At 38.0% G+C, this 144,179-nt stretch overlaps 1 protein-coding gene across 1 annotated transcript; it reads left to right on the plus strand.

Annotated features, from left to right (window-relative positions):
* Positions 1-89,895: 89,895 nt before the first annotated feature.
* On the plus strand, positions 89,896-90,654 carry LOC149171966 (uncharacterized). The gene has a single exon (XM_089426150.1). The coding sequence runs from the start codon at positions 89,896-89,898 to the stop codon at positions 90,652-90,654; it is 759 nt and encodes a 252-aa protein (XP_089282276.1).
* The last annotated feature ends 53,525 nt before the right edge of the window (positions 90,655-144,179 follow it).

Consider the following 144,179-nt stretch of genomic DNA (forward strand, 5'->3'; position numbering starts at 1 on the left):
GATTTATCAACTCATATTAATCTTAGATTCAATTCCAATCCTTTCAACCTTGCTCTTGATTGAGATTGGGTCTGTTCTCTTTGATGATCAAGATATGATATATTGAGTTAGTTTGAGATTAGTGATAGATAACTCTTTCAATTATTTTTATATTAGCTTAAGCTACATTTAGATTTAGGAGGTCATATTATAAATTCCCCCTTCGAGGATAAATTCATTTAGGTGGCAACTGGGCACACATATTGGCCAAAACCACCATTTTAATTAATGGGTAAAGGTCTTATTTGGGCCTTGATAAGGTGATTCCCAAATGTTAGTTTGGTCATTTCCAAGCATCAACATTTTTGGTGATAGAAGTAAGGAAGACTGGAAAGTGTTGGGTGTGGAGCATGATTATTTAGAGGTCTTTGTTTCAGCCGGATGTATACCTCAGGAAGATTGTACACCCCTCCACGTGGGGGGGGTGCAGGGGGGACTTGTCCCCCCCGCGGGGGTTTGGGGGGGTTGAGGGGTCCGGGGGCCAGTGGTCCCCCCGGCGGGGGTTTAGGGGCAGTGCCCTCGAAGCTAAAAACAGATGTAAAATTGCCTTGTAAAAGTATAGTAATTTCTAGTCAATCTGGGCTGTTCATTGGGCGGATGATCAGACGGTAGAACTTATGTTTAGTTTAGGGTTTTTTGCCCTAGAAGGCAGCCCCTTTCTTTGTATGAGGGCATTGTATTGAGGCTGTGTAATAGATGTGTATTCTTCGAGCGAGAAACAGAGAGGTGAGATTGTGAGAGAAAACAAAGGATATTACAGGGGATCTGCTGTAGGTTGTATCTCTTCATTTTGCTGGATAATAGAAAGGAAGGACTGCTGTTCGGGGTGGACGTAGCCCAAACTGGGCGAACCACGTATATCTATGTCTCTCTGGTTTTATGTGTTTTTGTGTTTATATTTCTGCAATATTCTATGTGTTCCATTGCTCTGTAATATATAATTTTCTAACACCTGGTATCAGAGCCAAAGGTCTATTTGGCTGATAAACTCGCAGGAAAGAAGGGTTCCTAGTTCGAGTGGGAGCAATGGTGGAAGATGGTAAGTTTAGGGTCGAGAAATTTAACTGCCAAAACTTCTCGCTGTGGAAGATGCAGATGGAAGATTATCTGTATCAGAAAGATCTGTACCTACCATTGGGCGAAAAAACAAGGATGCCGATGGGTATGACAGATGAAGAATGAAACCTTCTCGATAGAAAGGCACTCGGAATAGTACGGTTGTGCTTCGTATCATCGGTCACCTTCAACATTTCGAAGGAAACAACGACAGAGGGTTTGATTAAGGTGTTGGCGAAACTATATGAAAAACCCTCGGCCTCAAACAAGGTATTTATTATGAAATGGTTATGTAATATGAAGATGTCGGAAGGTGGATTTGTTGCAGACCATTTAAATGATTTTAATATTGTTACAAGTTAGTTAAGTTCTGTAGGGGTAAAATTTGATGATGAAGTTAGAGCTATGTTATTCTTGTGCTCATTTCCAGAAATTTGGAATGGTTTAGTAATGGCCATTAGTAACTATGTTTTTGGATCTAGTACTTTAAAGTTTGATGATGTTGTCGGTGCTATCCTTAGCGAGGAAATGCAACGGAAAAGCTCCGGTGAGACATCGGGTAATGCTTTGAGTGCAGAGTCTCAGGGAAGAAAAATGGAAAGAGGAAAGAGTTCAGGATATCGTAGTAAATCAAGGAAAGGCAGATCCAAGTCCATATCGGGGATAGTCTGTTGGAAATGCAGAAAGAAAGGACACCTAAAGAAAGACTGTAGATCTCGGAAGGGAAAAGAAGGAGATGCACAACAAGAAAACAATCATGAAGCAAATGTGACAGGTGAGGTGTTACAAGATGCTTTGATTCTTTCTTTCGAAAATATTATTGATTCCTAGGTGGTAGATTCAGGGGCCTCATTCTATGCCACACCTGATAAGAAATACTTTCATGACTATGTTCAAGGCGATTTTGGACAAGTTCGTTTGGGTGATGATAAACCCTGTAAAATTGTTGGAATGGGTAAGGTTCTTGTAAAACAACAGAATGGAAACCAATGGCTACTAAAGGAGGTAAGGCATGTTCCAGATCTGAAGAAAAATCTGATTTCAACATGGCAGTTAGGCAGTGAAGGTTGTGTGACAACTTTCACAGATAAAGCTTGGAAGGTCACCAAAGGAGCACTGGTAATAGCAAAAGGCGAAAAGGTTGGTACATTGTATTTATTCAATGCTATTTCTATCTCTATTAATGATTTAACTTCCAAAGGAGCAGATGCAGCATTATGGTATCATGGGATCAGACACATGAGTGAGAAGGGGATGAAGATCCTTCACTCAAGGAATTTGTTTCCGGATTTGAAGAATGTTGATTTGGACTTCTGTGAGAATTGCATTTATGGAAAACATAAGAGAGTTAGATTTCTCAGATTTGGGAAAGAAAAGAAGAGCGAAAAATTAGAGCTTGTGCATACAGATGTATGGGGACCTGCTCAGGTATCATCTCTCGGTGGCTCTCATTATTATGTTACTTTTATTGATGATGCAGCTAGAAAAACTTGGATTTATTGTATTCAAAATAAATCTGATGTATTTGATACTTCCAAGAAATGGAAAGCTTTGGTTGAGATTGAGACAGGAAAAAAATTGAAGTGTCTCAGATTAGACAATAGAGGTGAATATTGCAGCAAAGATTTTGATAGGTACTATTCAGAACATGGAATTTGTAGAGAGAAGACAGTTCCAAGAACACCACAATAAAATGGTGTGTCAGAAAGGATGAACAGAACAATCATAGAGCGTGAAAGGTGCATGAGATTGCATGCAGGATTGCCTTTACAATTTTGGGCAAACGCTGCAGATACTGCTGTTTATCTAATAAACAGAGGGCCTTCAAGTTACTTGGATGGTGGTGTTCCAGAGGAAGCATGGACAGGTAAAAAGGTAAGCTATTCCTTTTTAAAGCCTTTTGGTTGTGAGGCCTTTGTCCATATTAATAAAGAAAATAGAACAAAGCTTGAGGCAAAATCAAAGAAATGTACCTTTATTGGATATGGTGTTAATGATTTTGGTTATCACTTATATGATTATGAAAATAAAAAAATCAATAGGAGTAGAGATGTAATATTCAATGAAAAGGTCTTGTATAAGAATCAGTTGCAGGAAAAGAAACAAGAAAAAGAAAATAAGGAATACACAGTTCTTGATGAGATCACTGAAAAAGTAAAGGTGCTTGAAAATAATAATAATCAACAACCACAACAACAACAACCACCACAACAGCAACAGGCACCCCAAAGATCTGAAAGTGGTGTTAGAAGATCTACTAGGATAAGTATACCCCCTGAACGATACTCTCCTTCATTATATTATTTATTTTTTGACTGATTCTGGTGAACCCGAATGTTATGAAGAAGCAATGTAGGTTGAAAGAAGGAAGAAGTAGGAGCTAGCCATGGAAGAAGAGATGGACTCCTTAATGCATAACTATACTTGGGACTTAGTCATGTTACCTGTAGGTAAAACTACATTGCAGAATAAATGGGTTTACAAGATGAAGGAAGAAGATGGAGGAAAATAGAGGTACAAAGCTAGACTTGTGGTGAAGGGCTTTGGACAGAAGAAAGGTATTGATTTTGATGAAATATTTTCTCCTGTTGTTAAAATGACTTCAATTAGAACTATTTTAAGTCTAGTAGCAGTTGAAGATTTGCATCTTGAGTAGTTAGATGTAAAGACAACCTTTCTCCATGGGGATTTGGAGGAAGAGATATATATGCAGTAGCCACAGGGATATGAGGTGAAAGGGAAGGAGAAACTAGTATGCAGGTTGAAGAAGAGCTTGTATGGCTTAAAACAGGCTCCAAGGCAGTGGTATCTAAAATTTGACAAGTTTATGTCTGAACAAGGTTATACTAGATGTCACTCTGACCATTGTGTTTATCTGAAAAAGAAAAATGATGGTAGCTATATTATATTGTTATTGTATGTAGATGACATGCTTGTTGGAGGGTCTAACATGCAGGAAATAAATGTGCTCAAAAGAAAATTGGCAAATTCATTTTCAATGAAAGATTTGGGAGCTGCAAAAAAAATCCTTGGTATGAGAATAACTAGAGACAGGAAAAATCGCAAATTAACATTGTCTCAGAATGAGTACATACAAAAGGTGTTGAAAAGATTTAATATGCACAATGCAAACCCAGATAGTACACATTTTGTTAGCCATTTCAATCTTAGTAAGGAAATGTGCCCAAAGACCCATGAAGACATGGATTATATGTCTAAAGTTCCATACGCATCTGCAGTTGGAAGCTTAATGTATGCAATGGTCTGCACAAGGCTTGATATTGCACATGCAGTGGCAGTTATAAGCAGGTACATGAACAATCCAGGAAAAGAACATTGGATGGTAGTGAAATGGATTCTCAGATATTTGAAAGGTACCACAAATCAAGCATTATGCTTTGGTGGTTCAAACATTTCTCTACAGGGATATGTTGATGCAGATATGGTAGGTGACAGAGATAATAGGGGGAGCACTACAGGATATGTATTTACTGTAGGTGGAACAACTGTCAGTTGGGTTTCAAAAATCCAAAGTGTTGTTGCACTTTCAACAACAGAAGCAGAGTATGTTGCTGCTACAGAGGCTAGTAAAGAAATGATTTGGTTACAAAGGTTTATGCGTGAATTGGGTAAGAAGCATGATATGGGAATGTTATACAGTGATAGCCATAGTGCCATTCATCTTGTAAAGAACTCATCATTTAATTTCAGGACTAAACACATACAACTGAAGTACCATTTCATACAATTAGTGTTGGAAGATGGAGAGTTGAAGCTGGAAAAGAATAGCCAGAATCCTTTAGATATGCTAACAAAAGTTGTAACTAGGGAGAAACTGAGAATATGCTCAGTTTCAATTGGTCTTCAAGGATGGCGATGAATATGAAAAACAACCAGGGCTAAAGAGGAGTCATTGTCTAGCAAATGAAGCAGCGGTGGAGTTGCTACAATCATTCTCCAAGTGGGAGATTGTTGGGTGTGGAGCATGATTATTTAGAGGTCTTTGTTTCAGTCGGATGTATACCCCAGGAAGATTGTACACCCCTCCACGCGGGGGGCGGGGGGGGGGGGGGGGGGGGGTGCGAGGGGGACTTGTCCCCCCTCGGGGGTTCGAGGGGGCTGATCCCCCCCGACTGGGGGTTCTGGAGGCCAGCGGTCCCACGACGGGGGTTTTGGGGGCAGCGCCCCCGAAGCTAAAAACAGATGTAAAATTGCCCTGTAAAAGTATAGTAATTTCTAGTCAATCTGGGCCATTCATTAGGCGGATGATCTAACAGTAGAACTTATGTTTAGTTTAGGGTTTTTTGCCCTAGAAGGCAACCCCTCTCTTTGTATGAGGGCATTGTATTGAGGTTGTGTAATAGATGTGTATTCCCCGAGCAAGTAACAGAGAGGTGAGATTGTGAGAGAAAACAAAGGATATTACAACGGATCTACTGTAGGTTGTGTCTCTTAATTTTGCTGGATAATAGAAAGGAAGGACTGGCTATTCGGGGTGGATGTAGCCCAAACTGGGTGAACCACATATATCTGTGTCTCTCTGGTTTTATGCGTTTTTGTGTTTATATTTCTGCAATATTCTATGTTTTTCATTGCTCTGTAATATATAATTTTCTAACAGAAAGATGACCCTTTGGAGCTTACATTTTAAAAGTTTATAGTTTTGATGGCTCCTTCTAAAATCCCTATTTGGAGGTGTGTTTCTAGACGAGTATCATGTACCACTCCATTGAAGATAGTAAAACTCTTGTAAAAGAATAATTTTAATGGTGAGAGTAAAATTATTGCATCTGAACATGTTTCTTAAATTATTAATAATTGTATTTCTCATGTAACATGCTTCATGAAGGTGAAATCTGCAGGATTTTCACTCTAGCTTTCAAAGGTTGTGTGAACAAGTGTGAAATGTTGCCAACCACATCAATTCATTCATTGGAAAAATTCATAGATGGGTTTCTTTTTTCTTTTAGTAATTTTAGTTATGTAAAATTATGTGAAGAAATTAATGATCCTAGGATGAAATTCGATGAATCATTGAAAGAAATTTATGCAATATTTATTAATATTTGTTGTATATTTCCTTAAGAGGATTTTCTTTCTATTAATGAATGGTTTCAACATCTAGTTTCCCTTTCTTTCGAGTAGAATAAAATAAATATTAAATAGTCTGAATTAAGCATTTATAATCAATTACAAGTCGATTTAGAAGATCCAAAATTTGTAGAAGAATAACAATGTTTAACAAATTTATCCACTGTGGTAGATATTGATCAAGAGTGTTAAAGTCGGTCTTCTCAGTCCTCCGTCAAAGATCAAAACTCTTTCTGCATCTCATTTTTCGGTGTCCCTCTCCATTCACTCAGCCGCATTTCACTAGGAGCATGCCATAATCTGACAGAAGGGTCTTGTGAGTCATTACTCCTCGTGTCTTGCACCAACTGGCTTAGGTCTTTTCATCAATGTTTATTAAAGTCCATGACAGTCAATGTTTGATCTTTTAATGGACAAGAGTCATTTCAATCGTTAGGTTTAGGGATTAGTCAATTTGGTCTTCAAACAATGTCCAATAAAGCCATGCAGGCCAGAGGGAGGCTCTTACAAAGTTGTGATTCAAAGAATTTTCATCGTCATGTTGATATATTATGACTGTTCTTCAAAACTCTGTTTTGAAGAAAAGTCAACAATTTGTCATTCATGATAATTTTCAAAAGTTTTTAGTTGATCTCTTCAGGTGTGGCCATGGTCTCCTTTACCAAATTCCATGTCAGCTACCCCTGCAAAAAATTGCCAAAAAATTCATCATTTTAGTCAAAAAAAAAAATCAAAAGGAAGTGTGAAAAGCAGAGTTGTATTAATTGTGAAAAAGTGCCAATTTCGAAACATTACAAAAATGGGTTTTGAAGAAACAAAAATCAAATCAATGTCCTTTATAAAGGTTTTTCCATGAAGATCAATGTCATTCTGCATGCCAAGGTCAAAGAGAAGCATTTCAAGGTGATTGGGTGAGCCAACGCACGTTTTGGATGAAGTTGGAGGTGTCTTGACAGGCGCGGCGCACAGGTGGAGTGGTATGGCGCACTGAGGGAGTGTGACACACTAGGCGTGACCACACAGTGTTAAATAACATGGGCGCGACGCACTCAAATGGTGCAGCGCACTAGGTATGCTGCGCGACGCATACACATAAAAGCCTGATTTTGCTGAGAATTGCAACAAATTGCCTTTTAATCCCTTGAATGTGCTAGGTGGGGTCGATCTCTCAGTGTTTCATCCATTTTTGTGTTAGTATGATGATGGTTTATGGCTGCTTATGCTTGCAACAAAAAATCTTAAACCCTACCACTTAAAGTCATCAAAACAATTGCTGTTAGGGTTGCAAATTCATTTGTGTTGGTGCCAAGGTTCCTCCTCCATTTCATTTTTCCCTTCTTTCCATCATTCCCTTCTTCCCTATTCCATTTTTCCGATTTTTCCCTATCCTAAAACGTTACTAAACTCTTATTCCCTATCCCCTCCGCTCATTTTTCAAATGTAAAACCCCAAAATCCTACCTTATATAAATTTCCCAAACCCTCCTACATGTCCTTAAACAAAATTTCCCCCCCATAGTCCCTAATCCCTTCATATTATTCCCCTTCCTAACAATCCCTTGTTGCATTTTTCCCCTTGGTGGCAGATTTCAACACATCACAAAAGCAGTCAAACGCAGTTTTAGCATCTTTTTCTCTAAGGCAGTTGAAAAACAACAGTCATGTCATTTGATCATTCATCCGACTATGAGGTGGAAAATCAAAGTGACTCACCCACGGAATAACATGCACCCCGGAGGCCTCATAAAAGTGGCAGACATGTTAGAGAAGAACCAACTACCCTCATAGAATTGCAGGCCTGCCCTCTTGCCTTGTCGTGTTTCCAGCGTCAGTCATGCTATGAGTTTTGTCAGATGGTGGCTAGTGTTCAACTTCATCATGAGCTAGCTCGTCTGTTTGTGGTACACTTACATGGAGATCACACTATCTTAGCCGATGTCACCTTCACACTTACACCAGAAACTGTCTCATTAGCAACCAGCATACCGAACGTTGGAGAACCATGGAACAAGAAGCAGAAGATTGATCGGTAGCATTATGAGCCATACATTAAAACCGGTTTCTTGAGGCAGCTCAAATGAGTGTTTCCATTCCGATATCTGAAAGATGAATATGCTCCACTAATGAAGTTAATCATGAAATATTTCAGCTGTGAGGGACGATTCTCTCGTTTATATGCTTATCACATCAGGTTGCTCATGCATTTCACCAGGGTACGGATGATGAACATCCCACATTTCATTTGTCGGAACATAGAGAGGATGAACACCTTTATGCAGCACAAAACCCCTCAGCAGCAACTTAACAGTGTTTATCATTTTTCTCTTATTAAGATTTTGGTGGTTCATCAGCTTGGATTACAGGGCATTACTTGGGATGATTTCATCTCCCGTGACCTCTTCAGAGCTTCACAGGGATTATCAGAGGTCAAGCATGAGACAGGTGGTCCTTCTCATCAGTATGAGTGCCATGAGACCGCTAGTGTGCCGGTATTCATCACATATCAGAGGGGTGCTAGACATTTGTTCGCAGCAGCAAAGCGAGTGTTATCTCCACCTGGGGTGGAAGGGGCCTCGCTTCCGACATCAGCACTACAGGTACAGGACAGAGGCAAGGAGCCGATGCATGATGAGGGGCCTTCAGGTGAGCGAGAGACTGATTTCATCCTTGTTGAGGGTGATGATACTGACAGGGAACCACAAAGTGCAGAGCTGAGAGAGATCATTCAGGAGCAGCAGGCAGACATTGATGCCTTGTCTACCACCTTGGATAAAGCCCAATGGACTATACAGTACTTGGAGTGGAGGAACAAACAACTTGAAGATCAGCAAGCCATCATGGAGATACAAAACATCAGGGAGAATCGTCAGGCTGTCCAAGGGAGGAGGATTGAGTTCACTTCATTGGAGCAAGAGATTAATGATGATCGAGAGTCTAATCTCGAGAGAGTTAAAATCCACCTAGAGAGGCTACTAGACAAGGCCGACAGAGACAATGCATTGCTGAGACACATGGCTTTCCACTACATGGCGAGGAACAAGGTTTGCAAGGTGCGAATCAGGAGTCTAAAGGCAAAACTAAAGAAGGCAAATAGGAAGCAAAAGAGGCAAAAGGAGCATGATCGTCTTCAGATGTTGGCCGAAGCCTCTTTAGCCTAGCATGACACTTAATGAGGAAGCTCCAGCCCAAATTTCAAGAAATTTGGGGCATTTTTGGCATTTTTGCAAATTTTGGTACAAAAACAAGGTTTTTCTCCCTATGCGCTGCGCCACGTGGTGCGCGCTTATGATAGGGAGCTCTAAATTGCAAAAAAATTATATTTTTGGATTTGGCATGAAAAATCATGACTGCTAGTGCATGGCCAAGAAGTTTGGGAAAGTTTTGAGTCCTCAGGAGGTCAAAAACACTCACAAAATGACCTTTCTGCCCCTATTTTGACACACAGGAAGCAGTCCTGGGAGATTGAGGCTTTGGAGAGGAAAATGGGCACCAAATTCAAAAATTCCACTTGGGTTGGAAAGTAGACGGGTAGGGCTTTCCAACAAGCACACTTGGGATCAATTTGGACGTCAGGAAGTGCCTCAAAACTAGCTCCAAAATGGCGCGACACATACAGTTTTTGGCGCGGCGCACAGCTACCCAAAGGCCAAAATCAGTTCCGCTCCGCGAGATTTCGATTTGAAATTTTCTCCAAGTGGGCCCGCTCATTTACAATACATTTTTCCCAGCATCAAAGGCAAATTATAAGAAACATTTTCACTAAAGGTTGGCCTCTATCCAAGTGGCAAAATGAAGGCGAACAGCCACCCAAAAAATCTGCGCTCATATTTGCTTTTTTCTAATTGGTCCTCATAGAAAATTAAATGTAACTGCTGATGGTTGGCTCTTCATTTGCTAGGTTGATTGAATTTCTCATGGAAAAGGTTATTTATTGTATTGAGAGTCATTTTGTAATGGTTGGTTGGAATTTCTGGGAGACTGTGGGAGAGAAACTCAGTTCCTCACTGTACATTTTGACAGAGAATTAATGAAAATTTGCAGCTCTGGTTCATGAGATTCCTGTGGCGTGAGTTTAGAAAATGTATTTTCTTTCTGTTTCATATGTATTTCGTTATGTTTCACAATTCATTAAAAAATCATTTCCAGTGAAAGCTTTTAAGTAAGAAAAGGTAAAATTCAGTTTTACTGCTCTACCTTGGGAAATTTTTCACGTTCTATGTTTTCTTCTGTTGAAAAGGATTCATGTATTTATGCCCTTTTCACCCTCTAAAACAATCTTTCCACTTCATATTATTTCAAAATCTAATTGCTAGACTTTCTGCCTGTCTTGCCTCATGAAGTAATCTGTGTCTTTGAGTTAAATTCTCTGCTCATTGCTGGTCCTTGGTCCCATACAGCCCAGAAAACTCAGTCATTCATCAAAATACCTCTTTCATATTTATTTACCTAGCCTAAAATCAGTATCCATTTTAAATTCATTCTCAGACCCTATTTGTTTATTTTTTACTAAGCGTGACCCGGAGAGAGCCCTCTCCTGTCCTTGTAGGGCTAGCTACGAGGCTGAGCGTGGTTTGTGGTTACCCTGAATTTTTCCTTCCTTCAGCCTAAGGCAGATTTAGGCACTAACAAAGAGAAAACTAAAATTTTACAAGAAGTACATGTAACTTATGATTGTTCTTATTCATCATCATGTTTTTAAATGAGAAAGAAAGTTTCCATATCTTAGAGAATACCACAACTAACTCAACAAAGAAAGAGATCAAATATGAAAGTTGTATTAATAATTTAAAACAATCTTCTCATAGGACAACTAATGAATTTCAAGATCAACTTCTTGGGGATTCTAATATTGATTATTCTACTAATTCTCCATTAGAAACAACTCTTTCTCCTTCTCATTTTGAAAATTCTAATGATGTGTTTTTACCCTCATCTTTCAACTTTGAACATGATCATGTTGTAGATGCTGTCAACTGTTCATATTTTTCAATAGAGCATAACATTGTTATTGAAAAATTAATGCCAAGAGAGGAAACAAATACACAAAATTATGAATTGAAATCGAGCATGAAGAGTTCTGTTTCATGAGATGTATTTCATCATTCACTCATTATTCATTATATCTTGATTTATTTGATTATTGTAATTCTCAAGATATTATTTCGTATCTTGTATATTTTCATTATGTAAGGGAAAAATTTGATAAAGTGAAAGATGACATTAATGAGATATTCTCTTCCCACAAATATAAGTGTTATTAACCTTGTATATGCGAAGAAGGACTTTCAATAGTAAATAGATTTTCCAGAGATTTATAATGTTTCACTCGCATTTGCAATTAATGAAGAGTCTTGTTGTTTAAGTAATCAACTAGGTGAAATAAATGTTCTAATCAATCAGATGACATTAATAGATGTCATCCTATTAATAAAAAAATATCTTCTACAAAGAAGGAGGATAACTCATGCAAATTATTTGATCCTATCGATTCACCACAAGTTGGTTTTTCAACATTTCAATTTTTGGAGACTTGTCAAGAGGATGAGACACTTCAGTTGCAATTAATAATAATATCAGGTTGTCATGATATTGCTAAGATTTTGGATGTCATTCACATCTATATTATCTTGCAAGATATTCTTCATTGTAATTTTCAACATGATCCACACTCATCTATAAAATGTTTTCCATCTTTGTAAATCATTCATTGTACATATAATGATAGAATAATTAAGAAGGTCCAATTTCCATATCCATTAATAAACCACAAGTGATGCCCTCTACAATGTTTTCCCACGATTCAACTTGGAATACGTGTCCCATGACCTAGGTTTTATTTTATTTACATGGAAAATCAATTAGGGGTTGTTACAAACCCCTCCCCCTTGGGGGAACACCGTCCTTAGTGTTCTATGGCACTTATAACCAACAAAGATACTACTTATGGAGCTATATAATACAACTCGCTGCAATATTTACAACATACTATTTATTTGAGCTTTGTAACATAGCTCATTACAATATTTACAATACACATATGCATATATATACCAAACAAAATTACTTCAACTAGAAAATAAAGAAGGATGTAATGCCAATATATGATCAACCATCTCTCATGTAGCTTCATTGGCTCCAAAGTGATTCCACTACACTTTAAACATGAGTTGAGTGTCACTATGATATGACCCAACCTCCAAGTTCTATTTATGGAAGTGGAGCCTACAAACTAAAAGCTTACTACCATCCCTCAGGGACAACAACTCATATAGGAGTCTCACAACCACCCGAGGTGATAAACCTTGAGCTAGAACTCTCTTTCACTGACTTAACACCTCAACCACACCCTTGACACATCGCGAATGTGATTATGAGGCTCTAACTGCACCCATAAGCTTATCTACAAGTGGTTATGCCCCAAATTCCCCAGTTCTCTGCCATTGTTTCTGATATCTGCACCACTATTTCAAGCTAGCCCCCAGACCACTAACCATAACTGCCTATAACTTTCTAGAATCATAAATAAGATGATAACAATGCTAAATAATCAATATTTGAGCAAGATATTGACCAGAACATTCCTAGTACATGATAGACATTTCGTCAAACATATGATAGACATGGAAACTGCAGGTCATGAATGCATGTATGATTGTAAAATTTTGAACTTCATATGAGAATCACTAGGGTGACTTCATTAGAATTTTGATTTTATCAACTTAATATTTCATTTTTGTAATAATTTATGCTAGTTTTTCAGTGTTGATAGTGTAGCCGAAAAAGATGCATTAATTTATTCAACTCATTTGCTTCAAGTTAATGGAATAAAATTACAATTTCAAATCATGGTTATCCTTCATCGTCTTGTTGTTTCTCTTAGAATCAACTTTAATTATTTCACAAAAATTGAGTACTTGAGGTCACTTAAAATTGAGAGGAAACAAGACCATGAAATCATGTTAAACCGAGATCACAAGATTTATTTTATGTAACCACTAATCTCACATTTACCTACTTTTACAAGCTCTCCAGGGTAAACGTGAGATGAGTGTTACTATAGCATGAACCAAACTCCAAGTTCTAGTTATGGAAGTGGTGCCTACTAACTAGAAAACACTGCCACCCCTCAGCGACACCAGATCACACAAGTGTCTGACAACGACCACTGGTGATCAATCCTTGAGCTGGAAATTTCTTTTCTCAAGATTTATACCCAAATCGTAGGCATGCCAAGGTATCCATATTGTTGGAAGTCTCCATCCATATGCAAAGGCATTTTTGCATGCGGTTGGAACCAAAATTTTCCAGCTTAGAGGGTGCGGTTGGAAAACCAGACTGATATTTCAATGCTAACTACATATCAACTATTTAGAATAACCTAGAACTCTCCAGAACTCAATCTAACATGATAATAATTTTGTGCAATGAATGCTAAGGTTAGACCTTTCTCAAAACTTTCCAAACACATGAGAAACATTTTGTCGAACACATGATAAACATAGTAGCTATAGGTCATGAATTCATATCTGATTATCAACTTCGGAACTTCATTAGAGAATAATAAAGAAGGTCCAAATCCCTCTAGAGCTAGTTGCAACAACAATTGTTAACCCATGCATACATTAACCATTCAATAACTTATCAAACAATGAAACATATTCCAAGGATAAATGTGGGATCATATGGGTTAAACCAAAATAGAACCAAATAAAGCTTCTAAAGGAAAAACCACCTCAATCCTCAACCATAGTGATTTCATCGAAACTGGTATAGAAATCAATAATACCCAAACAAGCTTGGATGCCTTTTACTTCCTTCGCTAGCTCCAAATGAATTTTCCTATCTCCACCCATCCATAAAGAATTCTAGGAGAAATCCCATCTCCACCCTTGACCCTTGGGAATTTTCCAAAGACCACCTCAGCCAGATCCAAATCTATTGACCATCCAAAGCTTAACCAAAATAGAGAACGCACTACATCATGGCTATCCAAGAAAAGGAAAGGTAAGTTTGAAACCACTGTCAATTAGGAAAATCCCATGCTAATGATAGTAAAATAACCAAATAACAACATGCATGTACCATGCATTCAAATCTTAGCAAGTAAATCACACATGCAACCTGTTACCAACTATGTACTCTTATTGTATATGTTAATCCAACCTTCATGTCTGCTGACCACAAATTACTTCCTTGCTCCTCTCCAAGTCTAAGTGAATGATAGAATGCTCCAAGAATTCTCTAAGTGCGTAAGAGTGGAAGAAGAGAACTAGAATGATAAAGAGATAAGCCAAAAACTATCCAAAAGTTGAATTGAAAAAAGTGGTCTCTCTAATTTCCCTTGCATGCATATTTGTGTCTCTTCACTTTCCTTTTCTACCATTTTCCTTTATTTCCTTAATTAAATTCCATTTATTTCCTCTTTTCCTTTGCCAATTTCCATAGCCATTAATAAACGACAAGTGATTCCCACTATAATGTTTTCCCACGATTCAACTTGGAATATGTGTCCCGTGACCTAGGTTTTATTTTATTTACATGGAAAATCAACCAGGGTTGTTACAAACCCCTCCCCCTTGCGGAAACACCATCCTCAATGTTCTATGACACTTATAACCAAAAAACATACTGTAATACCCTGCTTAAAAATCCATGTAAAATTAATAAAGGTAAAATAAGACTGTTATAGCTCCAAATATCACCTCATGTATTTGTGATGCTTGGTTTATGGCCTAGGGCAACCCTTCCTTCCAGACTTGGTCCAAATATTTAAAAAATGATGTTTTACTCCCTGTACGCAACTTTTCCCTGTATTAAACGCGTGTACAAGAAGGTCAGTCTATACCCAAGCTGCATATATGTGTTAAAACACTTAAAAAAATTAAATTTCCTTAACTATGGGCGAAGATCACGGGTTTTACTTGTTGATTACCTATTAGTGCTCGTGGCCCAACTGTTCCCAACTATTTCCAAACTAAAAAACTACTTTGGGAGAAGTATAAAAAGAATTCAATGGGAAGGCCTTAGGGAGGAGAGAAAGTAGATAATTACTCTGCTGCGATTATCCCCTGATCAAGTTTGAAGATCCCTATGCTTCAAGAACTTCCCCAGTGGAGTTGCCAATTCTGTTAAGGGATAAAGTCCCCTAGGGCTTTGGGTCAGAACCCTAGCAAAGCCATAGGGTCGATCCCATCATTTTATGGTTCGTAAACAATTTTCATTCGTCAACTTTTAAATCATGACACGATGGTAGAGCCATCCTTTTCATGGGCATTGTAGTTAGCACCTCACTAATATTGGTTGCCCATGCTGCTTCATTCAGTAGGCTCGGGAGTCCTCTCTAGTCTCACCATGACTTGTGCGTTGAAGACTTATTGCTCTTTTCTTCTTTGTTTGGTTTTGGCCTTATACACTAGAGGCTCCTTTGTGTTGAATTATACTACTGCATTGCATTTTGACCATTTGCACCTTTTGGCCTTGAGCCAGCTTCACTTGGACTCATGTTTAAGCCACTTTTTTGACCATATATTCTGCAAAAATCAAACTTGCAATCCCTTAGCTTATGCAACTTGACACACATTTAGACTCATGGAAGGAACATCCTTTTGAGTGTCCTTGACTAGTTTCGCCTCCTTGCATTTGAGCATAGGAATGGTCCCATCCTAGGAACTAGATCATCTATTTCACTGACACTTGTTCTTTCTACTGTACTATAGCATTATTTTATCCTTTTTCGAACTTAAAGAAAAATTACATATTCCAAAAAGAGTGGGAACGGGACAATATTTCCATTTATTCTTGGCAGCTAGAGTCAGTCGTGTCGCCCTTGAAAAAAGCACTCGAACAAAGCATCTCCTCCATTTGGGTGGGATTTAGCTTGACTTAGGTATGCCTTAACCTTGTTATTGAGTTAGTTCTCCTCCGATTGGTTATCTCTTCCAATCATATGGAGAGTTCGTTCATGCCTCCTACATGACGAACTTATACAGAGTCATCATATGCTGCCACATGGTCATCATTGAGTTGTGCTTTTGTTCAAGGGATGTAAGCCTGAGTTGGCTTCTCTATGGTGTCTCTTGACCTATAGTCGGCCACCCCTAGTTGTCAGTGTCTTGTCTATCATCACATCAGTTATATTGGTATTTTACTCGTGTTTGTTTGAGAAGGTCTCCATTGACTTCTTGTTGGCGGGTCTTGTCCTTATCTACGACGACATCTTGCTCTAAGGATAGGCCTAGAGCTGCACCCTGACCCTATTTTCATTATTGATAGGTCACCTTGTGCTCAGCATCGATCAGTATCATGGGTCTTTGACTGAGTGGTTTCCCTTGTGTTCAACATCAGCTTTCATTATCACACATTGGGATTCGTGCAGTGCCTTGGTTTCCATTTGACCTTATTGGTGGATTCCTCACCTCTGTGTCAGCTTTCATTATTGGTTGGTTTAGAGGGTTTCTGTCGTGTGCTAGCTACATCTTGTGTATGCTAGAAACGTGCTTCGGTCGGGTTACTACATCTTTTTCGTCTGATTCCTTCCACATTATTGGCCTACGGGTTACACTCGCGCTAGATTGATGAAGGATGCCTTAACGCCTTCCTTCTAGCAGATCTTTCCCTATCGACTACAACTCATTGCTCCAGGGAAAAGGTCTAGAGTCCATTTAGCAGTACCTTGGGGTTTGCAGTCATCAGTGGCAGATCCTTCACTATCGATAGTGGGAAACCATCATTGTCTCCCGATTGATAGATTCTTACAGGTGTTCGACTTCAGCTCATCTATTCGCACTTGTTAGATTGTACTGGGTACCTTGACTCTCATTATCATTATCGGGGAGTAGTCTCGAGTTTGTTAACGGTATACATTAATGACCAGTAATCAAATGATTTGTCACATGGTCGAATTCAGATCATTTATTCCCATTGTGTAGAAATGTACCACCGTGGTCAGTGAAGACCTTGGGTTGCATCAAAATTTTTTGGTTCACTTGTCAGTTGCTCTTGTTGCTGCTAGTTGACACCATTCCACATTATATGTTGCAGTCCTTCATAGTGACATCCTATATGCTAGCATCTGATTTGCGATGTAGTACCATTTTATTCCATCATGTTCATTTGGTACTATTTGGATTATTTTTTGACATCAGTGATTAGCTTTATCCTTCAACTTCATTGATCATCTTCTTATATGTGATATTCAAACATGTACTTGTTCAATCATGATCAGATGATCCGTTATGTACTTTCAGTTCTTTATACTTGTATACATAGTGGATCTACTTGTACTTGATATGCGAACATGCTTTACTTTCTCTGAGCATGGGTATTCTTGCCTCAGACAGTTGTTTCTTTCTGATCTTCTTTTGTTGGCTTGGCAGGATGAAATCTGGTGAAGTTTGTCCCAGTTTTTGACAGGTTTCCTTTCCATATACTTAATACATTTCGGCCATCATGTTCCCCTTCTGACCTCATATATTAGGGGGCATTTGTTATAACTCCAAATATCACCTCATGTATTTGTGATGCTTGGTTTATGGCCTAGGGAAACCCTTCCTTCTAGACTTGGTCCAAGTATTTAAAAAACAGTGTTTTACTCCCTGTATGTGACTTTTCCCTGTATTAAACATGTGTACACGCGGGTCAGTCTATACCCAACTCGCGTATATGTGTTAAAACACTTAAAAAATTTAAATTTTCTAACTATGGGTGGAGATCACGGGTTTTACTTGTTGATTACCTATTAGTGCCTGTGGCCCAACTGTTTCCCAACTAAAAAACTACTTTGGGATAAGTATAAAAAGACTTCAATGGGAAGGACTTAGGGAGGAGAGAAAATAGAGAATTACTCTACTGAGATTATCCCCTGATAAAGTCTGAAGATCCCTGTGCTTCAGGCACTTCCCCAAGTTCAGGAAACCCTTGTTTCCTTGAGAGTTGATATCCTTTCACTTGTTGGAGATATCCTTGTGTTGGTTATGGAAGGAGCCTTTTGAAGATTGAGACTAGATGGACCTGGAGGACGGTTTTGCTTGGAGTCGGAAGAGGAAGACTCAGGTGAACTCTTTATATGTTTTATTATAGTTATCTGTAATAAAAGAAACAATGTCTTGTTCCTGATATCAACTTTGTTCATGTATCTGATGTTATTGTTATGGTTTATATATGAATGACTATTTCAATGTATAACTAACCATCTACTTATATGTTATAAAGTTGATTTCAATATAATTCTTTATCTATATGCTGCTGTGTGTCCTTGAATTGGTTGTTTTGCATGTTTAAAGATCGTGAGGAGATGCAGAGTGTTTGAACCCTGACTGGAACTACCTAAATGAAGGACCCCTGGGTATGTACATCCTCGCATAGTTCGCTCATTTAAGAATTTTGCCTAAGTTATTTGCTTGTTTCTTGTTGTAGATTACTCCCACTGTGCTAGGGTTCTAACCCAAAGCCCTAGGGGACTTTATCCCTTAACAAAGACCTTGGTCATGGGACATGTATTCCAAGCTGAATGTTGGAAAAAAACACAGTGATGGGGATCACTTATGATCAATTAATGACTAAGGAAATTGGTAAAGGCAATGGAAAAGGCTTTGGAAAGGCATGAGGCATTTACTGGAATTTCAGTTATAAAAATAATGGAAATTAGGAGAAAAGGGAGGTGAAAGGTCATAGGTTGCATGTGAGGAGGAAAATGAAGGAAAATAATGGAAAATGAAGAAAATATAGGCCTCATTAATAGAAATGCTTATGAGGATCAGTTCACGGCTTTTTGTCAGTTCAATTTTGGATCTCTCTCTCTCACACTCTTGGACACTTAGAGTTTTTTTGGAGCACTCTTGGAGGAGTGTGGCATATTTGGAGTTTTGGAGAAAGAAGGAAAAGGAAGAGCAGGAAATCATAAGTGTACAATTGTATCAACAAATACAACAAGTTTTTCTTGCAGGTACCGAGTTATATGTATATTTTCCACACTAGTTTTGGCATGCATGTGGTTTCTTGGGTATGATATGTCATTGGCATCGAGGTTTTCCTAGATTGACAATGGATTCGCCTAGCCTTGCCATTTCCTAGATAGCCATGGTGTTGTGGGTTTACTTTTTTTTTTTTTTTTTTCTTGTTGGTTTTCTTGTGCCTTTGGTTATTGGTTGATTTACTAGTTCTTAGAAGCCTTGGTTGGAAAAATGCTCTGGAAGCCCTCTAACAGATTGGGTTGAGTTACTAGTCTTGGAAGCCTTAGTTGGAAAAATTCTATGGAAGCCCTTAGTGGGTTGAGTTACTAGCCCTAGTTGGACAAACACTCTGGAAGCTCGACAACAATTGTGGGTTGAGTTACTAGTCCTGGAAGCCCTAGTTGGAAAAAATGCTCTAGAGCCCTTAACATCTTGGGTAGAGACCAATTTGGTGATAGTTAGTGATATTCGACCGTGAGGTGGAATCACTGGTTAAGGGTTGAGGTGGTTTTGCCTCTGGAAGCCCTAGGTGGTTTCGATTGATTTTCCTTATGATATCCCACATTCATGCTTGGAATATGGCACGAGGGTGACTGGCTGAAAGAAATATTTGGTTCAGCCTAGTGTACGGTCGAGTGGTTCATGGAAGTTCCATACCTGGTCAGCTTATGCAATCATCAATAAGAGATCTCTTTCTCCTTGGTATTTTATGTGTAAATATACTTGTTCATATGCGACTTATATGACTGTTAAACCCTTGATATTTTTGTTGGTTATATGATGGTTATGAATGAGTTTTATGATAGTGAAAATGTATAGCTCTCATCATGTTTTGATTAATCACTGAATGTACAATGAGTATTTGACTTAATAGATGGTAATGCAGTTATTGTGATGAGGCATCAATGCTTCCTAGTGATTCTCGAATAAGTATGAGATCCATATGCTTAGATCTATTGTTTAAACCTGTAGAATGCATATTTGTGATATGTTTGATGAAATGCTGGTCATGGCTAGTAGGGGTCCAGTCAAGTACTTGTTCAATTAATTACATTTATATCATTATTCCATTGTTATCTTTCATTTATGGAAGTGTCATGGAATTCTTGGCAGTGACCTAAGCCCTGGGCCTGAAAACGTGGCACAAAATTTAGAGTCGCAGGCATACCCATGCTATGGGAGTGACTGGAGGGTCCCACTCAGATTCATGCCCATGTCATGGGAGCTACTAGGGGATTAATGCAGTAAAAAGTTAGTTTGTCTCAGGGGCTAGTCACCTGGAAGGTTTGGATGGCTCTTGGGAGTTTTGTAGTAGGTCAGGAAGGTCTATGTTTTTGTGTTCCATCAGTTCCACTTCCTTAGCTGACACATTGTACTTGTTGCATATGCATGGTGTTGATCATGGCTGTAGTGATGTCTCCATGTGAAGGTTGATGGTGTTGTTGTGAAATGTTTCGTCATGAGTGTATGTTGGTTATGCATTGGTTATGCATGTCAGTGTTTATATATATCATTTTTCATACATTGATATGGCCATTGTTGTTGTACATGAGGTCATGATGTGTAGTTGATATGGTCATGCATTGATGATTGGACTATGGTTAGAATGATGTCTATGTTGTTATATCTATATGCTACATATTTACATGTCATTATGATTATGTTTATACATGTATTACGCTGAATGGTTGACCTTGCAGGAGATATCCTCCCCAAATGATGCTAAGGTACATTGGTTTGTTTATTATTTCGTTTAGTTGACGTAAGATGCCTTGCAGGAAAGAGATCAAGATGACTAGCAAGGTGGTAGACTACGGTTCACGAGATTATCCTTATGGATCAGATGAGAAATGTGGTGTTGAGAATTCTTCCGACTTAGAAGACACACTGAGAAGCTTGAAGGTAGAAATAAGGAGCTGTAAAGAAGTCAATGATAGAATCATAGAGGCACAGAAGAAACAAGTAGAGGTTAATGTAGTAATCCTTCAGAGTTCGTCAGAATTGCAACGACAGGGGCCACTTCAGATCATCCGTGGGAAGGAAGACAAAACTAATGGGGCATATGGCAGTAGGTATCTTGGTGGGTACAAGTCATATAGAGATGACATGATCAGGGATGATAGGTCCTTGGACATTCCGGATAGGAGAGGAGATAGAAAAAGGTACTACTCTAGTTTTGGTCCTGACATGCATTATGATATTTATTGTTATCATCCTTACAAGAGAAGTGGCATGGGATATTTTCTGGATGAGTTTAAGAAATCAAAGCCACCTACATTTGATGGAGATATGAATAAGTCATAGGATGCAGAAGCATGATTGCTAGGAATGAATAAGTTCTTCAGATTGCACGATTATTCAGAGAACATGAAGGCCAGAATAGCTACATTTAGTCTTAAAGGTAAAGAAAATATCTAGTGGGAAGATGTAAAGAACGCCATAGATATTTATGAGGAGGAGTTGACTTGGAGTGAATTTGAAAGGATATTCTGGAAGAAGTATCTATCAGAGATATACTATGATGACAGGGAAAATGAATTTTATGAGCCGAAGACGGGATCTATGGCCGATGAGGAGTACGCTAGTAGTTTTCTAGAGTTGTTGAGGTATGTGCCTTTAACTCAAGGAGGAGAAGACCAAGATTATGAGATTCATCAGTGGGTTACCAATAGAATTCAAAGACATGATTGAGTTGGATGAGCCTATATCATTGGAGGAGGTGATCCAAAAGCTAAAGCATTGTTACGGGTAATCAAAGCACATATCTGAGACTAAGCCAGAGTAGAGAGATAATTCAAAGAAAAAAGGAAAATTAGATAAGAAGTGAGCAAGTCCTCAAGGTACAAGTAATAAAGAGAATGCAATTCCATCTAAGAAGTTGAATGCATTTGAAAGAGGATAGGGAATTTGATATGAGGACAAGAATAAGGATGAAAGATGGAAGCCTTTATAGTGTTGGACATGTGGAGGAGAGAATTGCAGGAGAGATTTTCCACAACATCAGGGGGGTAGATCACAGATCTACAATGCTCAGGAGGCACAAACCGTGGAAGAGGTTGGACAAAGTATTCCTAGGATCGATGTAGTGTTGGATAATAGGTAGGAAGATCACTAGGTGTCTATTGTCGAGATGGACAGTAAGCTTTGTGATCAATTTGTTTATATTTTTATTGACCCTAGATATAATTTTAGTTATGTTAATCTTGAAATGGTGGATAGGTGTGGTTTGAATAAAGAAGTACATGCAGAGTCTTGATTAGTGTAGTTGGCTACAGGTACAAAGAAGCAAGTTCATCATTGGGTAAGAGCTTGTGAATTTGATTTTAATGGTATGTATACCTCAACACATTTGAATATATTACCGTTAGGATCATACAATATGTTGTTGGGTATGGACTATTTGTATCTTCATAGGACTAGGGTGGATTTTTATGACAAGGCTATTTAGTGCCTTGATGACAATGGTGAACAAAGAGTCTTGCAGGGTAAGAAGAAAGCAACATCAGTGAGAATGGTGACAACTATGCATGCCAAATATAGTAAGAGGAAAGGGTGTGTGTTATTTGCATCACATATTTCCAGTGAAAAAGGTAAGGAAGTTGAGAATGCAGGTTTTTTGAGTAGGTAATGAGTTCTACATCAGTTTCAGGATGTATTTCCTGCAAAGATTTCAGAGTTTCCACCTCATAGGGAAGTAGAATTTTCTATTGAGTTGGTACTAGGGGCAACACCAACATCTAAGGCACCTTACAAGATGAGCACATTGGAGTTGGTAGAGTTGAAGTTACAGTTGAAGGAAATGCTTGACAAGGGATACATTAGGCCAAGTGTATCACCATGGGGCGCACTGATACTGTTTGTGAAGAAGAAGGATGGTACTCTTAGGTTGTGCATTGATTACATGAAGTTGAACATAGTGACCATCAAGAATAGGTATCTATTGCTGAGGATTGATGATTTGTTAAATCAGTTGAAGGGAGAAGCAATGTTCTTGAATATTGATCTGAGATCCAAATATCATTGGTACACATTAAAGAAGATGACATTCACAAGAAAACTTTCTGGTCCAGGTATAGACATTATGAGTTTGTTGTAGTTCCATTTGTTTTAACAAATGCTCCAGCCTCTGCAACATAGAGTATGGGATCAGGGACTTACTGGACAACATCAAAGAAAATATCAGACAGGATTGTTCCATCATTCTGAGAAAATCCCACCTGCCCAAAAGCAACATTTCCAAACAAGAACATTTAGCCCTCAAAACCTTAAACCAAGACCCTGATATTGTAGTCCTAAAAGCTGATAAAGGTGGGGAAACTGTCATAATGAACACAACAGATTATAATGAAAAGATGATAGACCACCTCACCAACAGTGGGTGTTACACTAAATTAAATAAGAATCCCCTAAAAAAGATATCCAAAAACGTACACAATCTGATAAAATCAAGTAAAGAACACAACATTAAGAACCTATTAGAAAACAACCCATACACCCCTAGAATCTATGGAGCCCTGAAGATACACAAAGAAGGCGTCCCCATAAGACCCATTGTTAATACCATAGGAGGTCCAACTTATCAGTTGGAAAAACACCTAGCTCGGAAGTTAAAACCTCTAGTGGGCAACACTAGTTCCTTTGTCAAAGATTCCACCCATTTCATCAATGAGATCAAAGATCTAAACCTAGATACCAATGACATATTAGTCAGTTTTGATGTTAAATCTCTCTATACCAACATTCCCATAGATGAGGCCATGGAAGTGGTCCATAAAATCGTAAACTCTGACACAGCCAAATTAATTGAGGTATGTCTCAAATCTACCTTCTTCAGTTTTAGAGATGAAATTTATGAACAGACGTGCGGTGTAGCCATGGGATCCCCTCTATCTCCTATTATTGCTAATCTCTTTATGGAGGATTTTGAAAATAAGGCCATTGAATCTGCCCCATTAAAACCCAAACTTTGGAAAAGGTTTGTCGATGACACTTTCATCATTTGGCCTCATGGAAAAGAAAAATTAAAGGATTTCCTACAACACCTAAACAGTCTATCCAATTCTATCCAATTTACCATGGAAATAGAGGAGAACGACAACCTTCCTTTTCTTGACATCTTAATCAAAAGAAACAAAGATGGATCCATATCACACCAAGTATATCATAAGAAAACCCATACAGAACATTACCTACATGCCAACTCTCACCACCATCCATCCCAAAAAATAGGTGTTCTCAACACTCTAGCAACCAGGGCCATTCATATTTCGGATAAAAATCACTTTGAAGATGAAAAGAACCATCTTATGAATGTATTCATAGAGAATGGATACAAAAAACACCAAGTGATCAAAGCCTTCAAGAATGCTGAGAATCCTAAAAACAAACAACCACTAGATGATCATCTAGGCAAGGTACACCTCCCTTACATATTAGGCACAACAGATAAAATTGCACACATATTAAAAAAGAAAAAAATTAGAACCACTTTCAAACCCTTGAACACCATCAGTAGATGCCTAAAATCGGTCAAAGATCCTGTTGATCCCAAATGCCACAAAGGAGTTTACATGATTCTGTGTTCCTGCGGAAAAACATACATTAGAGAAACTGGTTGATCCATCCATACTAGAATTCATGAACATGCCGCCGATATAAAACATAACCGCTCAAAAACCTCAGCTCTCGCTGAACATTCCAGTAAAACCAATCATCACATCTGCATTGAAAACTCTAAAGTGGTAGCCAAAATTGATCATTATCACCATAGAAAACTGAGAGAAGCCATAGAAATAGGCAAAAACCCTAACAACCTCAATCGAGACGAAGGATGGAAAATAAGTGACAATTTGATTCCTACTTTAATGTCCTAGAACACCCTCTACTAACCTAACCCTTTCCCCCATTAAAACTCGACCTCCCTCCCATACATTCTCCTCTTTTCTCACCTGTACTAAACACCTACCCAAACTTCCAACTCTTAAAATTAAAAACATTAATTTACATCTTAAAACTATAAACTATAAATCTTAGATTACTAATACTAACATTAATATTCATTAACATTAGAATTATATATACAAGAAATAAAATTAAATCAATGCTAATTAACATTAGATTATTATTAAAATCAGACTAATTAATTTACTCTAAATAATAAGAACAAAACTAAAATAAAATCAAGTATGAAACAAGGTAGTAACAAACATAATATAATTAATCATAAATAAATAAACATTAAATAAAAATAAAAATTAATAAAAATAAATTAAAAATTCATTTTAATATTAATATTGAAATAAATAAATAATCCTATCACATAATTTAAAAATTTCTATACAACTCTAAACACAAAAAAAAAACAAAATTAAAATTAAGTATAAAATAAAATAATAACTAACATAATATAATTATTCATAAATAAATAAATAATAAATAAAAACAAGAAGAAAGACAAATAAAAAGAAATATGAATAGATTAAAAATCCATTACATAAATTCTCATTAAAAAAAAAACATTAAATTAAAACAAAGAATACCAAATTAAACAATTAAATTATTACTGATATGAACATAATAATAAAAATTAATAATTAAACAATTTAATTACATAATTAAATATTCCAAACTGAATTTAAATTATTTTATTAAATAGCATATAATAAAATCAAAAACCCAAAAATTACAAAATAAGTCTGGCAAGGTCGCCTTCCATTCCTTGTGCATCTCTTAATCCTATTTATTCAAACCCAATGAGATATGTTCTACACAATTACTGATCTATCCTGATGATGAGCCATGGTGGATGGCTCGAAATGTCAATACAAAAAATCATGGATGCGAGAACTCCAGAAGAAAGCAACACACAAAGCATTGTAGTAGAAGCCTCAAAACAACAATTACTTTTATGTTCTTGATTAATAGTGCGTTGGATCCTTATTTGTACAAATTTTTTATTGTGTTCATTGATGATATATTGGTATATTCTAAAAATGAACAAGAGCATGCCAAACACTTAGCAGTAGTATTGATATTACTGAGAGAGCATTAGTTGTATGCTAAGCTCAAGAAGTGAAGTTTCTTTCAAATTGAGGTACATTACTTGGGACATGTGGTTTCCAAGGAAGGAATAAAAGTGGAAATAGAAAAGGTAAGAGCCATCATAGAGTGGGAAACTCCTAGGAATGTGGATGAGGTGAGATCCTTCATGGGGTTAGTAGGGTATTACAGGAGGTTCAAAGGAACTTCTTGCAGATTTCTTATCCTATCACATCATTGCAAAGGAAAGGAAAGAGGGTTGAATGGATAGAGGAATGTGCAACAAATTTTGAGTAGTTAAAGAAACTATTGACACATTCTCCAATGTTAAATATCGCAGATTCGGATAAATAATTTGTGGTATGTACAGATGATTACAAGAGAGGATTGGGTGAATTCATTACACAAGAAGGACATGTGGTATGTTATGAGTCACAAAAACTAAATGATCACGAGGAGAACTATCCTATACATGATCTTGAGTTGGTAACGATCATTCATGCATTGAATATGTGGAGGCATTATCTTCTTAGCAGAAGATTTGTATTGATGAGTGATCACAGTGGATTGTGGTATCTATTTGACCAACCAAATATGAATGCTAGGCAAGAAAGATGGTTGGCCATGATTAGTGAGTTCAATTTTGAGATTATGTATATTAAAGGTAAAGAGAGCAGGGTTGTAGATGCTCTTAGCAGGCGGATACAAGTGAATCTTATAGCAGCTATAAGCTCCTATGGGACAGATCTATAGGATAAGATATCACAGGCAGGTTAGCAGGATATTAGGTATATGGAGCTTAGGCACAATTTGCAGCATAGTACAGGTACAGGTATAGGTATAGATATAGGTATAGGTATAGGTACAAGAAATGGTACATGTACAAGTACAAGTGCATGTACAAGGTGTGGACTATTGTCTCACGACAGATGGATTGGTCATGTTTAGAGACATGATATATATGCTAGACAACAATGAGCTCAAGAAGGTGATCTTGAGGGAGTTTCATGCGAAACCATATTCAGGTCACCCAGGCTATCAGAAGACACTAAAAATAGTGACAAAGTTTTACTATTGGCTGAAATTGAAGAGAGACATGGCAGAGTTCGTGGCTAGGTCCTTGGATTGTCAACCGGTGAAGGCAAAGTGTAATGATCCAGATGGAATACTACAACCGATTGCAATTCTATATTGGAAATGGGAGGTCATTTCCATGGAATTTATCATAGGTTTTACAAGGACATTTAGGTAGCATGATTCCATCATGGTTGTGGTGGATAGGTTGATGAAGGTAGCACAATTCATTCTCGGGAAGTCAACATACTCATCGAATGATGTAGCACAAGTCTTCATCATAAATATGATGAGATTGCATGGTGTTCAAAATATTGTGTCAGATAGGGATGTGAAGTTCAATTCCAAGTTTTGGAAGGAGTTGTTTGCAGGTTTAGGTTCAAAGTTTGCCTTCAGTACAACTTATCATCCATAGACAAATGGACAGACAAAGAGGGTCAACAAGATATTAGAGGACATGTTGAGGATGTATGTGATGCACCAACAACACAAGTGGGAAGAGTATCTTCCATTGGTAGAGTTTTCTTACAATAATGGGTATCAAGAGTCTTTGAGGATGAGTTCATTTGAGGAATTGTATGGGCAGAGTTGCAATACTTCCATCAGTTGGAGTGATCCAGTTAAAAAGGTGTTTATTGGACTAGACATGTTAGCGAAAATGGAACAAGAAATGTAGGTAATCAAGAAGAATATGAAAGAAACACATGAAAGGTAGAAGAGCTATGCAGATTAGAACAAGGTGTTTAAGGAGTTTTAGGTTGGGGAGCAGGTGTACTTGCACATCAAACTGAAGAAGAGATCCCAGAGGATTAGATCATGTGCCAAAATGGCACCTCGGTTTTGTGGACCTTTCAAGATTCTTGAGAGGATTGGGCCAATAGCCTATCCATTTTCACTGCCTCCGACACTAAAATTCCATGATGTTTTCCATGTGTCATTGCTTAAGAAGTATGTTAAAGATGTTGATCATGTGATTGACTGGTCTATATTGTAGGTGGAGCCAGAAGGAGAATTCTAGCTGGAACCTCAGTGCATTTTGTAGAGAAAGATGCTCATGCTTTAGAACTGAGCAATCGAGCAGGTTAAAGTGTAGTGGAAGCACTTTGGGCCCGATGAAGCTACATGGGAGATGGTGGATCAGATGCAGGCTATGTATCCTTCTCTATTTGCTGGTTGAATGAATGTTTGGAATATATTTTGGTATATGTACATATTTATATGGATGTAAATAGTGCCAGGAGATATGTTATAAATCTCCAATAAGCGGTATGGGTGTCATGTCATTATGGTTGTCATGTTGTATGTTGTCATGTTGGTTTGCTTCTCAATAGGTTGAACATTGTAAATACTCCAACAAGCTAAGTTATAAATCTCCATGTGTAGTATGTTTTGTTTACATCAGTTTTGTGGTTGTAGGTGCCGTTGAACACCAAGGACGGTGTTCCACCAAGTGGGAAGGTTCTATAAAAACACTGGCTAAAAATCCATGTAAAATAAGACCTTGGTCATAGGACACATATTCCAAGCTGAATGTTGGGAAAAAACATATTGATGGGGATCACTTGTGATTTATTAATGGCTAAAGAAATTGGCAAAGGATTTGGAAAGGCATGAGGCATTTATTGGCATTTTATTTATGAACATAATGGAAATTAGGAGAAAAGGGAGGTGAAAGGTCACAGGTTGCATGTGAGGAGGAAAATCAGGAAAATAATGGAAAATGAAGAAAAAAGAGGCCTCATTAATTAAAAGGCTTCCAAGGAACAGTTCATGTTTTTTTTTTTTCTAGTTCAATTTTGGAGGAGTGTTGCATACTTAGATTTTTGGAGCAAGAAGGCAAAGGAAGAGCAGGAAAGTGCAAGAGGACATCGAGATCAGCAATTGCAATAGTTTTTTTTGCAGATATTGAGTTGCATGTATGTTTTCCTCACTAATTTTGGCATGCATGTAATATGCATGTGGTTTCTTAGTTATGATCTCTCATTGGCATAGAGGATTTCCTAGATTGACAGTGGATTTTCCTAGCCTTTCCATTCCCTGGATACCATGGTGTTGTGGGTTTACTTATTTTTTTGGTTGGTTTCCATGTGCCTTTGGATGTGGGTTGAGTTACTATTTCTTGGAAGCCTTGGTTGGATAAATGCTCTGGAAGCCTTGTAACAACTTGGGTTGAGTTACTAGTCTTGGAAGCCTTGGTTGGACAAACACTCTGGAATCCCTTGGCAGGTTGACTTGCTAGTCCCTGAAGCCCTGGTTGGACAAATGCTCTGAAATCCCGGTAGTAGTTGTGGGTTGAGTTACTAGTCCTAGAAGCCCTGGTTGGGACAAACACTTTGGAGCCCTGAACAACTTGGGTAGAGACCAATCTGGTGATGATTAGTGATGTCTGTTTCTGATGTGGAATCACTAGTTTAGAGTTGAGGTGGTTTGGCCTCTGGAAGCCCTGGGTGGGTTTGATTGATTTGCTTTATGATATCCAACATTCATGCTTGGAATATGGCACGAGTATGATCGACACAAATAAATATTTGGTTCAACCTAGTCTATGGTCGGGTGGCTCATGGAAGTCCCATACTTGGTTGTCGTATGAAATCATAAATAAGATCTCTCTTTCTCCTTGGTATTTATGGGAAAATATAATTGTTTATATGTGGCTTATATGGCTGTTATATCCTTGAAATTTCTGTTGGTTATATGCTGGTTATGAATGAGTTTTATGATAATGAAAATGTTTGGGTCTCATCATGTTTTGGTTAATCACTAAATGTAAAATGAATATGTGACTCAATAGATGGTAATGCAGTTATTGTGATGAGGCATGAATGCTTCTTAGTGATTCTCAGATAAGTATGAGACCCCTATGCTCATATTTGTTGTTTAAACCTATAGAATGCATATTTGTGATGTGTTTGATGAAATTCTTGTCATGGCTAGTAGGGGTCCATTCAAGTCATTTCTCAAGTAATTACATTTGTACCATTATTCCACTATTATCTTTCATTTCAAGAAGTGTCATGGAGTTCTAGGCAGCGACTTGAGCCATGGGTCTGAAAACGTGGCACAAAATTCAGAGTCGCAGGCACAAAACTGCTTGGGAAAATCCCCAGTCACAAGAATACCCATTCTGTGGGAGTGAATGGAGGGTCCTAGTAACACTCATGCCCATGTTGGTTCAGGGTAAAACCCCGCACATACCCACAGGATGCACCAATGTGCATAAACACAACTGTACCAGGTATTTAACTCTACAATGGAGTCAAATCTTCAAGCATGAAATGGTTAAGGCCCTCTTATACATTTCCTTTGTATCGGAACCAATCACCCCACCTAAAACCTCCTATCGGGACTATTCTCATCCTCAAGCCTTCATATGAGGCTTTGGTTAAAGTCCTCCTTTATATCCTTCTTATCAAGAATTAGAAACCCTTCAGAAACTTGGTACAAGCCTTTAGCTGCATCTATATATATATATATATATATATATATATATATATATATAACCAGTTCTCTCAGCCTTTGGTTAATACATATTAACTCACAAATTTCATATCAACGCTAAATCCCTCTTAATCCACTTATAAAGGGATATGTATGCAAATCATACTTTTCCGCCTTCCGTACAACCTTGTCATGGTTTTTGAGGCTAAACCTCATCGCAATCGGCATTCGCAAGTTCCACAGTCTTACCACTTGTGTGCTGTATCACCCCTTTTTCCTCTGACATGCGACTACAAAATTGTTATCGGAAACATTATTAGCACTTTTTCCACAGAACCCTCAGAACCATATCAACTATCGCGCACGATAATACACAGGAATACAAAGGAAATTCCCCTCTGAATAGCATACAAGGACTTCAAATTCTATATATTCGCATTCATAACTATCGGCGGTTCTGTTCCCTTGAATGCCGACACCTTCGATTGTTGATTATCAAATATCAACGATATTGCCATATTCCTTGACAGCACCGATAATGCGATTAGCAATTAGATCTGGGCTGTCGATTTGGATTTTCGATTCGACGGTCCAGGATCTATCGCAATATCGCAATCGCTCTCCTTAAGTCGGACCCTTATCACTCCGATATGCTGATCCAATTAGCCACCCGGACCCGATAAGGTTATAACCCAACCTTTATAAATTTTCAAGTCCGGTTTCCAATCTCGACTTCGTTTTGCGCCAATTTTTTTAGTGTAACTTGGGTTTTCTGTTTGTGGCCCAAGATTACATGATTAACTATGCCGATGTGATCATCTAGACCGTTGACCTTCAAGATCTAACAGTACCTGTGCATTAAATCTCCAATTCTTCTGTACATCCTTTTTACTTGGTTTTTTCCTCCTCTTCTTCAATTCTTCTATGGGGTTTCCCTCTTTTAAAGGTTTTAGCCTTCTTCTCATTCGCAACCTGCTCTTCCTTCTGAGCTTAAAATCCTCACTCTCCTTTGATCTCTGTCCTTGCAGAGCTCTTCAAATCCACCTTCTGCTTCCACTTGGGTTCTGTTTTGACCCAATTTCCCTTCGCTGTTCTGTTCGAATAGTACTCAATTTCTCCATTGGTATAGCGAACCAATTCTCCTCTTGATTCCTCGATTCTTCAATAGGAATCCACACCACCTCCTCTGTGTTTCTTCTCTCGAGTCCTCCACTCTTTTCCTCAATTTGATTCAAGGATCCTTCTACGATACCTCTGAATCAACCATTCCTCTACATCCTTTAGAATTCTGCCCGCACTTGTTGCAGAGCCTACGAATTCAACATTAATTCATCTATGAAATGCTTCTTCAACATACTTACACAGTCGGGAACCAACTTTACATATATTAATTTAGAAGCAAGATTACATTCAAGACTTCTCGATCTCACTCACACACAGAGGCCTGATTCTACTATTACTAGCCTCCTCCTATTGCCCGTAGGCTTACATATATTTATATGGAAACATTCGATCAGATCGATCACATCATTTCTTTAAATCACTCACTAAAGCGCTAAATATTGCTACATGCATACATATGTGGCAGATGAATAACTCTCCTCGAGACTTTATCCCTTCCATCTTTTTCTCTGTTTTAAAACAGAAAAGTCCCCCTATCAGTTCGATAGTCCATGCCTAAAAGTTCTCTCTTGTTCCTTGAATCATGGAAATGTTTAAGAGTTGGATTTGACTTCTACCACTCATGTTCTCATTTATTTATTTTGAGAGCATTTACATATTCTCCCATTATCTAATTAAATCACTTAAAACCCTGAATATTAAATTGACTTGAGGCTTAGGAAACTAATTCCCAAAAACACATGACCCCCTATGTCTACTATTTACAATGATTTTCCTTGGGCTGAATGCTCCTGCATCAGACTCCCAAAGTAGAAAATATTCATGATCTCCTGATCATGTGTCTTTTGGTCTTGATCTTCTTGGATCCTACACTTTGTTCTGTAACTGTCCAGATGCCTTGTACCTTCGCTGCTGCTATATGTCTGCTGTCTTCTTCTTCTTGTCAATCAGGTTCAACTTGTGATTGATCTTACGTGCTGCTGTTACCATTTTCCTACATTTGGACTGCTTCATCATCAGCTCCCACATTTCTTCAATTTCTATGTCCAGCATATATTTGGGATGGTCCATATTCTGCTCCTTATTTCTACCTCTTTCATTTTGTTTCAGGTTACTATTGTTGTCCACTTTTTCTTCTACTTTTGCTCTTGCTATTATGCTTACTTTGAATTCTATGTTGTCTGCTACCACTGTAGACATTGCCTCCACTTATGTTGCCTCCCTATCATCCTTACCCTCTTTCATGATTAAATCATGACAGTTCAACACCTTCTCCAGCAAATTAACTTCTCTGCTCCATGGATTGAATTTTCCCATGGAGTCTTCTTATTCCATCTTTATTTGGTTTTTCACTTGTGCCAAATCTCCTCCAACACCTGTAACAAAACCTGCATTCATAAAACACTTGTTAAAATTAAAAACATCAGGTTGTTGTGCCTTATCTTCCTATGACAACAATTTAGTTTGCTGCTTTGTTTTCTCCTTCTCCTCTGTTAGCACATTAGTATGCTGATTCGAATTCTTAGCAGAATTCATGAGACTGTCAGTTAGTCTCTCATCTACACCATCTTCTCTAATGATGGCTTCTTGCTTGAGTTCACAGTGGTGAACTTCTCCTCCTTTAACCTGCTGCTAGTTATATTCACTTTGAAATTGTTTGATTCCTACTGCCTCTTTACCATCTTCAAACAATCTCTGCTCAATATCTTTGATCACATACTCATACTCATTCATGCTTTTTAATGAACCTGCAAAAAAATTATTACATCTTCCTATCTCCATGGCTACTTGAGACACATCTTCTTCTTCAAAAACTGTAACTACAACTTTTGTTCTACCGTCAGGTTCTCTCATCAGTTTCTCCAGCAGTTTAATTTCCTCTTCACACTTAGCAAGCACTTCATCGCAATGCTCTCTTCTTCTAGATTCATCCTTTACATGTTGTGTTACAATATTAAAACCCTGTCTTCCTTTGACCCTTGTAATATCAAGGTCTTTCTGCTGTAGAAAATCACTACTTCCCTCATTCAAGAGGTCTTCTCCATCATACTCTGTTCTCCTAGAGTACTCCTCCAGACTTTTGACATCTTCAAAATATTGTCCATCCTCTTCAAAACACTCCTTTGTTAGTGTTCCTTTTCCCAAGGTTAAATCCTTTGCATAGGGTTCCTCCTTATTAACATATTTCAGTAGATGTCCTTCTTCCCTACTGTTTGTCTCAACAGTTTCCATGGCTATCTCCACTGTGCCTATCATCATAGTGAATTTATTATCCTTTACTATCTTTTCAGCTAACATAGTCTCTTCCTCAAGTTTGCCTTCAGTCTCTTGCTTTTTATCTTCTCCAAGAGCTATCCTTGTCTCATCATCTGCATTATCATTCTCCTGCATTTGATTTCCATCAATAACATCTATCGAACTCATTTGATTACCTTTTTGAGACATTATTCCTTCATTCTTCATTAGAATAAGATCCTGATTCTTCATTTCTATGACAACTTCCATAGACTCATCCATAGACCTTTTCTTCTGTATGTAGTCAAATTCCTTCTCTTTTGGAAAGTTTTCTCGGTCACCTTTTGCTTCTAGATCTTCATCTCCTCTGAAGATATCTTCAAATGGTTGCTTTTCTCCTACAATATCTACCATCATATACAAACTATCAGTTTTAAAAATATAAGACCCTATGGTCTCACTTGATGCTTCAACTATCATATGTCCTTGCTGTTCCAAATCATTCATATGATTCAAAAATTCTTTGATAGTCTCTTATTCAATATACTCAAGCCCTTCACTTGGTTGCTTGATATCTTTCTTCAGCTGCATATGAGATCTATCTATCTCATCTTTTTCTAGAATTTAGATTCTGTTGGTCTTCTCTCTTCTTCATGACAATATTAGCAAATTGTCCTTATTTACATGTTTCACTTGTATACACACACAAATTGTCAGTTTTAAAATCATGTGACCCTTTGGCCTCACTTAAAGTTTCAGTCTTCAAGTCTTACTCTTCATTTTCTACCAGAATTTCTCCTTGTTCTGGTTCACAAATGTAATCTTCCATTTCCATTTCCAACTCAGCTTCCTTGAGTTTTTTCGTCAGCCACTTCACTTAAATTTGTTGTAGCCTTCTCTGCATCTCATGCCATTCCACTGGCTTCTTCCTCAAGACCCAACCTAGTCTTTGGCTTTCCTCAAGCATTCTCCTTAATGCATTGAGTTGTTCTTTTAATTCAACAACCTCTTTGTCAATTTCTTCTTGACTCATCCTCTTGCCATTTGCTTTGGCATCCTCTTTCTTATATCCTCTGCTGTGGCTTCTCTCTGAACCTCTGCTATGACTATCAGTAGTCATCTTCTTCTCTTCTTTCTTCATGAGATCCTTTGCAACAAGCCTCTGCAATAGCTAGTCCTCCTGGCTGCAATCTTACCTCACTAAGCTCTCCTCACTCAGTCTTTTGGTAAGTACGGTCCTCTATCTGGAACCTCCTCTTGAGCAACACCTTTGCTCCTTCTAGGCTTCTGCAATCTCTCACTTCCTCTTGAGAACACTTCAGTTGTCCTCTCTGTCCAATCTCTTGTTGGATTCTTCAGGTTCACTGCCACTTCTCCTTCAGAGTATTCTCCTTACTCTGTCTTCAAGAACTCATCTGGTTCTTCTCTCACAACTTTTCTTGTTGTCACCTGTGAATTAGTATAAAAACACACATTCTCAATTTAAGAAAGAACATAACATATTACCTCTCCCTCAAGACCTCAACATGATATTGTTTCACCCATACTTCTACACTTTGAATGGATTGTCCTATGTTTTGTCTCCAAGTCATCTTTTCTTCAAAACTTGCATTAAGCAATCTTGCTTTTTCTTTCCTTTAAGGAATCCTCTGTTCTTGTTTACTCCAAGCCTTTACTGGAACTGCTATAGTCTTCCAAGAATTTCAAAGTTCCCTCTTAAATCTGCTATGGTACCACTAATGGTACAAGGTAAAACCCCGCACATACCCACAGTATGTACCAATGTGCAGAAATACAACTGTCCCAGGTATTTAACTCTACAATGGAGTCAAATATTCAAACATGAAATGGTTAAGGCCATCTTATAAAGTTCCTTTGTATTAGAACCAATCACCTCGCCTAAAACCTCCTATCGGAACTATTCTCATCCTCAAGCCTTCATATGAGGCTTTGGTTAAAGTCCTCCTTTATATCCTTCTTATCGGGAATTAGAAACCCTTCAGAACCTTAGTACACGCCTTCAGCCGCATATATATATATATATATATATATATATATATATATATATATATATATATATATATATACAATTCTCTCAGCCTTTGGTTAATACATATTAACTCACAAATTTCATATCGACGCTAAATCCCTCTTAATCCACTTATAAAGGGAAACGTATGCAAATCATACCTTCCCGCCTACCATACAACCTTGTCATGGTTTATGAGGCTAAAACTCATTGCAATCGACATTTGCAAGTTCCATGGTCTTACCACTTGTGTGCTATATCACCCCTTTTTCCTTCGACATGTGACTACACAATCGCTATCGGAAACATTATTAGTGCTTTTTCCACATAATCCTTGGAACCATATCAACTATCGCGCACGATAATATAGGGAATACAAAGGAAATTCCCCTCTGAACAACATACATGAACTTCAAATTCTATATATTTGCATTCATAACTATCAGCGGTTCCACTCCCTGGAATACTCACACCTCTGATCACTGATTATCACATATCGACGATATTGCCATATTCCTCGACAGCACCGATAATGCGATTAGCGATTAGATCTGGGCCGTCAATCTGGATTTTCGATGTGACGGTCCAGGATCTATTGCAATATCGCAATCACTCTCCTCAAGTCAGACCCTTGTCACTCCAATATGCCGATCTGATTAGCTGCCCGGACCCGATAAGGTTATAACCCAACCTTTATAAAGTTTCAAGTCTGGTTTCCAATCCTGACTCCGTTTTGCGCCAAATTTTTTAGTGTAACTTGGTGTTGGCATTATGATTCTGGTATGGCTCTATGTTACAGATGTTGTACTTGATGGCAACACCCTCAAGTGGCCACGCTCTGATCAGGCTCTCAAAATGTTGAAAATTAAGAAGTACGCAGGAGAATAGTTCAGAAGATGCGTACACGCAGGTACACCGTGAAGGAACTGCGGCCACCCACGCAGGTCACCCGTTCAGAGGGTGCGTACCCCCAGTTTCACTTACTTCAAGGCAGGGAAGCGCGTTCACGTGGGGTTTCCTATGTTTGGCTCGTGGTATCTAGCCTGCCGCTCTTGATTCTATGGTTTTGGCCCATGGTATTGTTTTATATTATTATTATTATTGAGCCCCATGTTTTTGGGCCCCTTGTATTGGTTATCTATGGTATTGATCCATGATTTTAGGAGGAGCTTGCCTATATAAAGCAAAGGAGATCATTTGGCTATGTATCTTTTGCAAATTGAATATCTTAAGATCTGAAATATTGGGTTATTGTTTAAAAGCTTGATCTATATGAAAGTGAAGTTGAAAGCGAATCTGAGAAGGGTGATCTCTCGAGCGCATGATCAGATCTGGGCATCTGACTAACTGTGGCACACTGGTGAACTGCCAATTCGGCCCTAATCAGAAGTACGCAGGTGATTAACGGTGCAAGTGCGTGGGTACGCAGAGGAGAAACAAGAGAGCTGCGTGGGTACGCAGAGCAGAAGAAGGGGCATTGCGTGGGTACGCAGAGCAGAAGAAGGAGAACTGCGTGGGTACGCAGTGCGATAGAGGTTCAGGTGCGTACGCACAGTAAAAATACGTGGCGCGATAGTGTCTATGAGTGCGTGGCTACAGTAACAGTACACGGCGCGATAGTGTATCTGGGTGTGTACCTACTATAACAGTACGCAGCGCGATTGAAGAAGCAGTGCGTGGGCATGCGGTGCAGCAGAAGGATCTCTGCGGGTATACACAGGGAAGCAGAAGGTGAAGTGCGTAGCAACGCAGGCCAGAGAAAGAAAAGTTGTGTATCTGTCTTAATATCTTCTGTTGATTGAATTTTTCTGTTGATAAGGTGTTCTGGGTTTAGTTTTGTTATTGTTGATCTGGTTACTGCAGTTGACTATGTAATTTATATGTACTTGATGATCATTTGATGTTTATGGATCCAGTTTGAAAATTTATGAAAAGTGGTTCTTGCAAGAAAAGAAGTAGGGGGTTGTAGCTCCCTTCCAGGAGAGACTGGAAAACGAGAGAGAGTTGTAGCTCTCTGCAGGTTGCAGCCCGTGTACTGGTAAAGGACTGCACCAGTACAAAATCATTGTAAAAGGAATTTCTAATTTGAAAGAAGATAGAGACATATTGCAGCAGGTGGTTTTCACCCACATTGAGTTTCCACCTTATATCTGGTGTTCTTTGGTGTGACTATCTGTTTTTCTTGTTCATGCTATTATTTTATGGTACTGATATGCAAAAATAATTCAAAGAGTAAATAAGGAAGATTTGTTAAAAGAACGTGATAATACTGATTCACCCCCCCCCTCTCAGTATTATTTCCAACAATTGGTATCAAAGCAGGTCCTTCGGAGAAGCTTGATCGCTTGAAGGAAGATCATTCATCATGAGAAACTACGAGAGGGAAGCATCAATCAGGGCACCAATTTTTGATGGGACAAACTTCAATTATTGGAAGGTAAGAGTTACTGCCTATCTTCAATCTCTAGGTACAGAAGTTTGGGATATCATAGATACAGGCTACACTTTTCCTTCAGCTACTCCTACAGATACGGCCGAAAAGAAGAAATATGAAACAAATACTAAAGCAGTCAATACTTTGCTGGGATGCTTATCTCAAACATAATTCATAAAGGTTATGGAATATAAATCCGCAAAAGAAATATGGGACAAGATTGTCTTGAGCTACGAAGGAGATGAACAGGTAAAGCGTGCTAAACTTCAAACCCTTAGGATTCAGTATGAGAATCTCGGGATGTATAATGATGAAAGTGTGGCTAACTATTTTCTTCGAGTAGATGAGATTGTTAATTGCATGAAAAACTTGGGTGAAGAAATAAAAGAGGCTATTGTGGTTGAAAAAGTTCTAAGATCATTGTCCCCCAAGTTTGAATCTAAAGTGTCTGCAATAGAAGAAAAGGAAAATCTACGAATTCTTACTATGTCTCAGCTACACGGAATTCTAACTGCTTATGAAATGAGAAAGGGAGGTCCATCAGACAGAAGAGAAGCTGCTTTCAAGGCTTCAGGCAAAGGAGATTATTATGAAGCAAGTCACGTGCCAGAAGAAGAAGAAGTCTTTTCCTTTATCCTTGGAAGGTTCAGAGGTAAGTTACCTTTTAAATGCTTTGCTTGTGGAAGAGTAGGTCATTATGCTGCAAAATGTCCTTATAAGGATAAAGGAAAAGAAGCTGCTAGATGGAACAAGAAACAGAGTGCAAATAAGAATAGCTACTACACTCATGAAGATAGTGATGGTCTATCAAATAGTGATGAAGATGAACGAGGTAATGACTATAAACTGTTAATGGCATTTGAAGATGATGATTATATGGATGCTATAGATTTGGATAACCTTTATGAAGAAATTACTAGACTCACGAGATGTATAGAAGAAAAGAATATGATCATTGATACTCTACAATTTCAAATTGATGAAAAAGAAAAACATCTTGAAAAATTAGAAGGTGAAATTGTTGGTCTTAGAAAAGAGATTGAGAAAACAAAAGCTATTAATCTTAAGTTTGTCAAAGGATCTGAAACTCTGGATGAGATCATCAATGTACAGTGTTCTCCTCTAAACAAGACAGGTCTAGGCTATAATGGAGAAACTTCTCAAGCATCCACCTCAAAGAGTTATCTTGATGCAGCAAGAAGGAATGAGAAAAAGCACAATGGAGATCACCAGGTAAAGCAGGGACCAAATCAGGAAAATCAAGGGCAATCCGTCTTAAGGATGAACAAAAGCTACAACCAGCCACAGGTAAAATCCTTTCAATTTTCTTCAAGAATGAATGACAGTAGAAATTACAATCGTTTGGCCGGAAGATTTGATAACCGCAGAAGTTTCTTCAATGGACAATGTTTTTCTTGCCATAATTTTGGTCACAAAGTAGCTCAATGTGTTGCATATAAAACGATCATGACTAGAGAAGCTCAAAAACAAAGAAGTATGACCGGGATTACAAAAAGGACCTATAACAACTTTTTGGTTCTTGAAAATGAAGTTGAGTGTTCTATTTGCAATAATTTTGGTCATGAAGATTCTGAATGCAGGAGCAGGTTTCAGCAAACAAAGGAACAAGCCTCAAGCACCAAAACATGGAGAATAAAGGAACCAAAAACAGAAAGATGTGGGATAGCATTTTATGCAGAGGGACAGGAAAATCTATGGTACATTGACAGTGGATGTTCGAAGCATATGACAGGTGATAAAGAAAAACTTGAATCATATTCTGCTCTAGACAAAGGAAAGAAAGTTTCTTTTGGAAATGATACTCCTGCAACTATAAAAGGAAAAGGCACTGCTCAATTAAAAGAAAAGGTCAAAGCTGGAAATGTTCTGTATGTTGATGGATTGAAGCATAATCTTCTAAGTGTCAGCCAGATGTGTGATCAAAGAACCGAGGTGGTATTCAGATCAAATGGATGTCTTGTTCGTGATCTCGATACAGGTAAAACGGTGATCAAAGGTAAAAGAACTCCAAATAATATATACATATTTGAAGAAGGACAACAACAATGCTATCTAAGCAAGGATGATGAACACTGGTTATGGCATCGGAGGTTGGGGCATCTAAGCTTTTCACAAATAAGGAAAGCATGCAAATGTCAGGCAGTTCACGATCTTCCAGATATCAAAATTCCAGACAACACCATATGCAAATCATGTCAGTTTGGAAAGCAAACCAGAACTAACTTTCCAGAGAAGGAAGGATCAGCTAGCATGCCTCTTGAGCTAGTACATACAGATACATGTGGTCCACTCAGGAAAAGGACACCTCGAGGAGAAGAATACTTGATATTATTCATTGACGATTTCTCCAGGTTTGTCTGGTTAGGACTTATGAAGCACAAAGATGAAGCATTCGAAAAATTCAAATCCTTCAAAGCCTTGGTTGAAAATGAATCAGGACACAAAATTAAGTGCCTCAGATCCGACAGAGGTGGGGAGTTTACCTCAAATGAATTTTTCGATTTCTGTGAAGAACATGGGATAAGAAGAGAATTCTCTACAACTAGAACTCCTCAGCAAAATGGAGTTGTGGAAAGAATGAACAGAACAGTCCAACAAATGGCTCGTGCTATGCTTGATGAGTCAGGAACTCCCGTAACTTTCTAGGGTGAAGCTGCACATGCTGCGGTTGTTATTCTCAACAAAACAAATGTCCGAGTGAACAGCACTCAAACCCCTCATGAGCTCTGGTGTGGTGAGACTCCTTCGGTAAAGCACTTCAAAATCTTTGGGAGCAAATGTTATATTATGAATACTGATGAGCAACTTGGCAAACTTGAACCTAGAGCAGATGAAGGCATTCTTCTTGGTTATTCTCCACATAGCAAAGCATACAAGTGCTACAATAAAAGACTTGGTAGAATTGTTGACAACATTGATGTAGTGGTTGATGAGAAGGGATACATTCCTAAGCAAGTACATCATGAAGACATCGAAGAAGATGAAGGCTACCCTCAAAGACAGAATGATGAAGAAGAAGAACCTCAAGAAGAACCAGAGGAGAGGACAAGAATAGAAGAGAAGACTCCATCCAGATATGTTCAGAAGAATCATCCAGAATCTCAGATTGTGGGGCAGAAAGAAGCAGGTGTACAAACAAGAAGAACAATTGCAGAAGCTTCAAGCTATTTGGCATTACTCTCTTCCACTGAACCACAAAATGTGAAAGAGGCATGCAAAGATAAATGTTGGGTCAAAGAAATGGATGAAGAACTTGAGCAGATCGAAAGGAATAACACTTGGGGGTTAGTTCCTAGACCAAAAGATAAGAATGTTATAGGGACAAAATGGGTCTTCAAAAATAAATTGAATGAAAATGGAGAAGTAATTAGAAACAAGGCCAGACTTGTTTGTAAAGGGTATGCGCATCAATAAGGAATAGATTTTGAAGAAACCTTTGCTCCTGTTGCAAGACTTGAGGCCATCCGAATGTTCCTTGCTCTCTCAAGCTTTCAAAACTTTAAAGTATTTCAAATGGACGTGAAATCAACCTTTCTGAATGGAGACTTGGAAGAAGAAGTATACATTGAGCAGCCAGATGGGTTCATTCTTGGAAATGATCCAAATCTTGTATGCAGATTGAAAAAGGCTCTCTATGGTCTCAAACAAGCTCCAAGGGCTTGGTACTATCGTTTGGACAAATATCTTCATCAGCAAGGTTTTTCAAAAGGATCAGCAGATAGCAATCTTTATATAAAAGTTGAAAATGACAAATTGCTAATACTTGTTGTGTATGTAGATGACATTATCTTTGGCAGCAATGAAGAAGCTTTGAATCAAAGCTTTGCCTTGGTGATGCAGAAAGAATTCGAAATGTCCTTGCTGGGAGAACTGACATATTTTCTTGGTTTGCAAATTCAACAAAAATAAGGAGGGATCTTTTTGTCTCAAACCAAGTATCTCAAACAGATTTTGAAGAAATATGGCATGGAAGATGCAAAACCAGTATGTACACCCATGGTCACAGGATGTAGCCTCAGTGCAAACGATGAATCTGCAGCAGTGAATCAACCAACCTACAGATCTATGATTGGAAGTTTACTTTATCTGACAGGTACCCGACCGGACATCATGCATGCAGTTGGAATAGTTGGAAGATTTCAGGGAAATCCGAAGGAGACTCATCTTCAGGCAGTGAAGAGAATTTTCAAATATCTTCAAGGGACTCAAAATTATGGCTTATGGTATCCTAGAGATACAGATCTCACACTTCATGCTTATACAGATGCAGATTGGGCCGGAAGCGTGGATGACAGGAAAAGCACAGGTGGTGGTGCGTTCTTTATGGGATCCAGACTAGTATCTTGGTTCTGTAAGAAATAGAGTTCGATTGCCTTGTCTACAACCGAAGCGGAATATGTTGCTGCTGCATCTTGCTGCACTCAACTCCTTGGGATGATGCAGACTTTGGAGGATTTTCAAATCACTTGTACTCCACCTATCCCCATCTTATGTGATAACACAAGTGCAATCAGCATCTCAAAGAATCCTGTCATGCATTCAAAAACCAAGCACATACCAATAAAGTATCATTTTCTCCAGGAACAAGTGCTTGAACAGAAGGTCAAGTTGGAGTATGTTCCTTCTAAGGAACAAGTTGCTGATATACTCACCAAACCATTGCCCAGGGAGACTTTTGAATACCTCAGGCAAAAGCTGGGGGTTGTTGATGCATCATCTTATTGTTGAAATTCTTCTGGTTGATGGTTGTACGCATGGTTCATCTGGAGTATATGCGTACATGTGCTGGGTTGCGGATTGGTTGAAGATTGCATGGCACAGGTTCAGGGGGAGTATATAATGCATTGTTGGCATTATGGAGGAGATCATGGATGCTGGTTTGATTATTGCTGCAATATGTCTCTATCTCTTTCATGGTCATTTATGGTGTTTGGTGGATTATAGTTCTTCTTTGCAGATCTGGTTCATATTCAGGGGGAGCATGTTCTTAGGGGGAGCATAACCCTTTGCCCTTGATGTCAAAGGGGGAGAATGAAGTTGAAGATTTTGAGGTTGCCATCAAGTCCAAAGGGGGAGATTGTTGGCATTATGATTCTGGTATGGCTCTATGTTACAGATGTTGTACTTGATGGCAACACCCTCAAGTGGCCATGCTCTGATCAGGCTCTCAAAATGTTGAAAATTAAGAAGTACGCAAGAGAATAGTTCAGAAGATGCGTACACGCAGGTACACCGTGAAGGAACTGCGGCCACCCATGTAGGTCACCCATTCAGAGGGTGCGTACCCCCAGTTTCACTTACTTCAAGGCAGAGAAGCGCGTTCATGTGGGGTTTCCTATGTTTGGCCCGTGGTATCTAGCCCGTCACTCTTGATTCTATGGTTTTGGCCCGTGGTATTGTTTTATATTATTATTATTATTATTGAGCCCCATGTTTTTGGGCCCCTTGTATTGGTTATCTATGGTATTGATCCATGATTTTAGGAGGAGATTGCCTATATAAAGCAAACGAGATCATTTGGCTATGTATCTTTTTCAAATTGAATATCTTAAGATCTGAAATATTGGGTTATTGTTTAAAAGCTTGATCTATATGAAAGTGAAGTTGAAAGCGAATCTGAGAAGGGTGATATCTCAAGCGCATGATCAGATCTGGGCATCTGACTAACTGTGGCACACTGGTGAACTGCCAATTCGGCCCTAATCAGAAGTACGCAGGTGATTAACGGTGCAAGTGCGTGGGTACGCAAAGGAGAAACAGGAGAGCTGCGTGGGTACGCAGAGCAGAAGAAGGGGCCAGAGCAGAAGAAGGAGAACTGCATGGGTACGCAGCACGACAGAGGTTCAGGTGCATACGCACAGTAAAAATACGCGGCGCGATAGTGTCTATGAGTGCGTGGCTACAGTAACAGTACGTGGCGCGATAGTGTATCTAGGTGCGTACCTACTATAACAGTACGCAGCGAGATTGAAGAAGCAGTGCGTGGGCACGCGGTGCAGCAGAAGGATCTCTGCGGGTATACGTAGGGAAGCAGAAGGTGAAGTGCGTAGCAACGCAGGCCAGAGAAAGAAAAGCTGCGTATCTGTCTTAAGATCTTCTGTTGATTGAATTTTTCTGTTGATAAGGTGTTCTGGGTTTAGTTCTGTTATTGTTGATCTGGTTACTGCAGTTGATTGTGTAATTTATATGTACTTGATGATCATTTGATGTTTATGGATCCAGTTTGAAAATTTATGAAAAGTGGTTCTTGCAAGAAAAGAAGTAGGGGGTTGTAGCTCCCTTCCAGGAGAGACTAGAAAACGAGAGAGAGTTGTAGCTCTCTGCAGGTTGCAGCCTGTGTACTGGTAAAGGACTGCACCAGTACAAAATCATTGTAAAAGGAATTTCTAATTTGAAAGAAGATAGAGACATATTGCAGCAGGTGGTTTTCACCCACATTGGGTTTCCACCTTATATCTGGTGTTCTTTGGTGTGCCTATCTGTTTTTCTTGTTCATGCTATTATTTTATGGTATTGATATGCAAAAATAATTCAAAGAGTAAATAAGGAAGATTTGTTAAAAGAACGTGATAATACTGATTCACCCCCCCTCTCAGTATTATTTCCAACGCTTGGGTTTTCCGTTTGTGGCCCAAGATTACATGATTAACTCCATTGATGCAATCATCTGGACCATTTATCTTTGAGATCTAATGGTACCTATGCATTAAATCTCCAATTCTTTCGTACTTCCTTTTTACTTTGTTTTTTCCTCCTTTTCTTCAATTCTTCTGTGGGGTTTCCCTCTTTTAAAGGTTTCAGCCTTCTTCTCATTCGCAACTCGCTCTTCCTTTTGAGCTTAAACTCCTCACTCTCCTTTGATCTCTGTCCTTACATAGCTCTTCAACTCCACCTTCTGCTTCCACTTGGGTTCTGTTTTGGCCCAATTTCCCTTCACTGTTTTGTTCGAACAGTACTCAATTTCTCCACTAGTATAGCGAACCAATTCTCCTCTTGATTCCTCGATTCTTCAATAGGAATCCACATAGCCTCCTCTATGTTCCTTCTCTTAGATTCCTCCACTCTTTTCCTCAATTTTATTCAAGGATCCTTCTACGATTCCTCTGAATCAACCATTCCTTTGCATCCTTCAGAATTCTGGCTGCACCTGTTGCAGAGCCTACGAATTCAACAATAATTCATCTATGAAACACTTCTTCATCATACTGACACAATCAAGAACCAAATTTGCATATATTAATGTAAAAGCAAGACTAAATTTGAGACTTCTCGGTCTCGCTCACACATAGAGGCCTGATTCTACTATTAGTAGCCTCCTCCTATTGCCCTTAGGCTTACATATATTTATATGGAAACATTCGATCAGATCGATCACATCCTTTCTTTAAATCACTCACTAAATCCCTAAAGCTTGCTACATGCATACATATGTGGTAGATGAATAACTCTCCTCGAGACTTTATCCCTTCCATCTTTTTCCCTGTTTTAAAACAAAAATGTCCCCTTATCAGTTCGATGGTCCATGCCTAAAAGCTCTCTCTTGTTCCTTGAATCATGGAACTGTTTAAGAATTGGATTTGACTTCTATCTCTCATGTTCTCATTTATTTATTTTGAGAGCATTTACATATTCTCCCATTATCTAATTAAATAACTTAAAAGCCTAAATATTAAATTGACTTGAGACTTAGGAAATTAATTTCCCAAAAACACATGACCCCCTATGTCTATTATTTACAATGATTTTCCTTGGTCTGAATGCTCCTACATCACATGTCATAGTAGTGACTAGGGGATTAATGTAGTAAAAAATTAGTTTGTCTCACGAGCTAGTCACATGGAAGGTTTGGATGGCTCCTCAGGGTTTTGTAGTAGGTCTAGAACATCTGTGTTGCTATGTTCTGTCGGTTCCACTTCCTTAACTAAAACATGAGGAGTTGAATCATATCGTAGTAACTCTTAGTCACCTTTTTACCCCGGTTGGCCAGTTACTTGGGTAGATGTGGGAGGAGGGTGTTGCACATATTGCTTATGGAGCTTTATAACACAACTCAATGTAGTATTTACAACATAATACTTATTAGATATTTATAACACAACTCATTGAAGTATTTACAATAAACATATGCATATGTATACCAAACAAATTTACTTCAACTAGCAAATAAAGAAGGATATAATATCAACATATCATCAACCATATCCGATGTAGCTTCATTGGGCACAAAGTGCTTCCAATACTCTTTAACTTGTTCTATTTGTAACACCTCCCCCCACATTTACCCACTTTTACAAGCTATCTAGGGTAAACATGAGTTGAATGTCACTCCCAACCTCCAAGTTCCAATTATGGAAGAGAGGCCTACAAACTGAAATCTTACTACCATGCCTCAGCGACAACAAATCACTGAGGAGTCTGACAACCACCCCAGGTGATGAATCCCTGAGATGGAACTCTTTTTCGCCCAACTAACACCTAACCACACCCTTGACACACTGTAAATGTGATTATGAGGCTCTAACTATACCCATAAGCTTATCTACCAATGGTTATGACCCAAATTCCTCAGTTATTAGACAATTTGTACGAGATTTGTGCCACTCTTTCAAGATAGCCTCCATACCACTGCCCATATCTACATATAACTTTCCATAATAATAAATAAGAAGATAAAAATTTTAAAGAATCAATACCTGAGTAAGATCTTGACCAGAACATGCCTAGTACATGATAAACATTTCATCAAACAATGATAGACATGGAAGCTAAAGGTCATGAATGCATGTATGATCATAAACTTTTGAACTTCATCTGAGAATCAATAGGATGGCTTCATTAGAATTTTTATTTTACTTAATTTTGGACATCCCTGTAGTTTAGAATAGGTGAAAAAGTAGATTAATTGGATTCGTTAATTTTTCTTCATCTATTGGTAGATTACATTTTCTCTTATTCAAATGAATGTACTTATGAAATAATATGTCAATATCAAACTAGGGACAAGTCATCATCAAGATTCATTCAAGGAAGCTCTCTTTACCATTTCTCCTCTCTTAGTTTTTTTTTTTTATCTTGCTTATGCTTACAATCATTAAACACATATATTATCTGAGTCAATTTCTCATCTATTTGATGTAGAATGTTTAGTTTCAAAAAATCATGAAGCAATAAATCTTTGAAGTGAATATAATGGGAAAGAATCCAATCTTTGGTTATACATCACTTCCATTATTTTAATATTTTGACATATGGCTCCCCTGTTTTGAAATTGATATCATAACTGTACTTCTATTTTAGGATGTATCTTTCTCTATTTTAGATTCTTTTATGTTATTTTATTTGAATGAAAAGATCGAAAAGTGGAGTCTCTGTGAATCTTAACTTAAATTAAAGGATATACATTTAATGGGGCTAGGAGTCCTAATTTAAGATTCAATATATCCCTCATGATCTAACTATTCCTTTCCATTTTTCAACTATGATACATTGAGATATGTGCTGATAGAGATTGTGTTATACCAGGGCCTCTCTTAATGCACTAGGATCTTAGATTTTCTATATCTTTGTTTTCCCTTTTCTGCACTTTCAAGCTTTCTTATCATGATTGTAATTGCTTCCATAATAAATTAGACACCTATAGGATTTTCTATGGCTCTGGTTTTCATAGTCCTTTGAGATTATGACAATAGTTTTTTACGTTTTCCTCAACTTTTCTTTTGATTCCACAATGTTTTCAAATTTTATATGGGAAACCTCTTCAAGGCAATGCAAATTAAATCTATACTCTATCATTAGAAATGGGGCTTTATTTATCTAAAACATCTTTATCAAGTTTCCATTCTCTTGCATCGACTAGTGATTATGGAGGAACACTAAGAAAAAATTCAAATATTATGATTCTCTTTAAATAAAGGAAATAATTTACCTTAGTCCTTCTCATGGACTCCTATCCCTTATCCATTACATAAGAGCATCTCTTGTACCACCTCGCTCTCTTCACCCAATTGCACATTGCAATTCTCAACTAATCAAATCTAAAGGGTGGAATTTAAATAAAAGAGAGTTGAAATCACTATATAGTGTGGGAGGTACAAGTAAACCCGTTGGGACTATGAATTCTTGTTGGCAACAAGGAAATTCTTGTATGATTCCAAGACATCTTCGTAAGAGTTATGGATGCTCATGGGTAGCGAAATGATGTTAAGAAAAAGAGATAAAACATACACCTAATATATGTTTACTTATCATAAAAATCCATATTTTTACCTTTATATTTAATAGTATGATTAAAAAAGGAAATGATTTTTCTCTATCTTTGATTCATTGATTAAACATTGAGTATATATTAAGTACTCAAACCTTTAGAATTTATATGAATTGATTTTTCTTATGTGGGATCCATAAAAGTTGGTCCAATGTTTAGGAATTTTATGAAACTTATCACTTGTATTTTAATAAATTTAAGCCCCATTTTATTAACAATAGAGATAACTGTTTTGTCCCAATGTGTTTCCGTTTCTGGAGGCCTCAACAACCCCCCTTTTTTTTCTCAAAGATAAATGGGCACCCATATACATTTTGAAAATATCGCCTTGGTTTGCATTTGATTTCCTATTTTTTATGTTTCTTATATTTAGGATTTTTCATTTTTGATATTTTCATCATCTTCCCCTCTTCAAGACCTTTTTTGTGATATAAAATTTGCCTCATTCCAAGTTCTGAACCAAAAGTTATGGCCCTTTGAAGTTTCACATTTTTCTTCCCTATTTCGATGAGGTGGAATGTTTACATGGTACATGACATGAATTTTCTAACTTAGCATAGTATGTGTGTCAAAAAATACAAATTGAACTTCCACATTGTTAGTTCTAGTCTTCGCAGCCTGTCACCAGGGATCAAAATGGGCTCTTACTATGTCTAGTTTTCAGAGATGTTTTGCACATGATCTTCATTGCAAATCATATCATAAGTATTTCCATCAGAAGAAGCTCAGAAAAAAATTTCCAACGGTATATCACACTTCCATAACCGGTTTCTGGATCAGAAGATATGATCGAAATGAATGAGTGATTCTTGGTTATGCATGTTTTGAGGTTAGTTGCTGCACACAATGACAAGTTTACTACAAGATTAGTTTCTGAAATAATGGTAAGGATTTTTTCAAAAGTGAAAGAGGCTTTTGTCCATCACATACCAAATAAAAAAAACCTCCTTCAGTTTATGTACAGGTGCTACTATGTGGGAGATATGTAGTGATATTTGGAGCCTACATTAAAACAAAGAAAATGTTTTATTTATTTTACTGTTTTAGTCATTTTAGTGCGGTGCCATTTTACAACAGATGGAAAGTAATTTTAAAAAACCCAAGGAGAATTTTGTTAAACACGAGCCATATAACAAAAATATCTTTCATTTTATTCACAGGTGTTGTGAATTTGGATATGTGACTAGATCTTTACAGCTCATTTTCACAGATTTAAATTTTTAATGATTTTTTGTTTTAGAGATGATTTTGTGGCACAAATTTTCAGCAACTGGAAACAAATTTCCAACATTTGAGAGAGGTGTTTCTCCAAAATTACCTTATCTACAAAAACCTCTTTCAGTTTTGTAACACGTGCTATGGTTTAGGAGATACGAGTTCATCTTCAACACCTATTTTCAGAAATTCGTTCTAAGTTTAATGTAACTGATTCTATTTTGAAGAAGATGGTTGAGATCAATTCCCTTAATACATGGATGAGCTAAATATATAAATTTTATGAATTTCATAGTGTAGAGGTTGGATTTTGGCAGCAAAGAAGCATTTGGACTGTGTAAAGTTTTATTGAATATCATAATAAAGCAGTTTTTGCCCTTTAGGCTTGGGATTCATCACGGTGCATAAATGTTCATTATGTTTTTTCTCCTGTAATTCATTTACACATTATGTTTTTCTCATTTGTTTCAGCATTATCTAAGTGATATGTTAGGAATTCATCCATAATGATGCTCCTTTCATAATGATTTTGATGTTAGTTGTAATGGTAGTTTTAGCAGAACCCATCCTTTGTTGGATGCCTGTAGGGCAGCAGGCTTTCTCCCTTATACTTCTCACATTTACAATCTTCACTTGGCTGAACATGGCATTTAATTTGCCCCAGGTTTGCTGGAAGAAACTGACATTGATTCCATATTCCAAATCATCCTTTCTCTTGCTGTTTCGACCCACAACAAATCCAATCAAATCCTCTGAGCTACTATACCTAGCCTAAAATCTACATTAAATTCAGTCATCTCAAGCCCTAATTGCCAATATCCTAATTGAGATTGACAAGGAGAGAGCCCTCTCCTGACTTGGTAGGGCTAGCTACCAGGTTAAGAGTGGTTTGATGTTACCCTAGACCTACCTTCCTTCAGCCTGAGGTAGATCCAGGCCCTAACACACATCACCACCATGTGTTTCTTCATGTTTTCCATATTAGCACCCAAAACACATTTTCTTCTCAACAAATGAAAACCCCACATAAATGCAATGCTATCACTTTTTCCATGTCAATTTTCCACGTCACTTGGTCAAAATCCTATGGATGATCATTGTTTGGTCAATTTAATGTTCCTAAATTGCACGGATAAATTAAAGTGCAAGTGCACTATATATGCTAGAAACCTATTCTTTCGTTTAGTAAGAGGATGGTTATGTTTGTTTTGAGATTTTCGTTGTTATCTAGATTTTGATTAGAGTTAAATTTCTACAAATTAATATATGGAAGTTAGGCTACTGTTAGAACAAATGGGAGTTAATCCACTGTTAGATTAATTTATCAAATCATGTATAATTGAGTATCATTCTAAAATGTCTTATGTTATTCATCCTAAAATTATGAATCTATATAAACACTTTGCTGCTATGAAAATAGAGTATTGGAAAAAGCTTGTCTACAATATATATATATATATCTATATATATATATATATATATATATATATATATATATTTTGATCTTAAGGAGTATGAAAGAAATCTCTAATTACAAACTGTAGAGTGATATAGATTCTAATTTAGAAAGCATAAAAATATTATCTGTGATCAAGTGAAAAACGTGGAAATGACTAATCTATAAAACAACTGCAATAATAACAAAATATGAAATGGTAAACAAAATAATCTGAGTTATACGAAATAATGCAAAAAACGAAGTAATTAAACTAGAATGTAGTGATAACAGAAAGAAATTGAATGAAAAAAATTATAAAATAATGAAATGAAAATAAACTAAAAACCTTGACTGTCTGCAGGGGCCCTCCGCATCCAGTAGGTATGATTCACAATCACATATGCATCAAATCAGAAAGGTAACTTCAAATTAATATAAGAACGAAGGTTCGGTTCACAATTTATTCATCAATTAACTAATACTTCCTCCTTGATATCATTTACAGAGGATAGATATTTATATAAAACACTTGCCCAATCAGTTGAGACTTCTATGCCTACAGGTCTGATGTTCAATCCTAATTCAAATATGAAACTAGACAAGAAAAGCGTTATTTCATCTATTTGCTATTTGGAAAGTAAATCGAGAAAACGTGTTGTCCCTGGACTCTTGTTGCTACATGTTGATCTGTATCTTTGACCACACCACTATGTGATTCCTTGAGTGAATTGGCTTAGTGAATAGGAGGAGATCCATGAGGGGATCAATCCTCAACTACCCATATGCTTAGTTTCTTCATTAGTGCACCAAAACCCTGCAAACCATGAAGGTAGATGCAGATTTATACAATGGCTACAGAATCATGTTAATTATGTAGCTAATGCACTCTTTAATATAAAAATAAGGAACAATAATGCATATGAAAAATAAGACATGTAAGGGTTGTTACCTTATCAAAATCTATTATTTACTACCTTTATTGAGTTGATAGTGATGATGAAAAAGAGGGAAATGGTGGAAAAGGGGTGTAAAAAAAAAGAATTATGGAACTCTACATCCCCCCCACATTGAATACTTTGTATGTCCTCATACAAACTGCAAATTGATATCTTGAACTACTACATTTGCTTGGACACTTCTGCCAGTACATCCAACTTCATATTTTTCTCTTTCTTTCCAAAAATTTCCAACCTTGGTTTTCTCATGAGGATCTTGTATTTCAAGTTTATAACCTGTTTTTATAAACCCTTGCTTTTCTTCTTCAGTTTCTTGTTCTTATTAAACCACATACTTAGATGTAAGAGGAGGTTGTCACTCTTAGCTATTTGAATTTCATTATGTGCTTTTAAGGCTTGATTTTCATTTTTGATGTATCTGTTTAATGTCTCCAGTATGAAGATTTCCTATTTTGATATATTGACTACCGGAGGTTCTTGTGTTCATTAAACTGACTTTCTTCTTCCTCTTGAATGGGAATTGATGTTCTTGCTACGTACCTTTTTGCCAGGACTCAATATAATCATAGATATCTTACTGCACTGGATCAATCTATGGCATTCTTCATCTTGGACTTTGAGGAGGCGATGTGATAGTTGGTGATGAAACCCTTGGAGATGAAACTCTTGGAGGAGTTCCTGAATTTTATTCTTCGACTTCTGAGTTTTCTTCTATTTCTACACTGACATGCTCTATGATCTTTGAGGGTAGTCCTTTTGTTGAGTTGAGTCTAGTACTCCTTATTAGAGCTATGACAAGGGTCTTTTGAGTTTTCTTCCTTTCTATTTTAGGCTTTTCTGCTTGTGATGAAATCTATGTTTCTTTTATGTCTTTCTTTCTTCTAACATTTATTTTGTTTATTTTCTCTAAAACTTCTGCAAGCGAGATGTCATCTTCTGACATTTTTTGTGGTTGTTGTGGTTCTTGATCCTGTGTATTATCATTTTTTATTTTCCTTCCGTTCTTATGTCTGTTGCTATTTGGCTACCCATGAGTTTCTTCTTGAAAGTGATTTCTCACTAAAAATCTCTCCTAGTTATTGGTGGGCCCCGGTATTGTAGCAATAATGCTACAACTCCTGGAACTCCCTTCTTTAATTTTATCAACCCGGTAGTTCGTAACAAACTTGGAAGCGACGGTGCTGTATGCACAAGTACTAGCTCTTGCTGCAACTGTCACTTGGTCAGCTGGCACAAGTCCACTAGGAGCTTAAGCCAACTTCTATGAGCTCTTAGAAGAAGCTTTTTAATTGATGGATGAAAGCTAACTCGAAGGAAGCTAATCTAATTGCAAAAAGAAACTGAAAGCCAAAAAGAAACGCAAACCCTAGCAAACCCTAATTCTACCAGCTAGTCCTACTGACGCAAAGGAGAGCATGCAAACTACTAAAAGAGATGCCATTACTTCTATGAAGGTAAAATACATGTGTCTAGACTACCTCTATCTAAAGAAAACATCTTTTTGTATTTTTGTTTAAGTTGTTGGAATTATCATGCATGTGCTTCTAACTATTTTTGACTGTGCAGAGGTGGATCAAGGAGGAGAAATGCTTGGGAAAGGTTGGGAAGGTTCAGAGAGGGTCTAAGGGGTCCCTAACACCCTTCCAAAGAGTCTCACAAAGTTTGGCTACCAAGAAACCATGTTTATGATCTTCTACATGAGGTCTGCAAGGGTTCTACAGGATGATCAGGATTTCTACAGGATGTTCTGTAATTCTTCTACAGGATGTTTCGAAATGGGATTTTGGAGCATGGATGGAGGGAAAAAGATGGAGGAATGAGTATGGAGGTGAAATAGGGGTGTGAAGAGGTCTAGGACTTGGTGGATGAGGCTAAGGAGCGATTGGATTTGTTCAAGGATGGAGGAATCGATGATGCACAAGAATGTAGGAATTAGGGCAAGGTGGGGAAAGTATGGCAAATGAAGGGTACGAATCATGGACTAAGGGTTGGAGCAGATTATCTGATGGATTATGGGTAGATAGAGAAGGAGAACAGGTACTCTGCAAGTGGTTTTTCAAACTGCACAAACAAAGACACGCAAGAAAACAAAGATCTAGTTATGCTACCCTAATATGATCTAGCTAACAGTAACAAGAATGGACAACAGCTTTATTTATAACAAGAACCACGTACAACACGTGAGCAAGAACATTCTAAAAGATCTGAATGCATGACTAACTTCTACCAATCTATTCTAAACATAAAAAGCTACTTTAACCATCAAAAGAAATCTAAATAACAAAGCAAGATCTAAATCTAAATAGCAGATTTTATTTTAAGAACGCAGCAAAGACACATGATAGTAAACAAAGGAGGTACTGGGTGCTTGAGATGGGCCCAACCCTAAGAGCTACAGCCTCCCAAGAGAGATTTAGAGCTCGTGCAAAGCTGGATTCATCTTTATTGATCAAGAAATGAAGAGTTACATCAAAACTGTCCACAAGAAGAACTTGAACATGAGCTGAAAGCAAAGCTAATCTATTGCCTAAAAATCGAACTACAAAATGACTACAACAAGACTATGAAATGACTAACTACCAGCTACTATCTACTGGCTAACCAGCTAACCAAAATGAGGCCCTAAGCCTTCTTATTTATACAATTTGAGGACCCAACAGTCCTCCTAAAATTTAGGGACTCGGCTGCCCAAAACTTGTAGTTAACAGTAGTCCTACTTGACTTGCTTGGCTGCCCTTGTGCTAATTGATTCGGTGGCCCTTGAACTCCGAGCTGATGGTGGAGAATTCGAGGTAAGGGCCCATAAATGAAGGGGACACCTTCCTACAAATCCTCTCCCTTGTTCTCCCACGAATTTGGCTGCCAAGTGCTCATTAAGACCTTCAATTTTGTCTCCAAATTGACCAAAAAGGCTACACAAAGCACCCATTAGACTTGTTGGCATAATGACTAACCAAATTCACTCTATTAGCATAAATATAATAAAAAACATGCAATAAACTAATGAGAATGGTGGATTAAGTCAAATTAGGAGGTTGAATGAGCCCAAATAATTATCCATTTTTGGGGCTCATCATCACCCCCCTACTGAAAGTGTTGCTCATCCTCTGAGCAACCAATCTCTCTCCTCATCTTTGATGGCCTTGGTGGCCTCCTTAGCTAAAATCTCGGCCGATTTCTCCTTTTGCTTCCCTTTTTCCAAACTTCCTGTAGAAAGTCCTGTAGCTACGTTTTCTGGCTTCCTGTAGAAACAGACAGCACCACTGTATCCTGCTTGGCTGTGGGTGATTTTCCTTTCAGCTTGGCTGTGGCAGCCTTCATCTTCTCCCCCTTTCTGCTCTTCTTCCTCACTGTTAGAAGGACTGATATCTTTGGCCAAAACTCTGATATTGTCATCCCGAGACATGTTTTGGAAGATTTCCCATGATATGGAGATAGTGTAGGTGTGCAGGGCGTCTTCTACTAATAATTTGATGAGCCCCTGATTGGCCAACTGGTCTGGAATCCCTTCATTCATTTTTGTGGCACATTCACTTAATGACTGTAGAAGAAAATAGGAAATGCTTAACTTCTTTTATGGAGGTGAATCAATTCCATGTCTAAGTTCACACAACAACCTAAAATGATAACCATGGATAATGATGAATTATGAATTCCCTTGGCATGGTGAGAGTGCTTCCTTTCCTTATGCTTTGGTTAGAAAAGGAAATGTTGTTGATGGTTTCCCCTTGGACTCAAGGAAGAATTCCTGGGCTGTTTGATATTAATGAACAACAATTCCCTGGCTTCAAGACTTTTGCTGCCCAAATACTCGGATGTCCGTGTATAAAAGGAAGACTTAGGTTTCCATAGACAAGGCACAGAGCTCAATTCTCATCCCCAGTGATCATACAGCCATGTAAATTCGAATTCTTCATGCATAGGTTAGCCCTCACAGTGCTTTAGCTTTTCTACAGGAGGAAATTTTTTAACGGGAACTATGGAGGAGAATTTTGACACAAAATCGAATGAGAAATTCCATGCTACACACAAGCAGCTGCTATTTTTGACTCACAGGCAGGCTTATCTCTAACTCTCCTACTCCCGACAGTTCAGTTCACCATTTTTTCCAACACATATCATGCATGAAAGATTGTTTTCAAGCCTGCCTCTCTCGGAACTCCAAATTTGACGCAGAAGGTCCAGGTCTCTTTGCTCCGGAAGGCTATGCTGTACTTCCTGTAGAAGACCCCCCCGTTTCCTGTAGAACGCCACTGCACCTCTAAGCGAGCCGGATACGCAACAGAATCTCGAAGACAGGTAGAAAACCCAATGGAGGATGACTAGTTAACAGCTTGTGGGAGCAAAGGACGCGTACTTTAGCTAAGAACGTTGTAGGCACAAATGAATCAGCGGGTGGTGAGAGTCAGCCGAGCATTTTTTAATTACGGCATGATTCACGTGAGAGAGTGAAGTGGCCAAGTGTACGTGGCCACATGCAACTAGAAGTGTTGTTCCTCACTGTAGTGTAATTATGAACTGTAGTTCTCTGCTTGTAATCACTTACCATTAGTTGCACTGGAGTTTAGAATATCCACACTGTCTGTGTTTTTTTCAAATTTCACGTGAATGACTGATCCATGCATGCTGCGTGATTTTTGCCTTGATGAGTGCAATCGAATCTGGCTAGCTTCCTAGCTGAATCGCACCATCTCATTCGTTCATGCGATGCTTAGATTAGACTCATGCAATAGAGGAACAAGGTTTAGTCACGTACCTGAAGTCAAATGGCTGTTGTGAAGTTCTTTTTGCTGCTGCATGCTCATATTCTGCTGCTGCATGCTTGGATCCTTTGGTTGCATGAGGGCATGGCTGATGATTTTTGGTTGTTTTTTCTTGTGCAGGTGTCCTCTGGCCAGATCTAAGCTCCAGGCAATTGTTTCCACGTTCAAATCTGCACGTTCAAGCTGCTGCTGCTGCATTGTCACAGAACCAGAACTTGTTTTCGCCATTGCTCCCAAACGATAGATCGGATCATTCTGAAAATTGCTGAGCATGTTCCTATCATCATGATGCACCTCCCATAGAAAAATCGTGATCAATGGATGCACGGATTTCGAGAAAAATGGAAAATGGCTGAAGATTTCAGAGATCAATTTCTCGGAAACCGTGCATCGGAATCGGCTGAAACTGCTTGGGTAGGTTACCATCACTCATATGCATATCCCCATGAAACAGGTTTTGAAACGGATGCATAGATATGGAGAAAATGCAAAAATGGCTGATGGTGATGGAGGCTGATTTCTTGGAAACCGTGCACCGGAATTGGCTGAAACTGCTCAAGCATGTTGCCATCACCCTTGTACAATTCCCCATAAACTGGTTTTTCAAATGGATGCATGGTTTTCATGTTATGGCAAAAACAAATTTTGTTCTATGTATTTTTTCTTTAAGGCATTTTGCAAGTTTTTGCATGGAAGGAAAAACTGAGCTTGGGCTGTGATGCAGGTATGGAGATGATGGAGGAGGAGTTGGAAGATTGCATGAGGACTTCTGAACCCTTGAGGAAGCTACCATGTTCGCCAAACCACTTTTTGAAATCCATGTCTAGTTTCCCACAATTTCTACAGGAAGTTCCTGTAGAAGCACAATGAGAAGCACAATGAGGTGGAAAAAATGATGGAGAAAGGCAAGGGATGGACACACAAGTGCTTGTAGGCCTAATCAACAGATTCCCACCATCAGATTCCATTTTAAACTTGAATTTGGTTCCTCCAAAGGTTCTACAGGATGTTTCTTGTAGAAATACAGAGCTTCCTGTAGAAGGCACAAGAAAAATTCCTTTAACCTTGATTTGAGTGCTCCTCCTATCATGAAACGTCCTTCTTGCAACCTGCAATTAGCCAATGGAAATTAGTTTTATTTTTATTTTTCTTTTTCTCTTTTTTTTGAAAAACAACTAGGGCGCCTCATGGAGGTTTTCACCCTAATTGCCTGCCCTGGGCGCCTCCAAGGAAGGTTTTCACCCAGGGATCTTATTCCTTTTTATTTTCTCTTCTTTCCAACCCATTGACCGCCTCATGGAGGTTTTCAATCAATGAGCCAATCTAAGGCGCCTCCGAGGAGGTTTTCACCTTAGATTTTTCCTCTTATTTCCATTTTTGCATTTCTTTACTTTTTTCCTTTTTTTTTTTCTACCCTACCCTATTTGAAAAACAAAATCATTTTCAAGTATAAGAATACTTCCAATGGAGCCATGTGCACATCGAGATTAGAGAAAAAATGATGTGAAGGCTTGAAATGCATGCTTGGACAACTATCCGGACTTTAGAGACCAAATGATCTGACTTTGAAGGGATCAAACATAGCTGAGGAAGAGAGTACCGCTGCAACTTAGTGATCGTCTGAAACCATATCTCAATATAGCTTTGATATCCTTGGTTCTTTTGCTGATCTGGATCATTCTTCATGTCACCTTCTAACATGACTTTCTCATCTTCCTCTTTTTGCTGATCTTTCTCTTGAATACATGGAAGATTTGATGGTAACCATGAGGGATCTCTCTCGAGCTCTGATTTTGATGCCTTCTCTTCATCAAGTGCAGCCCATGGTTCTATGATCTTTTCTTTTGAATCTTCTTTTTCCTTTCGTCCTTCCATGTTGTCAATATAATCTCTGTTTTGCAACACTCTTCCTGAGCTATGGTGAAGATCATTGAGCTCAAGAGGAGGTGTTTGGACATGTTGTGCCTCAGCATTACAATTGTGTTGAGCTGCTCCAATGTATGGCTTTGGAAATGGTATGGGTAGTTGAGTGGAGGTGTGAAATTGAGATGGAGATGGATGGCATTGTGGTTGGGTAGGCATTTTGGGTTGCCTTGGTGGAGGAGGAGGCGATGGTTTTGGATGAGCAGGTGGTGGAGGAAAATAAGCGGGAGGAGTGTTGTACTGGGGCCTCCACCCCTGATGAGGTGCATTCCACTAAGGTTGTGGCTGAGCATAAGAGTGAAATGAATGAGCAGCTGGTTGGGCATAATATGGATCTATGAAGGAACAAGGAGGAGGTGTGAACCAGGAAGGATGAGCAGGGGGAACCCAAGAAGGCATGAAAGTGGCTTGATAGGGGTCATAATAGGTCTCAGGTATCCCTTGTAGTTCCTGCTGGTAAGATCTAGGTCCATGCGGCCTCCTTTGGTTCATATAATGGAGTGGTTCAGTGGCTCCTTTGGCTCTCTGATATGCAACTTTAAGTCCAGGCAAGGAAGGGCACTGATTTGTAGGATGGTATTCTTCACAGATGAAACACACTTCTAGGGAGTGCATTGGACATTCGTTCCTAGGATGCGTTCTAGTGCACCTGGGACAAAAGATAACCAAAGCGCTCTTGGCTCCCTCTTGCTTCCTTTGGATCTGTAAGGTATCCAGTTGCATGGCAAGAAACTGCCTCATATCACTCTTGAAATCTTCGATTTGAGTTGCAAACTCATTCTTGGACAAGGTATTGCTCCCAACATTTCTACTTGTAGCCATTTGCTCCAGAGGAATGTTTTCTTCTTCTTCTCCCCTAGAGGTTCTTTAAATATGCCTTGATGTCCATCCAGGGGTTCTTCTTAGTCACAGCCATCGAAGAAGAGAGAAGGTTGGCCGTGTGAAGCAATGGGGGGTGTTGTGAAATCATTTTTCTAACTTATCTCTACTCCTACAAGGCATGAAAAGGAATCTTTTTGGTTGATTTTTTCATTTTTCTTCTTGTACCTGCAGAACTAAAATAGGTTGAACTGCAACTAACTATCTCGCTGAAATGAAAATGCAGAATTGAAATGAAAGCAGGAAATGACTAATCTATTTTTCTCAAATGAAATTGCAGGAATGAAATGCTAGGCTACGCTTGCAGAATTGAAATGCTAATCTACGCTTGCAGAAATGAAATTGCGGAATTGAAATGCTAATCTATGAAAGCGGGAATTGCTAATCTACTTTTGCATAAACGAAATTGCATAATGGAAATGAAATAAACTACTTAGCAGAAGATTGTAGTGGAAAATAGAAGAAAGGAAACAATCACCAATACTCTGACGCTTCCCCGGCAACGGCACCAAAAAGATGGTGGGCCCCGGTATTGTAGCAATAATGCTACAACTCCTGGAACTCCCTTCTTTAATTTTATCAACCCGGTAGTTCGTAACAAACTTGGAAGCGACGGTGCTGTATGCACAAGTACTAGCTCTTGCCGCAGCTGGCACAAGTCCACTAGGAGCTTAAGCCAACTTCTATGAGCTCTTAGAAGAAGCTTTTTAATTGATGGATGAAAGCTAACTCGAATGAAGCTAATCTAATTGCAAAAAGAAACTGAAAGCCAAAAAGAAAAGCAAACCCTAGCAAACCCTAATTCTACCAGCTAGTCCTACTGACGCAAAGGAGAGCATGCAAACTACTAAAAGAGATGCCATTACTTCTATGAAGGTAAAATACATGTGTCTAGACTACCTCTATCTGAAGAAAACATCTTTTTGTATTTTTGTTTAAGTTGTTGGAATTATCATGCATGTGCTTCTAACTATTTTTGACTGTGCAGAGGTGGATCAAGGAGGAGAAATGCTTGGGAAAGGTTGGGAAGGTTCAGAGAGGGTCTAAGGGGTCCCTAACACCCTTCCAAAGAGTCTCAAAAAGTTTGGCTGCTAAGAAACCGTGTTTATGAGCTTCTACAGGAAGTCTGCAGGGGTTCTACAGGATGTTCTGTAATTCTTCTACAGGATGTTTCGAAATGGGATTTTGGAGCATGGATGGAGGGAAAAAGATGGAGGAATGAGTATGGAGGTGAAATAGGGGTGTTAAGAGGTCTAGGACTTGGTGGATGAGGCTAAGGAGCGATTGGATTTGTTTAAGGATGGAGGAAGCGATGATGCACAAGAATGTAGGAATTAGGGCAAGGTGGGGAAAGTATGGCAAATGAAGGGTACGAATCATGGACTAAGGGTTGGAGCAGATTATCTGATGGATTATGGGTAGATAGAGAAGGAGAACAGGTACTCTGCAAGTGGTTTTTCAAACTGCACAAACAAAGACATGCAAGAAAACAAAGATCTAGTTATGCTACCCTAATATGATCTAGCTAACAATAACAAGAATGGACAACAGCTTTATTTATAACAAGAACCATGTACAACACGTGAGCAAGAACATTCTAAAAGATCTAAATGCATGACTAACTTCTACCAATCTATTCTAAACATAAAAAGCTACTTTAACCATCAAAAGAAATCTAAATAACAAAGCAAGATCTAAATCTAAATAGCAGATTTTATTTTAAGAACGCAGCAAAGACACATGATAGTAAACAAAGGAGGTAGTGGGCGCTTGAGATGGGCCCAACCCCAAGAGCTACAGCCTCCCAAGAGAGATTTAGAGCTGGTTCAAAGCTGGATTCATCTTTATTGATCAAGAAATGAAGAGTTACATCAAAACTGTCCACAAGAAGAACTTGAACATGAGCTGAAAGCAAAGCTAATCTATTGCCTAAAAATGGAACTACAAAATGACTACAACAAGACTATGAAATGACTAACTACCAGCTACTATCTACTGGCTAACCAGCTAACCAAAATGAGGCCCGAAGCCTTCTTATTTATACAATTTGAGGACCCAACAGTCCTCCTAAAATTTAGGGACTCGGCTGCCCAAAACTTGTAGTTAACAGCAGTCCTACTTGACTTGCTTGGCTTCCCTTGTGCTAATTGATTCGGTGGCCCTTGAACTCCGAGCTGATGGTGGAGAATTCGAGATAAGGGCCCATAAATGAAGGGGAAACCTTCCTACAAATCCTCTCCCTTGTTCTCCCACGAATTTGGCTGCCAAGTGCTCATTAAGACCTTCAATTTTGTCTCCAAATTGACCAAAAAGGCTACACAAAGCACCCATTAGACTTGTTGGCATAATGACTAACCAAATTCACTCTATTAGCATAAATATAATCAAAAACATGCAATTAACTAATGAGAATGGTGGATTAAGTCAAATTAGGAGGTTGAATGAGCCCAAATAATTATCCATTTTTGGGGCTCATCAGTTATCACCTATGTTTTGGAGATGAAATTCAACAAGCATTTTGACTAGACCATGGCGATACATCGTATTATCTATAAACTGAATTCTCCTCTAAACATTTCTTGACATCTTACTAAGACTATTCAGCGAGAAATATGGAAGTTTTATCTCATTTTCTTCAAGAAAATTCATTAGCAGCTGAATATGATAGAAAACCATACATCCAAACATTCCTTCATAGGTAACAAATTTTTGGATTATTAGAAGTAAGTTTCTCCACTTACTTTTCAATGTCATGCTTGGGATGCCCTTCTTGACAATGGTGGTGTCCATGCTTGGTTTCTTCAGGAAAACCTTCCAGTCCTTTGTTTCAATACCTCTATTCTTGAACCACTTCTCTCTAATCCACGGTAGTCCAGTGCCTTCGACTATTAATGACTCTATCACTATGAATTTGATGTCCCCTATCTCCACTTCGACTCAATCAAAGGCCCTGGCGAAGGATTTGGTGAAATCCTTATGGAAGCCATCGAATTTATCTACAAATTCGAGCCACTGTGCTTTCTGCAGTAATTCTTTTGTTTGTGGATACCCCTCCAAAAATTTCTTTCCTGTCAGCTCTGTTCTAACTATCACACCCATGGCCAAGAAGCTTTGTTTCACAACTATTTTGTTTGACAGGGTAGGATGGCTTGGTAGGGTTTTTAGAGCGGAGAGGTCGAGAGTGCGAGTGATGGAACAATGAGAGCGTAGGTAGTGAGGGTATAAGGAAACGAGGCATAATATAAATGTTAAGATCATTCATGCTTATGTTTTGGGCAGCCAATTCAATGGATCGGGATATGAGCGATGATGTCTGTAAGTGAATGGCAGATTATGAAAGATTTGACATGACATGACCAACTCTTTGCAATAATGATTTTGATTTTTCGGCAGTACTATTTCTTACAATTCATACATGTAATGTTTTAATCCCTATTATTAAATTAAAAAAATGCATACCTTTGATTTATTTGCTTGCTAACCTTTGGTTTCCTTCTATGCTGTCTTCAGGTACTTTGTAGTGGAGGGAGTCAATTATTCCTTCAATTGCATGATCAAAGGTATCTGTCACATTGGTTGAAGAAAGTCATCAGAGCCATAGAAAATGAATAATTTTGTAGCTATTTATTCTTTTTGAAAATAAAGGGATAAAAGAAGATGGATTTCTAGAAAATGGGATACAAAGAAAATTCAAGATGCCAAGAATTCTTGGTTTTTATCTTGAATTTCCGTATAAACATGCGAACAATTGCTGGTTTTTATGTTTACACACACACACACACACACATATATATATTTTCAATCTCATAAGGCCCAAGCCAATGAATTTGAAATTTTCCTTGGATATTTTTGAACTTTGAATCAAAGAGTAATTTCGAGTCTCCTGGCTGAAATTTTCTTTCTTTGATGTATTTATCGTGCCATCTAGATCATTGTTGCTGGACTAAACTAGTCTTATGGATAACATCTTGCCTTATTTCATCAAGCTCATTGAGTTGTCCCATTATTTGCTTTTGTGCTTCTGATAAGTCAAGTCCCAACTTGACCGGTGTCTTGTAGGTCTGAATATGGAACTCAATTGGAAAAAGGACCTTCTTCCCATAAACAAGTTCATAGGGAGTATGTCTTGTAGTGTTTCTCCATGTGGTATAGTAGGCCCATAAAGCTTCTAGAAGCTTTTATGCCCAGTTCCTTCTATGCAAGTGAACTATCTTGGTGAGGATTGCTTCAATCACTTGGTTGGTAGGCTCTACTTGTCCATTTCTTGTGGATGGTATGGAGTAGACTTACAATGCTTGATTTTATGTTCTTCCACTATCTTTTGCACTACTTTGGATGTAAATTTCTTTCCTTGATCTGTTACAATTTCTCTTGGGACACCAAAACGAGTAAAAATATCCTAAAAAAGAAATGAAACTACAACATTTTTAGTAGCAAAAGAAAGTTCTTTAGCTTCTACCCATTTAGTAAGATAATCACTGCATACAAGTATATATATATTTTTGTTTTGAAGATGGATTAATTGGTCCAAAAAAATCCAAAGCCCATTTTTCAAAAGGTTTTATGAGTACCTGAGGCTGTAGTGGCATTTTGTCTGAAGGAACAGGTTTCCCCATTCTTTGACAACTATCACACCTCTTAACATATTCATTGGCATCCTTAAAAAGAGAAGGCCAATAATATCTTAAGAGGACTTTATAAGCAATTCTTTTATAAGTAAAATGACCTCCACATGGTTCATCATGGCATGCTTTAAGTATTTAAGGTATTTGATCTTCTCTTACACACCTTCAGATGATGAGATCTAGTCTTGTCTTGTATAATTGTTCATTTATCCATGGATAATATGCACTTGTTTGGATTATTCTTCTCTTTTCTCTAAGAAACAAATAGGAGGGTAACTTTCCTGAAACTAAATAATTGGAAATATTTGCAAACCAAGGTGATTTAGTAGACATTGCAAAAAGATATTCATTAGGAAACTTATCCTCTACAGGTATATCATTGTTATCATTTTGAATTCTAGATAAAAAGTCAATAGTTGTGTTTTGTTTTCCAGGTCGGTCCAGAATGTTGATATTAAATTAGTGTAACAATAATAGCCATATTGTTACTCTACCATTAGTAATTGGTTTATTCGTTAAATATCTAATGGAAGAAGGGTTTGTATGAACGAAAGTTTCATAGCCAGTAATGTAATGTTTAAATCTATTAATGGCATGAATGACAACTTAAACTCCTTCTCAGTTACAATATAATTTAGCTCTGCAGGAGTTAAATTTTTACTGGTATAATAAATGGCATAAGGAGTTAGGTATTTTTGTCCTAACACAACTCCTAGAGCTATGTCTGAAGCATCAATTGATCTATGAAAAAGAAATTTTCAATTAGGTCCTTTTAAGATGGGTGCTTCAGAGATCTTATTTTTCAAAGTTTCAAAATCCTTTTGACAATCAGAGTTCCAACTAAATTCACAATCTTTGGTGAGTAATTTGAAGAGTGGAGATGAAATCTTTGTGAAGTTTTCTATGAATCTTCTATAATATCCAGTAAAACCAAGAAAACTCTTAACATTTCTTTGACAATTTGGGATTGATAATTTGGAAATAACTTTTACCTTAGATGAGTATACCTTAATTCCATTTCCTCAAATATGGTGACCTAAAACAATTCCTTCATTAAACATCATAAAACATTTTTCATGACTTAATGAAAGATTTGCTTCTTTGCACCTTATGATAAATTTTTCTAAATTTTCAAGTGATTCTTCAAAAGAATTTCCATAAATTGTAAAATCATCCATATACACTTCCACACATTCATGAAGAAGATCAGAGAAAATTTCTAGTATTGCTCTTTAGAATGTTGCTGGAGCATTGCATAATCCAAAAGGAAGTACTTGGTAAGCATAAGTTCCCCATGGATAGGTGAATGTGGTTTTGTCTTGATCTTCAGGTGCTACCTGAATTTGATTATACCCACTAAAACCATCCAAAAATGAGAAATATTTCTTCCCTGCTAATGTATCTAAAACTTGATCTATGAAAGGAAGTGGAAAGTGATCTTTCAAAGTTTCTTTATTCAATTCCCTGTAATCAATGCATACTCTCCATTTTCCATTTTTCTTAGGAACGATTACTAGGGGTGAAACCCATTGACTGTCTGATATTGGATAGATGAAATTTACATTTAACAGTTTCTACAATTCTTATTTAAAAATTTCTTTTAAGTTTGGATTCATTCTTTGTGATTGTCGAATTGGTCTAGCATTTTCTTCAATATAGATATGATGCATGCAGGTTTTAGGATCAATTCCTTTCATATAAGTGTATTCCCATGCATATGTAGAAGAGTGTTTTTGTAATATTTCTTCCAGTTTCTTTTTCTGTAATTCTTCCAAGTTTTTATTGATGTTCAATATTTTTCTTGGAAAATTTTCTATTGAAGAATTTCCAAACTTTTCCATAGAATGTAAAGACATTTGTCTAGATGATAGATATTCAATATTACATTGTTCTTGAAATTTTTGACTATCATCACAATATAAAGAGGGTTCATGATTTTCTATTGAATTTAAATGTTGATCGTCCTCATTTATTTGTGCAATAGTGAAAACTGGTTGTATATCATTATCTTCATCCATCCATTCTTCATTTTCTACTTCTATCATTGTTTTTGCAGGTGGGTACAATGTAAATTTATTTGTCGAGCTTCCATCTGAGATAAACATGTCTCCTGATCTACAACTGATAAAGGCATCAACTGTAGCTAACCATGGCCTTCCTAAAATTAATGGATGTCCTCCTAAATTATTCTTGGGGGTTAGAATCATGAAATCAATAGGATATTCCCAAGAATATAAGGATACATATATATCTTCTAACACACCATCAAGTTTAATTACATACCTGTCTGCTAATTGTAACAATGTTGGTGTGTATTGAAGATTAGGAAGCTTCAATTTATCCATAGTTTGTTTGCTCATTATGTTTATGGCTACTCCTAGATCAATTAGAGTGTTTGGTATTTCAGTTCCATTGATGTGTATTTTTACAATGGGGCTTCCTGGATCTAAATATTTTTGAATTTTTGTCTTCCCCATCATAATATCTACAATTTTCCCGACTAATTGAATTATTTTTATTTCTTTTCTTTTTCTTCCTGATCCTTTAGTACTTAATTCCTTAATTGTTTTTGCAAAAATCAATATTTCTTTTATTGCTTGTAATAAAGGAATTTTTATACAAACATTTTTCAATTCATCTAACATATCATAATTATTATTTAAAAAATATTTTTTTGGAGAGATCACATAGAGTAAGTTCTTGGAGCCAACGTTTTGAACCCTCTACTGTGGCTCATCATCAAGGCAAAGGTGGAGTATCTGATCTAACATCAAAAATCTATCTATCTATCTATCTATCTATCTATCTATCTATCTATCTATCTATATATATATATATATATATATATATATATATATATATAGATATATATATATCTATAAATATATATATATATAGATATATATATATATATATATATATATAGATATAGATATATATATATATATATATATATATATATATATATATGTATGTATATGTATATATGTATATATACATATATATATATGTGTAGATGCTCTAGAGAAAACCAAGAAAATCAAAATGAACTATTACTAATTTTTTTGTTTTTTTTTTTCAAGTCAAATAAAACTAGGAAATATTATTTGTTTTTCTACTCCTTTATCAATTTTCAACCTTTCAGGAAAAGGTGGTCTTGAGATAGACACTGAAAGTTGTTCTATAATAGGAGTATTATTAGAATGTGTGGGAATTTGTTTTTTGTGTTCCAATATTTATTTATTATTTATTATTATTATTATTATTTTTAAAATTTTTTCTAAGGGAAATTCCTTCTTTAGAGTTATTATTATTATCTTTTTGAGAATTCTTTTCTGTTTCTTGAATAACAACAAATGTTTTATTCCTTTCTAATATTGTACCAGACCTTAGTTGAACATTGTTCAGATCTAATGGAGTTATCATATAAGTTTGAGGATTTTGTCCTTCTAAGTTGTAAACAGGTTGTGAAGTTTTATTGTTTGGATTTGGGAGTGGTTGAACGGGTAGTTGATTTGATCTTTGTGAAAATGGAAAAGAAAGTTGTGGATTTGCATTTTGAGTTTGAGCTTGAGGTAATTGGTTGGTTTGAGGGAAGTATTGGTGGAAATTTTTGATAAGGTGGAAGATATTGTTGATATTGAGAATATCTTCCATAAGGATTTTTCCATCCTTGATTCCAAGATTGTGGCAGTTGAGCCCAAGGCTGCCATGGCATAGGTGGATATTTTGGTATAGAGGGACATTGTTTTGTATCGTGATTTTATGCAAATATAACACAAGTTTCTATGCTTTTTAAATCTAAAGGACATTCTCTTAGAGCATGTTTCTTTCTACAACTAGGACAAAAGATGGATAATGCAACATTTTTGGATTTCTGCTTGTTTTTTATTTTAAGGGTGTCAATTTTCTCACTGAGACTCCCTAAAATATTTGTTTTAAAGTTATCAAGCAAACTACCTATATCTTCCCTAGTTACTGTTTCAGCTGCAAATTTATTTTCTCTTGATAAAAGAGGATCGCTTGAACTTTTTCATGTTCTTGCTTTACCTCTTAAAATATGTACACATAGATCACAGATATTTACAAATGGTAAGTGATAATTATCTCCTTTTCCCATTAGATTGAGAATATTAATCCACTCATCTTTAATGGATTTGAGTAAGAGAGCTTTCAAAGTTTCCTCATCTAGATTATTCATTTTTGTACTTTTGATATTATAAACAAATCTCTCGACAAAGTCTTCAAGATTCTCATCTTCTTTCATAACATTTTGAAGACTACATCTTTGATGCTATGAGGCATACAATAATCCTTGTATTTCCCTAAGAATGCATCTTTAATTTGTGCCCATTTCCTTATATAATTTGTTTCTAAACTCATAAACCATTTTAATGCGGCATCCTTTAAGGTGGCAGGGAACAATTTTAGTTTTTTAGCATCATGCAGATAGTAATATGATCTACGTAATACTTCAAATTCAAAGAGAAATGTCTCTGGGTCTTCACTTCTTATTCCATGAAAAATGGGGAGAATAGAGAGTGAGATGTTCTTCATTGTTAATGCTGTATGCTCATTAAGGATAGGGAATCCAAAAGGTTCTGAATCTCCTCTTCCTCAAACTCTACCACCCTCGCTTCCACCTCCTCTATTTCATCCTCCTCCTCCTCCAACCCTATGTTGTTCACCATTGATATTTTGTACTTCTCCTTATCCTTATTCAACCATGATGGATTCCTCTGAAGAGATACCTGGTTCTACAACAGGATTATCTAGTTTTTCTTCTAGTTCTTGTAGTTCCTCTATCAATGGTTTGAAGTAAGTTTCTTCCTCTTCTTCTTTAGAAGGAACTTCTAACTCTTGAGCTATAGGTTCTCCAGTTTAAGATAGAAAAATTATTCCAGTTGTTAGAGGTGTAGGATCTTCTTCTACCACAGCCTCTGTTGATGAAGTCGGTGAACCTTTATATTGGATTTTAGATCCTAAGACTTTAGGAAGTCTATATTGGCATGCTATTGATGGAATTCGAGTTTGTGTGGGTGTTGTGGCACTATGAGGTCGTTGTGGAGTGAGTTATGATGTAGGAATTGAACTTCTTCCTCGACCTACAAACCTACCTCTAGAGTCTCTTTCCCTATTCATGTCATGTTTCTATTTGATTTTTTTTTAAGGCTTCTATTTACACTTCCCCGACAATGACGCCAAAATGTTTGGTCAATTTAATTTTCTTAAATTGCAAGCATAAATTATCGACCTAAGTTGGTAAAATTATGAAGCATAGGTACACTAGATCTGCTAGAAGCCTATTATTTCGTTTAATATGATGATGGTTATGTTTGTTTTGAGTTTTTAATTGTTATCTAGATTCTTATTAGAGTTAAAATTCTACAAATTAATATATGGAAGTTAGGCTACTATTAGAACAAATGGGATTTAAACTACTATTAGATTAATTTATCAAATCGTGTCTAATTGAGTATCATTCTAAAATGTCTTATGTTATTCATCCTAAAATTATGAATCTATATAAACACTTTGCTGCTATGAAAACAGAGTATTGGAAAAAGCTTGTCTACAAAATATATATATATATATATATACAAATTTTGATCTTAAGGAGTATGAAAGAAATCTCTAATTACAAACTGCAGAGTGATATAAATTCTGATTCTAGAAAGCATGAAAATATTAACTGTGATGAAGCGAAAAATGTTGAAGGACTAATCTATTAAACGACTGCAAGCATAACGAAATATGAAATGGTAAATGAAATAATCTGAGTTATATGAAATAATGCAAACAACGAAGTAATTAAACTAGAATGCAGTGATAACATAAAGAAATTGAATGAAAACAATCATAAAACAACGAAATGAAAATAAACTAAAAACCTTGACTATCTGCAGGGGCCCTCCGCATCTAGTAGGTATGATTCACAATCACATACACATCGAATTAGAAAGGTAACTTCAAATTAATATAAGAATGAAGGTCTGGTTCACAATTTCTTCAACAATTAACTAATACTTCCTCCTTGATATCATTTATAGAGGATACATATTTATATAAAATGCATGCTCAATCAGTTGAGACTTCTATGCCTACAAGTCTGATGTTCAATCCTAATTCAAATATGAAACTAGATAGGAAAAGCGTTATTTCGTTGATTTTCTATTTGGAAAGAAAATCGAGAAAACGTGTTGTGCCTGGACTCTTGCTGCTACATGTTGACCTGTATCTTTGACCGTGCCACTGTGTGATTCCTTCAGTGAATTGGCTCGAGCGAATAGGAGGAGATCCATGAGGGGATCAATCCTCAACTACCCATATGCTTAGTTGCTTCATTAGTGCACCAAAACCCCGCGAACCATGGAGGTAGCTGCAGATTTATAAAATGGCTGTAGAATCATGTTAATTATGTAGCTAATGCACTCTTTAATATAACAATAAGGAACATTAATGCATATGAAAAATAAGACATGTAAGAGTTGTTATCTTATCAAAATCTATGATTTACTACCTTTATTGAGTTGATAGTGATGATGAGAAAGAGGAAAATGGTGGAAAAAAGGTGTTAAAATGGTGTAGTTATGGTACTCTACAATCACCAAAATTTGATAAGATTTTTTTTAGTTCTTCAGAATCCTTATCCTCCAGTATTTTTCATTGTGTATCATCTAAATTAGGATAAGGTCGCATCAGTCTTGGGCTAAGGGAGTTGAGAGATTGAGGAACCTATAATCATGGGAGACGGGGAACCTTTAATCAAGGGAGCTAAGGATCCAATGATTTGGTTTTTATTTTTTAATTTAATTAATTCAATCAATTATAGGTCCCAATTCCCCCTGCCTTTTTCCTTATCCAACTCTAAATTCACTTAGGTTTAGAGGCCAAGGACGAGGGCTCGTGGAAGGTTCAAAAGTTAAGTTCTTAATTATTGATCTAGATTTATTCAAGAACGAAATGAAATAGAAATTAAAATAGAAACACAAATCTATTGTTAAAACTAAACTTCAATTCATTAATAACAAATACTGATTTTTTTTACATGCAGATTGGTAATAAACTAGCTCAGGGGAAGGTAAATTATCTCTCAGAAGAGATGTGATGGCTATGTGCCTTTGAACTATGTTAAAATAAAGCTCCAAGGCCTTTTTATTATTGAGAAATAACAGAAAACCCTAAACATCCAAAAACCTAACCTTAGGAGATGAAGCACCAAAAGTGTGTGGGCCTTGTTAGGTTTAGCTGGTACATCAACTTCTTGAGGTCGTAACTTTGGCATATGATCTTTGTTTGATGTGTACGATACCTCATTAGAAATATTTATTTAAGGAATACAACTCTCAACTTTAAACCCTTGCCATTAGCTATGGGTTTTCCCATTTTCCAAAAAAAGGTCATTTAGGGCCTCGAAACGATTTCAAACGTTTAGGATCCGAAAAACTACCAAAAATATTAAATTATGCTACAATTAAGGAAATTCTATAAAGCATGAAAATTTTAACCGTGATGAAGCGAAAAATGTTGAAGGACTAATCTATTAAACAACTGCAAACATAACGAAATATGAAATGGTAAATGAAATGATCTGAGTTATATGAAACAATGCAAACAAAGAAGTAGTTAAACTAGAATGCAGTGATAACAGAAAGAAATTGAATGAAAATAATCATAAAACAACGAAATGAAAATAAACTAAAAACCTGGACTATCTGCAGGGGCCCTCCGCATCTAGTGGGTCTGATTCACAATCACATACGCACCGAATTAGAAAGGTAACTTCAAATTAATATAATAATGAAGGTCCGGTTCACAATTTCTTCAACAATTAACTAATACTTCGTCCTTGATATCATTTATAGAGGATACATATTTATATAAAATGCACGCTCAATCAGTTGAGATTTCTATGCCTACAATTCTGATGTTCAATCCTAATTCAAATATGAAACTAGATAGGAAAAGCGTTATTTCTTCGATTTTCTATTTGGACAGAAAATTGAGAAAACGTGTTGTGCTTGGACTCTTGTTGCTACACGTTGACCTGCATCTTTGAACGTGCCACTGTGTGATTCCTTCGGTGAATTGGCTCGAGCGAATAGGAGGAGATCCATGAGGGGATCAATCCTCAACTACCCATATGCTTAGTTGCTTCATTAGCGCACTAGAACCCCGCGAACCATGGAGGTAGCTGGAGATTTATAAAATGGCTGCAGAATCATGTTAATTATGTAGCTAATGCACTCTTTAATATAACAATAAGGAACATTAACACATATGAAAAATAACACATGTAAGAGTTGTTATCTTATCGAAATCTATGATTTACTGCCTTTATTGAGTTGATAGTGATGATGAAAAAGAGGAAAATGGCGGAAAAAAGGTGTTAAAACAGTGTAGTTATGGAACTCTACAATCACCAAAATTTGATAGGATCTTTTTTAGTTCTTTAGAATCCTTATCCTCGAGTATTTTTCATTGTGTATCATCTGAACTAGGATAAGGTCGCATCAGTCTTGGGCTAAGGGAGCTAAGAGATCGAGGAACCTATAATCATGGGAGACAGGGAACCTTTAATCAAGGGAGCTGAGGATCCAATGATTTGGTTTTTATTTTTAATTTAATTAATTCATTCAATTATAGGTCCCAATTCCCCCTTCCTTTTTCCTTATCCAACTCTAAATTCACTTACGGTCTATAGGCCAAGGACGAGGGCTCGTGGAAGGTTCAAAAGTTAAGTTCTTAATTATTGGTCTAGATTTATTCAGGAACGAAATGAAATAGAAATTAAAATAGAAACACAAATCTATTGTTAAAACTAAAATTCAATTCATTAATAACAAATACTGATTTTTTTTTACATGCAGAATGGTAATAAAATAGCTCGGGGGAAGGTAACTTATCTCTGAGAAGAGATGTGATGGCTATGTGCCTTTGAACTATGTTAAAATAAAGCTCCAAGGCCTTTTTATTATTGAGAAATAATGGAAAACCCTAAACATCCAAAAACCTAACCTTAGGAGATGAAGCACCAAAAGTGTGTGGGCCTTATTAAGGTTAGCTGGTACATCAACTTCTAGAGGTCGTAACTTTGGCATATGATCTTTGTTTGATGTGTACGATACCTCATTAGAAATATTTATTTAAGGAATACAACTCTCAACTTTAAACCCTTGCCATTAGCTATGGGTTTTCCTATTTTCCAAAAAAAAGGTCATTTAGGGCCTTGAAATGATTTCAAAAGTTTAGGATCTGAAAAACTACCAAGAATATTAAATTATGCTACAATTAAGGAAATTCTATAAAGCATGAAAATATTAACCGTGATGAAGCGAAAAATGTTGAAGGACTAATCTATTAAATGACTGCAAACATAACGAAATATGAAATGGTAAATGAAATGATCTGAGTTATATGAAATAATGCAAACAATGAAGTAGTTAAACTAGAATGTAGTGATAACAGAAAGAAATTGAATGAAAACAATCATAAAACAACGAAATGAAAATAAACTAAAAACCTGGACTATCTGCAGGGGCCCTCTGCATCTAGTAGGTATGATTCACAATCACATATGCATCAACTTAGAAAGGTAACTTCAAATTAATATAATAATGAAGGTCTGGTTCACAATTTCTTCAACAATTAACTAATACTTTGTCCTTGATATCATTTATAGAGGATACATATTTATATAAAATGCACACTCAATCAGTTGAGACTTCTATGCCTACAAGTCTGATGTTCAATCCTAATTCAAATATGAAAGTAGACAGGAAAAGCGTTATTTCTTTGATTTTCTATTTGGAAAGAAAATCAAGAAAACATGTTGTGCCTGGACTCTTGCTGCTACGTGTTGACCTGTATCTTTGACCGTGCCACTGTGTGATTCCTTCGGTGAATTGGCTCGAGCGAATAGGAGGAGATCCATGAGGGGATCAATCCTCAACTACTCATATGCTTAGTTGCTTCATTAGCGCACTAGAACCCCGTGAAGCATGGAGGTAGCTGCAGATTTATAAAATGGCTGCAGAATCATGTTAATTATGTAGCTAATGCACTCTTTAATATAACAATAAGTAACATTAATGCATATGAGAAATAACACATGTAAGAGTTGTTATCTTATCAAAATCTATGATTTACTACATTTATTGAGTTGACAGTGATGATGAAAAAGAGGAAAATGGTGGAAAAATGGTGTTAAAACAGTGTAGTTATGGAACTCTACAATCACCAAAATTTGATAGATTTATTTTAGTTCTTCAGAATCCTTATCCTCGAGTATTTTTCATTGTGTATCATCTAAATTAGGATAAGGTCGCATCAGTCTTGGGCTAAGGGAGCTGAGAGATCGAGGAACCTATAATCATGGGAGATGAGGAACCTTTAATCAAGGGAGCTGAGGATCCAATGATTTCGTTTTTATTTTTTAATTTAATTAATTCAATCAATTATAGGTCCCAAGTCCCCCTTCCTTTTTCCTTATCCAACTCTAAATTCACTTACGGTCTATAGGTCAAGGACAAGGGCTTGTGGAAGGTTCAAAAGTTAAGTTCTTAATTATTGATCTAGATTTATTCAGGAACGAAATGAAATAGAAATTAAAATAGAAACACAAATCTATTGTTAAAACTAAACTTCAATTCATTAATAACAAATACTGATTTTTTTTTACATGCAGAATGGTAATAAACTAGTTCGGGGGAAGATAGCTTATCTATGAGAAGAGATGTGATGGCTATGTGCCTTTGAACTATGTTAAAATAAAGCTCCAAGGCCTTTTATTATTGAGAAATAATGGAAAACCCTAAACATCCAAAAACCTAACCTTAGGAGGTGAAGCACCAAAAGTGTGTGGGCCTTGTTAGAGTTAGCTGGTACATCAACTTCTAGAGGTTGTAACTTTGGCATATGATCTTTGTTTGATGTGTACGATACCTCATTAGAAATATTTATTTAAGGAATACAACTCTCAACTTTAAACCCTTGCCATTAGCTATGGGTTTTCCCATTTTCCAAAAAAAAGTCATTTAGGGCCTCGAAATGATTTCAAAAGTTTAGGATCCAAAAAACTACCAAAAATATTAAATTATGCTACAATTAAGGAAATTGAAAGAGACAACATTGGGGGTCCAAATGGAATAGGTAGGTGGACAAATATAGAGGATAAATATTTATATAAAATGCACGCTCAATCAGTTGAGACTTCTATGCCTACAAGTCTGATGTTCAATCCTAATTCAAATATGAAACTAGATAGGAAAAGCGTTATTTCTTTGATTTTCTATTTGGAAAGAAAATCGAGAAAACGTGTTGTGCCTGGACTCTTACTGCTACGCGTTGACCTGCATCTTTGAACGTGCCACTGTGTGATTCCTTCGGTGAATTGGCTCGAGCGAATAGGAGGAGATCCATGAGGGGATCAATCCTCAACTACCCATATGCTTAGTTGCTTCATTAGTGCACCAAAACCCCGTGAAGCATGGAGGTAGCTGCAGATTTATAAAATGGCTGTAGAATCATGTTAATGATGTAGCTAATGCACTCTTTAATATAACAATAAGGAACATTAATGCATATGAAAAATAACACATGTAAGAGTTGTTATCTTATCAAAATCTATGATTTACTGCCTTTATTGAGTTGATAGTGATGATGAAAAAGAGGAAAATGGTGGAAAAAAGGTGTTAAAATGGTGTAGTTATGGTACTCTACAATCACCAAAATTTGATAGGATTTTTTTTAGTTCTTCAGAATACTTATCCTCGAGTATTTTTCAATGTGTATCATCTAAATTAGGATAAGGTCGCATCAGTCTTGGGCTAAGGGAGTTGAGAGATTGAGGAACCTATAATCATGGGAGACGGGGAACCTTTAATCAAGGGAGCTAAGGATCCAATGATTTGGTTTTTATTTTTTAATTTAATTAATTCAATCAATTATAGGTCCCAATTCCCCCTGCCTTTTTCCTTATCCAACTCTAAATTCACTTAGGTCTAGAGGCCAAGGACGAGGGCTCGTGGAAGGTTCAAAAGTTAAGTTCTTAATTATTGATCTAGATTTATTCAAGAACGAAATGAAATAGAAATTAAAATAGAAACACAAATCTATTGTTAAAACTAAACTTCAATTCATTAATAACAAATACTGATTTTTTTTACATGCAGATTGGTAATAAACTAGCTCGGGGGAAGGTAACTTATCTCTCAGAAGAGATGTGATGGCTATGTGCCTTTGAAATATGTTAAAATAAAGCTCCAAGGCCTTTTTATTATTGAGAAATAACAGAAAACCCTAAACATCCAAAAACCTAACCTTAGGAGATGAAGCACCAAAAGTGTGTGGGCCTTGTTAGGTTTAGCTGGTACATCAACTTCTTGGGGTCGTAACTTTGGCATATGATCTTTGTTTGATGTGTACGATACCTCATTAGAAATATTTATTTAAGGAATACAACTCTCAACTTTAAACCCTTGCCATTAGCTATGGGTTTTCCCATTTTCCAAAAAAAAGGTCATTTAGGGCCTCGAAACGATTTCAAAAGTTTAGGATCTGAAAAACTACCAAAAATATTAAATTATGCTACAATTAAGGAAATTCTATAAAGCATGAAAATTTTAACCGTGATGAAGCGAAAAATGTTGAAGGACTAATCTATTAAACAAATACAAACATAACGAAATATGAAATGGTAAATGAAATGATCTGAGTTATATGAAACAATGCAAACAAAGAAGTAGTTAAACTAGAATGCAGTGATAACAGAAAGAAATTGAATGAAAACAATCATAAAACAACGAAATGAAAATAAACTAAAAACCTGGACTATCTGCAGGGGCCCTCCGCATCTAGTGGGTCTGATTCACAATCACATACGCATCGAATTAGAAAGGTAACTTCAAATTAATATAATAATGAAGGTCCGGTTCACAATTTCTTCAACAATTAACTAATACTTCGTCCTTGATATCATTTATAGAGGATACATATTTATATAAAATGCACGCTCAATCAGTTGATATTTCTATGCCTACAAGTCTGATGTTCAATCCTAATTCAAATATGAAACTAGATAGGAAAAGCGTTATTTCGTCGATTTTCTATTTGGAAAGAAAATCGAGAAAACGTGTTGTGCCTGGACTCTTGCTGCTATGTGTTGACCTGTATCTTTGACCGTGCCACTGTGTGATTCCTTCGGTGAATTGGCTCGAGCGAATAGGAGGAGATCCATGAGGGGATCAATCCTCAACTACCCATATGCTTAGTTGCTTCATTAGCGCACTAGAACCCCGCGAACCATGGAGGTAGCTGCAGATTTATAAAATGGCTGCAGAATCATGTTAATTATGTAGCTAATGCACTCTTTAATATAACAATAAGGAACATTAACGCATATGAAAAATAAGACATGTAAGAGTTGTTACCTTATCAAAATCTATGATTTACTGCATTTATTGAGTTGATAGTGATGATGAAAAAGAGGAAAATGGTGGAAAAAAGGTGTTAAAACAGTGTAGTTATGGAACTCTACAATCACCAAAATTTGATAGGATCTTTTTTAGTTCTTTAGAATCCTTATCCTCGAGTATTTTTCATTGTGTATCATCTGAATTAGGATAAGGTCGCATCAGTCTTGGGCTAAGGGAGCTAAGAGATCGAGGAACCTATAATCATGGGAGACAGGGAACCTTTAATCAAGGGAGCTGAGGATCCAATGATTTGGTTTTTATTTTTAATTTAATTAATTCAATCAATTATAGGTCCCAATTCCCCCTGCCTTTTTCCTTATCCAACTCTAAATTCACTTACGGTCTATAGCCCAAGGACGAGGGCTCGTGGAAGGTTCAAAAGTAAAGTTCTTAATTATTGATCTAGCTTTATTCAGGAACGAAATGAAATAGAAATTAAAATAGAAACACAAATCTATTGTTAAAACTAAAATTCAATTCATTAATAACAAATACTGATTTTTTTTACATGCAGAATGGTAATAAAATAGCTCGGGGGAAGGTAACTTATCTCTGAGAAGAGATGTGATGGCTATGTGCCTTTGAACTATGTTAAAATAAAGCTCCAATGCCTTTTTATTATTGAGAAATAATGGAAAACCCTAAACATCCAAAAACCTAACCTTAGGAGATGAAGCACCAAAAGTCTGTGGGCCTTATTAGGGTTAGCTGGTACATCAACTTCTAGAGGTCGTAACTTTGGCATATGATCTTTGTTTGATGTGTACGATACCTCATTAGAAATATTTATTTAAGGAATACAACTCTCAACTTTAAACCCTTGCCATTAGCTATGGGTTTTCCTATTTTCCAAAAAAAAGGTCATTTAGGGCCTTGAAATGATTTCAAAAGTTTAGGATCTGAAAAACTACCAAGAATATTAAATTATGCTACAATTAAGGAAATTCTATAAAGCATGAAAATATTAACCGTGATGAAGCGAAAAATGTTGAAGTACTAATCTATTAAATGACTGCAAACGTAACGAAATATGAAATGGTAAATGAAATGATCTAAGTTATATGAAATAATGCAAACAATGAAGTAGTTAAACTAGAATGTAGTGATAACAGAAAGAAATTGAATGAAAACAATCATAAAACAACGAAATGAAAATAAACTAAAAACCTTGACTATCTGCAGGGGCCCTCCGCATCTAGTAGGTATGATTCACAATCACATATGCATCAACTTAGAAAGGTAACTTCAAATTAATATAATAATGAAGGTCTGGTTCACAATTTCTTCAACAATTAACTAATACTTTGTCCTTGATATCATTTATAGAGGATACATATTTATATAAAATGCACACTCAATCAGTTGAGACTTCTATGCCTACAAGTCTGATGTTCAATCCTAATTCAAATATGAAAGTAGACAGGAAAAGCGTTATTTATTTGATTTTCTATTTGGAAAGAAAATCGAGAAAACGTGTTGTGCCTAGACTCTTGCTGCTACGTGTTGACCTGCATCTTTTAACGTGCCACTGTGTGATTCCTTCGGTGAATTGGCTCGAGCGAATAGGAGGAGATCCATGAGGGGATCAATCCTCAACTACTCATATGCTTAGTTGCTTCATTAGCGCACTAGAACCCCGCGAAGCATGGAGGTAGCTGCAGATTTATAAAATGGCTGCAGAATCATGTTAATTATGTAGCTAATGCACTCTTTAATATAACAATAAGTAACATTAATGCATATGAGAAATAACACATGTAAGAGTTGTTATCTTATCAAAATCTATGATTTACTACCTTTATTGAGTTGACAGTGATGATGAAAAAGAGGAAAATGGTGGAAAAATGGTGTTAAAACTGTGTAGTTATGGAACTCTACAATCACCAAAATTTGATAGATTTTTCTTAGTTCTTCAGAATCCTTATCCTCGAGTATTTTTCATTGTGTATCATCTAAATTAGGATAAGGTCGCATCAGTCTTGGGCTAAGGGAGCTGAGAGATCGAGGAACCTATAATCATGGGAGATGAGGAACCTTTAATCAAGGGAGCTGAGGATCCAATGATTTGGTTTTTATTTTTTAATTTAATTAATTCAATAAATTATAGGTCCCAAGTCCCCCTTCCTTTTTCCTTATCCAACTCTAAATTCACTTACGGTCTATAGGTCAAGGACAAGGGCTCGTGGAAGGTTCAAAAGTTAAGTTCTTAATTATTGATCTAGATTTATTCAGGAACGAAATGAAATAGAAATTAAAATAGAAACACAAATCTATTGTTAAAACTAAACTTCAATTCATTAATAACAAATACTGATTTTTTTTTACATGCAGAATGGTAATAAACTAGTTCGGGGGAAGATAGCTTATCTATGAGAAGAGATGTGATGGCTATGTGCCTTTGAACTATGTTAAAATAAAGCTCCAAGGCCTTTTATTATTGAGAAATAATGGAAAAACCTAAACATCCAAAAACCTAACCTTAGGAGGTGAAGCACCAAAAGTGTGTGGGCCTTGTTAGAGTTAGCTGGTACATCAACTTCTCGAGGTTGTAACTTTGGCATATGATCTTTGTTTGATGTGTACGATACCTCATTAGAAATATTTATTTAAGGAATACAACTCTCAACTTTAAACCCTTGCCATTAGCTATGGGTTTTCCCATTTTCCAAAAAAAAGGTCATTTAGGGCCTCGAAATGATTTCAAAAGTTTAGGATCCAAAAAACTACCAAAAATGTTAAATTATGATACAATTAAGGAAATTCTATAAAGCATGAAAATATTAACCGTGATGAAGCGAAAAATGTTGAAGGACTAATCTATTAAATGACTGCAAACATAACAAAATATGAAATGGTAAATGAAATGATCTGAGTTATATGAAATAATGCAAACAATGAAGTAGTTAAACTAGAATGTAGTGATAACAGAAAGAAATTGAATGAAAACAATCATAAAACAACGAAATGAAAATAAACTAAAAACCTTGACTATCTGCAGGGGCCCTCCGCATCTAGTAGGTATGATTCACAATCACATATGCATCAACTTAGAAAGGTAACTTCAAATTAATATAATAATGAAGGTCTGGTTCACAATTTCTTCAACAATTAACTAATACTTTGTCCTTGATATCATTTATAGAGGATACATATTTATATAAAATGCACACTCAATCAGTTGATACTTCTATGCCTACAAGTCTGATGTTCAATCCTAATTCAAATATGAAAGTAGACAGGAAAAGCGTTATTTCTTTGATTTTCTATTTGGAAAGAAAATCGAGAAAACGTGTTGTGCCTGGACTCTTTCTGCTACGTGTTGACCTGCATCTTTGAACGTGCCACTGTGTGATTCCTTCGGTGAATTGGCTCGAGCGAATAGGAGGAGATCCATGAGGGGATCAATCCTCAACTACTCATATGCTTAGTTGCTTCATTAGCGCACTAGAACCCCGCGAAGCATGGAGGTAGCTGCAGATTTATAAAATGGCTACAAAATCATGTTAATTATGTAGCTAATGCACTCTTTAATATAACAATAAGTAACATTAATGCATATGAGAAATAACACATGTAAGAGTTGTTATCTTATCAAAATCTATGATTTACTACCTTTATTGAGTTGACAGTGATGATGAAAAAGAGGAAAATGGTGGAAAAATGGTGTTAAAACAGTGTAGTTATGGAACTCTACAATCACCAAAATTTGATAGATTTTTTTTAGTTCTTCAGAATCCTTATCCTCGAGTATTTTTCATTGTGTATCATCTAAATTAGGATAAGGTTGCATCAGTCTTGGGCTAAGGGAGCTGAGAGATCGAGGAACCTATAATCATGGGAGATGTGGAACCTTTAATCAAGGGAGCTGAGGATCCAATGATTTGGTTTTTCTTTTTTAATTTAATTAATTCAATAAATTATAGGTCCCAAGTCCCCCTTCCTTTTTCCTTATCCAACTCTAAATTCACTTACGGTCTATAGGTCAAGGACAAGGGCTCGTGGAAGGTTCAAAAGTTAAGTTCTTAATTATTGATCTAGATTTATTCAGGAATGAAATGAAATAGAAATTAAAATAGAAACACAAATCTATTGTTAAAACTAAACTTCAATTCATTAATAACAAATACTGATTTTTTTTTACATGCAGAATGGTAATAAACTAGTTCGGGGGAAGATAGCTTATCTATGAGAAGAGATGTGATGGCTATGTGCCTTTGAGCTATGTTAAAATAAAGCTCCAAGGCCTTTTATTATTGAGAAATAATGGAAAACCCTAAACATCCAAAAACATAACCTTAGGAGGTGAAGCACCAAAAGTGTGTGGGCCTTGTTAGAGTTAGCTGGTACATCAACTTCTCGAGGTTGTAACTTTGGCATATGATCTTTGTTTGATGTGTACGATACCTCATTAGAAATATTTATTTAAGGAATACAACTCTCAACTTTAAACCCTTGCCATTAGCTATGGGTTTTCCCATTTTCCAAAAAAAAGTCATTTAGGGCCTCGAAATGATTTCAAAAGTTTAGGATCCAAAAAACTACCAAAAATATTAAATTATGCTACAATTAAGGAAATTGAAAGAGACAACATTGGGGGTCCAAATGGAATAGGTAGGTGGACAAAAATATACACCTAGATCAGGGCCCTCCCAACCCCCCCCCCCCCCATCCCCCCACCCCACACCCTTAGGAAGAAATGGTCCTCATTGCATTGATTGCCTCCATGAGATGGGGAAACGTTTGCTGAACTTGGTCCCTAGTGAGCCACTTACCCTGGTGCAGTAGTTGGCCAGCTTTGACAACCAGATACAATTTGATTCTCTATTGGTGAGTTTTCGTGATCTATATGTCCATGATCTGATCAATTATTTATTGTTCCATGCATTATGAATTGATCTCTATTGGCATTAGTTGTTCAACAATGTGTGATTTTTCTAATAATGGTGGAAAATATGGTTGAAGGTGATCTACATTGAACATTAGGTGTAGGCCAAGGAATGGGGAAATGCTGAGCTCGAAATCATTGTTTCCCACAACTTTGGTTATGGCATATGGCCTGTATCAGAGTGGTTGGAACTTCTGATGGGATCCAACAAGGTGTTCTTTTTGAAAATGAAACCAAACTTTGTCATCCACTTGAAACTTATGTGGCACCCGATGTTGATCATGCTATTGTTTGTACTTAGCATTGGATTTATCCAAGATGTCATGAAATTTCCAGTGGACGTGATTGATGCATTCAGTAAACCTATTTTCTTTATCAACCTCAAATTGCACATGTGTATATTCTACCTATGTAGTTGCATGAGGTAGAGCAACATCAATCAAACATGATGGTTGAAATACCAAAGCCACTTGAAAGGGGATATAACCTATCGAGCTATGGAGATCTATATTATAGATGTGTTGCACATATTGAAGGCTCACATCCCATGTTTGTGCATGCTTAGAGTTGTACATGCGTAATATGTGCGTTATCATCCCATTGACGACCTTTATCTGATCATCAGTCTGGTGATGGAATGCAGTCAACTTGGTGAGATTGGTGTTCAATAATGACCGGAGGCTTAATTAGAATGTTCTTAGGAACTTGCGATCCCAATATGATATAATGGTTTGCAAGATCCAAAAATGTACCCATATTTGTTCAAAGAAGAGTTTGGAAATTTCCTCTGCTGTGATACTCTTCTTGTAGGCTTCCATTATAGCCATATTAGAAAATATATCCACGACCACAAATACAATGTCATTACCATGCTTGGTAGAAGGGAGGCCAGACAGATACTCCATGGAGATGGATTCCCAGGGTTGGCTTGGAGTAGACAAAGGGGTGTATAGGGCTTGATTTTTGATGGTTGGATTGGTGGTGGCATAGGAACTGCAAGATCTGGTATATTTCCCAAAATCTTATTAAAGTTTTGGCCAATAAAAATACTTCTGTAGTATTGCCACAATTTTCTCCACACCAAAGTGTCATGTAACCCGATTGTAGTGGGCCTCCCAAATCGGCTTGGCATGCTCACTTGAAGGAATATAAAGGTGTCCCAGGTAGCATACTAATGCATCATGGAGGTGGAATTTTGGAACTTTCTTTCCATCCAGTAGAATTTGGTATGTGGTGATGAACTCTGGATCACTTTTGTATAGTTGTGGCCATCTGGAGGTCTCATGGCCAAAAGAGTTGAGAACAATGGTCAGTTCTGCAATTGGGGGTCAATTAAGGAAATATGAAACATAATTGGTTTTTCCTTTCTTATATTTAATGTTCAAATGGAATTTTTGCAGATATGTGGACCACTTCTGATGGTGATCATTCTGCAACTTCCCTTGTGTCTGTATAAACTGAAGAGGTCAGTGATCGATGTGGATGACTGTCTTCTTCCCTATAATGTAATGTTTCTATTGCCAACAAGCATGCACGATGGATTACATATCTTAATCGTAGGTGGGGTATTTCTAAACAGTATCAGAAAGTGTCTCACTAGGATAAGCCACCAGATGCCTTTGTTGGGTGAGAACTACATCTGTCTCAATTTCAAATGGTTGTTGTAGGTCTGGAAATATGATTACTAGTGCAAAAAAAAGGCAATGTTTCAACAACAAAAAAATGCCTTTTGTTGGGATTCAATCCAGGAAAACTTTACTTTTTCTCTGCCCTTGGTATCTTGACACAAAGGTTGAGTGATATGAGAGAATACCAACATGAACCTTTGATAAAAATTGGTAAGGCCCAAAAATATGAAAAGTTCTATTAGAGTGGTCGGGGTTGGAAAATCCCGAATGACTTGGATCTTAGCTGAATCCATATGCACACATTGCTCATCAATGATGTAACCCAGATATTTGACCTGGATCATGCCAAAGGTGCATTTCTCCAAGTTGGCACATCGTTTGGCCTGCCACAGGGTTTGAAGCACCTTTCGAATGTGTTGTAAGTGATCTTCCCAATTCTTATTGAATATGAGGATGTTGTCCATATATACAACCGTGAACGAGTTGGTAAAGGTCCGCAAGATATCAGCCATATGCCTCACCAAAGTTGTAGGGGAATTTTTCAACACGAAAGACATGATCAATCACTCAAAAAGGCCCTCCTTGGATTTGAAGGTGGTATTCCATACATCTATGGGATTTATTGGAACTTAGTGATAACCAGACTTTAAATCAATCTTGATAAAGTACTTGTCCCCCTTGAGTTGGTCAAGAAGGTCATTAATCCGTGGGATTGGATACTTTTTCCTAATAATTATTTTATTTAGTGCTTGATAATCAATGCAGAGTCTCCAAGTCCCACCCTTCTCCTATACAACTACAGTTAGTCTCCAATAAGGTGAGGAACTTGGTCAGATGCGCCCTTTTTGTAGAAACTCCTAGATATACCACTTGATTTCTTCATTTTATAGAATAGAGTGGTGGTATATCAACCCATTGGGTAGGGGTGCTTCGGGAGTCAGATTGATCAAATGCTTGATATGGGTGAGGAGAAGATTCCCCTGTATTCTTCCATGACCTTATCCGCTTGCTTCTACTACGTGGTGGAACCCTTCTCAGGGGCCATGGATGTGGCCATAATATTCCCCTTACTTAGACATTAGATACGAAATAAAAAAATTTCCCATTCTAGGAAATGATCTTACAACATTACTAAGCAAAGATCAACGAGATGATGGTAGGTGGTGCTACCTTTGGTATCCTATTTAACTTACTTCCTAAAGCAATAATAATAGTGCCAGGCCTAAACTCATACATAGCATGTCGCTTCCATAAGTATGGTTGGGTTAATAACACATAGTAGACTTCAAGAGAAGTAACATCACATAGTACCTCATCTGTGAAGGGCTTGATGCTATAGGGAATGCTACACTGTTGGCTGACGTTGAGATATTTCCCTTGATGGAGCCACTCGATGGTGTATAGATGTAGGTGTGGTGTGGGCAGTAGACCCAACCGCCTGATAACATCCGCTGAGGTGAGGTTTTGGTTACCGTTGTCAAAAATAAACTGTAGCGGAGACCCATTCACCCACATTTGTGAGTGGAAGAGACACTCCCCTTCCTTTGGATTTTGCAGCTCAACCTTCAAGACCTTAGTGGTCGCAATGGTGGTGCTGGGTTCTACATCAATAATATGCTTCTTTTTATCATTCCCATTTTAGGGTTTTTACTCAAATTTGGAACATGTAATTGACTCTAAATCCTTCATCTTGACCACCAGTGACTACATGGCACGAAACTCACTTGTGTTGTGAGTGGGGCTCTTGTGGAACTCACACCACTTTCCATTGTCATTCTCTGTCTTCATGGTGTTTTTATTTGCTTGTGGCTTATATGGGTTGTCTTGGGTCACCCAACCTTGGCTTTGTCCTTTTTTCTATGGTTTGGGGGTGCCTTTTCTTTTCTTCAGATTCACAGATCGAAAGTCTCGCTTCTTTTGCTTAAATTTTTGCTTGATCTTAACAACATATCGATATGCAGCGCCCAACAAGGAGATGTCTAGGAACTATATATCTTCCTTGATGTATTTGTGATACTTTAGTACAAAATTATTCTTGAAATCCTTGATAGCTAACTTCATGTGAACTGTATGAAAAATATTTGTGAACTTTGACACGTCTTGGTCCCTTCCCTACCATGGTGTGGTCCATTTTATGTACTTATATTCATAACTACTGATAGGGTAATATTGTTCCTTGATGACATCCCATAAATAATTCCAAGTGGGTGCAACTAAAAATAGTGAGGGTTACCTTTCATCCCTCTATTCATAGTAGGTTTTATACCTGTCTTTAATGTAGGGGTAGCATTGAGGAGTGAAAAGTAATATTTTCCCTATTGGAAAAATTATAGAGCGAAAAATATACTTCTAGAAGATTCAACCATTTATTTACGACATCTACATCTATATGGCCTTCGAATATAGGAATGTAAAAATTAACTTGTACCTTGAAGGGGGTGGCTTCCAAATGAAGATGCTTCACCCTTTAATACCCACCGAAGGATCTGAGAAAAGTTATCAATCATCTCATTCCTCTGTCGCTCAAGTTATTCTTCAAACAAAATTTTGAAAGGATCTCCTACTCCATCAATTTTATTTTCTCTTAGCATGTGAGGTTGGAGAGGTTGGAGAGGCAAGTATTGCAAAGGTTCAACTAGTTCAAGTTCTAATTCCTTATACCCTGACCTTGTTGGGGACATGCAAGGAAAAAAATAGAAAGAGAAAACTGCTTTGATACCACTAATCCAAATTTATGTAGGAACAAAATGAAATATATATTTAAATAGAAACATAGAGATATAGCAAAAAATAAGCTTCAATTCATTAATAACAAATACTGAAAATTGTTCACATGTAGAATGGAAATAAAATAACTTGGGCAAAGGTAGCTTATCTTTGAGAAGAGATGTGATGGATACATGCCTATGATCTGTGTTACAATAAGGCTCCAAGGCCTTTTTATTATTGAGAAACAAGGGAAAACCATAAACATCCAAAAACCTAAACCTAGGAGATGAAACACCAAATGTTTGTGGGCCCCAGTTGGGTTAGTTGGTACATCAACTTCTCGGGGTCGTAACTTTGGCATATGATCTTTGTTTGATGTGTACAATACCTCGTTAGAAAGTTCTATCCAAAGAATAAAATTTTTGATTGCAACACCTGACCATATTGGTTCTCTTGTTTTCCAAAAAAACATCAAGTAGGGCCTCAAAACAGATTTGGAAGTTCAAGTACTGAAAAAATGCCAAAACTAGTAAATTTTGCTACAATTAAGAAAACTGAAAGAAACAACATTGTGAGTCCAAGTGGAATAGGTGGGTGGCCAGCAGTATCCACATGGATCACTTATTTTATTTAATTTTGTTTGTTCCATTGGATTCTCACCATGTTTAACTTTTATTTCTTGGTCGGATGACAAAGAATCCATGCAAACTCCACATATGGCTACTTCCTCATGAAGGTTTAAGTTTGAATCTATTTATTATATGTTATTACCTAGTGTAATATTTCATGCAAGGTCTTAGTTTGTAACATGCATCTTTCCATAGGAATGACCTAGGCTCTGCAACTCCGGCTCTGAAGCACCTCTGCAACGGCGCAACCCTGTTTGCCTTCTCTGAATCCTCTTCTTCGTTTTGTACTCCATTCCGTGACTGCAGCCGACGGTTACTAGCGGCGCCACAATGGCATTCTCCCAGGGGGGGTTTCAACGCCCTCCCCCACCTCTGAAAGCATTCCACAAGTGATGAATACGACTGAGCCTCTGAACACTGCACAACATGACAGAGAAGAAAGGGACCCCCCGATGCAGGAAACGACAGATGATTTCACTGTGCAGCCTGACAACAATAATGAAGAACAAGAAGGAAAGTCCAAGCAACAAGAAACGCCAAAATGTACCTCATCGACATGCAGACCTGTAGCAGCTGAAAGACCCAAAATAGTATTTCCCAGCCACCGAATCAATGGTCAGATCCAATACATGCAGGACCATGCGCTCATTGGAAAATTTATTGGACTCTGGCCGACGGAAAAAGCCTTGCATGGATGGATCTCTGCCAAATGGAAACCCAAGGGACAGATCACCTTGCAGCTAGGACCGAAAGGCTTCTTCACAGTGATTTTCATCTGCATCGAAGATCGGAATAGGGTTATGGATGAAGGTCCCTATTTTTTCAACTCTGCTGGATTGTATTTAAGAGCTTGGAGAGAGAGATTCAACCCTGACAAGGAGGATTTGAGCTGGGCGCCAGTTTGGATCAGGTTATACTCGCTCCCTGTGGAATATTGGGATGAAGAATCACTCAGAGAGATTGGAAATGGGCTGGGAGAGTTTGTTAAAATTGCTGAAGAAACTAAGTTGTGTAGATACACCTCATATGCCCGCATCTGTGTCTTCATGCGCTTGGACAAAGCCCTTCCTGAATCGGTAAGTCTCTTTCACGATGACTATGAATGGATCCAACCCTTAGATTTTGAACATGTTCCCTTTCGCTGTCGTAAATGCCATGCCCTGGGACACTTGTTCAGGGACTGCCCTCTAAATGTGCATCCCTCCTCTGAACACTCAGGCAAGGCGGACAATGAGGGTTTCACCAAGGTTGCTAGTCGCAAGAGATCGCACAAAAAGCCCTCCTCTGGAAAAAACCCCTTCAGAATGCTGCCTCCATCCCCTCCACGAGCAACAGTTTCGAGGTTCTGGCAAAAACTCCAGAAGACCCTACTCAGATCTCTTTGTCTACCCCTCAACCGAATATCTCATCTCCCCTGAACCCTCCTTCGACCTCCACTCCTAAACCTCTGTCTCCAACTATATTAAGTGGAACTCCCATAGTAGGCCCAAAAAACCCTGAAGGGAAATCCAAGGCCATGGAGACGGATGATCCACAAAACCAATCCTGGCAACTAGCGCTCATCTCAGAGGAAAGTAGTCAAGTGCAGCATATGGATGAAGAACCGGAAAGCATAGATCTGAGAGGGCTAGACATTTTTGAACTGGAACAAGCTTGCAGAAAGAAGGAGTATGATAAAATCCAAGCGCATCAGCTCAGTACTCTGGAAGTTATAATATCCAGAGCATATCAGCAACAGCAATTGGGAATACAACCAGGAAGTCAATGGGATGGCAACCTCCTTCCAAAAGACTCCAAAAAGAGGGGAAGAAAGACAGATCTCCAGCGAACTATAGCCATAGGGAAAATCCTGGTTGACTCAGGCAGATATGCTAAATTGATGAAGTACTACAGGCCCACTACAAATAGTGAATCATGAAGCTCACTTCATGGAATGTAAGAGGGCTCAATAGCCCTGGGAAACTCCGAATGATTAAAAATATGATAAAGCAGGAACAGCCCCAGATATTCTTCCTGCAGGAAACAAAGTGCAACAGTAACACCCTGGGAAGTATCCTTTCAAAAGCTTGGCCAGGTTGTCACTCGGTGGCAGTGGATGCATCAGGCGCATCTGGAGGCTTGGCAATTGCCTGGAACACGCAAGCAATAATGCTTTCAAATTTCCACGCATCCCACAACATCATCCAGGCAACGTTTCATATAATTGGCACTAACACACATGGTCATCTGACCAATGTTTACTTTCCGCAGGACGCTCCCAATAAAATTGCTCTTTTAGATACCATAGCAGCACTCAACTCCAATAGAGAACACTCTCTATGGCTCATTGGTGGAGACTTTAATATGATCACCAAGTTAGAGGAAAAGACGGGAGGCCGGGCCAAGCTGGAACAGGAAATGGACCACTTCAAAGATTTTATCCACAACAATATGCTAATAGACATGCAAACCTCCAATGGAATGCACACTTGGAGCAATCGCAGGGCTGGGAGGCATCAAATTGCTTCGAAACTTGATAGATTCCTCATCTCGGATAGCGCAATACATCTCGGAGGCGACCTCTCAGCATCCATCCTTCCATACTCTGGATCTGACCATTGGCCTATAGCTCTCCAATGGCAGCGACCAGGCAACTCAACTAGACGTCCTTTTAGATTTGAGGCATGTTGGTTATCCCATCCCGCTTTCAATGACTTCATCAGACTTACCTGGAACAACTTTTCTGCGCCAGAAGGATAAAAAATGTTCCAGTTCCAACAGAAACTCAAATATCTGAAAGCCCAAATCAAAAGCTGGAATAAGGAGACTTTTGGCAATATCTTTCAGGCCCAACAAAACCTCAATAAGGAAATGAGGGATCTCCAGCAACAGATAATAACAGAGGGATACAAGGACGGAACTCTGGAACGGGAAAGGCACATACATAATCAATTGGAGGAGAGAAGAAAGCAGGAAGAAACTCTCTGGAAGCAAAAATCCAGGATCAGATGGCTGAAAGAAGGCGAGAGAAACACTAAATTCTTCCACAGAACTACTATTCAAAGAAGAATGCACAATACTATCTCCTTTATACAAAAGCAAGGGGGGGAAAGAGTGGAAAACCATGCAGAGATCGAACAGGAATTCATCAATCACTTTCAGGAGGTCCTACAAGAACCCCTGATTGACAGACGGCATGCCATAGAAAAGATCACTCAACATGTGCCAAAAGTTATCACAGAAGAACACAACCAACTCCTTCTCCGACCTGTAGAGCCCGAGGAGGTGGACTTAGCCATGAAGCAGCTCAAGGAAGGCAAAGCACCGGGTCTGGACGGCTTCTCCACTACCTTCTTCCACTCATTCTGGGAGCTTATAAAAGGGGAAGTGTGGCAAGTGGTGGAGGAATCTCGCTCTCTTCACTGGCTGCTGCCATCGCTCAATTCAACTTTTATTGCCCTCATCCCCAAAGAAGACAGTACTATCACTCTGGACAAATTTCGCCCAATTTCTCTTTGTAATGTCATCTACAAGGTTATCTCTAAAGTCATTGCAAACAGGTTGAAGCCGCTGCTACCCCTGCTCATATCGCCTGAACAATCGGGGTACGTTGAAGGACGACAAATTTTGGATGGCATCATCCTCACTCATGAAATTATACACTCCCTCAAGATCTCCAAACAGGCAGGTATGATTCTCAAGATTGACCTCTCCAAAGCTTTTGATAAATTAAGTTGGACTTACATTCAAAAAATGTTACATGCCTTTGGTTTTTCACCAATGTGGGTTCGCTGGATACAGAGTTTAATCTCCTCCACCTTTTTTTCCATCCTCATTAATGGCATCCCCTCTCGACCATTCAGCCCCTCCAGAGGCATCAGACAAGGGGACCCTCTATCTCCTTTCCTTTTTGTTCTAATGGCTGAAGGGCTAGGCAGACTCATCAAGCATGCCCTTCACTCCCAGCTTCTCAAAGGAATTTCCATTCACAATACCCCTGCTACCACCCATCAACAATTCGTTGATGACAACATGCTTTTCGGGTACCCATCTGTTCAAGAAGCTACCATTTTCAAAGCCCTTCTGAAGGACTTCTCAGATGCCTCAGGCACAAGCATAAACAAAGCCAAATCGCAAATCTTTTTCTTTCACACGCCTCCCATCATTCAACGTGCCATTGCCTGCATTCTAGGCTTCTCCATAGCCTCCCTGCCCTCCAATTACCTAGGTGCCCCTCTCATTGACTCTGCTATTAAGCATGCCTCCTGGCGCAGGCTCTTAGAGAAGCTAGAATCTCGTCTCTCCTTGTGGACCTATAGAGCTCTGAACATTGCTAGCAGATTAGTACTCATCAAAGCTGTGCTTTAGGCAATGCCCCTCTATCTCTTCTCAATCCTGGCAGCGCCTAAATGGGTTCTTAAAAAAATCAGAGATCTTCAGCGCAATTTTCTGTGGGGAACACATGGAACAAATCGTAAATGGGCCCTTGTTAAATGGACTACAACATGCAAACCTAAGGAAAAGGGGGCATAGGCCTAAGAGACCCTAATCACAGCAATGAAATCATGGGCGCAAGAATTTGGTGGCAATGGCTCTCTGCACCCAACAAGCCTTGGGGGGCCATCTGGACAGCCAAATATGCCAACCACAGACCAGCGGAGGAGCTTATCAGATTCACCCCTACTGAGAAAGGCTCGTTGATTTGGAATGCAGCCAGTCAACATTTCTTGCTGATCCAACAACACAGCTTTTGGGAGATTAGAGGTGGCAGTACAACTCGATTCTGGACGGACGCTTGGAATCAGCTTCCCAGGCTTGATCGCATTCTTCACCTACCACCCAGTCATGATTGGGAGGAACAACAAAAGGAAACAGTCAAGTAACAATGGTCTCAGGAGATAGAACAAGGCTACAGACAATGGAAGCATTCTGACAGGCTGATGAGAAACGTCGATAATCAGACTAAAGAAATCTTGGAAAGAGAGCTCCAAAAACGCAGAATCAGATACTCCGAAGGCAAAGATTTATTGAGATGGGGATACACCCCAAGAGGATCCTTCACCATGAAAGAGGCCTACAAAATCAAATGCCAAGATGCTGCGCCTCAGGACCCCATCTGGGGAAGAGTCTGGACTCCGGGCATTTGGCCCAAAGTTTCCATATTTCTATGGCTCACTGGGCATCGTAAAATCCTAACTTGGGACAATTTAAGGAAGAGGAACATACACGGGCCCTCCATCTGCCCCAACTGTCAATCTCAAGAGGAAACGTTACAACATCTCCTGGACTCCTGTTCTCTGGCCAACCATATGTGGGAGAAGACCAGTTTCCGCTGTCAAAGAAATTGCCGAACATCTGAGGACATCATCAACTCTATATGCCTCTGGCACCAAAGCCCCTATAAAAGCGCAGTCCTTAACCATCTATGGAGAATCATTCCTGGCCTCCTCCTATGGACTATTTGGAAAGAAAGGAACAAGCGTATTTTCAAAGACCAAAGCACTCCTTTAGAAATCATCTGGGACAAGTTCTGTCATAACCTGAGAGAGACTTTGTCGCTCAAATCTTGGCTCCTGGATGACTTTCCCATGCAGGCAAATGAGAAAGCCATATGGGAGAATTGGAACATCCAACTCCCACAAGGAAGCCCTATTTGCAAACCTCCAGAAAACTCGAATATCAGTAAGCATCTTTGGCTCCCCCCTCCAAGGCATAGATTCAAGCTCAACTTTGATGGAGCATCTAAGGGTAACCCAGGCAAAGTAGGATTTGGAGGCATTTTCAGAGATCATAAGGGCTCTCCTCTCCTGATCTACCTCGGCAACATAGGATGGGACACGAATAACTCAGCTGAACTGGAGGGGCTCTGGCAAGGATTACTCATAGCCCAACACCATGGTTTCCAGCCTCTGGAGATTGAAGGAGACTCCCAAATCCTCATCAACATGGCCAAACAACTGCTCAATGGAGCTCATGCGAATAAAATCTCCAATAGCTGGAGACTTGAGGCCAGATTGGAAGCCATAGAAAAAACTCTCAACGCCAACAGAGCAATCATTTTCAACCATGTTAGGCGGGAAAGAAACAAGGTCGTGGATCTCCTTGCCAACCTGGGAGTGGAAAATAGGCACTCTCTTCTCACTGGAGCCCTAGACATAATTCAGAATCATGAACAGGAACAGGAATGCAAAATTCTGGTCCAAAAGGATGCAGCCTCCCTGGATGCAGGTGCTTGTCCTGATAATTAAGGCGATGGGACAGGGGTGCGGCAAGGCTGGATGACACCTGCCTGCCCAGCACCACCTGGTTTATGGCCGGACGCGACTTCAACAGAGGCATGGGAGTTCATTTGGTTTCACGTATTGGGGCACTGATATGCACAACCTGTACTCTGATCTTTCCATCAGTTCCACATGCTTCAGCCCGAGTTGGGTATCGGTTCCATTCAATGCTAGAGTAATGGCGGGGGCAATCCAAGGAGAGGCGGTTGATGTTAAATTCAGGCACAGCTATGGACTCGTTTGGAAGCTCTTGGTGCATAGCTGGTCTGGCAAAGTTGTGTCACGGGAGGCTGCTTGGTTATGCTTGGCAAATTCTGAGTCGCGCCCTCCGCCTGCTCCCAATTTTCTTTTCTTTCCTCCCTCAGAGTATCCTGGTGCTCTCTCTATTCCTCATCCCATCATGGTTCGACAGCGTTTGATCAGTAGAAGGGGCGGCTCGCGGGGTGGGAGCTCTAGGCATCAGGTTAGGAGGCGAAGCACCTCAAGCTCTCCATCTTCCTCGGCGGAAAACCCACGCTATCCCAACACTAGAAGCGGCTGTGGTAGAGCAAGCCTTCGCTCTGCTCCCTTTCCTCTGCCCCAGCATCACTCCCCCCATACCACGCTATTCCACTTCCACAGCACTCTCAATCAACCGATCATCACCGCCACCATTTCCATCTCCTTTTCTGAGGAAGCAGAACAGAGCATCCCCGGGGATGATAAGCACAGAGCTGGACCAAGTCATAACAAAGCTGAACAAAGTCGGAACAAAGATAAGGAAGACGGGCCGGAAGGGCACGGTGGGCAGCCCAAACGGAAAGGGAAGGAGGTTGTTGGGGACCTGCAAAAGGATTCAGTGCCACAACTTGATACAATAGCCATGGAGAGGCGCATGATGGAAGGGTCGGACCCACAGCCGGGTGATGGTATCAGAGAAGGCGAGCAACAGGGAAGTGGCCAAACTAAGCCAGACAACCAAGATGATTGGAGTTGCCCGATAGTGGAGGAACCTGCCACGAAGGAGTTCATCACCAAAATCACCAATGCCAGGTGGCACTTCATCTAACTTTTGGTTTTTCTTCCTCTTTTTTGTCCACGTAGGAGCTCCAAGGAGGATGAATTGCTGGTTTTATGTGGGTTTATTAGCACTTTTAAGAAAACTGTGGCAAATTTTCAGTGATGTCTTCTTTTTTGTATCTCCATCACTATCACACTAGTTTCCCCTCTGTTGGGGCAATCCTAGATCTAGTTATTCGGAAAGCTGAGATAGGCTGTATTCCTTCACAGCCAAAAACCCTATGTAAATATATTTTTATTTTCTTTTAATAGATTAAACTTACTTAGCAAAAAAAAAAATATTTCATGCAAGGTCAAAAAACTATCATGCGCACACTCCAATATACCTTCCTCTTTTTCACACATAAATCATTAAACTTGAAATATTGCATAAACACCTTAAGTTACCTACCTTGCATGCATGTGGTATAATTATTTTAGGATTTAAATCAAAGGCTACATTTCATCCTCAAAATTGATCAACACTGGCTAAGTGTCGAGTTCTAGAGGCAATATATTGAGTTCCTAAGCACCAAATCAGGCAGAGAAGAGCACATTCCAAAGCTAGAAAAGAGGAGAATAACTTGGGAATTCTTATTTGGTTAAATGTGTAAGTTAAATGCCTGAAAAGTTGATAGGAAACAGGGCCATGAAATCACACCAAACCGAGATCACAAGATTTATTTTATGTAACCACCTGATCTAACATTTACTTACTTTTACAAGCTCTCTAGGGTAAACATGAGATCAGTGTTACTATAACATGATCCGACCTCCAAGTTCTAGTTATGGAAGTGGGGTATACTAACTAGAAACACACTTCCACCCCTTAGGGACACCAGATCACCCAAGTGTCTGGAAACAACCACTGGCGATCACTCCCTTATATTGAACTTTCGTTTCTCAAGCTTTATACCCAAACCATAGGCATGCCAAGCTATCCATATGGTTGGAAGGACCCAATTGCATGCACAAGCCTTTTTCCATGTGGTTGGAACAAAATTTTTCTAGTTTAGAGGGTGCAGTTGGAAACACATATCCATATTTTCAAGGCTAACTATAGACCAACTACTTAGAATAACCCATAACTCTCCAGAACCCTCCAAAACTAAGACTAACATGGTAATAATTTTGTACAATGAATTCTAAGGCTAGAACATGCTAAAAACTTGCCAAACACATGAGAAACAATTTTTCGAACACATGATAAACATAGTAGCTATAGGTCACAAATTCATATTTGATCATGAACGTATGAACTTCATCAGAGAATAATCAAGAAGGTCCAAATCCCTCTCAAGCTAGCTACAACAACACTTGTTAGCCCATGCATAAATTAACCATTTAATAACTTATCAAACCATGAAAAAGGTTCAATCAGGAATGTGGGATTATATGGGTTAAACCAAAATAGAACCAACCAGGGATTTCAGAGGCCAAACCAACTCAATCCTCAACCACATTGATTTCACCTAAACCGGTATAGAAATCACTAATATCAAAACAATCTTGGATGCCTCTGACTTCCTTCACCAGCTCTAGAGGAATTTTCCTATCTCTACCCATCTGTAAAGCGTTCTAGAAGAAATCCCATCTCCACCCTTGAACCTTTAGAATTTTCCTAAGACCACCTCAACAATGATCCAAGTCTACCTGCCATCCGAAGCTTAACAAACATAGAGAACCCACTACATCATGGCTATCTAAGAAAAGGCAAGGTAAGGTTGAAACCATTGTCAATCAGGAATATCCCATGAAATGATAGAAAAATAACCAAATAACCACATGCATGTACCATGCATTCAAATCTCTGCAAGGAAATCACACATGCAACCTGTTACCTCCAATTAACTCCTATTGTAGTTGCTAATCCAACCTTCTTTTCTGCTGACCACAAATTCCTTCATTTTTCCTCTCCAAGTCTAACTGAATACTAGAATGCTCCAAGCATGCTCTAAGTGCTTAAGAGTAGAAGAAGAGAACTAGAATGATCAAGAGCTGAGCCAAAAATTGTCCAAAAGTTGAACTGACAAAATTGGTCAACTGTTTCTCTGATGAATTTTTATCGTCGATGTCTGATGCCTCTTCCTTTCCTTTTTCCTTTTTCTTTTATTTTCTCTCTAATTTCCATTGCATGCATATTTGTGTCTCTTCAACTTCCTTTTCTACTATTTTCCTTTATTTCCTTAAATAAATTCCATTTATTGCCTCTTTTCCTATGCAAATTTCCATAGCCATTAATAAACCACAAGTGATGCCCACAATAATATTTTCCCACGATTCAACTTGGAATATGTGTCCCATTTCCTAGGCTTTATTTTATTTACATGGAAAATCAACTAAAGATTGTTACAAATCCCTCCCCCTTAGGGGAGCACCATCCTCAGTGTTCTATGACACCTATAACCAACAAACATACTGCTTATGGAGCTTTATAACATAGCTCGATGCAATATTTACAACACACTACTTATTATAGCTTTATAACATAGCTTATTGCAGTATTTACAATACACACATGCATATATATACCAAATACATTACTTCAACTAGCAAATAAAGAAGGATATAATGCCAACATATGATGAAACATATCCCATGTAGCTACATCAGGCCCAAAGTGCTTCCACCACACTTTAACTTACTCTATTGTAATGTCTCCCCTTACATTTAACCATTTTTACAAGATCTCCAAGTCAAACATGAGATGAGTTTCACTATGATATGACCCAACCTCCAAGTTCTAGTTGTGGAAGTGGGGCCTACAAAATAAAATCTTACTGCCATCCCTTAGGGACAACGAATCACTCACAAGTCTGACAACCACCCCAGGTGATCAATCTGTGAGATAGAACTCTTTTTCATAGGCTTAACACCCCAAATGCACCCTTGACACACTGTGAATGCTATTATGAGGCTCTAATTGCACCCATAAGCCTATCTACCAACGATTATAACCCAAATTCCTCAGTTCTGTGCCAGTGTTTGCAAGACTAGTGCCACTATTTCAGGGTAGCATTTAGACCATTGCCCATAACTACCTATAACTTTCCAGAATAATAAATAAGATGATAAAAATGTTAAACAATGAATATTTGGTCAAGATATTGACCATAACATGCATAGTACATGCTATACATTTCGTGAAACATATGATAGACATGGAAGCCACAAGTCATGAATTCATGTATTATCGTAAGCTTCTGAACTTCATTTGAGAATCACTAGGAAGGGTTGATGCCCTCTCAAGCTAGCTGCAACAACACTTGTTATCCCATGCATTCATAAACCATTCAATAAATTATCAAATCATGAAAAAGAGTCATGGCTAGAGCCAGGGAAATTTTAAGAACCCCCCAAATTTATATGTATAATAAATGGGCAAATCCCCATGACACATAGGAAACACGGAAGGCAATTTTATCAATAATATAATATGTGTATATAATTTTTTTGGCAAATCTCTCACCAAATTATATTATCTTGTACAATCATGGCGAATATTTCACTGAATTATAAAATCTTGTAAGATCTTGGTGAATCTTTCATTGAATAATAAAGGCTTTGTAAAGGGCTAACAAAGTTCATAATGAGTATTTCTTGTAATGGCTTCAAGCCTTGTTAAGCAATCCATCAAGAACCAAAAAAAGTATATTCCTTATATGGAATATAAAGATATTTCTCATGGAAATTCAATTAGGTTTAGCGCAGGTGGTAGGGAGAAATCCTACATGTGACAATGTGTTGAACTCATAATGAGTATTTCTTGTAATGGCTATGAGCCTTGTTGTCTAAGAAATCCCTCGAGGACTAAAATATGTATATTCCTCATATGGAATATAAAGATATTTATCATGTATTGGAATATAAATATATGAGTGAGGAGTGGGAAATGAGCCACAAGAAGTCCTTAGAAAATTGACAGGAAGAAGATAAGTGCAAAAAATAAAAAAGGTAGAAAATGCAAAAATGGAGAAGAAATACAGAGGAAAAATGGTGAAAACAGAAATTCATAATGCATGGGAGGAACAATGATTAGAGGTGGCGAGGGAAGATGTTCCCTTAGACTAGGGATAATAAAGGCAGACATTAGAACTCTCACTTATGCAAGTGTAGTTAAGCAAACATTAAGCTCTATGCTAGTCATGAGAGGGAGGAAATGTGGGAAAGAAATGTGATAACAAGAATTTAAATGGAACAAAGCATTGGGATTACAATCTGTGCTCGCCGAGTTTGGCTACTTCCTTTGAGGCCTATTGAAAAATTAGGTATGATATATCTATTCATCTTGTTATCTAATTAGTTTTAAAAATAGTTTCCAAGTAGCTATGTTAGAGCATGGAGTTTGTGAAAAACATTTTCACCGTCCTACATATATTGATATGGAGATGGACGGATATGAGTATTGGAGATAAATTTCTCCCATTTTTTTGTTGTAACAAGTTGTACATGTATAGCTACAACCCCCTAATTTTAGTTCAAACAATATCCATTGGTGTGAGAAAAGATGTTTGAGGTTTACACCCTACCTTTTTTTATCCCTATCGATGTTTAATAGATCGAAGGATAAGATGGATTTATGTTAGTTTATAGTTTCCTAAAATTTAAATATAGAAATTGAAATAAATATGATGTCATTTCATTTTTATTTTATGTTGAATTCTTTAAATAAATAATACATTAGGTCTTTTTTTTCTTCATTTTATTGTATTAGTGACATACCCACACATGGGGATCTCCCCCACCCTGGGCTATCAAGCACCCTACTTTTGTTGACGCAAAGAATAAATATGGCATGAGAAAATTTTGGTTCTTACCCATTTTGAACTTGGAGGCAGGTTACAGTTAATAAACAAACATTCAAGCTCTTCTAGTTGATTATTTGTCTTTCATCAACATATCTGCTTGTTATAACACCATTTGGTTACTTTTTAAGCAACCATAAAGACTTTGACTGATTGCTATGTGAAATGAACTTTCCAAAGGTCAATGATAGGAATATTATTGTAGCCTATCCATACCCTTCAACAATTTAAATCTTTTAAGCTCAACATAAACTTTTGATATGTTTCATTAATCTGATCTTTTGCTCCCAATATTCCATCCCTCCACTTGACATACTTCAACGATATCCTTTGTGTTGTTATATAGTTAGGTGTTTGTGCTTCAACCTAGATAGATAATTTTTTATTTTAAGGATATGTCTTCTTTTCAGTTACATTTTTATTGTGCTCTTAATGTATTTCAGAATCTTCAATGACCTCCTTTGTGGAGTTCTATAGCTAGGTGTTTGTGCTTCAACCTAGATAGCTAATTTTGTGTTTGAAGGATATGCCTCCTTTTCAGATACATTTTTATTGTGCTCTTAATTTATTTCATAATCTTAACAACACTTCCCTCTTTCCTTTCTAACAAAGAATTAATTTAATTCAGAGTATTGACTGTAGTTGGTGCTAATGTCAGATTAACATCTGCATGGATTTAGAAGTTTCTTACACTTGATCTTGAATTTATATATGTTGTAACAAGTATAAGGATGTAAGTATTTCTTTCTTTCTCTCTTTTACCAAATTAATCTCTTTTACTTTTGTGTACTTGCAGTCATCCAAGACTCATGGAGAGAGCTAGAAAAACATTGATACAACACAAGTCAGAAGTGTTGTGCCAGAAATATTATTTTTGCATAGTTGATCATCTTGGTCATGCATATTATTTCAAATAGACTCAAGACTTTATTAAGAAAGATGACACTATAACCTGATCCTGCTGTGTAGGTCCTTGTTTGATGCATCCTGAATTCATTGCATTTTTGAGGTAGGTGAGTTAAAGTGGAACACCTTTGCAACTTAGAGCCTGGAAATTATGAATTTTATGAACTTCTATCAAGCATTCATGTTGCAAATGGTAGGTGGGATAATGCAGCAAAAGTGAGAACAATTAAAAGGAATTGTATTTCAAATGACATCGAGTTGCAGTTTGGTGGAGTTAAATGACAGGGTATACAAAGTCATTGTGGGAGTTAAATTAACACCTTCAATTTGAGGAATTTTATGAAACATTTGCCAATATTGGCTGGGCATATATGGAGGTGGTAGGTAATGTTTTTAAAACAATATTTACACTACAGACCAGGAAGAGGTTAAGGAATACACACTCAATAGTACTTTCCAATTTATGAAGACAAAAACTGGAATGTCTATCTGATTTTGAAAAATATTTCATTTATGTAGTGACACCCATAGTGGCAAGTTAATCTCCAAAATGTTCACTTGAGAAATTATTGCAAGGGAGAAACCATTTCCATCATTTCAGAGGTGAATTTACTTTTTTTTAGGCTAGTACCCTCAATTTTGTTCGGTATTAAGCGGGGAGCCCTAAAGTGAAAACCATTTTTTTCTTACAAGATTTGTAAGAATCCTACTTTGTAACTGTCATATGGAGGATCTGTGTATCTTTGCGTGAAGAGTGCCCTAGAGATGATACCATTGCATGAGAAGTGACATGAGAAGATACATTGCAAGAATGAGTTCATCATCTTATGACTATGAGGAACTTGAAGATGCTACCAAGGCCTTGCAAAGGTTGGCTGATCATTTTCTTCACAATGATCAAAGAATTTGGAAGCAGTGAGACACAATCAATGGAATTTTTGTCACAATCATTTAATAAAGATAAGGATGATGTGGGGATTCCTATCATAACATATCAAAAGGAAGGAAGATATATTGGTTTTGACCTTACTGTACATGATGATGTATGAGTAGCAGTGGTTCAACATGGCATCTCACCTGATACCCAACATACACATCATTTGTCAATGCATGTAGTAACGATGGAGATATGAAGTAGGGCCAAAAGATAAAGTTCAATAACTCATCCACATCCTCTATCACTCATCCACCTATCCCCTCTTCATAGGCTAAGGTGACAGGCAAGGCCAAACTCACATCCTTTTCCTCTTGGCACATAACTTGCCCTTGCACTTTATCAAATGATGAATATTGAGTGAAAATTGATGGCTTTGAATCGTCACAAGGGATTGAGTTGCAAGGAGGTTTAATTTGTCCTTCAAGTCCCAATACCACTTACCATGATGGTACCATACATCACCATCTAATTGGTCATAGGGTTTTGTTTATTTTTTTCAAAATGACCACTTATGCTATGTGACCCCTACAACATCCCTTGGCCCCACTAGCATGCACCAGAACTTCATTGTTCTACCTTTGTGGCCTTTTCCACATGTACCCTACCATTTCCATCTGCCATTGTGGTTGTCCACATCACTTGGTGCATAGCCTTCACGTCAATATGTATGGAAGAATTTTCAAAATTTTCCAAATTTTCCAAATTGCTTAGTTTTAAAATTTCTCCCTCAGCCACCATGGAACTTTGTAATTTGGCTTCCCTAGCCAAATTTAGCCTTACAAACAATGAATTTCTACCATATTCAACTCTTTGAAAATGATGGCCATGATTTCAACCTAAATTCACTATGAAAATTTAGGATTTTTCTAATTTCCCCAAATTCATCCACAATTTGGGTTTTTTCCTTTAATTTTTACCCAATTTCATCCAAGGACTTTCCTCCAATGTTTTGCAAGCATACTCTCCATTCCTTCTCCTTGTTCTATAATTTTAAATTCGACCAATTCTAGGCTTGTAATCACTCAAGCATAGATTAACAACAAATATTTTAACCCTTGAATTCCATTTCCTCTAATTTCACAGAAATTTCCCCTAATTTTCTCACAAGAAACTTTGACAAATGATTTCCAAGTATCCTCGAAAGATTTCATCTATGTAATTATTTTTTTCACATATTGATTTTTCCCCATGTAGGTCCATTGTTGTTTCTTTACTTTGATACCACATTGTAATACACCCAAACTCACTTCCAGACATATGTCACAAAATTTCAACCTCTATAAAAGATGAATTTTAAAAGTTCCTTTTTAATATGGCTTTTCCATACCTTAACACTATAATTACTTATGCCCAACATGGCTTTGATACCACTTTGTGACATGCATGTCCACCACTGTGCGTACTGGGATGGAGAGGCATTAAAAATTTCTCACAAATTTCCATCATTGCAACATACTATATATGTTTAATATCATAATTATTTTTCCTTCACAAATAATAAAACATTACACATACAAATAGATGAACAATTACTTGCAATTCCTAAGAAAACATTGCAGATTTGTAATAACTCATAAATATTTAATATTTATAGCATTTTCAACAATAATTACACAATAATTTAACACATCATAAAATCCATAACCAAAACACTTATCTTTTATAAAGAATGTACAATAACTTGCTAGGGACGTGGGACATTCCTCTCAACCATAGGCACTATTGAACCAAGTCTTTCTCCAGTAGGCCATCCTTGTATTGAGGCTATGAGTTCACAATTGATCCTTTGATCAGCAAGGAACCATGTTCTCTTCTATGTGCTTGATTGTTGTATTGTGTGCTTCGTTTGAGACATTATCAACTTCTTGGTTATACTCTATAGATGTGGTGAAAGGATACAAAATTGAAGGTGTTCTTTAGTTCTTCTGCAAACTGGAGGCACCCCTGTAATTGAACACTTTCTGATTTTTGGAGGTTGGAGTTCTGCATCTAGTCAATAACCAGTTTGGAGTCCCCATATATATTTAGGATTCTGAGACCTCCTCCTCTTGCTAAGTTCATTAGGATGGTGGTAGCCTCTACTTCTATAAAAATATTTGTGGCAACACCTAATCCACATTCAAAGTTCATTATAATGGTGGTAGCCTTTACTTCTACAAAAATATATGTGGCAACACCTAATCCACATTCAAAGGAGATTGGATTTGTGTTCAGATTATCTAGAATAATTATTGTCCCCCCACCTCCACTCTGTTTTGAGTCTCTACTTACTACCTCATCGAAGAATCCATGAGGAGTATTAAAGTTTAGGAGAGATGTCAGGGGTTGCTATATTTATTTAGTTTTTCTTTCTTTGAGACTTTTTGGTAGAAAAGGTAGGCTCTCTTGAATTTAGGGAAGGTTCCCAACAGAGACTACTTTTTCTTGGAACAAGGTCTCATTCCTTGTGAGCCAGATTTCCCAAAGGACAAAAGGTGGTAGGGAATGGTGGCTCTTTCTAGCCTCATTGTTTTTGAACCAGGTTTCTAGGGTTGCTTCAATTGATTCTCCTTCCCAGCTTGCTTCCTTTTCCACCAGTGTGATATTTTGAGGTTGTCCAGACTCCACACTTCCTTGGTAAAGGGATAATTCAAGAAGAGATGCATGACACTTTTGGAGCTTTCCTTACATAAACAGTAAATACCAGGTCCTTGTCAAGACCCTTAGTCTCCAAGTTTCAGATTTTAATTTCATGAAAAGGATCTAGAAAAACTCATTAGATGTAGATTTCTGTGGATTTTAGTCACCAAGTTTCAGATTTAAATTTCATGAAAAGGATCTATGTCACATCATAGTAGGAGGTTCACCTTTCTGGTGAAGATAAGAGAAGACTTGCATTAAAGATGAAGTATGTAATAAAACATCCCATATAGACACAATCTTTAGTGAGAAAATGAAAATTACTCAACGTTATTCTACTTCATACAACTCTTGGAGGTATCTTCAGACTTTGGTAGGTTGTTTGTATATCCTCCTTTGATAGCTACTACTTTTTGTGGTTACAATTCTTCATCTGCAGATGCCTAATTAAAGGTTAAAATACACTACAATTCTCAATGCAATAACCAAACAACAAAGCCTCATGACTTCCTTTAAATGATAGAAGAGATTCAGCGAAGTTACTGTCAATCATTCATCCATGATGATGAGATCAAGGATATATATACCACATTGTTCTACATCTATTCCTTTGTCATCATCTCTTTGATAGAACAATCTCAAAACAAGCTACCCTGCATAAGATGTTTCACAGTTGGGCTGTAAAAATGCCCTATTATATACACTAAAGGGAATGTGAACTAAAACTTGATTCTTGTTATGAAGGCTATGCTAGAGAAAAATAGCTCATATACTTGCTGCTATCGAGAAAGTGAATTGTTACCAAATATGGCTGGCAGATCTCCTAATGTATTTGCTGAAGACCCAACAGGTCTATTATTTGCCTGTAACTTTGTTCTTGGTGATTTGGGGGATAACAACTACTTCTGTGCAAGGTATTGGTGAAATGTTTCCACCAGATAGATGTATCTCATGTTTGGAACAAACTAATAAATCCAATATAAGATAGAGATCTATTACTTCTCTTTGAATCAAATTCTCCTATAGTTCAACAACATAAAGGGAATCACTAAACAATGCTTTTAATATCGGATATAAATTAAGATAAAGGTCACAAGTCTATGCCACATTTATTGTCATTAAATGGACATGTGCTAGTGCATACAAAAGGGGAAGCATATCTAAAAGCACTGAGATTCCTCTTGAGATGGGGAGACAAAGTGGTAACTGCTTCCTTTCTAATTCATTCATCTATGCTGTAGAAAAGCATGATTTTCACAAATTCCCTCATGGAAGGCCTATTGATTAGAGTGATAATGCATAATAGAGCGATCATTAACACCAACATCATTTATTCTCTATATGAGTTTGCTGCTTGTGCATCTAGGACATTATTGACATCGATGTGAATCTGATTCCGAACCCACCTAACAATGTCTGAGTGATCTCCAAATTTTACATAATTGGGCTTCTTTCAAGTCATTAGCTCCAACAGTACCACACCAAAGTTGTATATTTCACTTTTTTCATTCACTTTGTGGGTATAATTATACTATGCACAGATGTCCATCATTAAATTGGTTCATATAAAACAATTTATTTTTTGTTGACTGGGGCATATATATACACACACATATTCACATGCATTAACAATTCGGTTGTAAATTCTTACCTGGGGAAATATATCCATATGTTCCAGCAACACCTGATACTACGTTCTTTTGACCCAACTTCTCTACAATTCTAGCTAAACCAAAATCAACAATATGGGCCTCCAATTCAGAATCCAACAATATATTATACGATTTAACATCCCTATGTATTATTGGAGGGGAACAACCATGATGCAGGTAGGACATTCCCTTAGCAGCACCAAAAGAAATCTTATAACGAGTAGGCCAATCCAACATTTCCCCTTGAGAACTATGAAGCCATTCATATAGGCTACCATTTGGCATGTATTCATACACTAACATATTAGAATCTGAACTAGATATGCAACAAAGCAACTTGACAATGTTGGCATGCCTAATCTTCCCTAGAGTCTCCACCTCTGCTTGAAATCCCTTGTCTTGGGAAGACTATAGTTTTCTATTGTTCTATATCCTTTTCACAACAACAATATCATCATTTCTCAATGTTTCCTTGTACACTTTTCCCACACCTCCACTTCCAATAACATTATCTTTTATCAATCTCTTTAGAATGTCTAACTCATCAAATTCTACCCTGTGAAAGGTTGTGAGATTCCATGACTATGTACTTGATTTAACCTAGAAAAATTATTGTATGTATTATACAAGAAACCTATACCAATCAAGCAGAGTAATACTATCACAACAATAATCGAAATCAATACCCTATATAGATGACTTTCAGATTTGCCTTCTTGCTAGAAACATGAAGGTAGCATTAATGGCTTGCCTCCACAAAGGCCTAGATTGTTAAGAAAAAATTTGTCATAGGCCAGATTATTGTAACCAAGAGGAACAGAGCCAGACAAAAGGTTGTTAGACACATTCAAAAAACTCAACTTGAGATTGTCTAACTCAGGAGGTATATTCCCTGAAAGCAAATTGTTTGAGAGGTCAAGGCTGTTAAGAACATGCAACAACCCAAGCGATGTAGGAATTGATTTGGTGATGCAGTTTTTGGCAAGGTTAAGATGTGAGAGACCTTTCCATGATATTATTGTCTCAGGAAGCTCCCCATACAACATATTGTGATCAAGAGAAAGTGTTGACAGTAAGGATAATCTAGTGAGTTCCACTGGAATAGTCCCTAGTATATTGTTGTGACTGGCCATAAAGATGTTGAGATTCCACAGTTGTCCAATTCGAAAGGGATTAATTCCGCTGAATTTATTGTTTGATATCTCAAATGCCCACACACTCGATGTTTTAGTGATTTGAGTAGGAATTTTACCATGAAAAGCATTGTTTGTCAATAATTTATACACTTAACTTGGCACATATCTTGATACATGTGCTTGATTAGAACTATAATCATGCTGATGTTTCTAATTTTTTGTGAAAGGAAAATACATTATCATACCCCTGTCAATCTTAAACCTCTACCAATTCCCAATGTGACAAGTCCTATGATGGATCTGACTCTATATCAAGTTTCAACAAGTACTAAAGATCTACCAAGGGATATTAGCTATCGAAATTATTAAAAAAAGCCAAAGATAATGTCAAAATATTTCCAATACATATGATACTGAGGTCATACCTGGAGACCCTTGTCTTGATATAACTTAAACTAGAAATCAAAAAATAATAATTGATTAATTCCATATGATTCCAAAGCCATACTTGTAGATCATTATGTAGACAACTGATAATAAACACAATGTTTACAATCAATCTCCTAAGCAATCTGTTATAAGAAGGATGTTTCTCTCTCATCTACTACAAAAAATCATGTTAAAATGTTGCCATGCCGATGGACAAAGACTCGTACTCATTGCTAAAGCAAATTTTTATGCAACATGTCACAATTGAAAATGTTTGGTCTAGATGTAATAACCGATATTTTTTGATGACTGATATTTTCTCAAGCCTTTTCAGCATCTTCAGTCAACAAGTTCTCTCCAAAAATTTGTTAGTGTAGTGAACTGGTAAATAACTGCACTGGAACTCTACAAAACTGCTAGTTATTCTAGAGGATGATCTTGGGAAGGTTCTCACTGAGACAATTTTTGTTTCTTTCGTGATCTCCTCCTTTTCCCAGGCTTCTTGAATTTTACATGTGACTTCGCTGCTTTCATGAATTTTTTCTTTGATTTTCCTTTATTTCTCTTCCATTTTTTATCATATGGTTGATCTCCCAGGTCTTCACTGTCATCTACATAATCGCCAAGACCATCACCATCATCATATTTTTCTTCTTGAGTATCATCATCCTCTTCATCCGAAGAGAATTCCAACGTTTCTACAATATCATCCTCTTCATTAGCCACTGCACCATGTGTATGAGATTTGGCTGCTATTATGGACTTCGAGGTATCCTCTCTTTGAGACGGTATGAAAGTTAAACTTTAGCAGACATTCATTCCATCCATGTATTTGACTAGATATTTATTCTCAGTTGTTTTTCATGTCATATTGAAAATAGGATTGGCAGTTATTTAAAAATTATTCATTTGTCTTCTTAAGTAATAAATGACAGGGGAGTCAAATGTTTTGGAATCTGAACCATTTAGAAGATAATCAAAAGTATCTTTACCATAAAACAAACATGCTTTCTCACCTATTTGACTTCTTTTCAGGTAGCCAATCCTTGTTGAATACTTCAGTTCCCTCTTCAATGTCACCATAGTCATCCTCACCACTAGCCATAGAGATGCCCTTAGCCGAATGTTTGGTTTCTTCTTTGGAAATTGAACACTGGAGAAAAGAGATTTCTAGTAAATGACTTGGAATTGATGCCATTAGAACTTGCAAAAGTATTGATCTTGAAACCAATTTCTCACCACAAGAAAAAAAGAAGAAGAAAAAAAGATTAACCTAGATTTTCACAAACTAGCTTTATGTTGTTTAGCTCTTTGTTGTAGACTTAGATGATATTGGGAAAGTGGGTTTGTGCCAGATTATTTATCAGCCTACCAATAGAATGAATGTTGGCTACATCATAATATGTATCGAATAAACTTAAACCATATTTCAAAATATAGAATTTTCCAAAAAGAAGAAACACTAGAAATAAACTTGAAGAAATGATGTTAGAAGAACATGATCCTTTGGTGAGAAGGAGATATTTGTCCATTTTTTCCCAACATATCAATAAGGTATTTAAATATTCATGCAAAAAAAAGGAAGGTAAGCATCATATTTATGAATTGATTGACCAATATTCCAGTAAAAATTAGAAGGTGAAAACACCATGAAATTTTGAACTAATATGCTCTGTAATCTCTACAAAGGACAAAACAAATCAAATCAGCATGGAAAATGAAGTGTTCCACCATAGTCCAAGGTATTATACACAACTAAAACTGGCGCCATCTTGAACCCTATCAATCAACTACATGCTTGCATGAAAGTGTCAATACAATCAATTAGGAAAAGTCATACAACTACCATATACTCTCTAAGTGCAGACACTTCGGTATGTAAAATTGTTAGTATAACATAATGGTGACTTTTATCTCAAAAATTATCTAGTAAATCTGTTGAAACTACAACAAAAACACAAATTAGAAAAGCATAAAGGTGACTAGGATAAGTTTTGTCCAATTTAATAGAAATAGTTTTTCATGTAAAGAAAACAAAGCCAACCATAGAGACATAATGTGAAGGGAATGTATCAAGGAATTCTTCAATGCACTATTACAAATCCATCCCATAGATCCAAAGTGCAAGTAAAATAGGGAAAATGGCCTAGACTAGACCACAGAATAGTATACATAGGTAGTGCTGCTCCTCCTATCTGAGCTATCTCTTGCAACAAATTTTTGTATGCCCCATCTCATCTTATTTGAACCACATGTGACCATGAAAGGAGATAAATCATCCAGAAAATAAGTTTCAAAACACCACCAAACGAAAGCTATACCAGGATTCTTGCAACAAGAGCTCGAGAAGGGCCTCTCTGGGAAATAGTATTAAGTGCCACCTCTGTAGCGACATGTTCATCATGTCTCAATGTGCTGTAGTAGTTTGGGCTCTCAAATAATTCTCCATTGAAATTAACAACAAATTTGAATATGGTTGCATGATCAGGACCCTCTCTGATACAAGAGTACACTGGCAGATTGAGCAATAGGGAAAAATAGAATTTCAGGAGAAAGAGGCCATCGTCCAACTTCGTCACTTCGCCCACTATGAAGACTCAATCAATCACAAAGTTGTTTCTTATAAAGGAGAATCAAACCAAACCTGTGAATTCAACCCTACCTTTGATTTCCAAACCAAACCCATGAATCCAAGAATGGTAGGGATGCCATTCATAGAAATCTAGCGATTGGAAGCAAACCAACCACCCGCATTCCTCGAAATCGGGGGTAGTTGAAGCAAACCCCACCTGAATTCGTGAAAATCAGGGGTGATTGAAGCAAACCCCATCTAAAAGCAAGGCAAATTTGGGGCTTTGAATGTTTAGCTACTTTATTTTTCACGGCTAAAATATAATAGTAATATTTTTTTAAAAATAATTTTTGGGCGAACTATAGAAAATGGGTGCAATATAAAAACTGTGCCCTCCCAAAATATAAAGCCCCTTAAATTTCACCCATGGGTTAAAATTCGCCCCTAAAATTTTCTATGTCTAGAGCATATCATAGAACCATGCATATAATCAACATATAAATAGGATAGAGACCATGACAAATAATCCATAAGTTCACATAATAACCAATAAATGTGTTCATTAATCACAATAGCGAAAATAAATCATAATAACATATACAAATGCCAACCAAGTCAAGGACTTCCACATACCACCCGACCATAGATTGGGCTAAACCAAATCTCTCTTTGAGCCAATCACCCATGTACCATATCCTAAGCATGAATGATAGATCTCATGGGATAAACTGAGATATAACCAACTAGGGAATCCAGAGGTTCAAACAACTCCACCCTTAAGCAACCATGATCTTACCTGATCGGTCCGGAGATAAAAAACCATAACAATATTAGATGCATCAGAATTCCTTCACCATATCTTGAGGAATTTTCCTATCTCCACCCACCTGTTGAAGGATTCCTGGAGAAATCCATCTCCACCCTAAACCCTTGGGATTTTCCTGAGACAACCTCACCCAGATCCAAAATTTTATGGTAATACAAAGCTCAACCAAGAATGAATCCCATCACATCGTGGTTATCCAAGAAATGACAAGGTAAGGCTAAAACCACTGTCAAACTAGGAAAAAACCATGCCAATGACAACAAATGAACCAAATAATAAAATTCATGTGCCATGCATTCAAAACCCAACAAGGAAATCACATAAGCAACCTGCTACTTGCAAAATTCTCCTGTTGAAGCTGTTGATCCAACCTTCTTCTTGCACTCACTTTCTTTCCTTTGATTCCTTTTCCTTCCTTTCCTTTCTTTGCTTCCTTTCTCTTCTCTCTCTAAAACTGATCTAAAGCCAAAACTGACCAAAAGTTGTGAACTATTTATTTGATGTCTCCTTTTTCTTGATTTTCCTTCAATTTTCCTCTAATTTTCCTTACATGCTTATTTATGTCTCTACATCTCCCTTTTCTCCTATTTTCCTTTACTTTTATAATTAGATGTCAATTATTGCCTCTTGCCTTTGCCAATGCCTTTTCCAATTTCCATTGCCATTATTAAACCATGAGTGATGTGCATTATAATGTTCGCCCAACATTCAACTTGGAATACATGTCCCATGACCATAGTCTTATTATTTTTCCTTTAATATCCTTTATTAAATGAATCTTTAACTTGGTACTATTACAAACTCCTCCCCCTTAGGGGAACACCGTCCTTAGTGTTCTATGATAGCTATGACTATCAAACCGCTAAAAACAAAACATACTACCTATGGTGCTTTATAACACAACTCATTGTGGTATTTACAATAATCTCTCTCTCTCTCTCTCTCTCTCTCTCTCTATCTATCTATATATCTATGTATATATATATATATATATATATATATATATATATATATATATATATATATATATATATATATATATATATATATATATACATAGATATATACAAAAAACTCATTTTAATCAACCAAAAAATAATGAAGGATATAATGCCATCATATGATCAACCATTTCCTGTTGGAAATGTGCTCACTACTGAGAGGGGTCGGGGGGGGGGGGGGGGCTTGAATCAGTAGTGACTGTGTTTCTTAACTTTTGTATTTCTTTTCAATTTACTGAAACACATTCACACATTATGCCATTAGTAGATTAATAAACAAATCAAATAAAAAATATCATGATCATCACATGAAAACCATAACATAATCAAAACAATCACATGCACAAAGGACATAAGGATCTCTGGTGCAAAACCTCGTTTTGGGGCAAAAAACCACCCTTTCCTGTTGTTGCTACTTTATTTCAATTTCATTAATCAAAAAAATATTTTACATAATCATAGCTAGCTATGTCCAACAAGGAAGATTCTCACTCTGAGTCAACTAAGTGAACACACATCCACTGGAGACTCCTATCCCCTAAAAGCCTTGCCCAACAACCATTGGACTATGAGAATGCTACTTCCTCTACTGAAGCTACCTACACCCATAGGAAAGGAACACTCATCCCTTCTTCACCAAGCTATCTCGATCTACTAATCACTCTAGGGCCTCATTTCATAATGTTTCAAATTGGACCCCTACACAAGACAACAACTTCTTCTCTAATGAAATCAAGAATTCCAAAACATCAATCAATGAAACAACCTCAACTCTGCAAATACAATGTATGCAACTTACCTCAATTCACTACAACACATACTCACAATATTATTCCATCCTTACACTCACAATCATCCACACACCACTCTCAACACACATAGCCACAATACATTAGCTGCATATAATCAAAATGAATTCTAAAATAGGCAACATAAGCATGAAATATTGCTACAACTATGTGAAACAACTCTCTTCCCCTACATACACAAATAAAATAATCATAACCAAGGAGCTATGCTCTCCTCGTCTCCTCTGTCATCAAGCTTTCAAAATCTACTATAGGAATATGCATTGAACATAAGCATTAGCCTCTGAAATTCTTTGGCAACTGGGCACTTGACCTATAGGCTCTACACAGACTTCAACTTTGCAATATGAGCACTGAGTAACCTCATAAAGCATAGAGGTGATCCTCTATTTAAAAAAATTCTCCATATTCTCCACTACTCACTTGATTAATGTGTTCACACCTCAAACAATGGATTCTCAAGTCGATTTAGTCAATAGAAGCTTCTCTATAAATTACAATTATTTTCGTGAAAATAAAATCGTGGAATAGCCCTCGATTGGGGTGTAGCAATGTATAGGAGGTGGGCTAGCAGAGATGGGAAGTGGATATGTCAGACATCATCCACACGAGCGCAAGGACAGGAATAAATTCGGGAAGTGGAGGGAGAGGATAGTGGGAAGGGCTGGTGGAAGGATAGGGTAGGGAAGGAGCAAGCCCCGAGAGACAACAGGTGGAGCCAAGAAGGGAAGACAACGAGGAAGGCAAGGGGTCAGCGGGAGAGCAGGAAGAATGATGCCAGTGAGTGGCAGGATAGTGAAGGAGGACTCACAACAAGAGAAGCCAGAGGCATGCATGAGTTAATGAGAGCCAGAGTGGGAAGGGATGGAGGGTCGTCATCCCGAGGGAATGGCTTAGGGAAAAGGGCGGTGAGTAAATGCGAAGGACAGGTGGTAGATACACGAAAGGACAAAAGGGAAAGGGGGATAAAACATATGGGTAGAGAGTTAGTTGGTAGTTACATGCAAAAGGAGAGAACGAGAGCAGAAGCAAATAAAGGTGGTAGAGGAATGACGACGAAGCCTGGGGAATGCAGCGGCGCCATCTCTGATAGATGGTATGTTCTTCTGCTGCCCCTAAACCTTAGAAGTATAGTGATGCAAAATTCTATAGTACTAGGGAAGGTGACCAGGATAAGTAGGGACTCGGTAAGAGCTAAAACCAGGAACTCCTCGAACACTGGCTGGGTTGATAATGTAGACATAAGAATGAGAGAAGAAAGAATAAAAACCTTGCCTCTGAAGAAGGTGCACAGAGAGAAAGGAGAAAGCAGAGGAGAGAAGAGCGAACCTGGTAAGGAAGCTGGTTTGAGGAATCTTTCTCCGGCCAAGTGGTGCCTGAGGCTTGCAGGAGATGTTGTAAGCATCTGGAATAGAGAGAAACTCACCATGGAGACCTCAGGAGATGAGACACGATATACCGTGGCCCCTGAGAATCCTACTTGGAATTTCTTGAGCAAAAATGAGAGGAAAAATAAAGTGTCAATAAGAACAAAGAAGGTAGAGAAGAGTGAGAAGGGAAGGAAATTGCCTGGTGCAGTGTAGAACAGGGCCATGGTCCTTATGTCTAGCTCCCCCAATAGGTTCTCTATGGTTAACCTTCCCCACGATGTCTAGAACAGCAATATAGACCCCCCTAATGGTGTCCCCGTGTGGATGTCTTTGTTGAATCGTCTGGGCGATGGCCAACTGAGCGAGGCTAACTAGAGAAAAGAAGAAGTGAGGGCTAATAAAGAGAAAAACCAAGAGATGGCAGGGGGAAAGATGAAGGGAATTCCAAGAAATCTCAGGCCTTCTGGTCTTGAGCGGGACACCAAACATGGCTTAGTTAATTGTAAAATTGATTGGGTGTTATACCAACAAAATACTGATACTTTTCATGGTTATGTTATAGTTTTAATCATAATCTACGTCCAGTATAGTTTGAAGGCAAGAAAATGGGGAAAGCCACCAACAACAACGATAAAGATAGAATGAGAAGAGATGGAAAAGAAGCGACCAAGAAGGGAAAGAAGGATATATGTAAAAAGAACGCCGAGGGGGTGAGAAGCTCCAACAAAGAACAAAGTAAGAGAGGGAGAAAGACATGGCATGAGCATATGAAGACCCTCATTGAGGCGTACATGGAAGGGAACCCACCTGAGGTCAGAGCCCAAATAGCTGGTTGGCAGAGAGAATTAAATGACAATATTAAAAACCAAGACATTTGTTAATAAATTATTTAGAGAAAATAAATTAATATTGAGATTTATTGAGATGAAAAATAGCCAGCAATAAACACAAACACATAAACACAAATGTTTATCCGGGAAAACCACAAATCCACAGAAAAACCCAACCTAATAAGATCTTATTAGCATTGGCCAAAACCCTGGTCAATCCAACCAAGTGAGCCTTCACTGCTCACCTCCAGGTCTTGCATTACAATGAAGTCCTTCCAACCTTTTATAAGCTCCATTACATATAATACCACGGGCAGAATACTATGGGTTCACAATACCATGTGCCCCAAAACCATCAATGTTTAACCTGGTCAACTTGACTCTATCCTGAGTCAAGTTTACCTAACAATTACCCCCTTAAACTTGACTAGGGTTCCTTGACTAACTCCAGCCAAACCTGCTAAGTGAGAAAATCTCGCTCACTCTAGCTCTTACCCCCTTCAGAGTTTTTACCCGGGGTATTGTTAACCCGACATCCCCCTATCACCTAGGTCTAACCCATACTTTACCGGTGATCACCGAGGGGTACACATGCCTTACCAGGTCTTACAGTAGTATGGCCATTTACATGCAATAATTTTGACTTCATTAAATTTTTTTTTTTGATTGCTGCTGCGATTCTGATCCATCCTCTCTCAATTTGATTTGCTCAAAAAATTCTATCAAACCGCTCCAACTGCAAGCCTGATGAGAACCTCATAGATTCCAGCACTGGTGGCCTTAGCAGAAAATGAACAATTTTCGAAGTTGCATGAATCTCGAACAATTCATCAGCATGTTCCAAACCGGTAAATATCACAAATGCACTGTGATCCCTGGCAGTTACGACACTACCTTCTGCACATTCTCCTCAAATTTCTTCCGCGTACAATTGTTCCACCATTATTTTCTAGACCCAGATCTGTAAAAATGCTGCATTGATCTCATCAGGCACTATAAACCCCTGGCATCAAAGAATCCCTTTGAAGCCAATATCTGGCTCCGATACCAGTTGTTAAGAAATTTACTGCATAACATAAATTAATATTGAGATTTATCGAGATGAAAATTAACCAGCAATAAACACAAACACATAAACACAAATTTTTATCCGGGAAAACCCCAAATCCGCGGAAAAACTCAACCTAATAAGATCTTATTAGCATTGGCCCAAACCTTGGCCAATCCGACCAAGTGAGCCTTCACTGCTCACCCCCAGGTCTTGCATTACAATGAAGTCCTTCCAGCCTTTTATAAGGTCCATTACATATAATACCATGGGCAGAATACTATGGGTGCACAATACCATGTGCCCCAAAAACATCACTATTTAACTTGGTCAACTTTGACTCTATCCTGAGTCAAGTTTACCTAACAACATTCCCATGGAAGAATGGGAGGACATGGTTCAAGACCCAGGCAACACCCGCAAACGACACACACTATTCAAACAAAAGATCGAGCAATACTGGGTCATGAAGAATGTTGTGGCCCTAGCCATGACTATCAACAAAGAACATTCAACAAGAAAAGGATCGAAGGCACATGAGGACACCGAAGAGAAATATCCCTTAAGAGCAGAGCTACTCAGGGAGATAACGGTAGTCCAGATCCAAACTTATCGAAACAACCTAGTACTGGGAAGGATTGAAAAAACTCTGTAGGATATGAAGAGAAGCAAGATGTTGGGTTCCAATGCCAAAGCCCCAGCCCCCATGATTTCCTCAGACGAGGAGTAAAACAATGATCCAAATAAATTTTGTTTCTGTTTCATGTTGAATAGCTTTTACTTTTCAAAGTTTAATTGCAGTATAGATAATATATATAATGCTGTGAGGTTGATAGAGAAAGACTTATACAAGTTTTGGAAAGATTTTAATGCTGACAGGTGGCCAACCTGGTTTCCTACGAGCAAGTTGGGGCCACCTGGAACAAATGGAAAACATGATTTTGGCCAGTTAATATAAATAGTGAAAGTACTACCAAGTTTACAAAAAAAATCGTGAAATAGTCGAGGAGCATAAGGAATCTAGAGGAAATTTTCACTTATAGGCCCAATCACTCCCTTAACACTACCCTACATGCGACTGGAGCTATAATATCTCCCTTAGTCCTACCCTGCCAACGAATGGACCCAAAAAATGCTCCCTTGACCCATCAAGCATGCGACTATGAAAGAGGATGGTCAAAGTCAACTTTCTTCAGCTCAGAACCTACCCAAAATTTTTTCACTACTTTTTAACCTTCTGTAGGACCTTAGAGCCTCATTGTAGCCACTATAACATTCCAACAAACCATTAATCCATATCCATCATCAACACAAGTCAAACTTGGTTGACTTGAATGTCATCAATCAAATGTACTAGCATATATGCCATCAAACTGCTTCATAATTTCTCCAACACCTACACTAACATCATCTGCAACCACTGATGTAAGCTTTGTAGCTTATACAGAAGCCAAATGTGCAACCAATGGAAAAACCAAGTTTCCAACCAATGCAAAAGCCAAGTGTCTTTGCCTCACATGCTATCAACAACCAACAACCACTGAAACCAAGCAACATAAACAACCATATAAACCAATGCATATCATCTCCAGCAAAAGTCTTGGTTGACTTTGATGCGAACAATCAATCACTGCAACAATCATCAACTTCAATGCAGCCTTGAACACCATGGCACTGGGTTTAAATTAGTGCAAACCAAACAAACCATCACAACATCAATGCCAACAATACCCCCCTTTGGCATTGATGTCAACCCTAGTTGGGTCATTCAAAACAACCTCATTCACCCCCCCTTTGACATCAATGGAAAATGGAAAAAATTAAGCCATCAATACTCACTAAAGAATCAAGGACAACATAGTTGATCCAAAATACAACCATTCTCACTCTTATAAGAGAAACAACAAATACAAGATCCCATAACATGGAAGTAGCAACATAACTATCACCAACAAGAATATCTAACAATAGCAGAAGTCTTAACGATAGAAACACATCATATGCACCATAAATAAAAACATCACTCAACTCAGTAGCAACATAAGAATCAAATAAAATATACCATAACCAACAACACTCTCTCCACAGTCATCACCAAACACCATGCCCATCAACAACAACATCAAACAATAGTAAAAATGCCTCTAAGCAGTAGCAATATACTAATCTCATAAAAAAATAACAACACCAACCATGCTCCCCCCAAAAGTAACAAATTATCCACCATTTCAGCAAGCATATGCAAAACATGTTCCCTCTAAGCACTATAACATCAAACAACAATAACACAATAAAAGCATAGTGTGGGCAACAACATATCACATACAAGTTGATGTGGTCATCAACACACTCTCACTGAAACTGGTCCTCTTGAATATGTACAAGAGGCTACAACTGTCTCACCAAGATGTTGCAAAAATCATTTCCTCCATGCCACATGCAAGAAGATAGAGAACCAAGGACTATGACCCACAAATATTTCCAACAAAAATACAAGGTTTCATAGGCCTATTACATGGCTACAAGAATGATAGAATGTGACTATTGTTGGGTGTGTGTTATATTGTTTCCATGACTAGCCCCACATGTGGGGGGGTCATAGGAGGTTCGATAACCCCCCCTATTCGTTGCAATTGGTGCAATAGGGGGTTTGAGGGGGGCGGAAGCCCCCTTATACTGGGTCCGAGGTAGCGCTCCAGGGAATTTTTTTTTTGGACCCTATATTAGGTGGGTAAACCTACCTATGGTCTTGTGAATGGTTTTCACACATGGTTTTGGGCATGACTATTTTCTGCCCATGGTATTTTGTAGATCCGGTCAAGGGAACTACAATTATGTTCTAATCCAGGGTTAATGGAATGGGGTTTATGGATGCTTCGACATGTATATATATGTATTGTAACATTGAAAGGAATATAATGAAAACTCAATCTAATAATCCTGGTTTTGGGATCCAAGGGAAATCTCTGTGTATATCTGTTTTATGTTTTATGCTCTCGCCATTGTTTATTTTTCATTTTTAGAATTCATATGCAGGTAATTATTTACGAGGTTAAAACCTACAACTATACAATGCCTCCTGAAGGCTGAAAAATGACTTCACCCAAGACTATTACAGGGAAAAGTGTCTATTTAGAACTACTCTATCCCACTAAGGTGTGACAGCTACCTTAGAAACGAACAGAGAAAAACTACTTTTGTATTTCCTTTATGAATTATAGATAGAGAGGAATAGAAAGAACCAACCTGTGTCTTGCGCTAATCCTTTGATCCAATCCCTCTCTTCTTTGATGGTCTCTAGCTACCTGCTCCCTTGCATGCCCAGCTTCACAAAGTACCTGTAAGATCACAGAAGCAGAGAACTATACAAAGACATGGATCTATATTCATAAACAACTTAGGATCAGATTTAAGTTAACCATACAAATGTAACTAGCATCAATGATACAAAAGCATGGAGGAAAACTCAAATAGTTTTTATTGATAAACAAGAAAAGATCCAGGAGGAGTTACAACTAGTGGTTCCGACCCAACATCAACCTCCCAGCAAAGAAGCCCATCTTCACCTCAAACAAAGCATAAATCACCCAACAATCTGATGTTTGTCTCTAGAAACCAACAACAATTCCTTACAATATGCAAAATTCCAGCCCCTGGATCTCTGGGATGAGGGATCCATATATAAATATGTGTAAGGAGGATGAGTCAGCTTGTGATTTGATTAGTGTCTTCTCTCTATTAGTTCTTGCTTCCACTTGGAGACTAAGGGCCTCTTACTCATCCTTGGTCGAATTCAGTGAGGCAAGTGTCACAGGAGAAGATTCTGGAAGCTTCCATTGCCTCTCCACCTCGCGGAATGACACTACCATTTGTCATTTCTTGCCCATCGCACCCTACATAAGGGAGTTTTGAAATGCAACACACCCTCACAATGTATTTAGGTGCAATGCAACGCACTTAGCTAGTGGAGCAGCTGAAATGATCCTGTTTTGACCAATTCTAAGTAGTTTCTGGTGGAGAACTTCTGGGAGAAGCAGTAAACTGTTGACCTTGTTCCTTTATGGGTTAGAACAACACTTTTATGGACTTAGGAGCCCTTGGTTTATGGACATTTCATGCTTGGTGTTGTAGGGCACAAAAATGTCTATAACAGTTGCCCCCTAAAGTATGAGGTCGTTAACCTTTTGGTGTCGGGTGAGATGCTTTATTATGAGGCTTTGAAGTTCTTTCAATGCTGGGAGGAGACCTGTAATAAGATACAATACAATACATTATCTTCATAATATTTTCATGATCTAGCTGAGGCGGGCATTCACATGCTCAACTTTATAAATTCATTTTCATGTACATAGGACAGACAATCGTTTGAGTGTAGACTGATGATTCTGATAGAGCCATCATCCTTTTGGTAGGATGATTATCTATGCTGCAATGCTGTACATTTAATGTCTTTATTTCCTTGAATATATATCGCTTCTCGGATGGATGAAACTAGATCGGGGGTCTTCAATCTCGTTCGATCTTCACTCAAAGTACAAGCCGATCCATGTGAGAAATGTTATGAAGTCGAACATGGAAAGACATCGCTTGATTACCAGTCAATGATGTAAACTGTTAACAAGCGCGAGAGGAATCACCGATAATGATAATGATCCTCAAGGTACTGCAGTACAATTCACGTGGTGTGAATAGAGGACTTGGCGTCGAACACCACGCAAAATCTTTCAGTCGAAGGCCATTGATGTAAACCTGTCGCCGGAAGTGAGAAACTTGCCATTGAGGCATGCAAGCTTCAAAGTACTGAATGGGGTGTTCCTAGATCAACTTCTTGGATAATGAGCTGATGTCGAAAAGAAGTGATCCATCACAGGAGGGCCTTAATGAATCCCACATCAATGACATGGAACAGAGCAAATGATTTTGATGGAGGTGAAAACGATCTGATGATATAAGGTTCAGGGTGGCGGTCATGAAAGAATGTAGTATAATGTATGGTAGTGGGTGAGACACGAGTGACTTCTCTAGATGACTTCTCTTGAACATATCGGTGACACTGATGTGATGGATTGGTAGCATTAACCCCAAATGTGGATGGTATGGCATGACCATGGTGATGTGGCCGGTGAGTGAAACAACCCAACCCGACTCGGACATGGAGTGGAAGTGTCATGTTCAAGAGCGACTTGCTACCAACAAAGTTTCTTTGAGTTTTCTTCCCAATTTTTCCCCAGTCATTGCTGACCAGTACCTCTTTATTTTTGTAAAGCTTGAGGAGGATAATCATATGCTTGTTCTATAATTTGCCCTTCGGGAAAACCCATCGCTATGTTTTAACGAGCCTAGCGATAGTGAAACTCATTCTTGTCTAAAGACACGTTTGTTGCTATTAATCTTTTTAACGAGTTTAACGACAAAGATAACTCGGTCCTTTTCAATTTTAGAGAGTCTGAAAAGGAACGTAAAGGTAACTCCAAAATTCCTTTTTTGTCATCTAATCCCTTAAGTCTGAAAAAGTATAAAACAATACAGAAGGGATGAATTTTCGATAGTTTTAACGAGCCAAACGAAACAAGCGCTTGACCTTTTTGTGTAATAATCCCTCAGGTCCAAAAAGATTAAAATCTAGATGAGGGATAGCACTTCCTGTCCCTTTAACGAGCTGGAGAGGCCAATGGCTCGGCAATCTTTTCATATTTTACGAGTCAGTTGAAAAGAGCTTAAAGGAGACTCGTCTTTTGAGGAACGAGTGATAAAACAGGAAGTAGCTAATTCCAGGTAAGGTTTGGAATTTTCCAATCACGGTAGTGTCACAAGGATGGCTAGTGAAATCACTCTTCACAGCTATTCCTCAAAACGAGTAAACAATCAAATGGAGGTGAATGATCGGCCAATGAAAAGTGGAGGTGATGGTGCAAACACGACCAAGGCTTTAACGACTGAAGTACTACATTCACGATGGTTATTTATCGGGGGAATAGTTCATTTTTTAACAAGCTTAAACGCGGGTGGAAACATTTGCTCATGTCTTATGTTTATTTTTTAACGAGCTTGAACTATGTGCTAAAACTGCTCGATTAGATGGTCTTGTTTTGATTTTACCATAAATAGCTTTGTCCTTTCAAAGATCGTACTGTATTTTCAACTGCTTCATCAAACTAGTTAGAAATGAACAATATTTGCTTGAAAACGAGTTAGAACACTAATATTTTACTTTGAACTACGTAAAAGTAATGAAAAAGTGTTTTTTACCTCTCATTTTACCATTTCATTTGAACTTGGTTTGTTGGAGCTTTGGAGGTGCTTTTCCCCCTCGATTTTCATCAGTTGATTTCTGGAGATTCTGTGGACGATTCTCGACGCTGTCTGGACTAGGTAGGAGCTAAACCTGAGCTCTTTCATTTCATGGTTTCCATTTTGCATTCTGAGCTTGATTCCTAGCTTTTCTGAGTCCTTGGGGTTTAAAGAACTCGTTCTGCCATCAGCGCACCCTCAGTGGATCGAAAACGGCGTTGAATGTTGTCCTGTCTAAAGGCTACCTAACATTCAACGCACCTAGAACAGTGCTGTAGGTGCGTTGGACGCAAAAAGGGAATTTGATGCACAATTATTTATGGAAATTTTTCCTGTTTCTTACCAAAATCAGGATCTAACTCCTCTCTTGTTTGTTTTTCAGAGATATTTGGAGTAAGATGACCATTACATGGCGAGAACGTGAGCATGAAGAAGAGGACATGCTTGCCCTACATGATCTAGTTACAGTGAACGCGCTGCGGAACTGTGGCTTGCTCAAGTTCTTCCGCATTTATAGCATGAGACAATAGATCAACTTACTGCAGTATTTGATCGATGCTTGGGATCCTACCAATCAGGTTTTCCAGATCAGGGGCAAATCTATCCCCTTGACTGTAGTAGACATCTATTTCTTGACTGGCTTGTCGAGGCGGGGTGCCCCCATCTCTTTGTCAGGTTCAGCTTGAGGAGGCGATTCTGTGAGAGATTATGTCCACCGGTACTACAGAGAAGGATCTCAGCCGAGTAAAGACAGCAAGATCATTATCCGTGATGTCACTGACAGGTCCCTCAGGACTATTCTGTTTACTTTTGGTAGGATGGCCGGTGGTGCGGCTCTTCATGTAGCCAACCGATATTACATGCAGCATGCCTTGGAATGCCTCCAACCGAAGGTGTTCAACTGGTGTGACGCAGTACTTCTTGTGACAAAAGAACAGTTGACCAAGATAAAGAGCGAGAGGTTGAAGAACTTTGGGTATGGTTCTATTTTGACCGCCTTTTCCTTGGAGAAGATACCACTGATGCAGCCGCAGTACATTGCACTCGATTTACCTTCTCCTACTGAACCACGTATGCAGAGATGGGTTGACCATATGTCTAGGCATGCTGGCCAGTCTCAGATTTCATTTTCTGATACCTTCTTCAGGTGGTTTGATCATCAGGAGATGGTTTATTCTGAGTATCCATACGCTGGCATGGACTTCCAGGGTGATCCAGATTTAGTACTGCCGGATGGCGAGCAGTGGGGTGCCATTGGTAAAATCTTTGACCATATTCCTGTTTATCGTTTTTTTTTGTTTATAATGTCCTTGTGCTTTATTCTATCAAGACTTTAATCAAACTCATGTGTACATGTAGATGTTGGTCCTGTTCGTCCAGTAGTTCGCCTGAGAGTACCAGCTGCTGCCCCAGTAGGAGAGGTCGTCGGAAGGGCTATTCTTCGTGACCTCGATGTGGCCGAGACTCTCACAACATTATGAGAGAAGGTTGAGGGCCTCACTCTCGGTATTCCAGATGTGAGGACTGACGAGCTACCTTTGCGGTTACAACGACATACTACTGGTGTGGCCAGACGATGGACTCGTCTCTTATGCATGATCGCACAAGCTGTGACTTGCTATCACGAGCATCATTAGACTAGGGTGCCCTCTAGTATTTTGAGTTTTTGGGTCATTTGACCAATTTTGTCTTGGTTACAGAACATTATGTGTAAACCATAAACAGTTATATATATTTTTGATTTTCAGAGTTTTATTTTGGTTAAGCTACATGATCCACATGCAAACATTGATGGTGTGTTTCTTTTTATAAATGTTGCAAATATCTATCTAACACATAGTTTGCTAATGAGTCAGTTAATGTGTTTAAGTTTCTGGAAATATGTTGATATTGAATAAAATCAAATTGTCTTTCCAAAATCTTAACCCTTAGGAACATGCGATAAATAGCTGGGTTTCGGATGGAATATATATCATTGAGTTGTAGTATTACGAGTTGTGAGTCTAGCCTGACAATTAGTTGGCGTATACCATGTGTGATGGCATCAGATAGAAGTTATATCAACGCGCTATATTCAGCGATGTTATTCGTTGATCGACCAATACATACACCTCTGAAACTTACTAACTCGCCGCTTGGATCAAAAATGGCCCAGGCTGCGGAGGATAGGTTCCGCGAACTACGACTCTCTTCGTTGGCATATCCAACACATGACCCCAATAGGTTTGACATCTGCAATAAATGTAAAAAGTGGATTACTTGACGAAAATAAATACTTTAGCGAAAAAAAAATATAACAAAAGCACACAGGTTACCATTACGCATAGTAACGCTTGAGGTACAACCCATTACGAGGTTGCGCCAGCGGAATTCCGTCATAATCCATTAACTCGTAGGCTCCTTTTGCTAACACTCGTTTAACAATATAGGGGCCCATCCATAGAGACTTAAATTTACCTGCTCCCAATTTATCGGATTCTTGGTCGTAAAGCAAGACTAAGTCACCTTCTGAGAAGACACGGGGTTTGACATTTTTCTCGAACTGCACCTTGAATCGTTTCTTATGGGCTTTGTTAGCCAAAGTGACATCACAACGGGTTTCATCCAATTGGATTAATTCCAAGAAACAAGCTTCTTCTTCTGAAGTTCTGGGGAGGAGATCAATTGCGAGTTTGAGAGACGAGATTTCACACTGGATCGGTAAGACTGCTTCCAGGCCATATACCAGTTGGAAAGGTGTGAACCCGGTTGCATTCCTTATCGATGTTCGGTAAGCCCACAAAGTTGAGTATAGGATTAGGTGCCATTTTCTTTTGTGAACTCCAATCATCCTTTGCAGCATGCGTTTGAGGACCTTGTTGATTGCTTCAACTTATCCGTTGGCTTGCGGATAATATGGAGTAGAGCTATTGTGAGACAACCCTAGTTTGGCAGCTAATTCGACCATCATGTGATTGCAAAAATGCGATCCATGATCTATGACTATAGCCTGTGGCACACCGAATCTGGCGACTACATGATTGAAAAAGAAGAGGGCAGCTGTTTCACCAGTATTATCTAATGTAGGCATCGCCTCGGCCTAGTTGGTAAAATAGTCAACTGCGACTATGATGTACCCATGCCCCCCAGTCGAGGTGGGGTTACATGTCATGAAATCGATGCCCCATTTGGTGAATGGCCCAACAACAACTATTGGTTGCAGAGGTGCGGGTGGTCTTCTAGTTTTGCTATCGAAAATTTGACAAGCATGGCAACTTCTGACTGCGGTTATGCAATCTTTGAAAATTGTTGGCCAGAAGTGTCCTGCTCGTAAGATTTTTTGTGACGTAGCATATCCAGATTGATGCCCCCCACACGCGCCTGAATGACAATCATTCAGGACTTTTTCGGCCTCCTCATGGGTGAGGCACCTTCTCAGAACTGTATCGATACCACGATGGTAAAGTGTATCACCGACGATCATGTAGTCTTTTGCTTGGTATCAAATACGTTTTTGTTCGGAGTGGGAGGTGTTTGGCCTGTATTTTTGAGTTTGGAGATAAATGATTATATCTCCATACCACTCATTGCTTGTAGATATCAGAAACAAACTTTCATCCACGATTGTTTCTTCGGATGTGTCATCATTGGACGACGATGGGAGATCGCACAATAACTCTACGAAAACTAGAGCTTTCTTTGACTTGGATTTTACGAATTCCAGATCAAACTCTTGTAGGATTGCTATCCATTTTGAATATTTCCCCCCCAACAACTATCGCGACAATATATAAGTCATGGGGTTGCAATTTGACAGAATGGTAGTTTTCCGAAAGAGGACATAGTGTTGAAATCTCTGTATCGCTTGAACAGCTGCGAGCGCTAGCTTTTCAACGTAAGAATATTTTATCTCTGTATCATTTAAGTTTTTACTTAAATAATATATAGGATGTTCAATTCCATTGACTTCTTGAACTAAAACCATTGCGATGGTCGTATCCGCTGCAGCCAGATACAGGTTAAAATATTTTTGATAATCAGGGGCGTACATTAATGATGCTTTCATTAGGGAATATTTTAAAGCATCAAAGGAAGCTTGCGCAGCTTGATCCCAGACAAAGGGTACTTCCTTTTTCAAAAGACGTGTATAACCTTTAGCAAGTTCGGCGTAATTTGGAATGAACCTCCTCAGAAAGTTCGCTTTCCCTTGGAGTTTCTGAATCTAAAGCAAATTCGAAGGTGGAGGCAAATTTATGATTGCCTGGACCTTACATGGGTCGAGACGAATCCCATCCTTTGAGACTACAAAGCCAAGTAAACGACCAAAACTGACGCAAAACACACATTTGTGTGGATTGAGTCGTATCTTGTAGTGTCACTAACGTAGAAATATCGCTCTTAAATGCTGCAGGTGATCAGTCCGCTTTTACGAATGAGCCGGAAGGTCGTCGAGGTATGGTTGAACGATGTTTTTGATGTCATGGAAGGCATAATTCATTGCCCTCTAAAACGTCACTCCTGCGTTCTTTAAACCAAAGGGTAATGTTCGATATGCGAATGTGCCCCACGGACAAATAAAAGCAGTCTTTGACTGGTCCTGTGGGCAGATATTTATTTGATTATACCCGGAGAATCCATCCATGAATGAAAAGATTTCGCATCCGGCCCATTCATCAATTATCTGGTCAATGAAGGGTGTAGGGTAGTTGTCCTTTGGACAAGCTTGATTTACATCCCTATAATCGACGCACACTCTAATTGTTCCTTGTTTCTTCATAACAGGGACAATATTCGATACCCAATCGGTTAGAGGAACCGGGTAGATGAAACCAGCATGGAGAAGTTTTTCAACTTTTGCCTTAATGGCAGTGTCTTTCTTGGGGTGCACCTGCCGTAGCCGTTGTCATACTGGTTTGACATCTAGATACATCTTAATTTCGTGTTCAACGATACTCGAGTCAATGCCTGGCATTTCATCATATGACCAAGCAAAGACATCTCTGAATTCACGAAAAAGAGCGTTATATATCTCTAGTTCTGAAGGAGAACAACATTTGCCGACATAAATATTCTCTACAACATCTGTTTTGGTCGAGATATTTATGGCGATAATCTCTTCAATATTGGACAAGTTTCGCTCGGAATCCACCGTGTTTACAGCATTTGATAGGAATTTAAAAACTGAAGGATGATACAGGTCATCTTGATTATCTTCTCCACAATCCGGAAGAAGGGAACGATGGTGGGAATCATTCCATGGTGTCCCTTAAATTTCCATAGATTGGACAATTCCTTCGTCGGTGACATGCACTCGCAACCAAGGTTTTGAAGCGGTACCATATTCACTAGACCTATCTATCCAAACGCTTGATGAGCATTGATTTTGGTTTGCCTCCCATGCTAGGAACATTGATTGCTACAATATTTCCGTTGGGCTTGGGGGCAAAACCACTGCATGATCCATGTTGATATCGATTTCTGAGATCTTTTTAGAAGATATCATATTGCAGGTTCCTATCGACGCTACTTCTGCCAGATTGATTGGAGGTGGAAGAGCGAAAGTTCCCATTAGTATAGGATCTTTTAATAGGCCTACTTCGATATTCTGGAGCGAATGGGGGCTTCCATGGATCATGGGAATGCTTCCAGTAACTTGAGAAACATTGGGGAGGAAGTTTTGTTGATCGACGATTGTAATCCCTCCTTGAAAGGGAAATGCAATCTTTCTAAAATAGGTCGACACAACAGCTGCCATGGCATATATCCATGGTCTTCCTAGTAGGATGTTGTAATCAAGATTCCCATCAATGACTTCAACATCTATTTCTACCGTTTTCCCTCCTAGTTCAACTTTCAAGTTACTTAGGATACCATATGGGGTATATGTCCTTCTGTCGAATGCTTTTAATGTCGTCGAAGATCGTGACAAGGTTGGAGATCCTAAAGTTTTCCAGAAACTCATCGACATGATTCATGTAGATGCTCCCTCATCAATAATTGTTCGATGAACAGTTTTGTTGAGGGCTTTCACTTGAACAAGGAAAGCTAGTTGAGCTGGTAACTGAGGAACATATCCTTTATGATCGAAGGATACAAGATTGGAATCCTTTGGGTCTATCCCACCAATGGCTGATAATAAAGCCTGCCTTTGGGATGGGAAATTTTGTAGTACTTCAAGAGTCGACATAGCGGATGGCAATTAGGCCAAATCTTCCACTATATTATAATTCTGTGCCGCTCTAGCAAGGGGATTAAATGTTGACTTGGTACTACTCCCTTTGGCGGTTTTATCGTCAATTCAGGAATGGCAGGTGGCGCAACTTCTGTTGAAGTTGTTGTCGAACTACTAGGTTAATCTCTATCCTTGTTGTTCGACGGCTGTGGATTCCCGTAATCTTTGTTCCTTGTCGATATCAAAGCATAATTTTGCTATTTTGAAACCGACAACATTAGCACTTGAGACGGGGAAGCATTTCCGCTTTCAACCAGATTTGTTCCTGGATTTGGAAACGGATCAGTTAACACTGCTGAGGTTTTCGAATTCTTAAAGAATTTTTTAACCTCAGCTCTGTGTGGACAATTTGCGGTCCAATGATCTTCATCGCATATCAAGCATGGATTTTTTGGTTTCCTATCTCCAGGAGGGTTTGAAGAAGATTTTTCAGGTGATGATTCCTCCTGTTTCTTCTTCTTCCCTTTGCCTTTTTTCTTGCTCCCTGGTTGTTTGGTTTCTTTGCCTTTATCTGTCGATACGACATTTACTTCCGAAGCAAGAAGTTCGTCTTTTGCATTTTGACCTGAAATCTTACGGGCCTTTTTGGATGTAGCCTTTTTCGATTTCGTGTCTGTTGTGCCAATCACGCCATTGCCAGCATGAGAGTCATTGTTCGATTTAGGAGGATGAAGAATTGAGAATTCTGGTCTAGGGGCAGGTATTTTATCATAGAGTGTGCCGGACTGAGTGTAAATCAAATCCAGATATTGTGCACGAGCGATAACTTGCTCTTCTGTTACGACTCCCCCCTTTGCAACATCTTCCATGATGGAAGGTAGTAATGAATTGATAACCATTCAGCTAAGAGCTGATTGGGGACATAAGTTTTTACCATTCTACGACGACGTCGACATTCATGTATATGATCAGATATGTGAGTGGTCGTCGTCTGTTTGAAATTGGTAAGAAGTTCTGTTCCCGTTTCATACCTTATTGGTAACTGAAAATGGATTAAAAAGGTTGTGGCTAAGGTGCTGAAGTTGTCAAACGAAGCTCTAGGCAATTCGATGTACCATTTTGCCGCCGGACCTGTTAACGTCCTCTGAAAGAGGCGAAGTCTTATCGAATCATCATTTAAGGAGTTTGATGAACACCATAGATGAAAGGTCATCACATGATTCGATGGATCTTCACCCGGATTTCCATTAAATTTAGGAATATCTGATGGAAGTTTATGCGGAATTGCTGGCCACCAAGGGGCGTAAGAAATTGGATTGTTCGTTAACCGGTTTAAATCAGGTAACTCCAAAGTTGCCACAAAGGGTAACTACTGATTCAGGTTTGGTGAAGCATACCCAAGATAAGATGGGATTGCCTGAGCAGTTGGTCTTTGCATACCGGCATAATGCATTTGATGCTGGTATGTTTGGTAAGGTTGGTGGACATGACCATTGTAAAATGGTTGATTTTGACCGTTTTGAATGTACGGTTGTCCACTGTTAGCAAAGATTTGTTGCTCAGAACCTTGGTATACTTGTTGGAATTGCGGTTGTTGGTATTGCACCAGCCATGGTTGTGAAGCCATGTGCTGTTGCCCTATACTAACAGTTTGACCAAGATGAGGGGTAATTGTACCCGTCTGAACCTGTGTCATTCCCCTAGTTGGCGATTGTGGTTGAGTCGCAGGGTCAAAGGGCTGTTGCATTACAACCTGAGAAACCTGAGGTTGGCATACAATAGGCAGCGCTTGAACTTGCGACATCGTCACAATAGCTGGCGTAGTTGGGATATTCAACATAGGTACGCATTGTTGCATTGAGTATACAACTCTTGGTTGTTGAGGTAGTATAGGTACCCAACCACTTGAGGTAATTCCAGTATAACCTGAATGTTGTTGTGAACTCCCGTATGGATATCCTCCCGGAGGGGATAATGAAAGGGTATACTGCCCCCCATACGGTGGTAATCCAGAACTCAAGGGAATTGTTTGCCCTTGGGGGTCGGACTGCCCAAATTGACCTCCAAATGGATCAATTTGTTGAGACTCAACACACGAGTTTCCGGATATTATTCCGGATGAACAAACAGGAACGGACCATACTGTCGAAATGGCCCCTGAGTGGGCTCCTTCTAGCGGCTGAGAGCTAGTCGGGACAGATGGTATACCAGCGAACATTGTCAGAGTGATAGCAGGGAGTTCTGCCGTTGCTGTGTCAGACGACACAGTCCTAGATGTTGATGGTTTTTCAGACATTTGTAGTCTATCCAAAAGATTACCTAGTGATTCTACAGGAGCTTCCGCTGGTGGTAGACTAACTTCTGATGAAGAAGGATATAGAGTGATCCCGACTCCAAAGTGCGTTGGAGTACTTGTTTGAGAATCTTCTACAATTTCTTCTATGGCAATCAGACCAGGTGGAAGGGGAAGACCGTCAGGTCCGTAAAATACTTCTGGTGCCGAAGAAGGGGTGAAATCAGCAGCGACAGATGTTTGAAGAGCAAGACTCTCCGAACCGATTATAGATGGAACTGGTTCAGTAATACAAGTGTTTACTCCCAGACTAGGATCAATATCACTGTCCTTCTGTGACTGCTGAACTTCTTCTGTAGAGGCAGGGATTCCATAAATGTTTGGAGTAACTGGAGTCTCTGATGTCGTTGGAACACTTGTTCTAACTTTAATAGGAGATTTGGAACCGGTTAAACGAGTTCACTTTGTCCGTACTGGCTTCGATTCCGGAGACAAAGACGGTTGACTCGTAAGCCTCCGCGAACGACGGGGTTTCAATTGACTTTCTTCCACGATTGCGTATTAATCGATCAACTAAAATAAATGGGAAGTATGTTTCCGAATTAAATGAATTTTAGATGCTTTGACACAACTTGTTTTTTCAGTTTTTAAGACTCGAGAAAAAACAAAATATGACTCTAGTCTCCTTCGATTTTTAATGAGCCTGAAGTGACAAGTGCTCAGATGGACCTTTTCCGTTAAGGAGTCTGAAAAGGAATGAAAGGGACTGCTCTGGAGATCTAGGTAGAGGGAGTACCAAACCAATCGCAAAACTGCAGAATACTTTTTACAGTACGACAATCAATCTTCCCAAATGCTGTGTTTAGTGCATTGCGATCGATAGGGCGGCAGACATGACTTCCTAAGGATAAAGGATTTAAGCCTATAGGGGTCTCCCACAATATAATTGACGGTACGTGGGAGCACAAGTCCGTACTGGCACTTATCATCTCAAAGTGGAGGAATCACCCAACCATCAGTGAGGACAACAGTTACCAGGCTTTACGACGCCGGAATACGCCTCTAGCCTAGACCTCTAAATGTTGTGCGTTAAGTTCCAAAGCATTGTTAGATGCATTGAATTTATTTTAAGTTGATATTGTTTATGAAGTTTGCCTTTCGGGTTCACCACGATATGTAGATGTAATTCCTAAAATGCAATCTAAACATGATAAACAAATTTTTATCTCTTTTGTGCAATGAAAATCCTAGCTACTAGGGGAAAAGAAAGACAAAATCTTTTCACAAAGAGAAAAGAGCACACTGTAAATGCACTTTCCTAAATCAAGACAAACAGACTGTCTATATGCAAATGCACATGCATGTATTTGTTTTAGACTTTCTTAGTATTGATGCTAAAAAGAAAGTTGAAGTACAAATCTGAATTTCTTTTCAAGCGACAAATATAAACAAGCTCTTTTTCGAAATCAAAAACAGAGATGATTACGACACCTTACGATTTTGAAATGAACACTTGTTCTTGACACTAGAAAATTACAAATTCAGACCAAAGGCAATAGTAACAGGATAATCGACCATCAACAGCTATCAAACTTTCTCCTATGATCGAAACCGACACTTGCGACAGATTCAAATCAAAGGACGACAGTACGACTATGCTACTTTTGCAAAGGAAAACTGTAAACGACTTAACAAACACACAAAAACATCTACAGTTCTTTTGTACAAGGAGGCGGAATAACAGCAAGGAAAAGAGGTTTCAAACAGACATATACTGATCACAGGTAGCAAAATTCAGGGATAGAACTGGAAAGAATGAAGCACAGGAACCACAGCTACACAGAGCTAGTCTGATCAACGCACCTGTAACACAAAGAATCTGAAATGCAACGCAGGTTGCCCCTTTAGAAAGTGCGCTGAAATTCAGGATCTCTGAACAGTACCTGCGCTGGGCCAGAAACGAGACTCTGTCCGGGTTCTGGGTCACAGTTTGCAGTTCAGTCCTTGGTTTTTGGCCAGGTAAAAAGCAATCAGTAATGCAACAATCAGGGGTAGATCTAAGGAGGATCTAAGAGCTATCACAAGGGAAATCAGATAGTTTGTGAATTAGCTGTTTAAATCATAAATAGATCCAGTGAATGGATTGAAGCAGAAGTTATCTACTTTGCATTTGTTATGGCAAATTCAGTTCGAATGCTACTTATAAGTTTATGAAACAAACAATAGAAAATGATAAACAAACAAACTACTTATCTCCCCAGTGGAGTCGCCATTTTGTTACAGGGAAAAGTGTCTATTTAGAACTACTCTATCCCACTAAGCTGTGACAGCTACCTTAGAAACAAACAGAGAAAAACTACTTTTGTATTTCCTTTATGAATTATAGATAGAGAGGAATAGAAAGAACCAACCTGTGTCTTGCGCTAATCCTTTGATCCAATCCCTCTCTTCTTTGATGGTCTCCAACTACCTGCTCCCTTGCATGCCCAGCTTCACAAAGTACTTGTAAGATCACAGAAGCAGAGCACTATACAAAGACATGGATCTATATTCATAAACAACTTAGGATCAGATTTAAGCTAACCATACAAATGTAACTAGCATCAATGATACAAAAGCATGGAGGAAAACTCAAATAGTTTTTATTGATAAACAAGAAAAGATCCAGGAGGAGTTACAACCAGTGGTTCTGACCCAGCATCAACCTCCCAGCAAAGAAGCCCCTCTTCACCTCAAACAAAGCATAAATCACCCAACAATCTGATGTTTGTCTCTAGAAACCAACAACAATTCCTTACAATATGCAAAATTCCAGCCCATGGATCTCTGGGATGAGGGATCCATATATAAATATGTGTAAGGAGGATGAGTCAGCTTGTGATTTGATTAGTGTCTTCTCTCTGTCAGTTCTTGCTTCCACTTGGAGAATGAGGGCCTCTTACTCATCCTTGGTCGAATTCAGTGAGGCAAGTGTCACAGGAGAAGATTATGGAAGCTTCCATTGCCTCTCCACATCGCAGAATGACACTGCCATTTGTCATTTCTCGCCCATCGCACCCTACAGAAGGGGGTTTTGAAATGCAACACACCCTCACAGTGTATTTAGGTGCAATGCAGCGCACTTAGCCAGTGGAGCAGCTGAAATGATCCTGTTTTGACCAATTCTGAGTAGTTTCTGGTGGAGAACTTCTGGGAGAAGCAGTAATCTGTTGACCTTGTTCCTTTAGGGGTTAGGACAACACTTTTAGGGACTTAGGAGCCCTTGGTTTATGGACATTTCATGCTTGGTGTTGTAGGGCACAAAAATGTCTATAACAAAGACTCACGAATGAAACATGACATTACATGGCTCCCTCATGGATCTAAAAGCCCACATATGGATGTAAGACATAAACATATACCCCATGAAACAAAGCTGAAATGACTCAAATCTCTCTCTGAAGACAATCATAACTTATGATCACACATACAATATGACCCATGACTCATAATATGAGAGTACAAAGTTATAACTGTTACAGAAATGTGAGAAACAACCCATGATCATGAACACTTAGATGCTTCCTTGCTTTCTTTAACTACTGCATGTTGTGTATGTGGTCTTGTCTCCTTTGCTTCTACTAATAATTTATTTTCTTCTTTGGCTTCCTTTGATGATGATAGTTTCGAGATATTTTATTGAGTTGGGATGGTGGGCATGTGTAGGCGCGCTTGTGATTTTCTACTATATGACTATCCTACGCTTTCTTATTTTATTTTACAAAGCTTTATTCTTCCTCAAATCCCAATCCACTTTTGATAAGAGGAGATCTTTGATTGATAAGGATCTCATCCAAAATTATGCTTCTTTTCTCCAATTTTTTATAATGAGATAGCTAATTATTTTCATTTTTGAGCTCACACCAAAGAGGCTATTTCCTCTTCTAATATTTCACAATACTCTTCCCGATCTTGCAACTGCTTCCTCGACATCTCATTTTCCTTGATGAAATCTGTTATAACTAGCTCACAAAAAGATAGAAAAGATAGATGAACGCCTTAGAAATAAGCCTCTTCGAGGGGGAAACCTCCTTTACATTACACAAATGAACAATTCTTGGATGATACAAATGACAAGACCTCCTTTCTCTATATAGGAGTCTAAGGGGTCATACTATAATCAGAGCCAACATAACAATAATAATGTAAGGGCACAATAATAACAATAGTGGGCTTCTATGGGGACTACATGGGTACAACAATATAATAAGGGGGTTTTACTAATAACAATAAGGGGTTACACCGGTAGCATAGGGGCCTAACATGCCCCTCTCCTTCAAAAAGTGTTGTCCTCAACGCTTGAGTAGTTCTTGATGCTTCTGTATAAAATTCTTGTCCTCCCATGTGGAATCTTCAGTGGGTAAGTTCTTCCACTTGATGAGATACTCTGAAATTGATCGATTTCGTAGCTGTCGGGTTCTTGTTTCTATGACTGCTCTAGGTTCCAATATTATTTTTCCTTCCTCTTTAATTTCTAGCAATATTGTTTGAATTGGGATCTTTTGCGACTTTTGAATAAGTGGCCATACTTCTTCTTCCTTCTTCCATTCATCCCTTGCTTTGTTTATCCAATTTGGTTGGATAATATAAATAGCACAAACCAATGCTTCCACATCCTCATCCTTTCTTGAGAGTGCATCTGCAAAAAAAATTTGCTTCCATTTTCTATGGATGATGTCAGAGTCATAACCCATCATATTTGTGACACATTTTTTCTGTTCTTCTAAAGATAATAGTTGTCCTAAAAAGTATTTAAGACTATCATGATCCATTTTTACCTTGAAGTGTCTTCCCATTCGGTAAGGCCGCCATTTATTAAGTGCATGTTGTATTGCCAACATTTACTTCTCATAAATAGCTTGCTTGAGATGTAGCAGTAAAAATACCCAATCACCTACATCAAAACATTTTTCACTACGATGTTGATCTACCTGTTGTTTCATTCGATTTTGCACCAAAGTGGGGCTATCCTTTAAAAGTTGGAGAACTTGTTGTTGATGTTCGATGTGATCTTTCACTGCTTTAACCTTTTTTTTCTTGATATGTCCTTCTATCTTTAGAGTTTGAGGAGTGGTAATTTCTTCCAATCCTTTACAAGATATGGTCAGATTCATTTCTTGATGCTCGATGTGATCTTTCACTTCTTGAATATTTTTCTTCTTGATATGTCCTTCTATCTTGATAGTTTGAGGAGTGGTAATTCCGACCAATGAATTACAAGATATGGTTCAATTCATTTATTCTTTCTCGATGTGATCTTTTACTTCTTGTACCTTTTCTCCTTTATATGTCCTTCTATCTTGAGAGTTTGAGGAGTGGTAATTCTTGCCAATGCTTTCCAAGATATGGTCGGATTCATTTCTTCTTTCTCCGGGGTTGGTGCTTGGTGTATATACTCTTCTTTTGATGTTTCTTGATCCGTTTCTTCCTCCTCTTCATAATCTATGTAAAATAATTTCTTCTCAGCACACTTATGATCTTTAGTGCATTTGCTATTACAATTGTAACAAATCCCTTTTTCTCTTTTCTATTCCAATTGTTGTGGTGTAACCCTTGTAGGTTGTGGAAGGCTAGGAGAAACAACACTTCCATTATTATAGTTGTGAGGGGTAGACTTCCTTGTTGCCATAGTTTTACTTTCCACTATGTAACAAATCTCTTTTACTCTTTCCAATTGTTGTGGTGTTTCTCTAAAGAAGGTGTTGCTCTTTGTATCCTCATAATGTGCTATCATTTCCTCCATGAAAATTGATCATGTAACAAGTTGTTTATGAGAAAAAAGCCCTTTATACCATAAAAACTAATCCAGTTCTAAATATGAAGATGCAATACATACCTTTTGTAATAATGGTACACCATGTAGATCAAAATATTGCTCCGTCTAAAGTATCCAATTTACCGGATCCTTGCCATCAAACTTCCTCATATCGCCTTTTCTTGATTTTAGGAGCTCGATATTGAAATGCCTATAACTCTGTAATTTCAGTTCTTCCAATTCTAAAATTCCAACCTGTAGTAGCCCTCTGTTTCCTCTTTCCAATGCCACTAGTCTAATCCAAATTGGATTCTCCAAGGAAGAGTTATGCCAAATCTCCCACAGTGACCTGATTATAGACTAGTTCAGTAGAATGAACTTGTATGACGTTCCACGTGTCACTATTTCGACCTTTGGCTCTGAAAAATATATACAAGAAACTACAGTCCGTCCTCTTTCTATACCTTCTTATGAAATTTCAATCCGATGCTCAGAGAGAAAGTTATGACGATTTTCCCCAGGTCACCTATTTGGAATGTAATTCAGGAGTCTGTAAAAAGACCAACTTCCTCAGATCATAGCTCCGCAAATATAGTGCGAAAAGCTCTGAAATTCGGACCTGAGGTTTAGTGTGATTTCATCTCAAGTGGGTTTGGTTTTCCCTTCTGAAACATCACAGAAAAAAAAGTAATAGCGAAAATTCCACGATGACCTATTTGGAGCATCGAAACCCTAGAATCCAAAGCTCTGATACCAAATGTTATGAAACCAGCTCACAAAAAGATAGAAAAGATAGATGAACGCCTTAAAAATAAGCCTCTTCGAGGGGGAAACCTCCTTTATATTACACAAATGAACAATTCTTGGATGATACAAATGACAAGACCTCCTTTCTATATATAGGAGTCTAAGGGGTCATATTATAATCAGAGCCAACATAATAATAATAATGTAAGGGTACAATAATAACAATAGTGGGCTTCTATGGGGACTACATGGGTACAACAATATAATAAGGGGGATGTACTAATAACAATAAGGGGTTACACTAGTAGTATAGGGGCCTAACAAAATCTTCATGTGTTATCTCTCGATCAATGAATTTCATGTCAATGCTCTCATGGCTGCTCTCACTATCTCCTTGAGAGAGATTGGTTCTTCTTTTGCAATGAATGTAGAATCTTTTATAATAGGTTATTTTACTTTAATAATGGACTAATGTTTTTCAATAGATTCTAAAATATGAGATCCATCTCTTCCATACATACAATGTAGCTTATCCATAATTTCTTTTGTAGTCTTTTAGTATCTTAGTATATAAACATCATTATATAATAGGGTCTTTAAAATGATCGTTTTGGATTTCTCATTTGATTCATTAAATGTATTATATTCTAATGAGAGAAAAACATCCACATCGAGATCATTAGAATATCCTTCCAACCTTACGTTCCATAATTCACAATTTGATCCATGAAGAGTAAGAAGTCCATCTGCTCCAAAATATCCTTGATTGCTTGGATGCTTCCTTTATTTCTTGCATGGATTTTTTCTTACCTTGTCATGGATTCTTGGATGCTTCCTTGATTTCTTGTGTGGAGGTTTGCCGTTACACCAAAACCCGTAGGTGTTGGTAAACGTAACAAACAGTGACTAAGATCTCCAGGGTGGAAATTACGGATTCTATAGAGGTGCGGTGATTCTTCCAACACCCCCCCTCAAATGAAACTCGAGGGAATCGAACCTGGGTCCAAGCTCTGATACCAGGTGGAGGTTTGCCGTTACACCAAAACCCGCAGGTGTCGGTAAACGTAACAAACAGTGACTAAGATCTCCAGGGTGGAAATTACGGATTCTATAGAGGTGCGGTGATTCTTCCAACATCTTGAACTCATGCATGTTGTGTATGTGGTCTTCTCTCCTTTTCTTCTGCTGATAATTTCTTTTCTTCTTTGGCTTCCTTTGATGATGATGCTTATGAGATCTTTGATTGAATTGGGATGGTATGCATGTGATGGTGGGCTTGTGATTTTATGCTATATGATTGTCCTCCACTTTCTTCTTTTCATTACAAGGCTTGATTCTTCCTCAATCCCAACCATCTTTTGATAAGAGGAGATCTATGATTTATAAGGATCTCATCCAAAATTTTGCTGCTTTTCTCTAATTTTTGATAATGAGATAACTGCTTATTTCAGAATTTTTGAGCTCACATCTAAAAGAGGCTAATTCCTTTTCTAATCTTGCAAAATACTCTTGCCGATATTGCAACTGATTATTAAACATCTCATTTTCCTTGATGACATCTTCATGTGGTATCTCTTGATCAATGAATTTCATGTTAATGCTCTCATGGTTGCTCTCAGTATCTCCTTGAGAGGAGATTGGCTTTGCTCTTGCTATGGATGTAGAATCTTCTGTAATATGTTCTTTTCTTCAAGAATGGAGTGAGGTTTTTCAATAGCTTCTGAAATATGAGATTCATCTCTTCCATACATACAATGCAGCTTATCCATGATCTCTTTTGCAGTCTTGCAGCGTCCTATTATAACAACATCATGATATAATAGGGTATTTAAAATGATCTTTTTGGCTTTCTCATTTGATTCATAATATGTATTATATTCTAAAGAGAGAAAAACATCCACATCAATATCATTAAAGTATACTTCCAACCTTACCTTCCATAATGCACAATTTGATCCATGAAGAGTAAGAAGTCGATCTGCTCCAAAATCTCTTTGATTTCCCATGATCTACCTTCCAACAGTGAAGCTGCAACAAAGGAATCGTACTTTGATTCCAATTGTTGGAAATTTTCTTACTACTAAGAGGGGGGGGGGGGGGGTGGGTGAATCAATAGTGACTATGTTTCTTAAATTTTGCATTTCTTTTCAATTCACTGAAACACATTCACACATTATGCCATTAATATATTAACCAAAAAAAAAATATCATGATCATCACATGAAAACCATAACATAACCAAAACAATCACATGTACAAATGACACAAGGACCTCTGGTGAAAAACCCCCCTCTAGGGAAAAAAAGCACCCTTTGCCAATGCTTCTACTCTATTGTAATTTCATTAATCAAACAAATATTTTACATAATCATAGTTGGCTGTGTCAAAAAATGAATATTCTCACTTTGAATCAACTAAGTGAACACCCATCCCTTGGAGATTCCTATCCCCTAAAAGCCTCTGCCAACAACCATTGGACTATAAGAATGCTACTTCCTCTATTGAAGCCACCTACACCCATATGCAAGGAACACCCATCCCTTCTTCACCAAGCTATCTCAATATGCTAATCACTCTAGGGCCTCATTTCATAATGTTTCACACAAGACAACAACATCTTCTTCTCTAATGAACTCAAGAATACCAAAATACCAATCAATGAAACAACCTAAACTCTGCAAATATAATGGATGCAACTCATCTCAATTCATTACAACAACCACTCACAATATCATTCCATCAATACACTCACAATCACCCACACACCACTCTCAACACACATAGCCACAATGCATTAGTTACATATAATCAAAATGAAATCTAACATAGGGAACATAAAATAAATACTGCTACAACTATGTGAAACAACTCTCTACCCTTGCATACACAAATAACTAGTCATAACCAAGGAGATATGCTCTCCTCATTTCCTTTTTCATCAAGCTTTAAAAATCTACTATAGAAACATGCCTTGAGCACAGGCATTAGCCTTTGAAATTCTTCTGTAACTGGGCACTCAACCTCTAGGCTCTACAAATACTTCAACTCTACAATATGAGTACTAAGTAGCCTCACAAATAGTAGAGATGCTCCTCTATTTAAACAAATTCTCCATCTTCTCCAATACTCACTTGATTAATGTGTTCACACCTCAAAAACTTGATTCTCCAATTGATTTAGTCAATAGAAGATTCTCCATAAAATTAAAATTAGTTTCCTTAAAGTAAAATCATGAAATTGCTGAGGAGTGCGAGGAATCGAGAGGTAAATTTAACTTATAGGCCCAGTTGTTCCCTTAACACTGCCCTGTATGCAACTGGAGCTATAACCGCTCCCTTGGGCCTTCCTTGCTAGTGAATGGAGCCTAACACCACTCCCTTGACGCATCAAGCATGCGACTATGGTGGAGGATGGTCAAAGTAAACTTTATTCAGCTTGAAACCTGCCCAAAATTGTTCCACTACTTGTCAACCTTCTGTAGGACCTCAGGGACTCATTATAGCCACTATCATTGTAACAAACCATTGTTCCATCTCCATTATCAACACAAGTTAAACTAGGTTGACTTGATTATCATCAATCAACTGCACTAGAATATAGGCCATCAAACTGCTTCACAAATTCTCCAACACCTTCACTAACATAATCTGCACCCATTGATGTAAGGTCTATAAAAAATACCCAAGCTAACTAATGGACAAACGAAGTTTGCAACCAATGCACAAGCCAAGTGTCTCTACCTCACATTCTATCGATTCTAGAGCATTCTAGAAGATGGTTTGACGTGGATTGAGCGCCTCCAGATGGTTCATGCATCCCAATGAAAGAGGAACTTATCCCATGAAGAGGGGAGCTATCCCTTTGAAAGAGGGGCTTATCCCATTGATGGTGGACCTGATTAACTTACTCCAAAGCACTATAAATACAGGCATTGGGCCAGAGGGAGGGGAGGTTGAAAGCTGAACATTCCTAAGGGTAGATGCTGCTGAAATTAGGACTCCCTTATAGAGCTTGAGAGGAGAGATTCCAATCCTTTCTTAGCTTCATTTGGAAGTGGGTGAGCTGATCAAAGTAAAGGAGAACTCTTGCTGGACCCTGGGAGGGACCTGCACAACACCAAGGCACTGGTTGTAATGGTTTCTTTTGTTTCCAATTAATGCAATTAAGTTCATTTTTCTCAACAAGTTGTTATATATAATTTGTTTCATAAACTCCTTGGTCTTTATGATGAATATGTTTTATTATATGAGTTATTCAGGTGCTATGTAATTGTTTGCTTGTTAGTGAATGCAGGCTTCAAGGAGAAGGAGCTCGTCTGGATCGAAGAGGCTTGGCTGCTACAAACAAGCGTTGGACTAAAGGTAAGCCTTAAACACCTGGTTGCTTTTATTTTAATGCATATTTAGGGAAAGATAGTGCTTGATTGTTTTGTTTGTCACTAGAAAAGCCTTGTTTTCTAGGGAGGTCAGTTTTGTCCGCAAAATTGACTCTTTCCGCATGACAAAATGGCGACTACACTGGGGGAATCCATGGATTTGATTGATTTCTCTTTTGATTGATACTTTGATTTGAGAAAATCTGATTTCTTTCTAGTTTTTGACTGATTGACTGTGAATTTGGGTGGGATAGCTTAGGGTTGAGTTAGTTTTTATTTTTCTTCTTTTTGAGAGCAGTACGCACCCTCTGCGTTAAGCACAATGCCTACCTGTACACACTTCTGCTTTGTACACAGAGCGTGGCCGCACCTGTGCAAACAGGCTGCCTGCGTACCCTGTCAAAAGTTTAGAAAATTTCAATTTTTTCCTTTTTACCCATTAGATTTTGTTTATAGTTTATTTTTTGCTGCCCAGATCCACTGGTTACCTGTCAAAAGTTTTCATCTAAGATTTTTTAATTAGCATCAAGGGTTTTAGTGAAGTTCATAGAAATTCTAGCCCTAGGTTTGATTTTTGTATTGGTCTTGTAGTGACTCTGGCTTTAGAAGTTGTAAAAAACCTTGGATATCCCTGGTCTTTTCAGTCTTCTTAGGAGTCCGACCTTTCGTAAAATCCACCTTTTTTTGAGAAACCTACCTTTGTGTTGTCTCTTTGCGGAATTTCGAGAAGGCTTGTTTGTTAAGCTGTGAATTTCATTCTTAAGAAAAAGAACAAGAGTTTTTTATTTTTGTTCTTGACTGATTTATGATTTTGCATGAATTAGTCCTTGGTTGAATTGTAACTGAGTAAAACAACCTGGAATTATATTTTGTAGGCTTTTACCTCATTAGATTTGCTTTTAGGTAAATTTCTCTTTTTTTTCCAAAGGAAAAAACAGTAACTTTTTATTAAAAAGATAATGAAAAGTTACACTTGCATATGCACTGAAACATTCTGTAAGCTGCCACAAGGGCCTGAGTGCTTTTGCACCCAACGCATCGTTAGAAGGCTAACGTGCACAAAATAAAGAAAAGAGAGATGAGAGGAGAGAGAAAGAAAGAGGGAAAAAACTGAAAGAGAGTAATAACCCTCACTTCAAGTTTTTCTCCCCTTTTTCTTTTCGACCTTACGCCACTCTCCTTGAGTGGGCTCGATTGAAGCAATGACTATCTGTGTTTCTGCATTCTGTGGGCCAGTTTCTTTGTCTGAGTCTGAAGTATCAGAGTGGTGCTGCCGTTTGATGCCTCCCATGCTTGGATCCACTCTTGTCATCTCTGTCTTGTTGTTCGGTGTGGCTCCCTTCTGATTCTCCATTTCTTGAGATGTCTCAGTCTTCTTTGTAGGGACCTCCTCCACCTCTGCTTCTGATTCTTCTTCCTCTGAGTCTGGGGGTGAAAATTTCCATCCTTTCTTCTGCTTCCCTTTCTGCTTCTTTTTACTGTTTACTTTCTTGTCTTCTGGACATGAACTTTGCAGGTGTCCTGTCTGTCTACAGAGCCTGCATCTGAAAACAGTGTTTTCATAATCTAGTACTTGCAACCAGTTTTGTTGTTTGTAGATCAGCCTTATATTGTCCAGCAACCCTTTGCTTAAATCTACTTCCACACAAATACGTGCGAAAGTGTAGATCCTTTCATCAATCCTTTCCAGGTCCGTTTTGATATATTTCCCTAAGCTGTTCCCAATGCCTTCCAAGACTTGTTCATTCCAGAAGTGGAGAGGAAGATTGTATAGTCTGACCCAGACCGGCATTTTGGTGACAATCATTTTGTTTGGGTTGAAATTTGGAAACCATGGGGTCATAAATAACCCCGATGTTCCCCAAAACCATGGCCCTGTACTGATGACTGTATCTCTAACCTCCTGGGATGTAAATTTAACTATAAAAAACCCCTTTGAGCATAGGTGAATATCACATTCCATGGTCCAGCTGGTGAAGATCCAATGGAATAGATCCAAAGGTTTAGGCCAAAAGCTGTTGAAGCGGCATATTAGAGCTTGCGTTTCGTAGGACTTTATGAAATCGTCAAGCCCTGAGGAATCTAAATTCAAGGTTGGGGTTTTCTCTGACTGATCTACTATGTATGGCCTGGGAATGTGTCCACCCTCTGCTGCCCTGAAGAATGTTTTTGTAAGATAAACCTCCTTTGGGTTGGTGCTGGGGTGTAGATTTTTTCCCCTTGTCCCCCCCTAAGGAACTTGGCTGTCCCTGAGGCAGAGCCCCTCCTCTCAATCTGAAGTTTAATGTAATGATTGATCCTGGCCCAATCTCATAGCTATCAATCGATCTGAGATCCTGGAGAGTCTGCCTGCCACTGACCAGATGTTGGATCTG

This window comes from Pinus tabuliformis, chromosome 4_2 (assembly GCF_031772625.1).
Source record: "Pinus tabuliformis cultivar Carrire ecotype Pingquan chromosome 4_2, CPIR1, whole genome shotgun sequence".
NCBI classification, from domain to species: domain Eukaryota; kingdom Viridiplantae; phylum Streptophyta; class Pinopsida; order Pinales; family Pinaceae; genus Pinus; species Pinus tabuliformis.

What these genes read in the sequence shown, in the direction of transcription:
- LOC149171966 (XM_089426150.1), top strand. Translation starts at nt 89,896, where the DNA reads ATGATAAAGCAGGAACAGCCCCAGATATTCTTCCTGCAGGAAACAAAG.